Raw genomic sequence first — 144,179 nt, 5'->3', positions numbered from 1 at the left:
TTGCGGTATTACTAGTGGTATTTGTTTTTGTTGTTTAACACTGCACTCCACAATATTCAAGCTGTTTGACGGTTATTATTTAAAGCAAATGATGAGTATTATGTTCGATTTCTAAATTAATGAAACGATACCCTAGTAATTGTCTGAAATGTAATAAATTGATATCCCCTTTATAAAGAGGTTCATGCATTTACATATCCGCGTTCAGGGACGACGTCGTGATGACGACGACAGCATGGAACAGTCCGCAATATGGCGTTGGGCATAATTGGTCGCTTTGATGCAGTGCGCCATGTCAGTATGTCGCAATGATGCTACGACTGTTAGACACTAGCAGACACTGAAAATGGGGTGTATCCATAGCCGCGTGGGTCCGGCCCCAACGGCAGACAAAGAGAAGCCGGGGCTCAAGTCGGAGTCCAGATTCTCTAGGTTTAAGAAGCTGTTAAGGTCGAAGAGAAAGACAATCCCAAAGGATAAAACTACTGTTTTCTTGGCAGTTGACCATAGCGGGAAATTGTCTCAGAAACTCGAACCAAAGAAGAAGAAGGAAGTCTATCGCCGCTCATGCATGCACTCTGTGATGGCTGACCCAAAGTCTCTGAAACTGACGCCCTTCGGCTTCTCACGTCGGGATGTCATGCCACCAATAGAGAAAGAGGAGGAGGTTGAGGTCACTGTGGTGTACACAGTTTGGGACAGCCAGATTATCATCGACCATGACCACGTGTCCCGAGACGATGGATTCCGTGTCGTCGAGAGGACGTTCCTGATGCCAAAGTTTGACAAATCGGCTCGCAGGATCGCCAACGGCCTGAGCGTTGTTGCAGAGGAGGACGCTATGAAGAAGAGGAGGGAGAAGGCGGAGAAGAAGGAGGAGGAGGTAAAGAAGGAGGAGAGGAAGGTGAAGGAGTAGAGGTCTCGATGCCGTCCAGGGTGTGGCCAATCTAATCGGACAGGGACGGGAGCTCAGAGAAAATTAATTCTCCTGCAAAGTCCGACTGAAGATCACACAACGAGTGCGCCAGATCTTGTGCAAAAAACAAAAGTGCACAATGAAACATCATTTTGTGATCTGGCCTAATAAAAACTGCCGTATCTACAGCATCCTCTAAAAGTAACTAACTTGGCCTCTCTGTGTGTAATTGGAAATGGAACTACCATGTTGGAAATAAGACTGTGAAAAGACACAAAACAATACCTGCTCCAGAAGGGATTTTTTACCATTATATGCCCTCTTTACACATGAGGAAATGGACCTCTTACTTTGTGCTAGGCTGATATTCAACAATTACGCTATCTTGAGATCTTGTGAAAGACATACTCGTTAATTTTAGTTTTCCTGTACAGATGAGGAAATGGTCCACCTTTTTGTTGATGAGATCGATATATTGAAACAGAATATTTAAGGTATCTTCATCACTTGTGAAAAGACAACCCAAGAGAAGGAAATTGTAACACGAGTTTTGTCCCCTACACAAGGAAACATGAATGCTTGTGTTCGTTTGAGGATACCTACATATGAATGTAGGTAAGCAGTTAGCATATGTTTGTAGCATAGGAATTGTGAAAGGATACTTTCAACTTGAACTTTCAGATTTGGATGATTGATCCGTCTGAAGTTCCACGTGATAAATGTACAATGTATATGTAAGCTATGTCTTTATAGTATCACTGAGATTTGACTATGTTAACATGTGTAAATCTTGAATCTCTGTTAAAGAGGAGATGAATCTTTTCTGTTGTGATCCTACTATGGTATATGTAAAGTGAGGATTAATTAACCCGAAGAAAATGAGGTACCGGCGACATTTAGCATCTGATGATATGGACATCCAAGGGTTACGCGACGGATGCTATTTGTGTTCAAGCAGTGTAGGCATCTCTTGAAATGTTGCTTGGGTCAGTCTGTTTCGCCTCTGGATGAATTCAGTTTCAGGATTTGGACAAAGATCCTTACAGATAGAACCAAGCATGATATAGATAATACCAATGGTATTCTTTTGTGAAACACTTTATGGGTTTATGTCGTGTGTAGCTCTGGTAAATGAGAAAATGGGGTTAGTGTGCGGCATGGTAAACCATTACTGAATATACATTTACCTGATTCAATTTGACACTATGAAAAGAATAACAAAATAATATAAATACAGTTTTAGATTTATGTAACTTACTTTAAGTGTTCTATTACGGGTTGTATTTCTTTCCACAAAAAAAGGAAAATATTTATATGATATTAAAAAATATAATATGTAAAACATGTACATTTTTCAGCATGTCTCAAAAATAATATGTTTTCCCAATGTTAAACAATGTTTATACCGTTATATGTATGTCTTGCTTCAAATAAAACCACCTTGGAGTATATAGTTGTGCCATGTGTTTCCCTGAAATACCCTCCAGTGAAGAAACAGGAGGTTTTGTGTATGCCTTTCTAACAAATGGAAAAAAAACTGTCAAGCGTTCTCCGGTGTCTCTAGTTCTAACATGGTATTTTTCACCATTAAAGCAAATATTAACATAGGTTGGAAAATAATAGCCTAAGACTCATATAACTGATTTAGTCAACGGTTCGCGCGACGTCTAAAGTATTGGATTAGGGACAGACCATTTGATATTCGGGAGGTGTGGTGGGGTGGGGTGTGGTTGGGTGAGGTGTGGTGTGGTGTGGTGTGGGTGTGGGGTGTGGTGGGGTTGTGTGGGGTGTGGTGTGGTGAGGTGTGGTGTGGTGGGGTGTGGGTGTGGGGTGAGGTGTGGTGTGGTGGGGTGGTGTGGGGTGAGGTGTGGTGTGGTTGGGTGTCGGGGTGGGGTGGTGTGGGGTGAGGTGTGGTGTGTTGGGGTGGTTTGGGGTGTGGGGTGGGATGGTGTGGGGTGTGGAGGTGAGGTGAGGTGTGGTGTGGTGGGGTGTGGAGGTAAGGTGTGGTGGGGTGGGGTGGGGTGGAGTGGGTTGTGGTGTGGTGGGGTGTGGAGGTGGGGTGGTGGGCTGGGATTTTGTATCCACACCAGATATCTTTTCAGCTACAGCTGCAAAACCAGATATTTTTTTAAACTATTCAATTTCATTAAAACTATGCGCCATAATATTTGTTTCTAAAAAGCCCCACACATTTCAGCAATGTAATTTTTGTGGCAGTAACAATATGAATATCAAATGGTCGGCCTCTTTTTACACATTGACACATTAATGTTCAGACTTTTCCTTGAGAAAACAACTTGGTGAGTTATTAGTATATGAAAGCAATGTCAGTTGGGTGACGGCAAAACGGCAATTAATTGATAATACCATAAATATAATATGTCACTATAATTTAAATGTCACACACAGAGAACATTAATTTTGTCGGTGATATGAAGACCGGGAAAGAAGGCAAATTGTGCCGGGTATGTTGATTACCTCGCCTGGTTTAAGAGTTGGAAATCCGGGTTTGATTTCTCAATATGGGTGGGTACAATGTGGATGAAGGCATTTTGCGGTGTGTGTGTGTGTGTGTGTGTGTGTGTGTGTGTGTGTGTGTGTGTGTGTGTGTGTGTGTGTGTGTTGTTTTAGATTGATATAGCATGTCACAGTTAAACATGAATACCCCACACAAACACTTCGAGCCGACCAGTCCTTGTTTAAGCCCCTTAATGCCGAGCGCCAGGAAGGGTAACATGAAGTACCATCTTTTAACGTCCTTTGGTATGACGCGACCGGGGATCGAACCCCCGACCTTCCGCTCTCTACCAGTAGACCACGGAGGCGGTCGTTTCTTTGTACATTGAATTTCAAGTGATGTTTTTCAAGATCAGCCGTTGGAGCGGGTTCGATTCCCCACCTAGTTAGTGCAGTCTTCTTCTGCATGTGATACCACATTCAGTTGGGACAGGCATTATAAACTACCGGACAAAAGAAAGAATACACCTGAAAATTGGATTAGACCCCAAAAATACAAACGTTATCAAGTCGGGACTTGGCTGAAGACAGTCGTGGAAACACTGCAAACGTTAGGTCCAAAACACAACTATGATACCCGTATCAAATACACCACAATCGAATAACCATTTCTTGTTTGTTTCATTTTTAGTCACCATCAAACATAGGCGTATACCTGTTTTTGCCCGGCAGTTTACTATAAACTGAATTGATACTTGCTACGCACTTGACAGATAAAACAATAGAGGAATACGCATCGTGCTGAAATCATGACAAGTGACCCAATTAAGATTTCCTTGATCACTTAAGTTTTCATCTTTGACGTTCTCTTGCATATATCGAAGAGGTTTTCTCTCTAAATAAATTGATCAGTCCACTCTATCACCACATGCTGCAGCACAGGTACGATACGCATGTCAAAATGGCCACGAGTAATTATTTCTTTGTCACGTAGTCAGTAGTTCTAACTAGATGTCACATGACCCTGTACCGTTTACAGGTAAGTACGCCTATAAACCGTCAGTCTGAATATAATCGGCTTAGAGGATCATCTGCGTTCTCCTCGCTGCATTGTTTCCCAGGTAAACAACATATTGTTCTTTTAGAGTGAATGATGTTTTCTATGTTGTTTAACGCCACAAAATTCCAGCTGCATGACGTCGATCTGTAAATATTAGTCTGGGCCAGGCAATCCAGTGATTGATACAATCGACCCATGCTATTGGGATACGATGACATACAATCATCCAAGTCACTGAACCTGACGACTCGCTCCATTTAGTCGCCTATTGCGAGATGCATATAATGCTGATCATTGATATAGAATGATAGGATGTACACAATGAATGGATATAATATGAGTACATCAGTGGAAGAGAATTGTCTATTTGACCGTTATTGATCGATATCAGATAATCAATATACCGGAAGCTTGGCTTACCATTAACAACCAAGTATCTCTCGATGTTGTTAGAAATTAACGAAACTTGTAAACAGATAATAAATTTAGAAATTTCCAACACAAATTTTGCATAGGATCCTTACGACAAACGACATAAGATCCCTAGGAAACATTGTTTATGTAAGATGGCATCAGCAAGGAGAATTTGTGTGCATTTTTCTAAACTATTTGATTGTGATTCATACACACATGCTTATGATATAGTTAGAATCGTACTACTTTCAGTACAGATTTCTTGTGGTTTTGGAAATATGATTTCTCCCTCTTATTTATTGTTATTCAAGCTTCCAACATTGGTGCAAAGGACAAATGAACACTCGTATGATTCTAAAGCCAGAAGCCGTGCTGCTTGGAGGCCCCAACCACCTCCCCTTGAAATAATAGAGAGCAGATAACCTCATCTGTTTCATATTTAGACCTATGCATACAGATTCAGAGTGACAAAACAAGACTGTAAGACAAGAAGCAAGTGGTATAGACAATGGGAGTACGGGATCAACCCCCCCCCCCCCTTAACAAAAGGGAGATAGCGGATCTGAAGGAACTGCTGGCTAATTATGTTGCCAGGGAAAACGACGAACGGGATCAGTCCACATAAATTAATATCATGATGCCAGAAGAACATTCAAACATGAGATGAATACTTTAAGTGATGAGCACACGATATATGGATTTAAAATGAATAAGAGAATAGGACATCATTCTCCCCCTTAGATACAAAGCGATGTATTGATGAGAATATATGCATTTTTATTAAAGGCCACTTTACACAGGGCGAACAAAATCTGGCCAGGAAGCTCAATGGTCACCAAAACCCAGAATATCATTTTTCCAGCAGTTGTTCAGCAGTAACTGCTCGAGTTGTTCAGTTTCTGCAAACACATCAAACACTGCAGGTACAAGCCCTCTATTTATAGGCAGGCTGAGGAGGCATTCTGCAACAACGACGATGCCTGTGCCTCCTTTCTCCTGCAAACTGCGCAAAAGAATGCAAGCACACGCTCACACAGCATGTACACCCACACAGCACTCACGCACATACAGCGTGCACACACACAACTCTCTCACCCACACAACTCTCTCACCCACACAACACAACACACAAAGCATTTTCAGGGCCTGGACCTGGTCCAGGTTGGGGGTGATGCTGTACCCCCCAGTGTCTATACTACTACTAGTATAGACGATTGGGGGTACAACGGCACCCCACCAGGACATCAATGAAGACATCGTTTTATCCAGGGGCCTCCCGTGACCTCATTTTCTTCCCAATTTAACAACACCCCAGACACAATGCTCTCCAATCTTGGTATGCAAATACACACATAATCATGATTAGGCATTAATACGTTACCTGCTAGACCATCACTATATCACACGTCTGACACTGCGAAGTGGACACTATGTAAATTCAAAACTAAAGTACATAGTGGACCTTGCAGCCCCTTGAACTTTGTTTGTCGGGACCTTGTTACTTCGAAAACCTGTTTGGTCCGGACATTGCTTTACCTTTGGATGTCGTAAGTGTGTGAATATGTTTTACGTTGCGATATGTCAGTAATGTCTCGGCAACCATTCACGTACTACTGTCATATTTCCACAGATTTCTGACTGATACGGCAACATGTCGGAAGGGAAGGACAATGAGATATCCCTTTTGGAGGGCCAGGAAAATCAGAAGACCAATGCCGGCCATCTTGTTTTGGTGGAGGAAGACGACCCAGAGACCCAGTGCGGGATAGGATCGTGCAAGCCACGCGCCTTTCAGGTGTTTGCCAACATTACCGCCTTCACTGGCTTCTGCAGCATAACAAGCCTTCTGTCATCAACGTTGTTGGCATACGTCAATTCCCAAGTCACCACACTGGAGCGACAGTTCGGCTTTACTAGTTCCGAAACTGGAATAATAATGGCCAGTAACGACATTGGCTATATGCTTATTGTCGTTTTTGTTGCCCACTTTGCCCACCGATCTCATATTCCCAGAGTAATGTCTGCAAGTGTCATGCTTTTTGGCATTTCCGGTCTGATATGCTGCTTACCTCACTTCCTGTTTGGAACGGAGCAGTCACCTAATGAGGAATACGTAGTTAGTAATGTGACGTCTCAGTCACGAGCGTATGACCTGTGTTCGTTAGCAAATGACTCACTTATGAATTTTTGTGAAGAATCAGACTCTCCTGATAAACCGGAAGTGTTGTCAAGGAGTCCACGTGATCATGCAGCTGCGGCGCTTGGGATCATCGTCATCGGGATGGCTCTACAAGGCGTAGCAAAGGCCCCAAGAAACGCGTTTACGATCACATATGTTGATGGAAATGTGGAAAAGTCCAAAACAGGATATTATATGGGTAGAGTAGTTTCATTATCATATTTATCTCTAACTGCCAGAGTACGTTAGCTATTGAGTCACATGGGGATCTAACACTACGTCTATAATTAGTATCAGAATAAATATACATGTACTTTGCAAATTTGGGCCCTGACAATAATATGAATCCAATACTGTCTGTGTTATGAATCGTACCAGCATATAACTTGACAATATTATTTTTTGCATAAAGGGCTTAATTCATTCCTATTCTTCTGCATACTAGAATATATATATGTATGTTACTTTTTTAACCTCAGATTCCTTTACGTGGGATAAACTCTTCCCCTTTCTTTCAGGCATCATCATCAGCATGAGCATATTCGGACCAGCCATTGCCTTCAGCCTCGGCAGCTACTTCACCAGAATATATGTAACGTTGGAAGGTATGTACATAGCCACGATCTACTTCTGACATACCACCACAGCAATGTTAACGTTGGAAGGTTTGTAGATGGCCACAATCTACTTCTGACATACCACCACAGCAATGTTAACGTTGGAAGGTATGTACATGGCCACGATCTACTTCTGACATACCACCGCAACAATGTTAACGTTGGAAGGTTTGTACATGGCCTCGATCTACTTCTGACATACCACCACAACAATGTTAACGTTGGAAGGTTTGTAGATGGCCACAATCTACTTCTGACATACCACCACATCAATGTTAACGTTGGAAGGTATGTACATGGCCACGATCTACTTCTGACATACCAACAAAGCAATGTTAACGTTGGAAGGTATGTACATGGCCACGATCTACTTCTGACATACCAACACAGCAATGTTAACGTTGGAAGGTATGTACATGGCCACGATCTACTTCTGACATACCAACACAACAATGTTAACGTTGGAAGGTATGTACATGGCCACGATCTACTTCTGACATACCAACACAGCAATGGTAACGTTGGAAGGTATGTACATGGCCACGATCTACTTCTGACATACCAACACAGCAATGTTAACGTTGGAAGGTATGTACATGGCCACGATCTACTTCTGACATACCAACACAGCAATGTTAACGTTGGAAGGTATGTACATGGCCACGATCTACTTCTGACATACCAACACAGCAATGTTAACGTTGGAAGGTATGTACATGGCCACGATCTACTTCTGACATACCAACACAGCAATGTTAACGTTGGAAGGTATGTACATGGCCACGATCTACTTCTGACATACCAACACAGCAATGTTAACGTTGGAAGGTATGTACATGGCCACGATCTACTTCTGACATACCAACACAGCAATGTTAACGTTGGAAGGTATGTACATGGCCACGATCTACTTCTGACATACCAACACAGCAATGTTAACGTTGGAAGGTATGTACATGGCCACGATCTACTTCTGACATACCACCGCAACAATGTTAACGTTGGAAGGTATGTACATGGCCACGATCTACTTCTGACATACCAACACAGCAATGTTAACGTTGGAAGGTATGTACATGGCCACGATCTACTTCTGACATACCAACACAGCAATGTTAACGTTGGAAGGTATGTACATGGCCACGATCTACTTCTGACATACCAACACAGCAATGTTAACGTTGGAAGGTATGTACATGGCCACGATCTACTTCTGACATACCAACACAGCAATGTTAACGTTGGAAGGTATGTACATGGCCACGATCTACTTCTGACATACCACTACACTTCCTGTTCATGTTTAGGCTAGCAAGTCTTTATAAGGTTAAACCTTTTTAAATTTATTTCAAAGAATTCGATGTGTCATTCGTCACCGTTTTTGTACCTCCGCTACAACCGGTTGGGAATCCGGGTTAGAATACGTCCCAGGAAACTTATGCTTGTCGTAAGACGTGACAAGAAAGATCGGCTGTCAGGCTCGTTGACTTGATTAAGTGAATGTCATCGTATCCCGACGGCATGGATCTTTGCTCATAATATCAATCCCTGATTCGTCTTCTCCAGACTTGATTGTTCACAGGCTGCCGATTGGGTTATTTATTCTTTGTTCAGCCCATAACACATTCGCGATTAACGTATTCCATTCTGCCAGTCTTGACACAATGGCTATTTCAGACACAGACCTGTACCCCCGTCACCCTCGCTGGATCGGCGCTTGGTGGCTGGGCTACCTCGTGTTCGGGTCTGCAGCCGTTATCATGAGCGTGTCTCTCTTCTTCTTCCCGCGCAGACTGAAGAGTGCTCCGCCCAGTGATGTCCTGGACGATCTAAAGAAGAAGAAAAAGGAACTGAATAACCTCACAGCCAAACTTATTTTGGAGGCGAAAGGTAAAGTTCGTATAAGTGACGCTTTTTATCTTATGGGTAATGTCAGCATCTATAATTTTGCTCTTCAAATTCGGCGACTGGCACCTTTGTCCTCACTATGACAGTGATGAACGTTCCTCGTGGCTCCAGGGGTGGAGTGTCTGTTGCGTTCATGCTCAAGCCCCTTTGACAATCACATATGGACCCTAATGACATGAACTTATAAAGACATGAGCAAAGGAAACTCCACCTCTCTTTGTTACATGTTTGATTTTCAGTTGAAAATATGATATTAAATTTGAAAAATCAACCTACTGGGGCTCTGTCAGCACTCAAGGAATACTTCTACATGTTTTTATTTTTAAAAATTTAGTTTGATTTGATTTTTTTAAAATTTCCCCGCATAATACACAACTTATGATAGGTATCTTACTCATCTTACCTTTGAAAATCAGTAAATGTGCTTTTTTGCGGCACAAATTTACAACATTTCAAATATGGTATAATAATTTCTTACCCCAGTCTTTTATGAAACAATATTTTGTCCACAAAATTACCCAGCCAAAGATTTCTATTTTACAAACTGTTTCAAAACATAATCCAATTTAATCCAAATTTTCAACTGCATAAAAAAAACACTTGGGTATACATTTTTTGTCCCTCAGTTTATTTAGATGAAATGAAAAGCTTCATATGCATTAAAATAAGAAACTTCCAACAAAGCCAAGAAAGTGAAGTCATTCTTAATATCCAGTATTTACTTCCTACACCTACACATCATCCTTGTCTGTTCAGTGTAACGTGACTCCTTTCTCTTACAACAGAAATACCGGGGACCATTCGCCATCTTCGTTTTGAGACCGGTTAGAATGAAAATAGATATTCAATCAAATTCTTTCGTGATTGAACAAGCGACGAAACCATATATACTGGATTTTTTCATACCCTCCCCTTTCGTATTACTCAGGAAACCATCGGTTTTCTTATTCGATTAAATACATGGAGGTCACACTCGGACGAGTTCGCGTTCAGAAAAGGCGTTTTAATTGGTCGCTTATTTCAAGCTCTTGAGAGAGGGGCATTCTGCGACAAATCGGCGAAGAAAGAAGGTCGTGACTCGACTTCCCAAATGAAGCTTCGGTGGCGAATAGGCATCTATCGTAATATAATTAGAGAATAACCAACGAGCTAAGAAGAATAACGGATAATCAGTCCCGAGTGAATATAAGGTGTTAATCCCGATCTTATTTGATATATTACTTATTGACATTTTAAGAGAGAAAATGAAGAAAAAGAACCCATGAAATATCAGAGACATTTCACTGACGCCACCCCCTCTTCCCGAGGCAAGGGTGTCCACTAGCCTATATCAAACCTAGTTTCTACCCTTGCCCAACCAAGGCCACTTTTCTTGGCTCGACCCTCGCGCCACCTCGCGTTGATCACGAGTTGTGCCCCTTGTAATGGAAACGCGATATCCCATCAGATCGCTGTTCTTATCTCATATAGCTTCACAAAAATGGCGACTACCAGAGGCGACGACCTCGTCGATCAGATCACGAAAACATTCGCGATTTCATCCCTGACACAAAAACATAGGCAATTGGGGGCTTTAGGAGATGAAAAAGACATATTCGTGTCAACAAAGACAGGCAGCGGTAAATCACTTTCATACGAAGGTGTACCAGTCGTGGATGTTGATTTTGTGAAACGTTCTCTGATTGGAATATCGATATGTGCGATAGACCAATCATATTTAGCACAGGAAACAAGACTTTGATACAAAGGCTAGTGGACGCTCTTGCCTCGGGAAGATGCCTCTCTGAAAGCCCTCTCCATCTCTCTCAGTGTCTGTTTTTGTATTCACAGATTACATAAAGGTGTTGGTAGGTATCTTGACCAACCCTCTCTATGCCACGCTGGTTCTAGCCAGTGTGTGTCATCTGTTTTCTGTTGGGGGAGCGCACGCCTTTATGCCCAAGTACATGGAGAACCAGTTCGGTCTACCAGCATGGAAAGCCAACCTTCTCATGGGTAACGTATTCAGACAGACCAGTTTTATTTCTTCAATATACCAAAATACAGAGGGTAAATGAACTGAATGGACTTCGATTAAAAAGAAACAAATCATGAATAATTTTGAAAATAGTTAAAAAGTGCATTTCTATGTGTAAACAGCCGGGCAAAAGAAAGAAAACACGTGAAAATTCACGCTTCACTCTATTCATTACTGTGCACTGTGAAATTGCTGTGCACTTTGACTCCCATGGAAGGAATGTGGACATCACCTGTTGTGAGATTCTTATTGATCGCCAATGATACTCGTATCAAACACATCACCATCGAATAACCATGTCTTGCTTGTTATAATTTAACTAATTTGACGTCAATGTATAGGCTTTTAGTGCATGTATTTCACATAGATGCAGTCATCAGGTGGTAGAAAATTGATGCAATGTTGTCTTTCACTCGTTGAAATAGACATCTTATCTTTCGGATACAAAACACTTGTGATCTCTAACACGTGAGTGAGTGAGTATGGTTTTACGCCGTATTTAGCAATATTCAAGCAATATCACACCAGAAATGTGCTCCACATATTTTACCCATGTCGGTAATCGAACCCGGCTCTTCAGCGTGACGAGCGAACGCTCTGACCACTAGGCTACCCTCCCGCTACCTATCCGCCCGCCCCGATCTCTAGCACGACGCACTAATCTGTTTTTACAATTCTGAATTTACACGTAGTTCCTTCTGTCTTACATATCGCGTTTCATCCGCAGTCTTTCATTGTATATGTGCCCACTATGTTCCTCAGTACCGAGGAAGCGGAAAAAGTGTATATACAGCCGTTGTGTCGAAGGGACCTTCGTAAATACTTCGAGTTATCCGAGGTTCGGCATAACCGAAAATGATGAATAAAGAATAAATACGCTGAGACCAAGCTTTTACTTCGAGACAACCATGAGTTCGACACAACGGCGTTTGACTTTATATTGACGATGATTTAGACAGGTTCCACTGCTTCGTTCATCAGTGTATCTATGATTTATTCATTCCAGCTGGTCTGAGTATGCCGATGGCGTCACTGGGAACGTTTGTCGGCGGTTGGTTGACCAAAAAGTTTAAAATGAGCCCAATAACAGGGCTGAAGTTTGTCAACGTCTTCACATTTGTCACAGTCATAATTGTATCCCTTGGATATGTGTTTGGCTGTCCACAACCAAAGATACTGAACCAACCCGGGTAAGTGAATTTATTATTTAACGTCACGCGGTACAATTTCAATAAAATATGAAAGTGATATAAGTAGCGCACATAAAACTATAATAAACTTCAAAATAATAGGTTTTAAATACATTAATTGAGAACAAAGTAAGATTCATTTCTTGTTATATGAAATGTGAGAGATATTGTCTAATATTTGATAAAAATAGTCTTGAAGGTATATAATATATACCATATAATATATACCATTAACAGTGAAACAATATTGGTAAAAAGATTAGCTTATTTTATACGTGAACATTGAGAAGATGGTATGGATGAACGACATTTTTGCATTTTATCAATACGTAATCAGTAACAAAGTTTATATTTATCGCCCGAATTATTGAAGGATTGGCTTAAGCATAATGCTTTCAATTAGCACAACTCCACAATCATCCCACCACCCCACCTCAAAACACTACATCAACACAACACACCGCACCACAGCACACCATACCAACACGCCACGCCACATCTTCACACTGCACCCCACCACACAAATACATCGCACCGCAAACCACACTGACGTTAGAAGGTGACTCTTAAATCATTCTTATCAAACATCGATAATCTTTTCCGAAAAAAATCCCATCAACTCTAAGAAATTGAAAAAACAAACTATATAGATACAATCAATTGTAATCGTCTTTCGACATTTTGCCAAAGAGAAGATGTACCCTTTTACGCCCTAAAAACCGTCCATAGGACCTGCCGGATGTCCTGAAAGACAACGAGTTGTGAGTCATAATAATTGTTCGGCTTAATATATTGTATTTCTTGAAGCTTTGACTGAAAAAACAATCTGTCTCGAACAAAAATTACCCCCATCACACACCCCATCCATACTAGAATATAAAATGGTTGGTCCCTTCGTAAATGACAACATTTCACATTTCACGTTACCGTCGCGCTTTCCAAATAGGACGACGGTATCATCGACGGCTGACCAAGGCGACTGCCACAGTTCCACCTGCCACTGCAACGACAACGACTACTTCCCCATCTGTGGCTCCGACAACAACAACTATTACTCACCCTGCCACGCGGGATGCCTTGCCAAGAACGGACCGGTAATAGAAAACACTGGCTATGTTTCAAAACAAGGAGTAATACTACAGACAACTTCGCCACTCGTGTCCAACAATTAATGGCCCCTCGTGTCCGCCAATTAACAAGTGTATCCAACAGGAAGGGTGTAGTAGAACCATCTGTTGTTGTAGTAGGTGTATAAGCAGTAGGAGTGTTGATGGTGGGGGTAGCTGTAAGCAGCAGAAGTTACAACTGATGCAGTGTTTGTTTGTTTATTGTTTGTTGTTTAACTTCGCACTAAGCAATATTCCAGCTTTATGACAGCAGTCTGACAATCCAGTGACTGATATCATGAGCATCGACCCACGCAATTGGGGGTACGATGACATGCATCAACCAAGTCAGCGAGCCTGGCCACCGTTAGTTGCCTCTTACGACAAGCATAGTCGCTTTTTTCATCAATCATGGGTTGCTAAAGGCATATTCTACCCCGGGTCTTCACGACTCCAAACTTACTAAAATGCCTTATTTTTTGGAAGTATAATCCATATGGTGGTTTCTATAAGAAGTATTGAATATATACTCCAAAAAGTGACATTTCCCTATTCATAAGAAATCTCTCCTGAGGAGTCTATTCACGATCCTGACTATATCATAAGCATGCGTTTATAAATCACTCTCAAAGAGTGACGATACCAGTTGTTCGAGAAATGGTGAACGTATCCTGCCCAACGGGTGGCACCCGTCAAAAACTGTAAAGTCATTTGTCCAAAGCTGGTTTTTTTGACGGGACATAAATGAATAAAAGATAATGATGATTCAATAAGGTGAAGCAGAGCGGTAACAGTGCTGGTGCAGGTGTTGGAAGGAGAAGACACAGTTATGAAAAGAGTCGTACTGGTAGTATCAGTTGAGGCAATGTTGGTACAGTAGCTGTCTAGACAGCTGAGACGTTGAACGAGAGTGATGTGGAAACACTGCATCTGTTTCTTCCACAGAGTTATACGAACTGCACGTGCATACCGAACGGTGGTAAGGCGAGCCCGGGTCTCTGTGACTTCGACTGTCCCTTCCTGTATCCCTACGCTGTGACCCTTGCTGTCTCGGCCTTCCTCAGCACTATGCTCATTATGCCTAAGATCATCATAAAGATCAGGTGAGATCCCATTTACTGATTACCTGACACGTACAGCTACTGTTTCTGGGAAACAAATTAAAACTTTTACAACGTTTTGATTGAGGTCATCATTAGATGTAAACAATGTTATTTGAGCAAACAAAAAAATGTCGCAAACCCATTTCCACTGACAAGCAGATGAGAACAAAAACAATTCAAATCTGCTTATGTTCTACGTTTTCATTTTTTTCATGTGTTCTATATTTTTATTTTATCGTATTGTAATGTGTTCTCTATTTTATCTGATATCCTTTTAACGTGTTCTATATTTTTCATTTGTCTATTTTAATGCGCTCTATATTTTCATTTGTGTCCATTTTAATGCGTTCTATATTTTCATTTACATGGGATCTACATTTCATAGACGTTCATTTACATTGGGTCTACGTTTTCATTTAATTTGTTTTTTGGGTTTTACATTATTCATTTGATTTCATTTTAATGTGCTCTATATTTTCATTTAATTTCATTTACATTGAGTATACATTTTCATTTAATTTGATTTTCACGCGTTCTATATTTGCACTTAATTTTATTGTAATGGGTTGTATATTTTCAATTGATTTCCTTTGAATTTGTTCTATATTTCATTTAAATGTCCATGGGGGTCTACATTTTAATTTAATCTAATTTACACGGGGTCTTATTTTCATGTGTTCTTTATTTTCATTTAATTTAATTTTAATGTATTCCACATTTTCATTTAATTTAATTTTAATGCGTTCTATATTTTCATTTAATTTAATTTACATGGCCATGGGGTCTACACTTTAAATTCATTTTATTTACATGGTGTCTACATTATCATTTAATTTAATTCACATGGGGGTCTTCATTTTCAGGAGCGTCACGGAGAAGGAGAAACCGATTGCTGTTGGATTTTCGTCGTTTATGACATCAATGTTTGGTAAGAAATTCAACAGGGTTTGGGAACTGCATATACTATTCTGTCCTATCTTAAAATGTAGATTCTGATCAAGGAATATCTAAAGATTAGGAAATGGTGAGTTATGCAGATTTTATCGATGATGTACGTTGGAAACAGAAGGAAAAAGACGTGGGTGAATAATCTCTCATATGTGCAAACGTGGTTTCAAAACAAATGTCATCATATCACATTTCAAAATCATATCAAGGTTTGTAGATTACAAAATTAATGTACGGATAACTGAAACCACAAGAGTAGTCCAAGCCATTTCCATCTTTAATTCTTAGATGACATGTATATGTGTTTCCAAAACGTATAGTCCATCTTATTGTTCAAATATGCATGATATACCGATGTTTTATTTACATATTACTTCAGGTTTCCTTCTTGGACCAATCATATACGGACGCGTCATAGACTCCACCTGCCTCATTTGGGATTCGCCATGTGGTGAAAGAGGAGCATGCGCATTATACGATATCGTCGACTTTCGTCAGAAAATCCACGGGTTCTTCGTAGTATCACGTAGTGTAACCTGCGTCTGTTTGGTCGCCGCACTCGTAATAGCCATTAAGACGAAAAAATTCGAAACTCTCAACCCGACCAAAGAAAAAGAATTGGAAACTCTCAACCCGACCAAAGTAAAAGAAGAGAAGGGCATCCAATAAAACAAAATTAGTGAAATATCATTAAAGTGAGTGTTACCAGCCCTTAAATCACTCCTAACACGTTCCCTTTTAACACTTACAAACGTTTTGATTTTCGTTATCGTATCCAATCTGAAAGGCATGGTCTTGTTGCTGAGAGGATGAGATTCACAATGGTTTTGTTTTATTGTTTTCGTTATGCCGCTTTTAGCATTATTTTATCAATATCATTGCGAGGGATATGGGTTTCATTTATGTAGCTATCGTTGAGGTGGCGTTGCGACCCCTGAAGATTCGGGGTAGAATAGGTCTTCAGCAACCCATGCTTGCCGTAAAAGGTGACTATGCTTGTCGTAAAAGGCGACTAACGGGATCGGGTGGTCAGACTCGCTGACTTGGTTGATGCATGTCATCGACCCCAATTGCGTGGATCGATGCTCATGGTATTAATCACTGGATTGTCTGGTCCAGACTCGATTATTTACAGACCGCTGTCATATAGCTGGTATATTGCAGAGTGCGACGTTAAACAACCAACGAACCGTGGCGTTGCATCTGAATGCAACATCTAATCCCAATGAAATTTCGCATCATGCATGAACAGACCGTGATGCACGTGCACACAGAAGCCAACGTTTAAGAATTTAAACGCATGCTTATATAGGGTATAATCGGCAAAGTACAACTGACTTAGAAATCAGATATGATTACGGAAAAGATTTTGTTGGTTTTATTTCTCTTTATTGAAACTCACGAATACAGTACAGTGTTGACCAAAGGATTAAAGCTGATGGCGGCGAATCTGTGATTCTCACTCACGACTGAGGGAAGCAATGTACACGGTGAATCGCTGTGCATTAAACTTTCAAATCACGAGGTCACACGTTGCCCTCAAGAACATTATACATAATTTATACTTATATTATTAAATGTGTGGGTGTAATATGAGATTATTTATATTGTGTTTAATACGTTTTCGTTAATACGCAGTACTCTAGGATTGTGTGATACAACTGCTATCTGGACATATATCATAATCTGGTTCCAATTTGCACATATATGTGCTATAAATAACATATGGAAAATATTGATCTTTGTAATGATTTTTATATTATACAAAACGATAAATGTTTCTCCAAGCTTCAGTTTACAGGATATTTTATACCACAACAACGAATTAGCATACTATAACCCCTGTATAGCATACGAGGACTTAATTTAACATACTCAACCATCATAATAGCCAGACGCAACCTCTATAGCCTAGAACGTAACTAATACAGCATACCATGCCCCCGTGTAACTATTTATAACACACACACCGCTACCTATATAGCCTCCAACAGGACATGTATAGCAGAGATAGCCCCTATGCCTATGGTGTTCGTTTGAATTTAAGAATATGGCAATGTGATCATGTCAACGTGTAAGTATGCTGCATATGTGTATGTGATCAACATAATGTAAATGTATGTATTTTTTAAATTTTACATACAATAAATATAATTTTTTGAACAAAAGTGTTTCCCCTTTCCTTTCCACCCTGGACCTGGATCTATAAATTATGGACGGGTATAAGGGTACTAGTACCACGTTCTTAAAAAAAAATGATCATCTGATGATCATCTACGCATTTGATATCATAATCTATGTTGAAGAAAGTGTCGTCGATTATCAACATTTGTAGCAATATTTTCTCGAGTAATCGACAATAGTTCCAGGTTTGTTATACATAACATCAGGCATAATTAATAATAAGGTACTATATGACCATTAAATAAAGTAAATCTCAATTTCAATGTGTCGAAGTTACTGAAAATGACACACTCCGCACTTTCGTATAACCGTGATAAGGTGAAATGGGGTTTAACGTCGAGTCCAAGATTATATATATATATATATATATATATATATATATATATATATATATATATATATATATATGCGTGCGTGCGTGCGTGCGTGCGTGCGTGCGTGTGTGTGTGTGTGTGTTGCTGCTTATTCTAGTCAGGACAGATTCCGATTTATAGTGCTACCCTACTGATATACCATGTCGCAGTTTAACATGAATACCCTACTCAGACACAGTATACAGACTTACAGACTGCATAAAGCAGAGTCGAAACAATACTCGTCACCATCATATGAAGCACTTAGGGCGCAATTCTGCAGTTTGTGTTTTTATATTAGCACTGATAGTTTGAATGATCTCAGTAAATTGTGAAGAACGGAATAGGCGAAATGAAAATAAACGACAAAAATGCTCCCAAAATTTTACTTAAATTAACAGTAATAAAAAAATCACCTTCATTTAAAAAATAATGTCAGTTTAAACTAGTATCCAACTAGGGTCGCAACTTCCCAAAACTTTATCACTGTCTGATTAACGATACCTACGATAATTATATCACATACGTAGATGAAAGTATCATCTACGCAGACGATAATTTTTAAAAATCGTGGCACTAATACGTTTCTATAAAAAATCATTATATCTCTGGTTGTATACCGTGGGGAGTCTCAACATAATTATGCACATCGGCTAGTGGGAATCGGACGGTTACAACGCGTGTCTATCAGTGTCAAGTACATATACACATCGGCTAGTGGGAATCGGACGGTTACAACGCGTGTCTATCAGTGTCAAGTACATATACACATCGGCTAGTGGGAATCGGACGGTTACAACGCGTGTCTATCAGTGTCAAGTACATAATTATGCACATCGGCTAGTGGGAATCGGGCGGTTACAACGCGTGTCTATCAGTGTCAAGTACATAAGTATGCACATCGGCTAGTGGGAATCGGACGGTTACAACGCGTGTCTATCCGTGTCAAGTACATAAGTATGCACATCGGCTAGTGGGAATCGGACGGTTACAACGCGTGTCTATCCGTGTCAAGTACATTTGCACATCGGCTAGTGGGAATCGGACGGTTACAACGCGTGTCTATCCGTGTCAAGTACATATGCACATCGGCTAGTGGGAATCGGACGGTTACAAAGCGTGCCTATCCGTGTCAAGTACATATGCACATCGGCTAGTGGGAATCGGACGGTTACAACGCGTGTCTATCAGTGTCAAGTACATATGCACATCGGCTAGTGGGAATCGGACGGTTACAACGCGTGTCTATCAGTGTCAAGTACATATGCACATCGGCTAGTGGGAATCGGACGGTTACAACGCGTGTCTATCAGTGTCAAGTACACATGCACATCGGCTAGTGGGAATCGGACGGTTACAACGCGTGTCTATCAGTGTCAAGTACATATGCACATCAGCTAGTGGGAATCGGACGGTTACAACGCGTGTCTATCCGTGTCAAGTACATATGCACATCGGCTAGTGGGAATCGGACGGTTACAACGCGTGTCTATCAGTGTCAAGTACATATGCACATCGGCTAGTGGGAATCGGACGGTTACAACGCGTGTCTATCCGTGTCAAGTACATATGCACATCGGCTAGTGGGAATATGACGGTTACAATGCGTGCCTATCAGTGCCAAATACATATACATGGATGAATGAAAATCGGCTAGTGGGAATTGGGCGGTCATATTGTCATAAAGTGTGCCTACCGCGGTCAAGTGTACACAGATAGCTACCATTAATTGCCATTGGTAAACTGACGGGAAACCCGCGATCATCGGGCTCCTTTTACCCCGGCCACTTGAGTAGCTCTATGATATTATGTCTGAGTGGGTGGGTGGGTGTCATGCCTACAAAACAATAATAGTTTACTGGTATTGTCAAACTGTATGTTTTGAAGCACTGATTAAAAACGCAGTTTACATACATAAATTCCTGGGCCTGTTACTTAGGGACCGACAACATATAGTAGACACATTTATTTTTTAAATGTAAACCTAAAACTGTGTATTTCAATATAATGTATTGATTATTCATTGGTCCTGTGTGATCAAATACTGATTTCACAATTTAGTTCTGCACGAACCGATTTCTGGAATAATCTTTGCGTTTCCATTTGGAAATCACCTCGATCGTTACACAAGGCCAGGACTGTTTATCCGACAAAAGGGGAAAGGAACGACGGCAACTTAACTGTATTTAATCATAGCCCATGGTTAATGTGGCCTCATTTAATATTTTATGTTAATATAACGCGCCAACCTCCATTCCTTCAAGGGTTTTGCATGCAGATCACGTTAGCATCCGGGAAAATACATTGTTCTCACCCGAAACGCATTAACACAATCATCCCTCAGCTCTGTGTGTATGCGTGTGTGTGATTCGCTTGTTTGTTGTTTAACGCAATATTCCAGCTATATGACGGCGGTCTATAAATAATCGAGTCTGGACCAGACAATCCAGTTATTGACATCATAAGCATCGATCCACGCAGTTGAGATCGATGACATGCATCAACCAAGTCAGCGAGCCTGACCACCCGATCCCGTTAGTCACCTCTTACGACAAGCATAGTCGCCTTTCACGGCAAGCATGGGTTGCTGAAGATCTATTCTAGCCCGGATCTTCACGAGTCGCATGTTTGTGACAATACTGTATGTTTTACTTTGAATGATTTATAAATGAACATGACATAGTATACTGACTCCGAGCCGACCAGTCCTTATTTTAACCCCTAAATGCCGAGCGTCAGGCAGGGTAGCATAAAGTTCCACCTTTTGACGCGGCCGGGGATCGAGCACCGGACCTTTCGCTCTCCGGGCAGACGCTCTGACACAAGTTCACGGCTGGTTGGTTTATTTGTTGTGTAACGTCGCACTCAGCAGTATTCCAGCTATATGACGGTGGTCTGTAGATAATCGAGTCTGGACCAGACAATCCAGTGATTAATAACATGAGCATCGATACACGCAATTGGGATCGATGACATGCATCAACCAAGTCAGCAAGCATGACCACCCAATCCCGTTAGTCGCTTCTTACGACAAACATAGTTGCCTTTTACGGCAAGAATGGGTTGCTGAAGAGCTATTCTCCCCCGAATCTTCACGGGTCCATATGTACACATTGGAACCAGATCTATGTCCAGTTGACTATTGGATCACACCATCCTTGGGTAGTATATCAACAGAAGTGATGCGTTATGCCATCAGCATATTGAGGGGAACGGGTGCCCTAAAGGTGACCGAGAATAGCCTACATAGTTCCCAGGTCGGTCAGTACCATACAGTGCTCATGGGCTTCAATAAAGTGGTGAACGACTATGACAAGCGACACATTGGTTTTCTATCCCACATGAAGCTGATATATGACTGAACTACGACTAAGTGAGTGAGTGAGTTAAATTTAACGCCTCTATTAACAGTGTTCCAGTTATATCACGGCGTGTCAGCTTAATGTGGGAGGAAAGCCCGAAGTGATGCAGGTCTCAGACGTCTACCACTTCGGTGAAACCCACGGGTATGGTACTGACAAACCTAGAAACATAATCGGGGCGAACCGTGATTCGAACCCACAATCATAAGTTTCTGGCGTGCCCAAGGGACGAAACTGAGCACAGCGAATCGCGGCCCCCTGAACTACGACTGAAAACTAAGTTACTCATTCACTCATTCATTGTTGTTTATGCATGGACACTGATAAAGAAGAATACGGATAAAGTGTCTGTTTTTTAGTTAATGTCTACATCATTCAAATGCAAGTACTTCAATACCTAGGATACACCTAAAGATGAAATCGTGCACCAAGTGATGCGTTTACACATCTATATGAACTAGGTTACTGTCCTCACCGTTATCTAGTCACAAAGGATCGATTATTGATGGGTGGTGGTGATTCTAGTTAACAAAACTAATTGTTCCAGATAATACTTGAAAAAATAATATTGCCTCAGGGTTTAGAATACAAAATTACTTACTGCAAGATAAAAAAAACAAAAATCATTAACCGGATTTTTGAGAAAAAAAACCCTCAGACATGTGATTAAAATTTAAAATAGTCTTGCGGAAGAAAGTAAATCCTAAACAACACCGTCTGTCAGCAAATGAAGGAGCATTACTCTATATGACTAAGCTAGGAATTGAAGGAGTATTTTTAATTTTAGAGAAACTAGTTTTATTCGCTTGGGGTAAGTGATGTACCCGGGTTCTATTCCCCATATGGTTACAATGTGTGAAGCTCATGTCCCTCGCCATGGTATGAATGGAATGATGCTAAAATCGGCCTAAAACAACACTGAACAGAACCAGTTTGATTCTATTCCTCTCAACAACAAGACCATACATTCTTTTCTGATTTCATTTATTTTACGAAAAGCAAAACGTTTGTAAGCGCAAAATCAAAACCATTCCGAGAACAGGCATCCCAGCCACTTTTCTTTAAAATACTGGGTTAAATATAGAGGCCAAAAAATACATGGGGGAAACATAGGGGATAGTTTGATTTAAAACTAAGGATGCAGCTGTATAATGGAACTTTGTCCTTACCCAGACACAGGTTTCCTAATTGTCAATGTACGAGGGACGTTCAATACGTTTTGCAACTTCAATATAACACCAAGTCGCAGAATATCTTTTGCACTTTTATTTTTCAATAAGTCTGGGCTGTACAATTAAATCACCCACCCTACAGCCCAGACTTAGTCCCTAGTGACAATTTCCTGTTCCGGCAAATGAAATCTGCCGTACGTGGAAGACGCTTCCAGGATGACGAGGACATAAAGGCTGCCACACAGGCGTGGTTCGAGGCCTAATCTGCGGATTTCTATAAAAGTGGTATTAAAAGCTTGAAGGACAAATGGAATAAGTGTATTGAGGTCAATGGAGATTGTATTGAAAAATAAAAGTGCAAACAATATTCTGCGACTTGGTCTTATATTGAAGTTGCAAAACTTATTGAACGCCCCTCGGACATGCTCTATCTTTCCTGACATTTGTCTGCACTGGAAGTACCCTTATGAGCAATATCATTCCTGAAGTCCCAATCTTGCTTCTTAATGAATGTCAGACGGTGGGTGATGAACTTGATGTGGGTGATATAGCTGGATACCAAAGTTCAGTGCAGAGAAATGATAGGAACGCATTACAAGCTTTTCCTTTTGCAAAACAATATCTGAGGAACAGATTTCTAGGAAGTCAGTATGGCATAAAACTAAAAGAATGACAGGAGACGTTTAACATTTAGGAATTTCTAGGAATTATAGGAAAGCTGGAATGCCTGCAAGAACCGAAACTTAACAATCTTGATAGGTCTGTAAGGGCGACCATTTGGTGGTATATATGCACATATTGTATTATCCATCTAAATGGTCCTGTGTTAAACATTATTTGAAGGCGGGTAATACTCTTTTGTAAAGACGGCTTTAATAATATTTCACCATTTGTTTATCATAGGATCCCTTTCTCTTCTTTTACTTTGGTGGGGTTGAGAGTTTCCAATTCTTTTTCTTTGGTCGGGGTGGGAGTTTCGAATTTTTTCGTCTTAATGGCTATTAAGAGTGCGGCGACCAAACAGACGCAGGTTACACTACGTGATACTACGTAGAATCCGTGGATTTTCAAACGTAAGTCGACGATATCGTATAATGCGCATGCTCCTCTTTCACCACATGGCGAATCCCAAATGAGGCAGGTGGAGTCTATGACGCGTCCGTATATGATTGGTCCAAGAAGCCAACCTGAAGTAATATGTAAATAAAACATCGTTACACACGACCAATAACTGGGACATGCTGTTTTCGAAACACACGTTCATGTAATCAAGGAAGTAAAAAGGGGAATGACTGTCCTTCTAGTTTCAGTTATCGGTATATGTAATTTTGTAATCTACAAACTTTGATTTGATGACATGACATTTGTTATAAAACTGAGTTGGGACGACCAACAATCAAGGTATAATCTATCATGCTCTTTCTATGAAATTCCGAAGAACGTCATACGATTCTTACTCAAAGAATCAAGGATTGTTTGATCAAGGCATTTAAGGCCAGCATAAAGAGTGGAGCACTTTGCCAAATTTGACGCCTCAGTGACAAGTATGATATCTGATGCAATTCCCTATTTTGACATATATTGTCCATAGTCTTTTTCAGGTGAACAGTAGGCTTGCTTTTGCATGTGTTTGGATACACTCACCTATTCGAGAACACCTAGTATCATCACTATTTGATAGTGATTCATAAACACATGCTCATGATACAGTCGGAATCGTACAATCGACTCTGCTTTTAGGTGATGCAGGTCTCAGACGTTTACCTCGTGAAACCTAAGAGCACGGATATGGTGCCGACAAATCCAGAAACATAATGCGGACGAACCAGGATTCGAACCCACGATCATATGCTTCTGGTGTGCCCCAGAGCGTGCACAGCGAATTGTGTCTCCTTAGACGACTAGGCCACTCCCCGCCTCCCTCACCCCACCCAAACCACCACCACCTCCACCACAGACACACACACACACACACACACACACACACACACACACACACACACACACACACACACACACACACACACACACACACACACACACAAACACTCAAGTTAAACTAAAAAAAATCCCCAAACCCCTATACCCATAGGACAGATAATTGAACGGGCGTAATGACTTGCTCACAATTTCAAACATTTAATAATCTATATCATCACTTAAATCTGCATACCTCTACCTCCTTATTTTAAGATATTCCTTAAGGCGAATTTATCTTTCGGATTGGACAAAATAGTATATGCAGTTCCCCAAACCCTATTGAATTCCTTACCAAACAATGACGTCATACATGATGAAAACGCAACAGCCATCGGTTTCTCCTTCTCTGTGACACTCCTGAAAATGTAGAATCCATGAAAATGAAAATATACTCTTCAAAAAAGGAATGCAAAACGGATATTTTTGGCCATATTTTTGGTTATAGTGTCAGTGACAAAATTCTCCGGATCAAAATGATCACAACAAGGACATGCAAACCATTAGTCGGGAAACATGTACGATTCGAAAAAACGCACCCAGTGCATTAACAAAAGGGCCATGGAGCTGCACGTACTGCACGTGCAGCAGGACTATAAATGGTATCAAAGTGCGGGATTTTTGATTGCCTTTGATCTGCGTCAACCGAACAGTGACAGTTCAACAACATGTCAAGATTCACAGAAGTGCAAAGAAACAACGTCATAGGCAGACAGGGGAATCCCGATCAGCTGTAGCCAGGGTTTTCAATGTAGCGCCCAGCACCATGACAAGGCTATGGGATCGGTTTCAACACGTGATCGGCCATGGTCGGGACGACCAAGAGTAACCGCATCCCAAATACCTGGACTGCGCAGAATCTCTGACCAGACCATACAAAACCGTTTAAGAGCAGCAGGGCTACGAGCAAGACGTCCTGCTCGAGGCATCATACTGAGTCGACAACATCGGCAACAACAACTGGATTGGTTACGTCAACAAAGGGTATGGCCTCAACTGCGATGGAGAGATGTCTGGTTCAGCAACGAATCAAGATTTCTCCTCCCGTCTAGGGGATGGAGGAGCACGGGCCTACAGACGTCGGGGAGAAACTTACACCTTACAGGAAGTGGCCAGGTTTGGTGGGGGGTGCTATATGATGTGGGCGGCTATCTCTCATCATGGTAGGACAGGTTTTGTCCATATCCAGGGCAACGATACATCAACGATACATCAACGAAATAAATTCTCCTACCACACGCCCTCCCAATTGCAGCCAACGGCAACATTATATTCCAGCATGACAACGCTCGACCGCATACAGCACTGATCACAAGAACCTGTCTACACAACAACAACGTTGATGATCTCGCCTGGCCCTCCAGATCCCCGGATTTGAACCCAATAGAGCATCTGTGGGATGTATTGGATAGACAGCTACGCCGACGTCAACCACTACCCCAGAGCAGCAGTTGGCTTTAGCGTTGCAGGCCGAGTGGGCTACCATTCCCCAGGATGTGATTCTCATACTCGTCTCTTCCATGGGCAGGAGACATCAGGCCGCTATCGATTCCAATGGGGGACATACGCGTTATTGATGGTAGCTGACCATCACCTTGGACTTTTCCTATTCACCGAGAGTTCTCTCCACAACAGTTTGGCCCAATACCTTGTGTGGTTCCTCGTATAAATGTAGTTTCCTACCTCACACAATTCTATTTTTGAAAAAGTTAAGTGAAAACATTGACCATAAGAAAGGAAAGTAAATGAAAAGGTACAACCTTTGGAAAAAATGTAGAATGTAGAACCAATGAAAGAGAATTGTTTGATGAGCATTTCTTAGAAGTTGACGGATGACAAGAAAACACAATCTATGGATAACAACTTCTTTATTCTACTGTCATAGCCACTTTTGAGTATAGATCCTTATATGGTTTTCAAGCCAGACTGAATAATGAGCATGGTATAAAATTATCGACAGTTAGTGAAGGATTAAGAGTAACAACGATGTGCATACATGAGAGAGATTAGGTTGATGGGCACCTTCACCTGGGGGGTGGGGGGACGAGTACTACGAACAGATACAGATAGCTGAAATCTACAAGCCACAACTTCACCCATCCAAACTATATGTTGCTTCAGAAAACATACAATATATAAATCAATAACATTCCCAAGTACAGTTCACCATTGAAACAAAAGAAATACCCTTCCTAGATGTCCTTGTCTTCAGATCCTCAGACAACATAATCCAAACCAATAGCTACAGAAAGACTACCAACACCGATCGGTACATCCACTTCAACTCCAACCGTCCCTTTAGAACGAAAACTGGGATCATCTCTATACTCCCGAAAAGAACATTTCCTCTGCTGACCCCAGCTTGAGATGAAGCACTTCCGGGAGCGGTCGGGTAGCTTAGTGGTTAAAGCGTTCACTCGTTACGCCGAAGACCCGGGTTCAATTCCCGACATTGGTAGATGTGTGATGCCCATTTCTGGTGTTCCTCGCCATGATATTGCTGGAGTATTGCTAAAAGCGGCATAACACCATACTCACTCACTCATTGATCACTTGATTGTCTGGTTTGTTTACAGGCTAACGTCGCATGGCAAGGATACTGCTTAGTGGCGTCAGCCAATAACGACTTCCTTTTTCATACAAATTGTGTGAATGGCGGGTGCAACCGGTAGGGCAGGCCATGATTACCTTTTTGGTGATCACCTGGTGTCATCACTGATTTTCAGTGGTCCATTCATATAATTTTCACAGCTATTTTGACCTTTACGCAAAATTTTAATCTGTTTCGGCGGATTATCTAGACTGGTTATTCTCTTGCAGTGACAGTATATATTCACTAAAAGAAACTAGCAAAAGCAGTGCAGATTCGCCGCCACAAGCCATCAATCAACAGAGATCACGGCTGTTCATTCCATCAGCCGACTATGAACTCATTAAGCTATAGTTTTTCCAATCTTCCCACTTATGTATACTTATTTAGTCTACTTGCTTTCCTGTTTAATTGGCTTCATCGTGGATAATTTTGTACCAGGTTCATTATTAAGTCTTGCTTGACAACGGTTTAGGTTCATATACCGAAACGTCGCTAATACTGTATAATAAAACGTTGTTATCAATAGATTGTGTCTACTTTGTCAATGAAAGAGAAATCAAATGAAAATATACACATGTGAAACACGTGCAATTGAAATGAAAAATAGAACACTGGAAAGTGTAAACAATTGAAAATGCAGAACAAGAAACATGTTGAACTCAAACGATTTGACATTCCTCCCAACAACGTCAACTTTTGACAAATGCGCGTTTGCACAAGTGGAAATCGTGGAGATAAATTTCCAAAAACGATGAAACTACAAGGTAAATGGGATCTCACCTGATCATTATGATGATCTTAGGCATAATGAGCATAGTGCTGAGGAAGGCCGAGACAGCAAGGGTCACAGCGTAGGGATACAGGAAGGGACAGTCGAAGTCACAGAGACCCGGGCTCGCCTTACCACCGTTCGGTATGCACGTGCAGTTCGTATAACTCTGTGGAAGAAACAGATGCAGTGTTTCCACATCACTCTCGTTCAACGTCTCAGCTGTCTAGACAACTACTGTACCAACATTGCCTCAACTGATACTACCAGTACGACTCTTTTCATAACTGTGTCTTCTCCTTCCAACACCTGCACCAGCACTGTTACCGCTCTGCTTCACCTTATTGAATGATCATTATCTTTTATTCATTTATGACCCGTCAAAACTACCAGCTTTGGACAAATGACTTTACAGTTTTTGACGGGTGCCACCCGTTGGGCAGGATACGTTCACCATTTCTCGAACAACTGGTATCGTCACTCTTTGAGAGTGATTTATAAACGCATGCTTATGATATAGTCAGGATCGTGAATAGACTCCTCAGGAGAGATTTCTTATGAATAGGGAAATGTCACTTTTTGGAGTATATATTCAATACTTCTTATAGAAACCACCATATGGATTATACTTCCAAAAAATAAGGCATTTTAGTAAGTTTGGAGTCGTGAAGACCCGGGGTAGAATATGCCTTCAGCAACCCATGATTGATGAAAAAAGCGACTATGCTTGTCGTAAGAGGCAACTAACGGTGGCCAGGCTCGCTGACTTGGTTGATGCATGTCATCGTACCCCCAATTGCGTGGGTCGATGCTCATGATATCAGTCACTGGATTGTCAGACTGCTGTCATAAAGCTGGAATATTGCTGAGTGCGAAGTTAAACAGTTAAACTGATACCACCAGTACGACTCTTAGCATAACTGTGTCTTCTCCTTCCAACACCTGCACCAGCACTGTTACCGCTCTGATTCGGGTAATTGAAATTAAGGCATTTTCTAGTAAGAAGAATTAATTTATATTTTTTATTTTTTATATTTAAATTCTTAAAGAAATCCTGGTATACTCGGTGATAATGCTGCAGTATTGTTAAAAGCGTGTCAAACCTCACCCACTCTTCAGTGAAACCACTGCTGCTTACTGCTACCCCCATCAGCAATACCCTAATGCTTACACGTCTTCAACAACAGCAACTGATTCTACTATACTGAACCAAATTAAAAACTTCACAATCCTAAAATTTTAACAACTTGACCAGTTATCATTGTGGGCCCTTATTGTGTTTTAAACAGTAATGGCCACGTATTGTCTTCAGATAACAGTTTTTGTGCAGGTGAATCGATCAAAATCATGTGCACAGCACTATAGTGGCAAAAGTGGTTTTTCACGTGCAACTGGTCACGTGGCCATAATACCGCACGTGTTTTCAGCCATACTTGTTAGCAGTCATTAACAAAAAAAGAAAAACACAAAAAAACAAAAGTCTTTACGGCCATTTGTCATGCCACGCCTTTCAAATGTGCAACGTGAACGTGCCATCGGCATGTTGCAGACGGGAACGTCCGTAGCTGAAGTCGCAAAGACGATGGGTTGTAGTCGACGGACTGTTTATGATTTAAAGACGCGTCTACAGCAAACGGGTACCACCGCTGATCGCCCTCGGCCAGGTCGACCACGTGTGACGTCACATGCAGAGGATCGTCAGATTGTCTTACGTCACCTCCGTAACCGATTTCTGACGGCTACATCAACCAGAAATGAACTGTTTAGGGGTAGACTGAGTGCGCAAACTGTTCGAAACCGTCTGAGAACTGCTCACCTTCAAGCACGACGGCCATACTGCGGGCCTATTCTGACTCAATTACACAGACGTCAACGTCAATTGTGGGCACAGCGACACTTACGATGGACTCAGAGGAAATGGAATCAAGTCGTCTTCAGTGATGAATCCCGATTTAATCTTCGATTTGCTGATGGTAGGGCGAGGGTGTGGAGGCGCCGTCATGAACGTTACGCCCAGTGCTGTGTACAGGAAGTTGACAGATTTCGAGGCGGAAGTGTCATGGTGTGGGGTGCTTTCTGTGGCAATGCACGTTCCAGGCTTCTTGTCATCCGTGGCAACCTCAAAGCTGCTGCTTACCGCGACCAGGTACTGGCACCAGAACTTCTGCCTTTTATTGCAGCACATGGACCCGGTTTGATCTTCCAACACGACAATGCCAGACCCCACACAGCAATTGTGACAAGGAATTTCCTTCACAATGCGGGAGTCAACGTCATGGACTGGCCGTCAAGGTCTCCCGACCTCAATCCCATCGAACACGTCTGGGATGCTCTTGGCAGAAGTCTGCGCACTCTCCAGAACCAACAACAGAATTTGCAAGATCTTGGCACCATTTTGCAGCAACAATGGCGTCGTCTTCCCAATCATGTCTTCACAAGCATCACAAGGTCCATGCGGAGGCGTTGTGTGGCAGTTGTCAACGCATATGGTGGCCATACACGCTACTGAACTTGTCTGCCATCAGATTCTCGTGCTTGGGACTTATGATTTAAACTGTTGATGTTATTACCGGATACAGTAGGTGCTTGGAACAAATTATGGTTACCACCGTTAATTAAAATCCTTCTTTGGACATTAATGATTAAAAATTACCTTCTCTGATACATTTGTCCGTTGTATATCATATATGGGATTACTTTGAAAAATGTGCAGTTTTTAATTTGACTCAGTATATTTTAGATTCCCGTTGGATGCATATGGTAACTGTTGGACACCCACATGTATGTGGTATTGCTCCTTGTATTCAACATAGCCAGTGTTTTCTATTACCGGTCCGTTCTTGGCAAGGCATCCCGCGTGGCAGGGTGAGTAATAGTTGTTGTTGTCGGAGCCACAGATGGGGAAGTAGTCGTTGTCGTTGCAGTGGCAGGTGGAACTGCCACAGTCGCCTTGGTCAGCCGTCGATGATACCATCGTCCTATTTGGAAAGTGCCACGGTAATGTGAAATGGTGTCATTTATGAAGGGATTAACCATTTAAAATTCTGGGGGTGGGGGTGGGGATGGGATGGGATGGGATTTTTGTGTGAGACAAAACAATTTTATTGGCCCACACCACCACATTTTTCAGGGGGGGGGGGGGGGGGGGGAGGTTTGTGTTTGTCTAGGGGGGGGGGGGGGGGGAACAATGGAGTGTAACAATTACGTATGCTTTGATTTACAATTTAACGTTTTAACTTGGTTACTTACTACGAACTGAGAGATTGCAATGTTAATCAATTACTACTTTATCCAGGTATGAACGAAGACAATTTATCATGCAATAATGTTACAGTGAAAACTATATGTCCCACTCCTACTGTGTGTACATATTGATGTAGACCTACACGTACATATCGTTCAATTTCACATACCATGTAACCAGATAATAAGTTTTTGGTATTCTTATCTAAAACCTTATCATGATCTTATTTCAAAAATACAAAACAGCTTTACTGTTTTAATTGGTCTCAAGCCATTTAGCTAGGAACTACTTTTAACTTTCATATTTGAGGGAAAATGCACAGCATGACGTTAAATAATAAATTCACATACCCGGGTTGATTCAGTATCTTTGGTTGTGGACAGCCAAACACATATCCAAGGGCCATAACTAGGATTGCAACAAATGTGAAAACGTTGACAAACTTCAGCCCTGTTATGGGGCTCATTTTAAACTTTTTGGTTAACCAACCACCGACAAACGTTCCCAGTGACGCCATCGGCATACTCAGACCAGCTGGAATGAATAAATCATAAATAAACTGAACAGTGGAACGTGCCTAAACCACATCCACATCTACTTTAATACGAATACATGTATATATTTTTAATATATAATTAGCAAATGACAATCTCATTAAAATCAGATCTTAGTTTTCGCTACCGATAAACAAAGATCTGAGGACATCCCATGACGGGTCACGTCAGAACGACCTTACGCGATTTTTGACCGACCAATGAAATGACTGACAAGAAATCGACATTGGCCAATCAGATGGCAGCTTTCTCGAGCTTTACGACACTAGTTTCAAACTGGCAACTGTCGTTCTGAATACCCCGTGTTAAATATATTGTGGTTGCATGATTAGAAAACACATTTCGACTGTCACTTTCATGATCTGGTAAGCGACGCTCTGATTGGTTGGATGAAAGGTCGTTCTGACGTGACCCGTAATGGGATGTCCTCAGATCTTTGTTTAGCGATAGCGAGAACTAAGATCTGATTTTAATGAGATTGAGCAAATGATGAACTTGCATCAAAGACAGTTAATCCTCTTTGATTCAGAATATTGGCGAAAAGTTCATCTCCCGGAGAGTGGAGGATCAGGTCATTCGAAACTATGTTAAAAGCTAGTTATTGTTGTTACCCTGCCTGGTGCTCAGCATTTAGGGGCTAAAACAAGGATTGGCCGGCTCGGAGTCAGTATACTCTGTCTGAGCGGGGTATTCTTGTTAAACTGTGGCATGGTATCTTAGTGGACAAACACCGCAAAACTGTCTTTAGTCTGGAATAGTACAAGCAGCCACACGCACACACGTTCATACACACACCATGCACGTCGCGATATAAGTGCAATAATCTTGAAGGCGACGTCAAACCCCTTTTCATCTGACCTTAAGCCAATTCAGTTATCTCCTGCATCTCGTCACAGACGAAACTAAGTTTTTAAAACTAAGAGTGAGTGAGTGAGTTTGGTTTAACGCCGCTTTTAACAGTATTCCAGTTATATCCCGGCGTGTCAGCTTAATGTGGGAGGAAAGCCCGAAGTGATGCAGGTCTCAGACATTTACAACTTCGGTGAAACCCACGAGCACGGGTATGGTGCTGACAAACCTAGAAACATAATCGGGGCGAACCGGGATTCGAACCCACAATCATAGGTTTCTGGCATGCCCAAGGGATGCATCTCTGCACAGCGAATCGCGGCGCCTTAGACGACTGGGCCACCCGTGCCCCCTTTAAAACTAAGAAATAAAAGTGGTCTATCTGAATACGTTACCCATGAGAAGGTTGGCTTTCCATGCCGCAAGACCGAACTGGTTCTCCATGTACTTGGGCATAAAGGCGTGCGCTCCCCCAACAGAGAACAGATGACACACACTGGCCAGAACCAGCGTGGCGTAGAGAGGATTGGTCAAGATACCCACCAACACCTTTATGTAATCTGAGAATAGAAAACCAGACACTGTTGGAGAAGGTTTCAGAACGAAGGTCGGATGTTGTGGCCAAATGCAATGTTATTGATACGCTTCAAAATGTAGTTTGTTTCCAGCATTTCTTGCAATAACCTGGTCTCATCACTGTTATTGGTCAACAATTCACATACTTTTCAAAGCTATTTTGCATTTAAGCCCATTGAAATCTGTTTTGTTGGATTATCAAGGTTATTCTCTGGCGTTAATAATTTTTTTAAACAATTGAATATCTGCCCATTATAGAACATGACCCTCAGAACAACGCGTTTTTTCATTACTAAACCCTTGGACCTTTTGGGAGACCCTCTGTCGAGTTTCTTTCGTTAAAACTATAATGTAGTCCAACCTGTTTGCAAGTGCCCTTTGTCAGAGCTTAAACTATGCCTGGTTAGTGAGTTCGTTCACGTTGCATTCAACAATATTGAAGTTGTATAATGACGTGCAATTGTTCTACAGTCGGTCCGCTATCGTGTCACTTCATGTTCTGGTGTTTCACTTGAATGTCTGTTTTTTTCAGGCTGCTGTCACAGTATAGGAGGCACAAGTGTGTAAGTGGTGGGTGCTACCGGTGGTAGGATCTGCTTACCCCTTTCATGAACATCTGGTTTCATCACTGATTTTCAGTCATCCTTTCATATTATTTTCACTGCTATTTTTATTTTTACGCACAGTGGAAACTGTTTCGACGGATATTCTGGACTGGTTATTCTCTGGCGCTGTTTTATATTTTTTTATCCATGTCGATGTGTCTGCTTGTGGACTATAGACTCAGTAGCATTTACTGATCATGGAGAGTCAACCACAAAATATATGTTTGGCTTAGACATTAAAACAGCCCCCACTGTTTTCTAACTGCTTAAAAAACTAAAGTCAGTCTCAATAGATAGTCTCGACCACAACATGGCCATCCTCATCAATAGAGAATATTTCGTGTGCAAAGCCATCATCTTTGACAGAGATACAGTATGCCAGTAACCCTTATTTACTAAATTATTAATAATCATTTCAAACTTCCATTTCAAGAAGCCATAACAGTTGTTGACTGTGATAGGAAATGACCACTAAACATAATATACCCTTACATGGAAACTGATGAGCAAAGGAAACGTTTCCAATCAACATTGTTTGTTCCTTAAAACAATACAGGAAGATACTTGTGTGGTCAAAAGACATGAATTGACAACATCATTCCAAGTTATGTCACCAGAATCAAGTTGGCCTAAATGTACCCAATTGCAGTTTGAGATGCATCAGTTGTGAGGATGAAGGGTTTGTTTTTGTCGGGATATGCAAACGTGGGGGCTGTTGTAAGGTCATGACTTTCGATTGCCTGTTGGCATTTTGCTTGACCATTCGCAAGACAGAAGTTTTTCAGATGGTTTTAAAGAGGTAAGGCGATGTCATAAAGGTTTGCTACAAATTTGTGATAATGTGAGACCAAATCTAAGAAATGACACACGTCAAGGACACTTTAGAGGGTGGGATCTGTGTGACGGAATCTATTTTTGAAGTATATCGACAAGTGCCATCGATCAAGTATATGCCATAAGTTGGTGACATGTTTTGTTGCAACTTAACATTTTCTTGGTTTTAGAGTGAGTCCTGCTTATTTAATCTTTTGGAATACTGCCTTGATGTGACTCAAACGTCCCAAAAGTGTTTTAGAAAATATTATGTCATCTACTACATTAGTATGTAATTTCCTCTGAAATCGTTTGCAGAAATGCCATAGGAGCATTTTTGAGGCCAAAAAGGGAGGCGATTCCACCCAAGAACACCATGGGGTGTAATTTAGGCCGACTTGTGTTTTGCATCTGGATGGAGTGGTATTTGACAAGAGCCACTAGCAACAAATCAAGCACACTACAAATATTGGCAGAGGTGGTAGAGCAAAATATATAGGTTTGGTAACTACATTGAGGCGTCTATAATCTACGGCAAAGCGATAAGAACTATCACATTTTTTAACCATGACAATAGGAGAGTGCCATTCAGAAGAACTGGGCTGAATGATATTGGCGTCAAACATTTCTTGCACCAGTCTGGAACATTCTTTCCTAATGGGTGCGTTTTGCCTATGAAAAAAAGAGTCTAATGGGTCTGGTGTCGCCTGTTTCTATTTTGTAATGTAAGTGAGTGTGTCCTAATTCTGACCAATCTGAAGCAAAAACTAACTTATCTTTGTGTTTGCAAATGCATTTTACTGTGTATTTGGAAATTTCAAGTATCATTCCAATGGCTTGTTCTTTCAGTACCATGTTATTTGTCACTGTCCAATGGTTTGGGTGTGAATGAACAGTACATCGTTCCTTTGATATCCCTATCTTTATTGGCTGGTATGCTACAACTGCAGCAAAAGTTTCACTTCAAACTCAAGTTCCACTGATCTGGGTAATGTTGCATGTGTATTACTCAGCAAACTGTTGTGGTTGTGTTAGGGAGATTGATTCTCAACCCTTTTGTAACACGATTCGTGGTTTGAACCCAATGTGTCAAACTCTCGGTTTGGTGTGGTTGCTCTTTTCGTCAGTTTACATCAAAACTTATGCCACTTACGTCAGTCATCCACATCATCTTAGTTATTGAGGGGTGGTCAGGTAGCCTAGTGGTTAAAGCATTCACACGTCACGCCGAAGACCTGGGTTCGATTCCCAACATGGGTGAAGCCCATTTCTGGTGTCCCCTGCCATGGTGTTGCTGGAATATTGCTAAAAGCAGCGTAAAACCATACTCACTCACTCACACCTAGTAATTGAAAAGTACATTCCTCCAGTAGATGTGAGTACAAACATGTCAAGTTGACTGGGTTTTGCTACACAAGGTGTTGTAAAAAATGGTCTTTTATTCATTATTTGAAAAAATGCTTTATTATACTGCTATTTTCATTGTTCTGTTTCAAAATCACCTGCATATGTACAGTTATTATGTTTTAGTGAACAGTGAATTTTTTTAAAATTTTCTGTCCATAGGTTGAATTTTAAATGTGCCGTAAAAAATATCTCAGCTCTCTTTTCAGAAGAAAGAAATCTCAGCCCCTAAAAAGAAGAAAAAAACTAACATGATCCGAAAAAACCGTCACCATCACCTAAATATCAAATGGCCCATGCCTCACCTTTCGCCTCCAAAATAAGTTTGGCTGTGAGGTTATTCAGTTCCTTTTTCTTCTTCTTTAGATCGTCCAGGACATCACTGGGCGGAGCATTCTTCAATCTGCGCGGGAAGAAGAAGAGAGGCACGCTCATGATAACGGCTGCAGACCCGAACACGAGGTAGCCCAGCCACCAAGCGCCGATCCAGCGAGGGTGACGGGGGTACAGGTCTGTGTCTGAAAAAGCCATTGTGTCAAGACCGGCAGACATACGTTATTCGCGAATGTGTATAACAAATAATCCATCCGGTTATAGTTTGGTGTTTAACAAGAAAACAAAACCAGAACCATACTATCTTCGTTTAATCACACACAATCAAGTCAACCAGTTAGACTACCGGGTCCTTTTTGTTGCCTTTTGAGATAAGCATATGTTTCATGGGACGTATTGTACCGGAATCCCCAGGTTTGACAAAGGTGAACGTGACATGACAAGATAGTTACCTTGTGCATATCTTCCAACGTGAACATTGCTGTGGTGGTATGATAGTAATAGATTGTAGCCATGTACATACCCTCCAACGTGAACATTGCTGTGGTATTTCATAGAAGTAGATTGTGACCACGTACATACCTTCCAACGTGACATATATTCTGGTGAAGTAGCTGCCGAGGCTATAGGCAAGGGCTGGTCCGAAGATGGTCACACTAATTATGATTCCTGCAGGAAGAAAGAGGAAGATTGAATACAAGAGAGTCGATGATAAATTTAAGTGATAAGTGGTACGTTTTTGTGTTTTCTCCCGTAAAGAAACCCAGCAAATTATGTTTCCAAAGAGGAAAAGAGGAAGAATAGAGTTCAATTTGTCCATTTTACAAATACAGTAAATTATCTATCATGTCAGCTAATAAGTTCATATTATTCAAAACCTGACCCATTAGCTCAGGGACACACACTGAGTCAGTGATATTGCCTTCGGAAGGAAGCATATAAATAAAAAAACTACGAAAATTTGACATACTCCAAGTTCAGTTGAAGATAAAAATGATTATAAGGTAATTCTGTATGATTAATAAATTACCCATATAATATCCTGTTTTTGCCTTTTCCACATTTCCATCTACATATGTGATCAAGAATGGGTTTCTTGGGGCCTTTGCTACGCCTTGTAGAGCCATCCCGATGACGATGATCCCAAGCGCTGCTGCTGAATGATCACGTGGTCTCCTTGATAACACTTCCGGTTTGTCGGGAGAGTCTGATTTTTCACAAAAATTCATCAGTGAATCATTAGCTAACGAACACAGGTCATATGCTCGTGACTGAGACGTCATATTACTTACTACGTATTCCTCATTAGGTGACTGCACCGTTCCAAACAGGAAGTGAGGTAAGCAGCATATCAGACCGGAAATGCCAAAAAGCATGACACTTGCAGACATAAACCGGGGAATATGAGATCGGTGGGCAAAGTGGGCAATGAAAACGACAATAAGCATATAGCCAATGTCGTTACTGGCCATTATTATTCCAGTTTCTGAACTAGTAAAGCCAAACTGTCGCTCCAGTGTCGTGATTTGAGAATTGACGTACGTCAACAACGTTGCCGATAAGAGGCTTGTTATGCCGTAGAAGCCTGTGAAGGCGGTAATGTTGGCAAACACCTGAAAGGCGCGTGGCTTGCACGATCCTATCCCGCACTGGGTCTCTGGGTCGTCTTCCTCCGACAAACCAAGATGGCCGGTATTGGTCTTCTCATTGTCTTGGCTGTCCAACAGGGACATCTCATTGTCCTTTTTCTCCGTCATTTTTCCGTATCAGTCAGAAATCTGTGAAAAAAGGTAGTTATATAAATGAATAGTTTATGTTTTACGTATCAGTCAGCAATATTCCAGCTATATCACGACGTCCTGATCCTGGTTCAATGAAACCAATGTTTGATAACATGAGCGACAATCTGATGATGCAAAATATGGCCTCCTCTTCCATAACGACGATAAAGGTGGTTCTTTTTTGTTACCCTGCCTGGAACTCGGCATTAATCGGATATACACGGAGTCAGTACGCAGTGATTTATCTATGGTAAACTGCGGTATGGCATCTCAGTGGGCAAGCCTATAAAAAAGCGTCGTAAGTCCGAACCAATATACAAGCAGCTACACACACACATGCAAGCGCATCGATAGATAAGTGCAATAATATTGAACGCGTCGTTAAACCCCACTTTACTTCACCCAATCTTACTTGGAATACTTAAAATGTTAAGATGGTCAATGCATGTGTTAAGATGGTCAATGCATACATTTGTATTTACCAAAGGGAATTCCTACGTCAGCTTTCACATAGTCGAACGGAAATGAGAGTTTGCATTCATCGCAGATACACATTTGAGGTTTGTTTCTAAAACGCCAACGTGCGCCCTGACAATATTTTACAGTCGCAGCGTAAACCAATACTTACTCATCGTAATTACTCTTTTAAGCGAAAGGAACGACGTGGGACGAGTTTCGAGTGAGAAAGTCTTAATTATAACAGCTACCGGAATAAGCCCCTTTAGTCTAATAAGGGTTCCGGTTGAATAAACAACGTATAAATCAAAGCAATGTCCGGACTAAACAGATTTTCGGAGTAACAAGGTCCCGACAAACAAGGTTCCAGGGGCTCCAAGGTCCAATATCTACTTATGTTTTGAATCCACATATCATCCACGTGTCATCATCAGGCGTGTGATATGTTGGTGACATCGCATCTTTTGTCGTTATGCCCAATCATGAGTCTGTGTGTATTTGCATGCCAAGATTGGGAGGGCGTTGTTTTCTGGGATGCTGCCAAGTGAGTTTAAAAATGAGGTAACGGGACACCTCTGTGTAAAATGTTGTCTTGTTCTAGATACCTTAACACACTTAACACACCAATACACCCTTCCTTCACAGCCTCAAAACTAGGTTTTAAAAAAGACACTTGAACATTGAACCAGATATATCAACCCTTGTAATGTCGGACACAAAAATTTCGTCGGGATGTGGTTTAGGGGTAATTAATGAAAGACCTGTTTTTTCGAAAACGGATGAACCTGAAAAAAGGTAAATTTTGAGTATTATTCATTACATCGCCAGAGTGAGAGTGATTAACGCCTAACACCGCACCAGCAATTTTGCAGCTTTTCGCGGTGACTGGAGTGTATGGCTGCATGGAATCTCAGTGCGCTAGCACTATAAAATCGGACAAGCACAAGCAGCCACACACACACGTGCATGCATTACCGTACACCTCTCCTCCTCTTGTCATACATGTAAGTGTATTCCAATTCTATAGGAATAATGTATCGTTTACCTGGGAAGCAGTGCAGTCAGGAGAACGCAGATGATCCTCTGGACCATTGCCTTTGAGACTGCTGGTTTATAGTACTGACCTGTAGCCAGTACATGGTCACCTGACATCGAGTTAGCACCACTGAATACGTGACGAGGAAAAAATTACATGCAGTCTTTTGACATGTGTCGTACGCGTGGTACAGCATCGGGTGATTGGTGGAGAAGACTGGCCAACATATTGAAAATAATATGACATTGACAAGGGAACGTCAAAGATGAAAAAGGAAATCTTAAAATCTATATATATATACAGAGAGCGAGGGAGAGAGAGAGAGAGAGAGAGAGAGAGAGAGAGAGAGAGAGAGAGAGAGAGAGAGAGAGAGGGAGGAGATCTTTACGTTTAATGTTGCTATATCTCAGAGTTACCCCCAACCGGGTTTTAACTTTATGTGGGAGAAATGGCCGAAGTTACGCAATCTTTCAACCACATTGTCGCAAAGGAAGAATATTGACGTGATGATAAACCGTGGGATAAAAGTGAATCTGGGATTGAGAGAGAAAGAGAGATTTATATTTGGTCGAAGTGATACTTGCTACGCACTTGACGCATAATATATATATATATATAATGTTCACTTGTACCATACCGAACCCCATACCCACGACTGGTCTTGAAAACAATCACTTGTAATGCATTAACCAAAGAAAATGTCTGTCCTCAATTTCAGTAAGTTTAGTAAGCTTGAATTCGATAAACACCATAAATCCCCCTCGCCCCTTTACCCCTTCAATATAAAACTCCCTGACGCATGGAGCGTTGTCAAAATCCATATTATCGGTTGACCCTTTGAACAAAGTATGTTGTTTTTCAGATTACATATTTATGAACATTTGCGTTTTTTCCTATGCTGCAGTTATATAAAATGTAAATACAGTTTACTACACATAACTAAAGTCGATAACGCATTTAGTGTATATTTGGGGGACATGGGTGCCAAGTCATCTAAAGCACCGCATTTCGCTGTGCAGAGTAGCGTCCCTTGGGCACACCAGAAACCTGTGATCGTAGGTTCTAATCCCGGTTCGCCCCGGTTATGTTTCTAGGTTTGTCAGCACGATACCCGTGCTCGTGGGTTTCATCAAAGTAGTTAACGTCTGAGACCTGCATCACTTCGGGCTTTCCTCCCACATTTAGCTGACGCGCTGTGATATAACTGGAAGACTGTTCAAGGCGGTGTTAAACCGAACGCACTAACTCAAGTGTATATATACTAACTTACATGATACTCTGATATCTTGTAGTACTGCGCCATGACCACATAATCTTTCAAACATATCCATGCTGAAATTGTTTGATAGGCATCAATTAGAAGTTGACGGATGACAAGATAGACACAATAACAACTTCTTCAATACTGGGAAAAAAGCTTTTCCAAGTATTATAGAAGTTGTTATCCATAAAAATTGTGTCTATCTTGATAGCCATGCTGATCAAGCCTTGTTTTGGCATCGGTAGCATGAAAACAACATATTTCAAAGGTAAAATGTTTTAAAACGTGTTCATGGCAACAAAGCCACACGTTGCTTGGTGCAGCAATATATGTACTATATATCTCTTAACTGGTTGTCGTTACATTACCTATGTAGGGTCGGCGGATCCGTAAACCAAAAATAAGTAATAAAACGCCTGATTTCGTGAATATATTTCATATTACACGATTCACAATAATGTGTAATATGAATTGATATAAAAAACACTAAACTACTGTACCGATTGGCGAACTGAAACTTCCACTTGGTGTTAGAGAGAAGATACAGCAGCTTTTCCAATGAAGTGGCGTACACGGTCACTGGGGGTGTTCCCTCCTAGTCGCGACCCTCAGTACGAGTCTTATGTAACTTCGTGAAGTTACACATCATTGTTCTAGTTTAAAAATCAGTAGCCCGTGATAATCCCTACAACAATGGGGATTAACACTATAGACTGTTTCACTTTCACAGACTGACTATAGCCAGACTACAGCCTATCTAGGTAGATATAACACAAAAATGTATGTAGTAGTATAGGTTTTTATTAATTTTAATGAAAAATTCCATTCATGTTCAGATATACAAATTTTCAAGACAATCTAATACAATATAGCTTGCAAAATTTATGTTTGGCTACAGCAAAATCACTTAGAGTCCGACAAGGTGAGATACAGCATCACCATACTCGATGGGAAATTTAACACCAGCTGCGAACAGTCTCCTCTCTCTGTCAAGTTTGTCTTCCAGCTGGCGGTACTTCTTCTTCCTTGGTCTCAGTGTGCCACCGTTATGTAACTGCGTGATTGTCACTTCTGTATAGTTTTGTTCATTCTTGATCATGTTGATGAACTTGTATACGTTCGGGTGGCAGGCAGCGAGCTTCGACATCTTGGAATGCCTTCCCTCGACCTGGTTAGTTGTTCTGGGGCCGATGGTATCATGGTGGTTCCACATGCGTCTTTCACCACCCTCTACCCACTGCTCAGTGACATAATCAGCAAAGTTTCAAACTCCAGGTAAGTCCATATCAATGTCTTCTATGGCATTCAACCAAAAGTCCTCATTGTGGCACAGACGTAGAAGAGGTAGAGCTACGGCGGATTAACTGGTTGACACTTGGGTTGCTGTGGAAGTCTGCTTGTAAGCCAAATCGATACTAGATAGATACTAGGCACCGGCCTAGGGTCAACTTGAACTGTATCAATCATGGAGGCAAGGAAGACGTCGACTTTCAACTTGGCTTCATCGGGAAGATGGTTATGGATATTCCTGTAGGTGGTGATGAGATTGTTGGCAGTGTTGATGGGTCCAGGACATCCAGCCTTTCAACACCTCCAGTGCACTGTGTCTCGTCTTCTTGTCTTGACTCTGAACTTATGTCCACCATACACTAAACTCTGTAAATCTCGCGAATTAGGGATGAACTTAACGTTTACCTGTGCATTTGCCATTTTGCAATAAATTCTCAAATGACACCTCCATATATATATATATATATACAGTGTATATACCCGTTATTTCAAACTCACTCAATTTGTCTGTTTGGAAAAGTAAAGTAATCAGTGATTTATGTTCACATCAAATAATTTAGCCATATCTGTTAAGCTGAACACAGTTAACTTCATTAGTTAAGTTTGGCTCACATCTGGTCACAGCTAAGTCATCAAGTAGCTCAGATAATCAGAACAGGCTATAGCTGGCAAGTCACTGGACCGTACAAGTTAATCTCCCCAGCCTGCTGGCAAAGTGCGAGTAAACCATATATACATGTACTAAATAAACGCATGGCCATGTTTAATCCCGGGTAATTGTTTAACGTGTGCAGGTTAAGAAGATTGTAGTTGTGGATTAAGGACATGCCAATGACGAATGAAGCCCCGATGACTGCAATCAGTATACAATTGGTAGCGTAACAATGGGTTGATTGTACAAAGGCGAGATAGGACATTCATTCAGCCGTATGATCTATTGAATCTAATACACTGTATGTAACGTAGTTGTGTAAACTCGTTTCAAATTACTTAGGTACCATTATAACGGAAATAGGCCCATTGGAAGTTGAAATTTCGAGACATGTTAAACAATCAACTAAATATTGTTCGCTGTACACAAACGTATAAGTATTCGGCTTCGCACTTCAAAGAAAAAAATTCTATAACAGTGATCGAAAATATATTAGGTTGTTGTTGCTTCTTTTCTTCTTCTTCTTCTTGTTTTTATTATTTTTCATCACATTAGTACATTAGAGATGTTTTACATATCTTTACCAACCGTGAGAATGATTATTTTAAGCCGCGTTTAGCAACATTCCAGAAAAATCTAGACTAGAGACACAAATTATGGGCCTCACGAATTGTAGCCATGAATGGATTGGATCAAATAGCAACAAGTTCAATCTTTTTTTTCCAATAGCGAGAGTGTGTGACAATGCAGTTAATGTTTTTGCGCCAGGTTTAGTTATATTCCAGCAATGTTTCTACGTGGGCACGAAGAATTAACTTCCCACGTTATACAAGGATTGGACTCGAACCTAGAACGCTGAACCTGCTATGCTACTCCGCCATCTTTATCATATAAAAAGGTATGGTTAATATGGTGTTATTTTTAGGCCATAAATCGAAGGATTGTTTATACTGTTTATCACCTAACATATTTGACATTTTTTTGCCCCAAACTGTAGGTTGTTTCATGTTAAACGCATTCGTATGTAGCATTCTTGTCAGGTCCAAAATCTACCAAAAAATACGGGATGACGATAAACGTCACATCTGCCAAAAATATTTACCACTTGTATATTGCAAAAGTTAAGAAAACAGAACCTATAGAAACAAAAATGTCGCCGTACCTGCGTGATTGTCAGTGCTGTTCGCTCCTGTCTTTTTAAAATATTTTTTAATTCCGAACTTCCAGGAACTGCCCCCGTCAAAAGGCATAGACCAGACAAGCATACATCACTCAAATGCACGCCTTACCACTTCACCGGTTTACGGAACATGTCGGGATTACCCGAATGAAGGATGGAGGTGAAGAGTTCATATATTATATATTAAGCTATACAAAGGCGAGCTTTTGTATCTCGGATGTCAATGGCTGAGGACCGTCATAGTTTAGTAGACATTGTTGTAAATAGTATTTCTTGACAGGTAAGATAAGCTGACACTGGGCTTTTCTCCAAATAATCCAGGCAGCGTTGTAATTGTAGTCGAAATAGATGTTGAAGCGCCCGTTGAAGCAAAACAGATCCGGGTCAATATGGAACTTCAGCAACCCATGCTGGTCGTAACAGGCGACTTACGGGAACTAACCCGTGAAGATCTTGGGTGGAAAAGGTCTTCAGCAACCCATTGTTGACGTAAGGGCAACTATGCTTGTCGTAAGAGGCGACTAACTGGATCGGATGGTCAGTCTCGCAGACTTGGTTGATGCATGTCATCGTATCCCAATTGCGTGGATCGATGCTCATGATGGCAATCACTGAATTGTCTGGTCCAGACTCGATTATCTACAGACCACCGTCATATAGCTGGAATATTGCTGAGTGAGGCGTTAAACATCTAACAAAACAACAAACAAAGATTAGAAATCAGAGTCAGAGTGTCCCGACTATGCCACGAACATGCAGTACATGAATCACTATCAAACAGTGACGATACCGGGTGCTTGCGAAAATATGATGTATGTTTTCATTTAAACTGTATGATTTTTTCTTTGGGGATGGGGGGTGGGGGTCGTAAACCATGTGTTATACAATACGTACAGGTCACAGGCCTTTGTGCTTTGTATACAGTGTATCATAACACGCAGGTTGTTAATAATTGGATAGTATGTTTCTTTCAAGATGAGCATTATAATTGTATTTAGGTAAATTAACTACATAGTTAGGGTCTTGCGATGATAATAGGAAGTTGAATATGTCATAGTTTGAATGGAGATAAAACTTGGTTTTAATATAAGTTTGTCTTTAGTTATCAATCACGGGGTAAAGAAATAAAATGGGTTATTCCGTTTCAACACAGTTTCAGCTGCATAACTTACTTTTACGTACATTCCGTGGAATATCTGCATGCTTCCCACGTTCAATTTCTAGATCATGGTATCTTAATCGAAATCTTGAAAGAGTAGTTTTTTGTTTAAATTTCAGATTTAAAAATATTTTCTTTGTTTCCAGACGTTCGGAAAAAACACACATCGCCAAATCCGAGTTTCCACAAACTATTTTTTAGCTTGTTAAACCCATTTATCTCCTCTTGTTCATCATAGCTACACATTATATAACATTTTCTTGGTATGCGACATTCAGACATTTTGAGCTGGTACGGTATTTAACACATTTATGAATGGCATGCACATGAATTGGGCATCTACTTCATTCCCCCCACACTCCATTGTATCAAACAATGGAGTGTTTACACCAAGCTAGCAAGCATAAAGCAAGCATATAGCTGTGTTACATCGTTAAACGTATCCAACCTCCCCACAAACTCCAGTACCGTAGAACAGTATGCGTATAACTTTAGCATCGAATATTTTAAAGTAGAAATCATAGGAGAAAAGACGTAGCGAATTTACATTTATCAAAACACCTATTCAAAACCGCTAAGCTTGTAAAGCTATGCTATCAAAGGATTTTTGACCAGTTCAGCTGGTTCTTAAAGCACAAACCTTAACTTTCTTTAAAGATTATAAACACTATCCCCAAAAGGTATCAAGTCATCAGCAAATAAGAGTAAGAGAACATGAATAACATCAGAATGTAACTGTACGCCATCTGAACATTCATGATCCATCTCAATAACTAACCCATTTATAAAGAACTGAAATTGAAAGGGGCTAAGCACAAAGCCTTGTCTAACACCAGTAGGGCAATTAAAGCAATCAGACATAAGATTATTTGACCGAACACATGATTTAACATATCTATTAACTGATTCTAACATTTTACCCATTTTTGTGCTTATACCATGTTTATATCAAAGTTCCAAAATACGTCATATTTTCTTTTATTTTTATAGATAATTTTGACTTTATAAAATAGGACTAAATAACATAGTTTGTGTACATTACTCAATAATATGTGTACTAAGACTGTATCTCGGTCGGTGTTGATATACGTCGACGTTCATTTCCAAGTATTAGTTGATAAGCGTTATGTGCTCAGCGTTAAGGCGACACGAATGCTCCGTTTGGAGAGGGAAGTAAACTTAACTCTATGGTAACACGCTCTCCGAGAAAACTGTTAAGTAATTATATCAATTTCTGCATACTTATGTCTTTCAAAACTTCGAGGCTACCTCTAGATTCAGCTAGTCAGCACGGTAGATCAGCAACATTGTGGTGTAGGTTAAATAAGTGATAATTGAACATGTGACCATTACATGACCGCGAAAAGCATCTGTGGTATAAATAGCGGCCTTTATTCGGGGTTCCTCACAGGTCACCTCACACTTCATGTGTCAAAGGTCCCGTACTGTACACCCCCCACCCCCCAACACCCCCCACCATCCCGCCTACCAAGCTCACCAGCTCAAATTGCACCCTCGTCAATCACCCAGGTCCCTGGGACTGACAAATATAAACTCAGAAATTGAGATAGCGGACTTATATCCAGAAATTACAACTGAGTCCGCCCAACTCCCAAGAGGACCAGTCCGGTTCTCGAAAGGGTCAGCCCAACCCAACCGAAGGGAAGAAAAAGCCAACATGATTTATAGTCAAGCCACACAAAATGTCACTGACCGTTTTTAGGACAGATTCACGTTCTCCGGAACTAACAACAAACAAAAAAAGATTATAGTGCTCTCTGGGCTCAAGTCATGCTTAAATGAAAACAGCCTAATTTCCGCACACCAAGGGTAAACTCGTACAGAAAAGACCAAGAATGGTCTCATCAGAGTCGTAGACACAACAGAATGAATGATGAAAATGGGAAAAAGTCTTTAGCACAGACTTCTCCCCAGATTTTAATAAGAAAGATCCTCACATCGTTTTATAAGAATAAATACGACCAATAGCAATTATAGGTCCCCCGCAGCATTCCCACGGGCAAGCGGTCAACAGCGCCATGTGCTGAGATCGTATCCCGCTAGTGACCGGGTTGTTATTCAGCCTTGGGACCAACAATGTTTACAGGTCTTTACAGTGTTATCATTACCCCTTGTGTACAGTACATTCACCCTGTGCACACAAAAGAACCCACTCGTCCGATGGTAGAAGACCAGATGGTGAAACACGAATACGTACATACATCCGAAACACAAGTGTAAACACATGTGGTGTCACCCTGGGCAAGTGACTTAGCCCAAATGCGCCTCTGTTCACCTAGCAGGGAATGGGTACCCGATATGTGAGGTAGATGTGAAAACCTTCTAGCGCCGCTTGGCAGCTTGGGTTGTATACTCCCCAGGGAGTTGAGAATGATAACTGCAATGCAAACGGATCCACTGTTCGGGGAACAAATAAATCCGCATTTGAGCATAAAATAGTACCTGGATACCTGCGGTATATAAATATATAATTAAAAAAAAAACCCACCAAAACTTGGAGCTGCCGTATGGCCTTTGAAGTAGTGAAGCACTGTCGCCTTAGGGCGTCCCTGCGGCGGCCGTAGGTTTTTGACAAATACCAAGGCAGACGCAAGGTAACCGCAAAGTAGCCGCAAGGCGCCCACGGGGACCATGTGGCGAACGTGCGGCCAGACTGACACTGCCGCTACAGGGCTCACTTGCACAAAGCGATCTTAGCGTTAAGATGATCGTAGCTCCCATATTTTAACATAGGCTTTCAATAGTCGTAGCGCTAAGATCGCTTTGTGCAAGTGGGCCCTGGAGTATATAAGGAGGGGTCTGCCACACACATCAGGACATTGCAGAAGAAATTTCACAACAGACATTTCATTGCAAAGTTTCCCAAAATTGGGGTCCGCAAAAGTCAATTGTAATTCATAAGACCCTAGGGCAGCCGCACGAAAAAACGCAAGGCCACCGTATGCATGACGTATGGTCGCCCTGGAACCGCTCTACGGCATGGCTACGGCGTGTCTAATTGCTACGGCGAACCTAGGAATTAAAAAAGCTATAACTCTATGCCGTAGAGCAAATGTGACTGAGGCTTTTGAGTCCAGGATTCTGTTCCACATACCCGGTACAAAACAACACCTTGGGCGCCAAAAGTTGACTTGTGATGAGCTGTATATGGACGCAATCAGCAATAGTCCAGCTACATGACGGCGGTCTGTAAATAATCAGGTCTGCGCCAGACAATCCAGTTATATATATCATGAGCATCGATCCACGCATTTGGGATACAATGACATGCACAAACCAAGTCTGCGAGCCTGACCACCCAATCCCGTTAGTCGCCTCTTACGACAAGCCTAGTCAGACTAAGTCGCCTTCACGGCAAGCATAGGTTGCTGAAGACCTATTCTAAGCCTATATCAAATTCTAATTTCCAGGCTAATTTCATAGGCTCGTGGACGTGGACACTCTTGCCTCGGGAAGATAGGTTTCGCATAGTCCTGAATCACGACGGTGGAATATATGTATTTTATGAAACCGAAACCAGTTTAGATTATATATTATGAAAACAGAAAAGGAAATTCAAGATTTCGTAGACTATATAATGTGCACATTTATAATGCGCCAAATCATCACCCTAAAATATGCGCAAATCTCTACATTATTACGCCGGTCAATGGATTAGTTTGCACGCATTTGCTTTCATTCTCAGCTACATGTTTCAGCGTGGGGCAGCACCATCAAGCCCTATAAACCCTCAGGAGTCAAGCTGATGACCCATACAACTCTTCTCCGCCACGAACGGTGCATAACATCACCTTATTTGACCTGTGCCACCCCATACTGTTAATCTAGGGTCAGCACGAACTTCATGCACTGAGCAGTGCTATTTTCTCTTCCATGAGTTTTACACGGCCCCATGATAAACTCAAAAAAGACACGCGTCACTACAAAATTTCGGCCGTATGTATTCACAGGTGATTGAGTGTATATAGAACCCGTGAAGAATTGGCAACGTGCAGAGGGTATACTACTGAACTTATGACATGCGTACTGAGACATGGGTACAATGTGTGAAGCCCATTTCTGGTGTCCCCCGCCGTGATATTGCTGGAATATTGCTAAAAGCGGCGTAAAACCATACTCACTCACTCGTACTGAGACATTTCACACCATGTTATAAGATCCCCCCAAAATGAAACATTTCTCGGGCAGCGGCGCGTCACTTCAAATCTTGTGCGTCAGTCGTATGTATTGCCATAATTGTTTTAAATAGTACATATTTGTTTACATACTACACAAAACAAGTTAAAGAGCACCCACAGTCGGAAGGTTGCGTATTGTTAGCAACCAGCCATGACGTATTAAGTATAGTCATTACAATATCCAGTGTTATTTAACTTCTCCTCAGTAGTACATTTCCCACGTCAGATGAAGCATACTCTGTTATCCATAAAATATTATGCTTGACAACTGACAACTGACCGAGTTGAATGTGAGCCAAGTTGTGTTTGTTGGTGAGTGAGTGAGTTTGGTTTAACGCCACTTTTAACAGCATTCCTATAGATCACGGCGTGTCAGCTTAATGTGGGAGAAAAGCCCGAAGTGATACAAGTCTCAGTCGTTTACCACTTTGGGTATTTTAGAAGGGGAAAACATAAAAAGAGTTCCTTCCGCAACACGAAGTCCAACAGCCCTCAACACTTTTCAGAAACATATGGCCGAGAAACATGTTTTGAAAGCAGACCCAGTGATCAGTTTATTGTATCTTTGGTGTACAGTTCAACCAGTATTTCGTCATATGACCATATGAGATTTGTCATTTGTCATCCTATTCCCAGAGGTGGGATATGGAGGATGCAATATGTTTTATATTGCGAGTGTATATACCCCTATTGGAATACAACGAGGCCAAGTTAAAATATGAATGGTTAACGTCGATGCAGCGCTACAATATCGCTGGTTCCGCCAGGTACACGTGATAAAATGAAAAACAACCTCACTGATACTCGTTTAATGAACCATTCGTTTTATCCAAAAATACAGTAAAACATTCAATCACTAATATCAGCAATACTCGGAGGTCCGAAGAGATCAGATGAATCTAGGGTGTGAAAGCCTTCACCAATATTTTGCCTTTTACGCCCAGTGGAATCTGTTTCGGCGGTTTATATTAATATCATGTAGGTTATTGCAAATTCTACCATGAATTTGGAATTTCGCGATTCAGGTCAATCAGTGGTTTCAAATCACAATAACAACCAAAAGGTTTCAAATCACAATATCCACCTCTGATTGCAATAGAGGGCACACTGCACCTTCGGTCAAATTAAGTGTAGTGCGGTTAGATCTACAGGTAACATTGCTTTACAATATAAACACAACGTTTCTCTCTCTCCTAAATAATATACTGTGAGACGTTATATGTAGTCATTATACCATGACATTACTATTGCTTTACAAGTAGTTGTGTCAATATTATACCGACATTACCTCAACCATTGCGATGATATGCCAATTACTGTATTATCTCTTATAGTCACCAAGGAGGAATCTAAATATAATCAACTGTCGGAGGACTGTTTATACACAAAAAAACCTGGCACTTCTTTCAGTAATTCCTAATCTTTCAATGATTCCTTTTCCTCTTTTAATTTCCACTTTTTAGTCTTTATTGCCACAAGACATGCAAGAAATGTAAACACGAACGAGGTCCCGCGTGCTCCCAAAACAACGCCATGGAGTTTGATCCGGAAGTCGGCCATATTGTAGAGTACGCATGCGCCCCTTTCGCCGCAGACTGAATCCCATATGAGGCAACTTGAATCAATGATTCGGCCGACTATTACAGGTGACAGCAACCATCCTGTAAAACAATTAACATGAGTTTACATATTATGTACATGTATTACATACATGTACACATTAGAACTACTGTGAAATGTAAAGCTATCTGTGTGCCCTCACATGTTCTGTCACCATACGCGAAGAACATGGTTAGAATATTGTTGGTCTTCAGCTACCAATTTCGTCGTAAGAGGCTACTGACGGGATGGGACGGTCAGGCTCGCCGACTTGGTTGATGCACGCATTGTATCACAATTGCGAAGATCATTCACTCATGATGTCAGTTACCGGATTTTCTGGTCCAGACTCGATTATTTACAGACCGCCGTCATGTGGATGGAATATTGTCGAGTGTAGCGTTAAAGAATAAAAAACAAAACCGAAACAGTACCTCTGTGCCACAGACTGAATCCCATATGAGGCTTCGTTATCCAGTCCCAGATTCCATTATTTATATAATGTATATTGCTGTATATTGCTGATTGATTGCTGAAATATTGCTGACTTGGGCATAAAACAACACCCACTATCTCACAGATCACTGCTTACTGAACGTGTTATTACAGTCAGTATTCGCAATACAAATTGCAACAAGCAACATCATGACCATGTTTTATATGGCTTTTGAAGAGAGGTCAGGGTCTCTTTCAACAGCGCCACCTAAGCATTACGACCATCACAACTCTATGTTAGTATATAGCAGCTACACAACTCAGAGGTATGAGATCGCTTTGTGAAATAGGGACCTAGACCTATCTCTAGGCTAGGTTTTACACCATAAATGTGCCAGGTGTGGAGCCATTGTCTCTATGTATGAAGGGTAATCAACACCATTACTACGTGTAGTTCTACATCATAAAATTTGAATCAGGAGGCATTAGCGTTTGGACAACTTGACTGCCAATTTGCCCGAGCCTGCTACCTCTTTAAGAGGCGTCATTAGCGAGGAGCTGTACCAAGCAATGACGTTAAGATGGTCATCGAGCTGTACCTACCAAACAATGACGTTAAGACGGTCATCGAACTGTACCTACCAAACAATGACGTTAAGACGATCATCGAGCTGTACCTACCAAACAATGACGTAAAGACGGTCATCGTTCTGTACCTACCAAACAATGACGCTAAGACGGTCATCGAGCTGTACCTACCAAACAATGACGTAAAGACGGTCATCGTTCTGTACCTACCAAACAATGACGTTAAGACGATCATCGAGCTGTACCTACCAAACAATGACGTTAAGATGGTCATCGAACTGTACCTACCAAACAATGACGTTAAGACGATCATCGAGCTGTACCTACCAAACAATGACGTTAAGACGGTCATCGAACTGTACCTACCAAACAATGACGTAAAGACGGTCATCGTTCTGTACCTACCAAACAATGACGCTAAGACGGTCATCGAGCTGTACCTACCAAACAATGACGTAAAGACGGTCATCGTTCTGTACCTACCAAACAATGACGCTGAGACGGTCATCGATCTGTACCTACCAAACAATGACGCTAAGACGGTCATCGAGCTGTACCTACCAAACAATGACGCTAAGACGGTCATCGAGCTGTACCTACCAAACAATGACGCTAAGACGGTCGTCACACCGATGGACAGCGACTTCTCTTCCTCAGTCACACATCTGTTGAGAATATATCAGAAAATCAATAAGTATCGAGTCTGAACCAGGTAAATCAGTGATGGATATAATGAGCAACGTTTCACGCCGTCGGGGTACGATGTCACCAAAATTATCGTAGTCTTGATCGCCGCCTCTTACGACACGCATGGGTTGCTGGGGACCTCAGCTGACCCAGGAAGTCTACGGGGTATCAGCAACTGATATTTGAATGGGAAATTAATAAGTAAACGCATTTTCTACAGTTGTAAGGACGGTCAGGTAACCTAGTGGTTAAAGCGTTCGCTCTTCACGCCGAGGACCCGGGATCGATTCCCCACATCGGTACAATGTGTGAAGCCCATTTCTGGTGTCAGTATTCCAGCTATGTGTGTACATAATTAAATCCGGACCATACAATCCAGTGATTGATATTGCGAGAAACGATCCACGGCGTCGGGGTACGATGACACTCAATCAACCAAATCACCGAGCCTGACCACCCGATTCCCCCGACCTGATCCGAGTCTGACCACCCGATCCACCCTACCCGATCCATTTACTCGCCTGCTGTGACCAGCACTGGTTCTAAAACAGAATCCTCAAGGGATTGTTTCGTTTCAGTGTCCTTTGAAGACGTTAAGTAGAAAAATCAGTCTCTAGTATCTGCCGAAATAGATTCCACTGAACGTAAAGAGCCAAACTACTGATTATGAATAGATCATCGAAAATCAATATTGACACCAGGTGTTCGCGAAAAGAGTACGAACAATTTTTTTTATCAAAAGATGATGATTCGGGACAAACGGGGTTACAAAGCATATCAAAATCAAATGGAAAGGTTAAATATAGTAGTTTCTTATAATTTTCATAAATAGAACTGAACGTCTTAGCTCACCTGATCTCAGCTATTATCTTGGGCATGATGGCCATAGTTGACAGCAGGAAGGACATACCGATGGAGATGAAGTATGGGTAAGCTAACGGGCAGTTGTACTCACAAGACCCCGCTGTCGCCTCACCCCCGGGGATGCACGTGCAGTTCGTGTAGATCTACGCAACAAGAGACAAACCCTACCCATGAAGAAAGACTATCGATATTTGCCGCGCGCTTTGAATGTTACAGTCCCTCTTTATCAATACAAAATGTTTCAACGTCCAAGAAACCGTCAAAACATATTTTTCTTATTTAGTAATATAAAAGAAGTAATATGCGGATTTTTTTATATATGCTCTCAGAAACCGCTATTATCAATGATATTATCTTTGGATGGGGGGTGGAGTATGCTTGGAATTTATCGGAAGAAAACAAATTGTCCCAGACTAGGATTTCATCGATAATAATAAATTTTCCCCAGAAAATTCTTACACGAATAATTATGCTTCAGACTGTTGGGAATTTTATAAAAGAAAATATGTTGTCCCAGCTTGGTATTTTATAGAAGATAAAACATTGTTCTAGAAATTCCTTGTAAAAAAAGTTATGCTTCAGAGTGATGATAAAAAAAGAAAAATAATTCTGCTTGCATTGATGCAAGGAGAGTTTTAGAAATAAAAAATATGGGCTCATAGTTTTAATCATAAACTTATTATTTTGCAGCTGCAGCTAAAAAAATATCTCGTCTCCATATCAAATCCCAGCCCCTTATCTCCACCACTCTTCCCCCGACCCCCGAATATCAAATGGTAAGCCCTTTAGTATCAATCCTTTTAGGTATACTGCTGTACCCCTTTTTCATGGTAACCGCATCCAGCATGACAAGGAGAAAAGTAGTTCCGACTGTCCGACCCACACACAGGAAAGTACTCAAGGTCATTGCACGGACATCCGGCGGGACAAGTGTTCGATGCTGATCTAAGAAATGAAACGAACCACACACTACATCATACAGTCAACAATGTTTCGAATATCAGAATCACGCAAATGACGAAATGACACGACAGGTTGAAGACTTTTAAAGTGATTGTATAGACGGAAGTAAAAATATTAAATTTGGTCTTTTCTTACGAATCTGGTTCAGTATAAAACCTTTAAAGCTGTACATTGTGTCAGAAAGGCTTTGAGCTATTTACCCCGGCGTGTTGAGAATTTCTGGTTGTTCACATCCAAATACAAAGCCTAGACCATAAAACACCACGACTCCAAAAAACAAAATGGCGGTGACCTTGAGGGCAACCATCGGCCCCATCTTGAACCTCTTTGTCAAACAACCTCCAACAAATGTCCCAACAGTGGCTGTCGACAGGCCGAGACCAGCTTCAACATTAAAATGAAAGTTTCATGAAGTATTTGATTTCACCTGACAGAGGTAAACAGAAACCCGTAGTAAAGGTCGCACCCCAACCCTAACTCTACCTTGATAGATGATTCGTTACTCGTAGGACAGCACATGTTACACGTTTCAACATGGTAAGAATATCAATATACCTAACATTGTTACCTTAAAAAATGTTCCATCGGTGCTATTGGTGAAGACCATAAGGACGTATTTATGTTCAGTAGTATAGTAATATCGCTTGGCATTTGATCATCAAAACTGATTCGTGAACAACTCGTTCCATTCCGGGACAAGCCGAATGTAGACTCGTGGCCCCCTGGAAGCTTTTCATATTGGCGAAGGAACACGAGATCAACTTTAAACAAGAACGATAACTCTGATTCTATCCGCGTCATAGAAAAATTAATGTTGTCGCTACTGCAGTGCTCGCTTATTCCTGTTATAAGACCATTGAACCTCTCTGATATAGATCTAAATATATTTTTTTTGTACAAAGGATTATTTGGAAATTGTATTTTAGAGAATCACCCAAATGTGAATTTATAGAATAGATCCATTTGAAATCTATTACTACTGCCCTAATTTTGATATTTATAATCCATCAACACAAATCCAACCGTTAATATCTGATAGAAGCGAAGAGTGTTAAAGCACTAGTTAGGAAAGTGGATTGTCTCTTTATGTGCCAGTGAAAGCTGGTATACATTAAATTGCAATGTCTGACAAAGTCATCTTTATAGATGCATGTAGTTAATAAAGTTATCACTTGGTACACTTGTCTAAACTTTAACTTTAATTGTGTTCTGCCCAAACAACTAAAATGGATGATTGTACGAGGGGCGTTCAATAAGTTTTGCAACTTGGGCATTTGTGTTTACACAAACAATGTCAACTTGTGTGACACTAGTCATAACATCAGGTTGACACGTGTCATGACAAGTTCCAGACACAACAATAAGATAGATGTGATGGCTTCATTCACCTTAGGGTGGTCACAATCATGGATTCTCTCAAACATGAACAACGCGCTGTAATAAAGTTCCTTACCAAGGTGGGATGCAAAGCAAAAGAAATTCATATGTGAATTATGTGAATGTGGATTCGAACAGTTAAATCACCCAACCTAAAGCCCAGACTTAGCCCCCTGTGACTATTTCCTGTTCCGGCAAATGAAATCTGCCGTACGTGGAAGACGCTTCCAGGATGACGAGGACATAAAGGCTGCCACAGAAGCGTGGTTAGAGGCCTAATCTGCGGATTTCTATAAAAGTGGTATTAAAAGCTTGAAGGACAAATGGAATAGGTGTATTGAGGTGAATGGAGAATATATTGAAAAATAAAAGTGCAAAAGATATTCTGCGACTTGATCGAATATTAAAGTTGCAAAACTTATTGAACGCCCCTCGTACGGTGTAATATATGCTTAGATAAAATGATGATCGTGGTATATACCACAAATACAAAATGTAAGAGTGTAATGGTATGTTTATTAAATTATAGATTATTGTCATTGTATACCAGTGATTTAACCTTACTATATGAATCCCATGAACCCCCATGAACAAATCCCAGGAAACCCCACATGTATTCACCCTTCATCCGACCTGGACGTAATATTTTTGTTACATACTTTGAAAAGTATGAATGACCTGAGCAAATTTACCTATCTCTATGGTAACATGTACCAAAGACGTATATAAAATGATGTGTGTACATCTTTGCATGTCCACTTTTAGTATTCGAATTTTTCAGAACAACATGTATTTTATTAATCGGTATAAAAGTTTCTTTTTTTATGTCTTTAGTGGTACATTAGCTATCAGGGTCTGTATATTACAATCGATTAGTAAAAATCGCAAATGAGCAAACATGTCCGCAACATATGACGCTGAGTGAGTGAGTTTGGTTTTGCGCGTTTTTTTAGCAATATTCCAGCAATATCACGGCGGGGGACACCAGAAATGGGCTTCACACATTATACCCATGTCGTGACGAGCAAACACTTTAACCACTAGGCTACCCGACCGCCCCTCTGACAATGAGAGTTTAATAGGTACGTGAATAATAGGTTTTGAAACATGGTGATTACTTAATTTCTTTTATACATTTTTCACTTCTTGGTATAATATACATACCAACATTACACGAAATATCGTTTTTTGAAAGTCAGGTCTAGCTATGTAGCTCAAATGAACGGGAACCGCAGTCAAATGAGCCGTTTTCTGAATGAAAAAAACCCGCACGTGCACGTTTGAATTCATCATCCAAAATAGCCCTACAAGTAACAATATCAAAATAAATATCACATCTCTGTTATATTTATATACTGCGGTGTTGAACTTACAGTCTACAATTTTCCACATTTTTTAAACAAACGCATGTTGTCAAATTAATTTAAATACTCGGGTTCATATTGATCGACGAACTGACATCCTGCCCATTCTGATTGGCTTGCGTCGTTTCGACGCATGACGGCCTTCGAGAGGGGGACGAGCCTCGTTGGAGGTTATGGAAACACGCGAGTCGTGACGAATGCATCAAAACTGTGCGAAACGATATTTCTAAGAATTGTTCTATTTAACTGAATTAAAGTAGGACTTACCCATGATGAGATTTGCTTTCCATGCTTCAAGGCCAAACTGGTTCTCGATGTATTTTGGCATGAAGGAGTGCAACCCCCCGACACCAAAGACGAGACTTATTGTAGCGCAAAGCAGCAGCATGAATATAGGATTGGACAAGATGCTTCTCAGTAAACGGAAATAAGCTGGAAGGATTATGAAAGAGTATGTCAGACGGAAAGACCGAAAAAGCGGGTATTATTTTCACGAATACACGCTCTTTGGGTCTTTCTACAGGGCGGATAGCTTTTCAAATTACTGATACGGCGTAAAACATTATTTATTCATTCGAGGTATATCTAATATTGAAATAATAATGAAATAATTCATTGGTAATGGTGAAACATGAGCAACCTGTTGCACGTGCACTCCGCGGCATCCCACCACACATTCGCCTTGTGTATACTTTGGGTTTGGTTTGGTTTGTTTGTTGCTTAAAGCCACACTCAGCAATATTCCAGCTATATGACGGCGCTCTGTAAATAATCGAGTCTGGACCAGACAATCCAGGGATTGATATCTTGAGCATCAATCCGCGCAATTGGAATACGATGACATGCATCAACCAAATCAGCGAGCCTGACAACCCGATCCCGTTAGTCGCCTCTAACAAAACGCATAGTCGCATGTTGCGGCATATATTGTCGCCAATCGTCACATATTAACGTCGGCGACGATATGTGCCGTGGTTGCAGTGATTTAAAAGACCATAGATAGATTTTAGATGACACCATGATGAAGATGCTTTTCATTATCTTTTCATTGGATGTAATTGTTACTTCTATAGGAGTGGATATTATCTGTTTTATATGGAAATACAAATTTAACTGAAGATGTTCACCTCCGACCAGAAACAATAACAGTTTTAGCAACATGAGCATCGATCCACGCTATTGGGATACGATGACATGCACCAACCAAGTCAGCGAGCCTGACCACCCGATCCCGTTAGTCGCCTCTTACGACAAGCATAGTCGCCTTTTATATCAAGCACAGGTTGCTGAAGACCTATTCTACCCTTGAATGTTCACGGGTCGCAAACTATTGGAATGATACAACACTTTTTCCATGTAGGGGTGTTTGGTTGTTCAAGATACAGTATTACCTGGACCAATACTCACTTAGAACAAAATAATTTCCCGACTATTAATGTTGTAAGGAACTCCTGATTTGGGGCCAAACTTGTTTTTAATAACATGCAAGTATTGCGTTCAAAACTAATCACTTAAACATACATGCATAATTAATTTGAACTCAAAACTTCTAGATGATTCTTTCTAAATTATTTCATGGCAAATGGCGATAGATGATCTTGTTTAACGAATCGGGTGCAATACAGTTATTTTGGTCCGTTGGCGACAATGTCCGACAGCACCGTCAACACATTGTAACTTTTCGAAAATAATCTTTGCAATGAATTGTATCTTATTTTATTATCAAGAGTCATCAATATTCATCAACTTATTACTTTTGATTTCTTTCATGGCTTGAAACCTTTTTGTGTCTCCATTAACGACTTCTGTTGTCTTGCGCACTGGCTCTTCTCGAGTGGGAGCTCCTCGGAGTCTGCGCGGGAAGAGGAACACTGGGAAGGCAGCCACGATGGCGGCCGCTCCGAACACGATGTATCCCAACCACCAGGCTCCCACCCATTTTGGATGGCGGGGATGAAGGTCAGTTGCTGATTTAGAGTGAGCGAAGGAATTGGCAAACCAGTGAATGGGAAGTGGTGAATGCAAATAAATGAACAGATTCCAAGCATCCATGCACATGTTTTGAAATATTCTTTTTGAAGATGCTAGAATTGGTATATCATCAACAACTTTATGGTTATATTTTCCCGTTCTCTTTATCAGAGATGTATATTTTAGTGCTGCTGCTTATGAAAGGTGGTATTTCCCCCCGGCTATCGAAATAGGCAACCAATTCGAAGAACGAATACTTAATGCCTTGACACAACCAAACTTACCCTCGAGTGTAACGTATAGTCTTGAGAACAGACTCCCAAGAGAATAGGAGATCACGGGTCCCATGATGGCGATGGTGATGATGATCCCTGAACAAACATATTGGAATAAAGCGGACAAACATACAAACAGACATATTATTGGTTACTTCAGCAACTTCGAATCCATTTTGAGCGCATTGTGTTCAGCGCATCCTCGAGATTCCAGGGCACCATATTTTCATTTTATTTTGACAAATACCCTGGACCGATCCACTAACAATTTTGTTTAGTAAGTGACATCACCATCTCCATGTACCCTATCAGTAAATATGCACCTATGGTCTCTCGGTCGTCAGGCCAATTTAAGTAACTTAAAACGGATATATAGGACAACGGGGTCCAGGGTACTTTTTAAGACAGAATGGAGATGTAATACACTGGACAATCGAGGATGGGGTTAACGCCGTTTTGAAAATACTTTAGTAACATCACGACGTGTCAGCTTGATGTGAGAGGAAGACACGGAATCATGTAAATCTTACCACCAAAACCAAGACTCATTATCATTGTTTGTTCTTGAACGCCGCATTCAGCAATATTCCAGCTGTATGACGTCGGTCTGTAAATAATTGAGACTGGGCCAGACAATCCAGTGGTCGATATTGTACGCAGTCGGCCGAATTGTTCACGCACGTATTGTTGAGCATTAAAAAGACAGCCTGCTTTCAAGGGAGATATTAGTTCTTTCAAATAGCTATTTCATTTCCTGCATTTAAATTTCGATTGTTTATGATGATAATATTATATTTTTAATAACATGTCATTAAAGATATACTGATGTATGTGTACTAAAGTACAACTATGGAGAAAACACAAGGTTTGTCCATGAACTAATATTAGTATTGTTGACACTTTAATGGAACGTCACTTTACCGACATAGTAGCCCGTTTTGGTCTTGACAACATTGTCGTCAACAAAGGTAACTAGGAAGGGGTGCCTTGGTGCTTTGGCGATTCCTTGAACAATCATCCCTACAGCTATAATGGCCACAGCTGCTGTAGCGTGGTCGCGGGGTTTGGGGCCTCGTGTTTCATTTGAATCACACAAATCGATTCCTGACTGGTTAGATTTCACACACAACTGACCAATGAAATTATTTCTCATGACAGTGTTATTCTCTGATTGGCTTTCGCCAATGTTTTGCTCCGCACCATACAGAAAATGAGGCAAACTGCAAACGATACCGGAAATGCCAAACAGGACGGTGAAGACAGCCATGAAGCGGGGTATATGTACCCGTGGAGCAAAATAGCTGATAAAGATTCCAACGGTGATGTACCCAATGTCGTTACTTGCCATCAGGAACCCCGTCTCGGAACTGCTCAGCCCGAATTGTTTCTCCAACGTGGTGACCTGTGAGTTTACGTAGGTACTCAACGTCGACGTCAGTAGGACAGTGATTGATATGGTTCCCGTGAAAACGTTTATGTTGGCCAGTCGCTGGAGGCATGTCGGGCGAGTTCCACCATCGCCATATGACGCCAATTCCGGCTGTTCGTTATTGTCGACGTCATTTCCGGTGTTATCGTCTTCGTGTTCTATTACCAGCGTTTCCTTTGCAGGGTCCCCTTGTTCCATGTTTGGATTGCGAATGTTGTTAATTTTACGCCCAATGGAATCTACTCGGCAGATAATCCAGACTGATTAATCTCTGGCGTTGACGTTTACACACCAGCCTGAAATTATAACGGACAGAAATAGTTAATTAGTGAAGCTTAGCCCATGCATATGGGTATTAGATTTTGAATTCATCTTACGAACAGACATTCTTCAATCGATGCCCGTTTTTGTGATAGGAGCATTTCTTGGTTATTTGTTACTTGCATCGTCGTTCCTTTTTGCTTAATTTTTTTTAAATACTGTGGCCATATATAACCACAAAATTGAAACCTTTGGGGAGAAAAGTGAGTGAGCAAATTGGGTTTAAGGCTAACATTTTTCCACATATATCACGATGTGTGCCCGAACTTATGAGGTCTAAGACGTTTGCCACTTTGGTGAAACCCAATCGTAGTTGTGTTGGCCCATGAGCACGGGTATGGTGCTGACAAACCCAGACAGATCATCGAGGCGAACCGGGAGTAGAATCTATGAGCATAGGGTTCTGGCGTCCCCAAGGGACGCAACTCTGCACAGCGAATTGGGGCTCCTAATCTCCCCACCCTTATGATAGTTGTAATCGCTAAATCATGACCTGTTACTGAGCATGTTAAACGAGTTAAAAGTTTAAAATATATTTTGAGAACTTTAATTTTACTGAGTTTAAATAAGGATATAATGTAACAACGACAGAAACTCACCCGCTGAGGTCCTAAGCAGGAGGATGTTGTGACATGCCACGTGTCCCACTCTCCGGGTGTGACAGCGCATGTCATCACGACCTGTCAAGGTCTTTGGTAATGTTGTATACCTTGAGATAGTCATGCTGCTCAAATTAGCGCGGTTCGTATTGAGGAACGTTCCAGTACGATCCTGATGACAGGCCACGGGGGCTTGTAACGCAAAAAAATAAATAAAAATAGCAGCTACTAGGTGTACGGTCCGGCGCCTGGTGTTTGTGTAGTCGATTTAAAAAACAAATGAATGTCATTCCCTGAATATATATGCGCACCATTTGTGTTGTCAAACCGTGTCATGACATGACAAGTTTTTATCAACACGAGAATGGGCTACAGTCTAAAGATTTCCTACTGTAGATGTGACCAGGCATAGGCATACTAAATAGTCACTCCGAAGGTGTTCATCTGATCTTTCACGAATGTCCCCATTGTGCTACTTTAACGTCAAATTCATTCCACCTCACGTTAACTCTGGTTGCGTTCGTGATACAGCTAAATAATAGTCTGCTGTTTGTTCCAGATCTCAGCTATTAATATTATGACTTTACACCTGACCACCAAAATACTCACAACATGTACCTACGGCAATACGTGGGACGGATACTGCATTACAGAAGTTCGAATCATTCGGATCCACTCGGTTTATTCCGTCACCAACATAATACCTCGGGGAGCAATGGAGTAGTCATACTTGATTTCAATGTAAACCTCATATCTACACGAATATGGGTAATAATATATCAGTAATATTCAATGGTTGATTTGATTCATGGATTTGTTTCTCAGCACACCAATCCTTTAAGCGCCATCTCCAACCAAACAAGTGCCCGGTAGGGCAGGAAATGCTTACACTTTTCGGGAACACTTCGTGTCATGACTGATTTTCAGTGATCCATTCATATAATTTTCACCACCATTTTGAATCTGTTTCGGCGGCTTTGACGATTTTTATTTACCATAGCGGGCAGTTTTAAATTCATTATTTACGCTATGGTCACCAAATGTTTCTGAAAATCATGAGGAAAGAGATGTTTACATAGTTTCTCAATGTGTAAATGTGTATTATTTATGAACTGCAGCGTTTAGCAGACAATACATTGAAATGTATGTAAAATGTTCACATTATAATCCTTAAAAATCAATACAAAAAAGTTGATATATTTACATTCCATTTCCATTCAGAAATTAAACAAATAAATACTCCTGTCTCCATATATAAACAATTCCATCTTATCCACAGAACATATTTGTTCTTAAAACCAGATCCGAAATATTTTAAAAAAAGAAGGGAAAAACGTATTGGTAGGTACATCATTAATACAGTCTTAATATTGCATTCAAGAGACACCTAGTCAATTAAATTTTGACTCTTTTTTGTGTGTCTAAAATGATAAGTGAAAATTTATATTGTTACTGTAATGTTTCAAATAAGGGACTAATAACTACTATAACAATTAGAAGAATTAATGAAAAGAATGTCCCTCGGAATTGGTGAAGTTAGTGTGTGCGGTTGTCATCAGTAGATTCACAAGCTGAAAATGAATAAACCCATTCTGTCAGTATGACAGCTCTATATGAAAAGTATATAGTTGTTCCCACTAACACGGTCTTAAATAGCAGGGCCATCATGCTTATGTCAGCATCACTACATTAAACCCATTCTGACAGTATGACATGACTTCAACGTTCCATTGGTCAACCTTCCCATTATGTCGAGTATTGTTCCAGCATCTTACCTTTGGTACTTTTGAGGTTCAATCGAGCATACTCTTTTTAAGAAAATGCCAAGAGCGCCACACGACTTTTACTCAATCATTCAAGTTGAAGTTGGATTACAACATTCAAGGCCGTAGTAAGGCTTTCAAAAGATTTTTATGAAGACAAGTGGGGTTCATTTCCAAATTTGACGCATCGGTGATCAAAATGATGTCCGATGCAATTCCCTTTTTGGAGTGTACCATAATTTAACTGTGTTTATTCAGGTAAACATTTGACTTGCCTTTGCACGTGTTTGTTTCGGGTACCACCGGTGAGACGGGATACGTTCACCTCTTCGCGAACATCACTGATTGATAGAGATTCGTAAACCCATACATATTATGGAGTCGGAATCGGACAACTGATATTTCTTATGATTATAATTATTATTATTGAAAATCACATTACAGGTAGGGTATAAATGTAAGAAATATACTACACTCCTTACATATCTTAATACAATATGGTTGTAAACTGAATCATGTATATGAACTGTACAGGTTAATTTGAAAATGGCTCTCATGGGAGTCACCTTAGATATGTTATTTTCATATGGTCTACATATTTTATAGACCGAATGCGTGGTCTAGTGGTAGAGCATTCGCCCGGAGAGCGGGTGTCATACCGATCGACGTTAAAAGAAGGTACATGTTGTTACCCTGCCTGGTGCTCGACATTAGGGGCTGAAGCATGGACTGGTCGGCTTGGAGTCAGTATACTGTGTCTGAGTGGGGTATTAATTTTAAACTGCGGCGTGGAATCTCAATGGGCTAGCACCATAAAATCGGCATCAGTCCGGACAATTACAAACAGCCACACACACGTGCATGCATGTCGCTATATAAATGCAATAATTTCGGATGCGACGAAGAAGAAGTTAATTTGGTATTAAAGGCCGCATAGCCAAGCGTACAATACATGAGATATACTTTTGAACATGGACAGGTGGGACAAGTGTCATTCTATCTGAATACAATATGTATGATACATTATGCAGGCAGATTTCTTTTCAAATACGTGTATACTGCAATATTTTTAATTAGCTTAACACTTTTTGTTGCTACTAGTTAAAAAATTGCCCGTGATGGATACTTGTAATAGTAGCTTGGGATGTAGAGCTTTCTGTTTTCCACATAAAATGGACAAACTAACAGGAAATGGTATTCATCTCCAGTTATATCATGATTACATTTCTGGCACTGAAGTAAATCAGTATTGACTTTGTCATTGTAACGAAAGTGTTGAATACCCAACTTACGGCTCAAACATCGGAATTTATATTACATGCTGATAAGATCTTTGTTTGGACATAACTCCAATATATATTTCTCTGGTTCGAGTACAGACTTATATGTAGAATAATGGTTTAGAAATGATGAAGAAAATAAATTTAGCATGCCAATTCTGAATCTCTATGTCTTCACATCTTTGCTTAAAACATTGTATAAAATTTGATATGCTGCCACACTCCTGTGCGATCCAAACATACGTAAATCCAGTTTAACACATACGTAGGTTCGCCTGGAACAGCTAGGTTCATACTTTTTTATTAACACATAAATATCGTTTAAAGTAAAAACGAAAAGTGTAGCCCTAAATTTCCAAAGCATATAACCATATGGAAGCTATTTTACTGTCAAATATTGCAGATGTTACCTTTAGAGAAATGTTTGGATAATCTTTTAATAAGGTAATACTAGGAAACGAAGCCTTTCTGGCTTTCTAGTGCTGTTTCACACGTTTTTGGCCAAATTAATCTGGATGTGAAGACAATACCTAGATATATATAGTGGGATACTACTTTCATATGTTTACCATCATAAGTTACTGTTTCTCTATTTCTGAGGTACATGACTTCTCCAGGTTAACTTCTAGGCCCCATTTGTTACAATAACCTTTTAACACATCAATGTTTCTTTGTAGGCCTATTACAGTGTCATCAATCAATGTTGCGTCATCTCGTATCGTTTAGTCCATCTCTGACAAAAACACCTCTCAATCCACATTTCGTCAATTCATCTACAAGCTCATTTATAAAAAATATAAATACAACAGGACTCAGCATACATCCATGGCCTACTCTACATGATGTAAATATTTCAGTTTTCGAACTTCCGATTCTAACACAAGCTGAGATCTTGTCATACACAGTTTTAAGTCTGAAATTGAGTCCAAATGTATCTCTGTTACAAATATGAATTGAAGCTGGTGAATTGTAGATTTGTGTTCCTAACATACTGTAGGTTTAACACATATTGAGAAGTCAAACTGTGATTTTTCACCAATGAGGCACCCGGTTGGTCACATTTATTGAGATACTGTTCAAAGATTGTCTCCACTCATCAACGCAAAATCCATGTTTTCGGTGTTGATATGTAGTCCATGTCTAAACCAAATCCTCTGGGCTGTTGCCAAAGCCGATTTTAATGTTTCTATCATTAAGTATTATTAACTAGTCGCAAACATTATTTATACAAGTTCATTGTTTTTCTCCTTCATGTTGTTGTTTACATGAACGCATCGGACATATCAAGCATGGTGAAACGTAACATCATCCTTCAAACATAGTGAGTGAGTTTGGTTTAACGCTGCTTTTAACAAGTCTTCAAGTTATATCGCGGCGTGTCAGCTTAATGTGGGAGGAAAGCCCGAAGTGGTGCAGGTTTCAGCCGTTTACCATTTCGTTTACCCAGGAGCACGGGTATAGTGCTGGCAAACCTAGAAACATAATGGGGGCGAACCGAGATTCGAACCCACAATCATAGGTTTCTGGTGTGCACAAGGGACGCAACTCTGCACAGTGAATCGCAGGGCCTTAGACGACTGGGCCACCCCCCCCCCCCCCCCCCCCCCCCTTCAAAATAATAATGTATACTTGTTTGATAAATCGCATAAGAAATATGGCACTCTGACTGTCCAATCCCAAGTGCTTATTGTACAAGGCAACGCATGACTTCAACCACTGCATGCAAGAAGGACCTTACGGGCAGTGATATCTCATATCCTAGGCCTACTCTCACGAGTGATGAGTTTATATGTATTTGACTGACAGATAAGACCACTGTATTGGCGTTTACAGCTTAGCAACGTGTGTCGAAAGTAGTATTGTATGTAAACGCTCAGAAACTATCAATATAAACCATAGAAGTATCAATATAAACCATAATAATATCAATATTAATCACAAAGTATCAATATAAACCATAGAAGTATCAATATAAACCATAAAAGTGTATATAGTATCCATAATAATATCCATATTAATCATAAAAGTACTAAGGTAAACCATAGAAGTATCTATATAAACCATAGAAGTATCAACATAAACCATAAAGTATCAATATAAACCATAGAAGTATCAACATAAACCATATAAGTATCAACATAAACCATAAAGTATCAATATCAACCATAGAAGTATCAACATAAACCATAGAAGTATCAACATAAACCATAAAGTATCAATATAAACCATAGAAGTATCAACATAAACCATAGAAGTATCAACATAAACCATAAAGTATCAATATAAACCATAGTAGTATCAACATAAACCATAGAAGTATCAATATAAACCATAATAGTACCCAGGTAAACCAAAGAAGTATCAATATAAACCATAGAAGTATCAATATAAACCCTAAATCATCAACCTTCCATAGCAATAATTTTGCGATATGTGTTCTTGATTCTCAGTGCTGATGAATACGTTGAAGACAGAAACATAAAGTCACATTCCAGAATTCCAGCAATATACTGTTACATAAATACATTGTCCATTTCGTCACAACCGGTACCATGATTTCATTGAACGCAATTTGATTTCAAGGGGTGGTGTTTTATTTTGTGTTTCATATATCGACAACAGGACTCCTAGAATTGTGTGATACTAGAGCTAGCTAAACTATGTGTTAGCCTCAAGATGCAGGCATAAAATAATACTGATTGTGTCCCTCGAGATGAAGTCACCTGTACTCGCGGCTGGTAGAGTTGCGCCCCTTTGTGTGATAAAACACTATTTCATTAAAACACTATTTCACTTTTTATGTCTGGCAGTAAATCGTCACCTTTCTTCACAATTAACTGTTCAGAAGTAATTGTTCTGAAATGCGGACTATAAATACTTAACTTATGAGAGGAAATGGACTTAAATGGACAGCCAAAATATCGAGAATGCGTGTTTTGTTGCATGTAAAGCCGAATTTAGTTAACATGCAAACATGAGATTTACGCGTAACACTGGGTATTAGGTCTGAGCACGGACAGGATGACCACACACACACTGCAGTATATGAACGCCGACATGATGACCACACACACACTGCAGTATATAAACGCCGACATGATGACCACACACACACTGCAGTATATGAACGCCGGCAGCATGACCACACACACACACTGCTGAGTATGAACGCCGGCAGGATGACCACACACTGCTGAGTATGAACGCCGGCAGGATGACCACACACTGCTGTGTATGTGGATGTGCTGTGGACCGACAGAATGATCACGAGCAGTGCTAGATCTGATCATTGCGGCAGGATGATCACCAATAGCGCTTGATCTGAACAACAACAGGATGATCAGGAACATTGCACGATCTTCACATCGCTAGGATGGCCATGAACATTTCTAGATTTGACCACCGAAAAGATGACCACGACAGGATGAAAACGAGCATTACTTGGCCTGATATAATCGGTCCCCAATTAAAAACGTCGTGTTGGATTTCTTTCCGCCAGTTTTACTACTAAGTTACTGCTTACATACGAGGGGTGTTCATTAAAGATTTCCCCTGACCCACTTCCGATGGACCTAGTGGAATGAAACTTGGCATAGGTATTAGTCTTTCTCGACATAGGAACCACCAAGAGTTACACACTTCTCCCATCGTTTTATGCAACTATGGAGACTTGTAAAAGCCCTCATTTTGGGTCTCAAACCAGGACTTGTCTTCAGAAATCAGTGTTTCATCATCTGGGAAACGTTTTCCCTTCAAAAATGACTTCATGGTTGGAAAGAGGTGGAAGTCAGATGGTGCAAGGTCAAGAGAGTAAGGAGGATGTGGAAGGATTTCATAGCCACAGGACCGCGCTTCTGTCTGGGCAACATGAGGGTTGTGTACTGGAGCATTGTCTTGCAGGATACGGACACCCTTGGTCAGCATGCCACGCCTCTTAAGCTTGATAGCGTCCTGCAATTTCCGCAGCAGTGAAGCATAATAAGCTCCTGTAATTGTGGTACCCTTTGCCAAGAAATCCATCATCACTACTCCGTGCTGGTCCCAAAACACCGTGAGCATGATCTTGCCTGCAGAGGGTTGGACACGTGCCTTCTTTGGGTGTGGTGACTCCACATGCTTCCATTGCATCGACTGAACATTAGCCTCAGGATCATAGTGATGGACCCATGTTTCATCCTGTGTGATAAGTGTCCAAAAGATCCTATGAGCAATTGACTCGTTCCTGCTTTTGGAAAGGTGTGAGCAACCTGGGAATCCATCGTGCAGACACCTTATGCATGTTCAAATTGTCATGGATGATTTTTTCCACAGACCCTGACACTGATCTTGACACCTTGTGCTAACTGGCGAACAGTTATACGTCGGTCTGCCAAAATGGCGGTATCCACTTGATGGATAGTGTCCTCATCAATGGCTGAATGGGGGCGACCAGGAATGGCAGCTGTTTCCACAGATGTCCGACCACACTTGAACTGGCGATGCCAGTGTTTAACATGGGGCATCTTCCCCATAAGTTGCTTTCATTTCATCGAAAGTTTCTTTTGGTGTGCGACCTTTCAAATATAAAAAACTAATCACTGCTAAGTATTCTACTGGCTCCATTGTCACACCCTACGGTAAAAGTGGTAAGATTAATAGTTCGGTGCTGCAAATTCAGACATAACCCATAGATACATGTATCATTACACACGTGAAATTTCAACCAAATATGATAACCCTAAGTGGTTTAGGGGAAATCTTTAATGAACACCCCTAGTAAAACCTTGAATATACGTTCAGACTGCCTCCTGCGTCTTTACGTGAGTCAGTAACTGGGGCAGAATCTGGCAAAAAAAGGACCGCTCATATATTATAGAGGAGTTTGGGCCGCTGAGAATAAGTGGGGTGGGATGATCATGAAAAACTGACATAGTGAAAGATGGGGCGTCATCAAAATGTATCACAACAGGACGTAGGTGAAGGGGTTAGGGTGTGGCATAGTTCTATTTGTTTCAAATATTTTTTCAAATATATTTGAACATTATTTAGGTACTGGTAGTTTATTATAGGGAAGGGAGAGGGGCATTATAGAAATTGTATCATGTATAGGGAGGGGATGGCAAATGTTACATGAAATAGTGGGGGTCAGCAAAATAAAATATTATCCAGTCTTATAACCAATCTCACGGCCATCCACCAAACCCAAATAATAACTGACCAGTTCCTTTTCAACTTACTAAAGCTGTTGCCGCTTCAGTGAAAAGCTAATTGTGTGACCGATTTCTCTCCTGTCCCTGAGAAACCTTTCTTTCTTTCACTCCACATACTGTCGGCTATGTTATTCAGCTCGACCTTTGAGGAGAGTTTTAGCGTGACGGTCAAATACTGTACCGTGATGTTGAACCACGGATTCATTTGACAAGACAGTTACAGCTTGTCACTTTTTTTCGTTTATTCGTATAAAACAGATTTGAATGCAAGCCTGTTTCCTGTCTTGGTGATATTTCTCGAAATGATAACGTTATTTTTCCTCAAAACATCAAAGATCACAAGACACTGAAAGAGATTGGAGAGGAACCTGTCCAACTGTCCTTGTTTATGATTCTTTCGAAACAACAGGCTTGTCAAAACGGATTAAAATCATGTTTAGAAAGTTTTTGCTCTGTAATATGAGCACTCATTGGTCAGAGAGCAGTAGTTGGCTTTCCTATATCTTAAACCAGACTGTCTCTTGTTTCGTTGGGTAAAAATAGCGACCACACCGTAATTTGGCCGTATGTCGTACTCAGCAATATTCCAACAATGTGGCGGCGGTCTGTAAATAATCGAGTTTGGACTTGACAACCCAGTGATTGACATCATGAGCGCCGATTTACGCAATTGGGATACGATTACCTGCATCTATCAAGTCACCGAGCCTGACCACCCGATCCCGTTAGTTGCCTCTTAAGAAAAGCATAGTCGTCTTTTACAGCAAGCATGGGTTGCTGGAGATCAATTCTAACCCGGATGTCAAGCATGGAATACATTTATCATTAAGAATACCGATTTTTGTCTTCTTCCAAACTGACATGAGGTTAAAGAGGGATTTGGTTCAGAATAATTGGTTGTTGGCAACTTTTTCATGTCGTTCAAACACAACAATATTTAACTGCGTCCTCAATAAATATTATGTTTATTTATCTAATAATTTAGTTAATAACTACCCTCCCGACATAGACAATGTCATCAGTGACAAATATGATTTATACTGCAAGTCATTATTTTGAGCCGTGTCTCGTGTTTTTTCAGGAGAACAAATGACAAACGAAAAAAAATTCCTTCCTGTCCACCAAAGAACTTATACCATTTCCTTCATGACAATATCCATCATGACGAAAAACATATTTTAATTCAGTTTGAAATTTCAAACAGAATCGTATTTGTCACATTTCCTCGTGCGACATCCACCAAGAAGAAACATTAAACAGTTTGAAACTTTCAAACAGAATCGTATTTGTCACATTTCCTTCCTGCGGTAACCATGAAGAACGCACTTAAGTCTCGTGTTGCAATATAAACATAATTTAGTAGATGCCTCCACATGGATTTTGTGGCCTACATGTTTTAATGCCGTGGTCCTCGTCAATCACACCTACACTACAGGAATGGGTCTTTCCGTGCCCGATGTCTTCTTGTGATCTGGACCGGGAGTGAAATATGAACTTTCAGTTAAGAGAAGACTTGGATGGTGTAGAAGGCCTATGGTTCTGAATGATAGGTCAATGATAGGTCAGGGATAATAATATAGAGACATTTTTGGCCAAGGGTTTACAGAACCAAAATATGTCGCTGGGCATAACTGATGGGATGTTTTGCTCTCCTTTCAGATATCCTGTCCTTAACACCAGCACTAGCATCATGGCTCTATGTATGTCATCCGGGCCCATTGGCTGATTATATATCATTAAAGAGATGTATCTTATAATTACTCCCTACATAAAAATATGAATTTAGTTGATTAATTCCACCACATGTTGGATATCTTCATTATAATGAATGATCTCAAACTGTACTTTGTTTAAGGGCCTCAGTTATGCAAATGTTGTCAAAACTAAACAGTTTTAGAGCAGTCTTTAATTAACTTCATGAATAAATGAATAGAAGACAACAGTACGTTCTCTTCCATTTCGCTTGCTTCTTCATGCCAACCGACTGCCGAAAGCTTCAAGGTAACACAGTTTCCATTTTTGTAATATTATGAATGTTTGTATCAACCACAAATGAAATGTTTGGTTTTGAAAAGATCTTTTCAGTTAAAAGTAAATTCTTTTAAATTCGGTTCGATACGAGTATATATTATTTTCAGAGTAAGATACTATATAAATACATGTTTTAAAATACTGGTTATTAATAGCTAAATAAATAACTTAATGTGTTTTTCGTCATCTATTCACAGTGACAAAATTTCATCAAGATTTTGAGTCCTCTAATTATAACCAGCTAATCAAATTATTCAATGTTGGTCACGTGAATTCCGTAAAGGGGAAGTAACAATGTTACAAACACTAGACTCCTGAAATCTTTTCCTGAAGATAATATCTTTTTTTCAGATAGAAGTTCATTATGATTCGATGTAAACTCCTTTATTTGAAAAGTATCGAGGGCTCACTTAAACGCGGCCACTATTTTGATTTGTAGATTTGTTCTTCAAGAAGAACATTTTTATTGGTCGTTGAATTCAAGTTAACCAGCGACAGAAATTCTGTGGAAGGTTAGCGATACGGGTGATGGAGATAGTGATGCCACTTTGCAGTGATGTTTTGGTGGCGTATAGGTGTAGGGTATGTATATCATCATGGAATGGAGATAAAATAATCGACGATGACATGTACATATTTGTATGTTATTCTAATTTTGCTTGCAATTTCCATCAGCTGATAAAAGAACATTTTCGAATATATGTTAAGACAGATTTAAAGAAAAGCAAATACTCAACTCTCACAAAAAAATTAATACGTAATATGCGTCACGGTATTTTTACAGTAGGAGCCTTTGTTCGCGAACACCTGGAGTCATCAGTGATTTTCAGTGATCAATTTATATACTTTTCACAGCTATTTTCCTTTTACGCCCGATTGAATGATCTGTTTCGTCTGATAATTGAGACTGTTTATTGTCTGGTGTTGACGTTTTACATATTTGATGAACAAAATGTAGGTGACCTGAGTCAACTGAGGTTACCACATATCTGGCAGTTAACCAATAAGGATATCTTAGGACAGGATCTGAAATACTTTACTTCTTTGTTGTTTAGCGCCGCACTCAGGATACCCAGTGACTGATATGGTGAGCATCGTTTCACGCAACTGGGATACGATAACATGCATCAACCAAGTCAGCGTGCCCGACCACCCAATCCCGTTAGTCGCCTCTTACGACAAGCAATAGTCGCCTTTTACGTCAAGCATGGGTTGCTGGAGACCAATTCTACTCCAGATCTTCATGGTCCACGATCTGAAATAGAAAACCCAAATGCATCATATCAATGTCTGTCAGGAGGAGACAGTTTAAAGCCTTGTGAATAAATATGATGAAACAAAACTGTGATAGGTTAACACGTTGTCAGACAAAACTGTCATTGTACCTTTTCAATATAATGCATTCAAAACGACACCAAACAAACAACGCGTAGAACACAAAATAGAGATTTAAAATCAACACCAAAGTTTCATTGTTGATTCCGCAGTATTTATACATTGGTCAATCAAACTTAATCCCGGCGTACGCTAGCGCAAAAACAAAGTCTAAAAGATGGTTAACAAGTGCAACTTTCCCCTTACCGCTGACTTGCACACTGACTTGCACACTGACTTGCACACTGACTTGCTCACTGACTTGCTCACTGACTTGCACACTGAATTGCTCACTGACTTGCTCACTGACTTGCACACTGATTTGCTCACTGACTTGCACACTGACTTGCTCACTGACTTGCACACTGACTTGCACACTGACTTGCACACTGACTTGCACACTGACTTGCTCACTGACTTGCTCACTGACTTGCACACTGATTTGCTCACTGACTTGCACACTGACTTGCTCACTGACTTGCACACTGACTTGCACACTGATTTGCTCACTGACTTGCACACTGACTTGCTCACTGACTTGCACACTGATTTGCTCACTGACTTGCTCACTGACTTGCACACTGACTTGCACACTGACTTGCTCACTGACTTGCAAACTGACTTGCACACTGACTTGCTCACTGACTTGCACACTGACTTGCACACTGATTTGCTCACTGACTTGCAAACTGATTTGCAAACTGACTTGCTCACTGACTTGCTCACTGACTTGCACACTGAATTGCTCACTGACTTGCTCACTGACTTGCACACTGATTTGCTCACTGACTTGCACACTGACTTGCTCACTGACTTGCACACTGACTTGCACACTGACTTGCACACTGACTTGCACACTGACTTGCTCACTGACTTGCTCACTGACTTGCACACTGATTTGCTCACTGACTTGCACACTGACTTGCTCACTGACTTGCACACTGACTTGCACACTGATTTGCTCACTGACTTGCACACTGACTTGCTCACTGACTTGCACACTGATTTGCTCACTGACTTGCTCACTGACTTGCACACTGACTTGCACACTGACTTGCTCACTGACTTGCAAACTGACTTGCACACTGACTTGCACACTGACTTGCACACTGATTTGCACACTGACCTGCTCACTGACCTGCTCACTGACTTGCACACTGATTTGCTCACTGACTTGCACACTGACTTGCTCACTGACTTGCACACTGACTTGCACACTGATTTGCTCACTGACTTGCTCACTGACTTGCTCACTGACTTGCACACTGACTTGCTCACTGACTTGCACACTGACTTGCTCACTGACTTGCACACTGACTTGCACACTGATTTGCACACTGACCTGCTCACTGACCTGCTCACTGACTTGCTCACTGACTTGCACACTGACTTGCACACTGATTTGCACACTGACTTGCTCACTGATTTGCTCACTGACTTGCACACTGATTTGCTCACTGACTTGCAAACTGATTTGCACACTGACTTGCTCACTGACTTGCTCACTGACTTGCACACTGACTTGCACACTGATTTGCACACTGACCTGCTCACTGACTTGCACACTGACTTGCACACTGATTTGCACACTGACTTGCTCACTGACTTGCACACTGACTTGCACACTGACTTGCACACTGATTTGCACACTGACCTGCTCACTGACCTGCTCACTGACTTGCTCACTGACTTGCTCACTGACTTGCACACTGACTTGCTCACTGACTTGCACACTGACTTTCACACTGACTTGCAAACTTACTTGCTCACTGACTTGCACACTGACTTGCACACTGACTTGCTCACTGATTTGCACACTGACTTGCACACTGATTTGCACACTGACCTGCTCACTGACCTGCTCACTGACTTGCACACTGACTTGCACACTGATTTGCTCACTGATTTGCACACTGACTTGCACACTGATTTCCTCACTGACTTGCACACTGACCTGCACACTGACTTGCACACTGATTTGCACACTGACTTGCACACTGATTTGCACACTGATTTGCTCACTGATTTGCTCACTGACATGCACACTGACTTGCACACTGACTTGCACACTGACCTGCTCACTGACTTGCTCACTGACTTGCACACTGACTTGCAAACTGACTTGCACGCTGACTTGCTCACTGACTTGCTCACTGATTTGCTCACTGACTTGCTCACTGACTTGCCAAATGACTTGCACACTGACTTGCTCACTGACTTGCACACTGATTTGCTCACTGACTTGCTCACTGACTTGCACACTGACTTGCAAACTGACTTGCACGCTGACTTGCTCACTGACTTGCTCACTGATTTGCTCACTGACTTGCTCACTGACTTGCCAAATGACTTGCACACTGACTTGCTCACTGACTTGCACACTGATTTGCTCACTGACTTGCACACTGACTTGCACACTGACTTGCACACTGACTTGCTCACTGACTTGCACACTGACTTGCACACTGACTTGCTCACTGACTTGCCAACTGACTTGCACACTGACTTGCACTCTGATTTGCTCACTGACTTGCTCACTGACTTGCTCACTGACTTGCACACTGACTTGCACACTGATTTGCTCACTGACTTGCACACTGACTTGCTCACTGATTTGCTCACTGACTTGCACACTGACTTGCACACTGACTTGCACACTGACTTGCAAACTGACTTGCACACTGACTTGCACACTGACTTGCACACTGATTTGCACACTGACTTGCACACTGACTTGCACACTGACTTGCACACTGACTTGCACACTGACTTGCACACTGACTTGCTCACTGACTTGCACACTGACTTGAAAACTGACTTGCACACTGACTTGCTCACTGATTTGCACACTGACTTGCACACTGACTTGCACACTGACTTGCACACTGACTTGCACACTGAATTGCTCACTGACTTGCACACTGACTTGCACACTGACTTGCACACTGACTTGCTCACTGATTTGCTCAATGACTTGCACACTGGCTTGCACATTGACTTGCTCACTGACTTGCTCACTGACTTGCACACTGATTTGCACACTGATTTGCTCACTGACTTGCACCCTGACATGCACACTGATTTGCTCACTGACTTGCACACTGACTTGCTCACTGACTTGCACACTGATTTGCACACTGACCTGCTCACTGACCTGCTCACTGACTTGCTCACTGACTTGCTCACTGACTTGCACACTGACTTGCTCACTGACTTGCACACTGACTTTCACACTGACTTGCAAACTTACTTGCTCACTGACTTGCACACTGACTTGCACACTGACTTGCTCACTGATTTGCACACTGACTTGCACACTGATTTGCACACTGACCTGCTCACTGACCTGCTCACTGACTTGCACACTGACTTGCACACTGATTTGCTCACTGATTTGCACACTGACTTGCACACTGATTTCCTCACTGACTTGCACACTGACCTGCACACTGACTTGCACACTGATTTGCACACTGACTTGCACACTGATTTGCACACTGATTTGCTCACTGATTTGCTCACTGACATGCACACTGACTTGCACACTGACTTGCACACTGACCTGCTCACTGACTTGCTCACTGACTTGCACACTGACTTGCAAACTGACTTGCACGCTGACTTGCTCACTGACTTGCTCACTGATTTGCTCACTGACTTGCTCACTGACTTGCCAAATGACTTGCACACTGACTTGCTCACTGACTTGCACACTGATTTGCTCACTGACTTGCTCACTGACTTGCACACTGACTTGCAAACTGACTTGCACGCTGACTTGCTCACTGACTTGCTCACTGATTTGCTCACTGACTTGCTCACTGACTTGCCAAATGACTTGCACACTGACTTGCTCACTGACTTGCACACTGATTTGCTCACTGACTTGCACACTGACTTGCACACTGACTTGCACACTGACTTGCTCACTGACTTGCACACTGACTTGCACACTGACTTGCTCACTGACTTGCCAACTGACTTGCACACTGACTTGCACTCTGATTTGCTCACTGACTTGCTCACTGACTTGCTCACTGACTTGCACACTGACTTGCACACTGATTTGCTCACTGACTTGCACACTGACTTGCTCACTGATTTGCTCACTGACTTGCACACTGACTTGCACACTGACTTGCACACTGACTTGCAAACTGACTTGCACACTGACTTGCACACTGACTTGCACACTGATTTGCACACTGACTTGCACACTGACTTGCACACTGACTTGCACACTGACTTGCACACTGACTTGCACACTGACTTGCTCACTGACTTGCACACTGACTTGAAAACTGACTTGCACACTGACTTGCTCACTGATTTGCACACTGACTTGCACACTGACTTGCACACTGACTTGCACACTGACTTGCACACTGAATTGCTCACTGACTTGCACACTGACTTGCACACTGACTTGCACACTGACTTGCTCACTGATTTGCTCAATGACTTGCACACTGGCTTGCACATTGACTTGCTCACTGACTTGCTCACTGACTTGCACACTGATTTGCACACTGATTTGCTCACTGACTTGCACCCTGACATGCACACTGATTTGCTCACTGACTTGCACACTGACTTGCTCACTGACTTGCACACTGACTTGCACACTGACTTGCACACTGACTTGCTCACTGACTTGCTCACTGACTTGCACACTGACTTGCACACTGATTTGCTCACTGACTTGCACACTGACTTGCACACTGACTTGCACACTGACTTGCACACAGACTTGCTCACTGACTTGCAAACTGACTTGCACACTGACTTGCACACTGACTTGCTCACTGATTTGCTCACTGACTTGCACACTGACTTGCACACTGACTTGCAAACTGACTTGCACACTGACTTGCACACTGACTTGCACACTGATTTGCACACTGACTTGCACACTGACTTGCACACGGACTTGCACACTGACTTGCACACTGACTTGCTCACTGACTTGCACACTGACTTGCAAACTGACTTGCACACTGACTTGCACACTGACTTGCTCACTGATTTGCACACTGACTTGCACACTGACTTGCACACTGACTTGCACACTGACTTGCTCACTGACTTGCACACTGACTTGCACACTGACTTGCACACTGACTTGCTCACTGATTTGCTCAATGACTTGCACACTGGCTTGCACATTGATTTGCTCAATGACTTGCACACTGACTTGCTCACTGACTTGCACACTGAAATTTATGTGTCGTGATGCAGGGCTATATTTGGGATGATCACATCTGCTCTGTAGAGTAATTTTAAATCACTTAATGGTCATCTGAAGCGAGGCGGTGTGACAAGCTTATCGTTCCTACCAGGTGCCTTATTGACTTCCGAATGTAAGAGCATCCTTCGTTGTTTGACTTCAACACTTTCAAGCATGCCATATATACTAATAGTGAATGTTCCTTTATGTATGACATGTTATGTTGCTGTTTGTTAAGACTTTAGTAGTGACAATCCCCTGGTTGCGTAATACCAAAAGACGTCAAAAGATGGTACTTGTTCTTATCCTGGCTAGCGCTAGGCATTAAGGGCTAAAACAAGGACTGGTCGGCTCGGAGTCAGTATACTGTGTCCATGTTAGTTATCCATGACTTTGTTAAAATATGGCTAAATGGGTTATCATTATAAAACCCACAGAAGTCAGGAATAGTACAAGCAGCAATAATCTTTAATGCGACGTTAAACCATATCTCCCCTCACCTCTATCAAATGCTAAGAAGGGCAGTTTTAACCCGTAGAACCAGTCATACAGCAATAAAGCAGGTTTGAGCTGGACGGGGTCCTGGGGAGAAATGGCTTTAAACACCGACTATCAAACTGTTGGTAACTGATCAGTGTCTGGAAACGTGTTTTTTGTGATAAAGGTGTTGATGACTTCCTACTGGGGACGCAGATGAAATGTGTGTCCGTGTTTACAACAAAACATTCTGATTGTAAGAGTGCTGGGATATCTTAAGATGCGGTAGTATGCATGATTGTTTTCTCATTGCGAGGCAAAAGTGCATTGTTCCACGAATGATAATACACAATCAACACAATCACTGGTGACCATTCGACCTTGTTAAACTTGCATCATGTTAATCTTACCCGTCCATGTAATTTGGACCAATCTTGCCTGTAAAACAAACATTGATCCTACAATTGGATCAAAATGTTTTGAAGTTGTATCATTGGGTACTTTTTAACTGAATCACCGGTAGATGCGGGAGGAAACGTGTATAAACGTGTATGTGTATTGTGTTTTGCTTTAGCCAAGATGGCGGACGTTTCCGAGCGAAAACGTATATAACGAACAACGTATATAACGAACTGATTTCTCCGGTCCCTTATAGTTGGCTATATCCATGTTCTACTGTAGTTGTTTTCATCTTTTAAATTGTACTGACAGATAGACAGATACTTTATTACAGTATTACCTAATGTTTACAAGATAAACACATGTAAAAACACATCAATGATCCACCTATTACAGGTTATGAGGTACTTTTTGTGCAATCACAGACAGATTCTAATACATGAAAGCTATAAACAGAATGATAAGAAACAATACAAGTTGGTTTGCAATAGAACTGTTGAAGGTATTCTCTTTCAATGACCCTGGGTGAGAAATGCAATAAATTACTTTTAGCTTCACAGAGTTGATAGATTGTAATATCTGTCATAAGAAGGCATATTATTAGAGAACTTGATAAGTCGCGAAAAAAGGTGGTCGTTACAGTTATGATGGCATAACATATGGTCGTCATACTATATTAACATTTGTAACAATCCTTCCCTATAAGTAAGATTTCTGTGCAAAGTCACTATGTGAGTGTAAATTATTACCGTTTATGCTTCCGTCATTTTCGTGTAATGAGGGGAATTCTTTTGAAGGTGAGTGGGTGATTTGGGGGATAAAGATGTGTTTTTTACTGATTTGCGGGTGTTATAATATATTGAGTTCTATACCATGATTCTGACGAGTAAATCGCAGCTTTTAAATTACAATAACCATATCTGATTGAATCAGCTGTTTTGACTTCTGCATCACCGCGAAAGCTAATGTTTATTAAGAAGAAGAAGAAGATGTTTATTTCTCATGAATCACCGTGGTGGCATAAAGAAGTTGACAAGAGAGACATATATACAAAGAAATGAGCCAATTGTTCCTGGAGCATACTCAGTCCACATTTTACATATTGGGCTTGTCGTAAGAGAAGAGGTTTAAAAGAACAAGTCATAAGTGAAACAATTTTTTTAGTATTTGGATATTTACAATAATATAATGGGAGATATTTATTTCTTAAATGGTCCAATTCATGGCATTCTAGTATAAATTGGAATTCATCACCTATTTTAATTTAACAGAGAGAGCAAAGCCTATCTTCCCTATTTAGATTATACCATCTACCAGTTTCAGTTGGCAGTCGGTGGTTGGTGGTTCTGATTTTAGTAAGCCAAATTGTAAATTATGAGGTAAATACAATAAATAGTCTTCTACTGAGAGGATATCTTTATACAGATTATAATAGTGTCCTTATGAGGAATTCACTTTATTACTGCTCCAGCTTTGTAAAAAATTATCTATAAGAACAGTTTTGACGTTAGCCTTTATCCATTGTACACTAGGAAATTCCTGAGACAGCCAAATGTGATTCAGACCTGTACTTTGTAAAATACGTTGGCTTTTATTTACTAGTAGGAACTTAAACTCTGAGTGGGCAATTTAGAGTTTCAACATAAGTTTGTACATTATTCCTGATAATTTGGTTTCTGATTGAACTAATTTACACCAATATGATACCATTCTTAACTTAACATGGATATTTAATGGGTATCAATCACCCTAATTCCCCGTACACCATGAAATCAGGGGTAGTTTGCCAATCCTTCAAAATATATTTACAATATCTTAAATGAACACGTTCCAGTTTAACAGTATGTTCGAAGCCCAAGACTTCAGATCCATAGAACAATATATATATATAGGTTGAACAAGATAGTCAAACAGTTAAAGTTGACAGTCAATTGGTACTTCTAATACTGGTATTTTTCTAAAAATAGCAAACATAGCTCTAGAAGATTGGTCAGATAAATATTATGGCCTTTATTGAAAGATACACATTAGCTTGACACATTGTCCTTGAGTTAACGTCAGTGTGTGATAAGACTTCACATATTTTATATTGTGATGTGGAACAAGACTCAGTGAGGCGTGTTTAATTTTTTTCAAAGGGAGCCACTTCGTGACGGCTAAGGACGCAACTGTGCTACACTACCAACTGAACAGATTAGCCTCAATCCATTTATCCGTTATGTTCAGTCGCACATCCTTGCTATGTGTACTCACACAACTGTATACCCACATGACGCCACTCCAGAGTGCTGTGATGTCAAGATGCTGTGGATAACGTTATATACCTCAATGACAACGAAACCTGCCTGGCTAGCATAAGTCAAAGAAACACCAACAAAATTGAAGTTCTTCTCATGTATATTACACCAAACACAACATATAAAGGATGCGTGGTTTATGATGCCAAAGTGAATACCACGTTTTTTTTACAAATGTGGACATGATGCTTGCAACGGAAAATGCCAGTAGATGTCCTGGATTCGAATCTCATTTAATTATAACGTCAGTCACAGTACAGCGATCACAAATGTAGATAATCGAGGCAGAGGTGGACAAGCAAGTGTTTGTGCATGAGCAGCGGTCAGTCAGTCAGTCAGTCAGTCAAACCTCGGTATACTACAAGTATTTATAACTGGTGTCATTTGGGTAGGCTCCAGAGTGTTATCTACAGTGTTGCGTGTAGATGACATGGGGTTCGGGTGAGTTTTGTTGACATACATACCTCCACAACATGGTCTAGTAATGCATACATCACAGGGTAGAGGTTTAACGTTGCGTTAAAGAGCATTGCACTGTCACTATGTAGCGACGTGCAGGTGGTTGTTTGTGTGTGACCGGTTTGATTGCGCTGGCCCACTGAGATAGCATGCCACGGCGTGAACATGGATACCCCACTCAGACACATGATACTTAATCCGAACCGACCAGTCCTCGTTTTAACCCACAAAGCCGAGTACCAGGCAGGGGTAAAACAGGTGTTTTAACGTCGTTTGGTATGATGCGGCCAGGTGTTGAATTGTGTAACACAGATAGGAAGATTAAAAGTATTGTGTTTTTATGGCGGAATTTATTGCAATTACGTTTGGATGATTAATTGTAGTATTGATGAAATTCCAAACCAAAGACAAAACATCTTAAGATGGTGAATTGTTTGTTTGCTAGTTTGTTATTTAACGTCTTACTCAGCAATATTCTAGCTATATGACGGCGGTCTGTAAATAATCAAGTCTGAACCAGAAAACCCAGTGATTGACACCATGAGCATTGATCCATGCAATTGGGATACGAAGACATACATGTACATCAAACAAGCCAGCGAGCCTGACTACCCGATCCCATTAGTCGCCTCTGACGACAAGTATATTCGCCTTATACGGCAAGCATGGGTTGCTGAAGACCTTTTCCACGCCTTGTTTCGCTTAATATATTTAAAGTTTATGCTTAAAATGTGAACTTTGCTCTACGCGTGGGGTTTTAGTAGACACGTCGAAATAAAGGTCACAATAGCAACCCACAATGTGATGTGCCAACAAAAACATAATTGTTCGACAGAACAGTCAACACCTCAAGGCATCGACCATCCAATACCCTAAAGACATTCCTATTTTCTTTCTCAGTACATCAAGACGCACAATCTCTTTCTTATTATTTCTTTCGAACACTTATTTTGTACCTAGAAAAGCTTTTCTTCAGGGCCCAGTGAACGCTTTATTTAGGGGAAAACATTGAGGCAATATTATTTCCCCCCCCCAATATTTTGTGTGATTTACTTACAAACTCTATTCTCTTCTGTGTTTTGGGGCGTGTACATCTACAAGTTTACATTTCAAGAGGCAAAGTACCTACGGTATGATCTTTGTAGGATTTCAGTGACAGATGGTTCAGATACAAATCATTTCTTAATCTGTCTATAGGTACGAAGTTTATTTCTATTAGATTGCCGTAGATCATTGCATAGGTCCTTATTTCAATTCTGGCAATCCATTGATCTTTGCATAATAAAATATATGCAAAAAAATATATATTACACAAATATGCTACTTGTATCTAAGGATAATTGAACATATTGAAAAAAACTATTATCCCATGATTTTAAAAAACATGTTAGACAATCTTCATATAACACTCGGTATTAGGAACTGTTCATTTCTGTACAACTTATGCCTAATCATATCTCATTTTTGGGGCTTTGAAAAACGCGACATCCAGCCCATTTCACCACGGACAGCCAAACTGGGTGTTTTACTGCCAACACCTAGAAAGAAACTACATGTCATATTCTGTACTATGTCACAAACAAAACTGAATTGTCTCGTTAATTGCTGACCCATGGGATAATATAGGCTGGACAAGGTCAAACCAAGAACAATTATAAATTTACATATAGTAACACCCAGTGCAATCTCTTTAGTGAGTGAGTGTGTTGGGTTTAACGCCGCTTTTAACATTATTCCAGTTATATCAGGCGTGTCAGTTTAATGTGGGAGGAAAGCCCGAAATGATGCAGGTCTCAGACGTTTACCACTTCGGTAAAACCCACGAGCAAGGGTATGGTGCTGACAAACCTAGAAACATAATTGGAGCGAACCGGGATTCGAACCCACAACCATAGGTTTCTGGCTTGCCCAAGGGACGCAACTCTGCACAGCGAATCGCGGCGCCTTAGACGACTGGGCCATCCGTACCCCCCCTTGGTGTAATGAATTTCATGCATATGTGTCCAAACACAAGTGAAGCCAAAAGTATCAAACAAAATACAGCCACGTCTTACTGTACATGCATGGCAACACCAGGTGTTCACAAAGCTTTTGAGAAGCCCTGTCTCGAGTGAAGAGCACGATCGTGGTACAATTGGCCCAGAAATATTTGCCTCAAGTAAAATATTAGAAGTTTTTGTTTACTTCGAGTAAGTGTATCCGTGTACACTTGCCCTTTAAGAGAGCCGAAACGTTATATAACATTTTTCGGGCTGAATATTAAGATAAATGAAGGGATTAAGGGGTTATTACATAACGCAGGTTGACAGTGTTGATAGAGTGATACAGAGTTCAAAGTGGGCGTGTTAATTTCCCCTTTGAGTCGTCCCCCGGAGTGTGTTGTCAACAAACGGCGAGTGCACTCACAATAAACTCGTAGATATATGGAACTGAAGACCAAAGGTCACTGACATCCGATAAGTTCATGTTCCCGACTCAAGTGTTCAAGTACCGTACCGTATCAGCCTTAGCAGTGCTGTTGTAATGCTTGTCGTAAGAGGCGACTAACGGGAACGGGTTGTCAGGCTCGCTGACTTGGTTGATACATGTCATGGATCCCAATTGCGTGGATCACTGCTCATGATGTTAATCTCTGGATTGTCTTGTCCAGACTCGATTATTTACAGACCGCAGTCATATAGCTGGAATATTGCTGAGTGCGGCGTTAAACAACAAACAAACAAAAGTAGAATTGTAATAAAAGTGCATTTACCAGCTGCCATAGTCACAGAGTGGAAATAATTCATATATTCTGGCGTGCATTCATAAGTAAAGTAATCAAACAGCAAGTTACGTGAAGTGCAGAAAGTGATACACAACACAAACACATTAACAAATAAACTGAATATAACTGGATGGCATTCTTCAAAATCGAAAGTATACTCACTAGTTTTGTTTCAATTCAAAATCTGTCGAGGCTGGTGCTTTCGCTAGGGCAGAATGTGCCCTTTTCGCCTGGTGTCATCACTGATTTTCAGTGATCCATTTCTATACGTATCCATTACGCATAATGAAATCTATTTCGGCGGATAATCGAGAATCATTATTCCCTGGCGAGAACGTTTTAAATTTTTACTGTTTCTGTTCTGTACACTGGTGAGGCGAAATGTCTGTTTATTTCGATCCTCTGTTGCTGGAAAGAGAAACATGTTTAGACACGTGACATATAACACCAAGTAGCTTGAGCGGTCTGTCTTGATAAGGGGTTTATTGTGTAAATGGTTATTAGAAGATCTATCTGTAGAGACCATGTTATCATAATTATCATTCCACAGCCCCAAGTAAATTGGGATACGAGTATTTGGAGGTTTTGTAAGAATTTGACGCTGTCGCGTTATGTTTTTGAAACCACACGGTCCTTGGTCATCGCAAAGATACAGTAATAATTGAATATTATTTATACTTCTGGGAAAATGTTTTGAGACATTGACCAATCATGTCAAGGGTCAAGGTCTCCCCAAAGGTCATAGCCTGAAAAAAATAGTTCCGCCAGTTAAATCGAGAAGCGGTCACTTTCAATGAAACCCGGGACATGTCATCCATAGAACGGGGCAGCGATCGAAAAAAAATCGTGAGGTCAAGGTCATGGTGAAGGTGATTCGTAAATTATGTGTGCCATTTACTATGCATTTTTCTTCCGATATCAGTCTGTTGCATGGAGAGGTTATATAATGCGTGGCAAGTGATGACAATCGTATGAAAATAATTATGGGTCGCGGTGGTCTACTTCCAATGAATAGAAGATGCTAAACGTTCTTTAATATTTTAAAGAACTAGTAACTATGTTTCCAAATGCAAATAACAAGAATGTGATGGGCTGAAAATGGCCAATGTCATCAAACGGAAAATGCATTTAACTTTTGTTGGAGGCATGGAGCTTTCCTGATCCCGGAATGAGTAATATTTCTCATTGGGTCACGTGTTTTCTCATATCCCAAATATTGTCATCAGGCCGAAATTGCATATCGGTTCCCCGGAGTGCAAGCCAGAGACATGGTACTTTAATCTATCTTGAGGTTGATTTCTCGAACCTTCTGAAAATGTTGGTGAAGGAACAATTTACAGCTTTTGATTTAGTAGGTACATATTTCAAGTTATAATTTACATATTTATATGAACGCAATTAGTCTCCTTTGGGAAAACGTTAAGTACAGATCCATACATCCCGAATAGTTTTGTTATGCAGCGCTTCGAGGTTTCCACGGAGTAATTACACAAACAAAACTAGCTTCGTTCGGACCCAAATCGTTTCCGCAGGCCTAATATTTTTCAGTGAAAAATGTTGAACGAATGATGTATTCCGTCAGGATTGATTCCTTCTATGAAGTACCTCCCTAAAAGTTAATTACCCTTGGCGCCAGATCTTTTCACCATTCTGCAACAGTGTTATGGAACTTTCTCCCCCTACAGCTCAGATGCGCCCTTTCATTAGTCGCCTTTAAATCCAAACTGAAGACCTACAGTAAATTACGGTTATAACGAAGTCAAAGGGACCACTAATTTTAGTTCGTTATAACCGTAGTTCGTTATAAGCATATATACAGTATAACTCCAGTCGGAACAAAAAGTAAGTTCGTTATATCCGTCAGTTCGTTATAAGCGTGTTCAAGATGATGATGATGATGATGATGATGATGATGATGATGATGATGACGCCGACGACGACGACGACGACGACGATGGAAAAACTGAAACTGTACGTGTGTTTTTCTTGGTACTTGTGTACTTGTAAGGTATTAACACCTCGGACTTGACATTGTACTTGACATTGTGTAAACGTGAATTGTCACTAATATACCAACAGCGAACCCTTATAATAACTCGGATTCCATTGAACAGACATTCGCTGAAGATGCTGTACATTTCTGGCTCTACCAGAAGCCTTACCAGCACTGTTGTAAATAAATCGACAATCCGCTTGTCTCGAACGCTGGATAACTCGATATGTATAGTTATGGCCCGAACGGCTGGGACTTCGAGTAAACGAGATTTCACTGTAAATAAACACATTTGTTCATATACTTGTTATTGTTTTGTAACATTTGTGGCCAAGTTAGGATAAAGCGAATTGTGATTTCAGCTTCATTTGTCAAAGAGTGGAAGAAGGCATAGCACAGTTAACCACGTGTACCCGTCATTGGGGCATGGTAAATGTGGATTCGAAGCTTTCTCGTACAATATTCACCGAGTTGATAGTGATGTAAGTGATCAGGTATACTTAGTGCTAAAATATTACCTACTTATATGAAGTAATTTATTTGTCAAACGATTCAATAATTTGAATCATCTGTTAACAGTTGAATCACGCTGGAAGTTTTAGTTCTCTGGGTGACCAATAACTGTGAAGTATCTTCGCACATATTTAAGTACAGTAAACTACGGTTATAACGAACTCAAAGGGACCAATAATATTAATTCGTTATAACCGTAGTTCGTTATAAGCAAATGTACGGAATATATACAGCCAAAAAATAGGACACGACCAAAAAAATAGTTCGTTATATCCGTCAGTTCGTTATAAACGTGTTCGTTATAAACGTAGTTTACTGTATGTATGAACACACTATATGAGGTGGTAGTATTAACATACATCAGGATGCATCATCATACGTTCATCAACTTCAAGATTCTCACTGTTGAACAAGCTGTCATTGTCTTTCAGAAGCAAATTTATGTGTGTATTTGTGTGTGTGTGTGTGTGCTTGGATTGATGCCGGTTTATAGTGCTAGTCCATTAAGATACCATGCCACGGTTTAACATGAACACCCCACTCAGACAGAGAAAACTGATTCCGAGCCGACCAGTCCTTGTTTTACCCACTTAATGCCGAGCGCCAGACAGGGTAACAACAAGTACCATCTTTTAATGTATTTTGGTATGACGCGGCCGGGGATCGAACCCTGGACGCTCTACCACTAGACCACGGAAGCGGTCCTCGCAGTCAGACTAAACTGAGATCCCGTGAATCTGAACGACCCCTACTGCCAATGATGATGGAGACGTCGATGTGTAACAAATAGTAGTACACAGTACAACAGCAATTGCTTGAAATTTAATTTTAATAATTTTAAGTTTAAAATTTCGAATTTTTATAAACATTTTTGGCGTCTAACTTAAATACAGTTACACACCGGTACATTTAAATATTCAAAAAGAAGAGAAGATATTTATATCGTAATATAATCCGATATAAAATTCGCAAAATCATTAAGAAAAACATGTTTATGGTTAATGTTGCCTTGAGTATATTTTATCAGATTGGAACTGCATGTGTATTTCCTTTTATTGGAATTAAAGACTGAAACCTAGTATACATGTTTAATGTTTACCTGCCAAGTGCGTTTATTATCTATTATATCGCTGTGATCTACCATATTTTACCAATGTCTTGTGTGTGAGATAATGCTAGTTGACTCTCAGCTACCAAAAGTCCCATATAACGTACACGCGAAGAGCTATTTATAGAAAACAAAAATAATGACACATTGATTGAAGAATTATTTCTCCTACATTTACACCAGATCTCTGGATCTTCTTTCGATTTTAACACAATACACAGAACAATTTGCCTGCCATACTTACCTAAGTTCACCATAAATGTAAACTTTCCTATATTCGATGTTAACAAGTTTCAAAATAAAATTGGGATTGAATGCCTGGGCTTTCACGAAAGTTGGTATCTAAATTAAAATGTATTGATGAACATGTGTGTTTTCTTTAACGGAAGATATAACATCACAATTCTGAGCCTTCTAGCAATGACGTTATTGATTATCTGCTGTCGTTTTGTTTGTGTACTTGCTTGCAAGCATATTGAACACGTAGTAAAGATATTTGCCGCATTAGGGAAAAGTGCATGGGTCAGCGAGTGTGTTGATTGCGAACAAACATCTTCTGTAAATGTCCCCTAAAAGGAACAGCGCAATTGAAAATAACTGTGGAATGGACTTATATCACATATTCCATCGATCGACAAAAGGTATTTCCAGTATGAGAAGGTATCTGTATTTATTTCCCAAATATTTACTCTTTAATGGATTTTTGCCCAAGGTGCATGTTCTCTATATATGTAATGCGCATGCGCGGTTAAAGTATTCCTTCGGACATGTGAAATCTGTCCCCGACTTTCTGTAAACATTCCTCGGCTTTCTTATACAAGGCAGTTCGAGGAGACGTGAAATTAGGTCATGTTTACGTAACCATTACGACACCTTTTTTAAACATAGAAATCGTCATTGTCTTACTTAAACATTTCAATTAACACCAATGTAAAATCTACAGATATGTGTAATCGCTAAACACACCCAACAACTATTGATTGAACAATTTCGTCTTTATTTGTTCACGTGTGTTCTAGTGTTGCTGTAATACATACAGGTATTTTTTAGGGAAGCCGACGGCAAGATACATGCAATCCCCTCACGCGTGTGGTATGTCATGTGTAGGGCGAGTGAAGAGTACTACATAAGCATTTTCATGTCAGACACACGGGCTTGTGTTAGATAACTAATGTGTCACCATCACTCGGCTCTCACAGCGCTTGAAAGGATATATATATATATATATATATTCAGCTCAATGGCTGTCCCGCCCGTGTGTGAACGTGGTCACGTGTCTTGAATGTTGGTCTCACAAGTTTTCCCACCCGGGTCTCGTTCACTCAGAGGAAGATAAACCCCTAGTCCTGTGTGCAGGACGGTACCTAGAGGACACGCGTACTGACGACGGGAGAGAAAGCCTAACATCTCGCATAGACCAAGTGGCCTAGTGTGCAGCTTGTTATAAGGTAAGATATTTTGTTTTGCAAAAATGTTATATAACTTTATTTTTGATGCATCTTTGTTTAGTGACAGCATTTTTATTCTACCCTGGTACTAATTCGTTTTTTTAATAAGCATACATTGCTACAATTTGGTACGTGCCATGTTATATCTTATATAATAATCAATTTCATATTGAACGCCTTAGCCGTGACAGTAGGTTTGATATGGGAGTGACACCACAGCGTTAAACACTGTATTTAAGAAACAGTACTCACCTTACATCGCCATTAAGAAACACACAGTTCTCTCCCATATTTCTTGCACTGTTTGACTGTGCACCCCCGACGGAGGGGCAACGAGGTGCCGTGATCTATTTCCGTTCTGTCAACAGCGCTGTACGTACACGAGTCATGCGTTTACGGGTAGATTCTTAGTAAATATCGCATGTTACTCAAAGCAGGTATTGAGTTTGACCGAATGGCGCACTCGCGGGCGGTGTACTGATATATATGCAATGCCATGTGATCAGATATTTAATTGACCAGTTATCAATGTGTTATTCTATACCCGATTGTCCTAGCTGTAAGTAGTTTCTTCGAGTACTCGGTGTGTCTGGAGCAGATATCGATGCAATATATTACACTATTGTCTATGTTTGGTACATAGAGGTATACGCATTGGGTGTCTAGTCAAAGGAAGGAGACCTACTGGTGTCAATGCCCTTATCATACACGAGCTCTTGACACACTTAATGTAGTTTATCATGCTTCTGACCGTTACTTCTGGGTGTCAGGAGCCCGCTTGTCAACATGTCTGTATCACTATAGTGCCGTGGTGGATCTTGGTAGGGGCCTTATTAATGTTAACATGACAAATCAATGTAAACACATATGGACGGTATATTCTTTAATTAGTTATTTGATACTGTAAACATGTGGTGTTCTCTATGACCCCCCCCCCCCCCCCCCAAACACATGAATGTGGTTCTCTCTCTTTCTCTCTCACACACACAACTGCATGTCATGTTCTCTATGAGACCCCCCCCCCCCCCTATGAGACCCCCACACACACAAACACATGTATGTGGTGCTCTCTCACTCTCACACACACCCTCACACACATGCATGTGGTGTTCTCTATTAGCTCCCCCCCCCCCCCCCCCCCACCACACACATACGCAAACACATGTGAATGGTGCTCTCTCCACCCCCCACACGCATACTACATGTGGCGTTCTCTCTCCCTCTCACACGCGCACGCACGCACACACACACACACACACACGTGGTGTTCTCTCTCCTCTCAACCCCCCCACTCACCCCACACACAAACGCATGCATGTGGTGTCCTCTATGGTTCAATAATTTAACACCCTGAATGTTTATTCATAAAGATTCGGTCGCGCACCTGAAGCCATCTTGTAACTGTCACAGAGAGCCGATTTAGTACCCCCGACATAACATGGCCCGAAACTGTAACCCCTGTCCACTCACGCCGAAACATCAGCTACCACTGTCTAGGAGGGGGAGGTGTCATGTCGCAAACAATCGCTACCACAACCGCAATAAGATGGACTTCAATATTATAAATATCACCTCAAAATAGAAGTTTAGATTATAGACGTCGACTATAGTGGAGACCAAACTCCTGTAAGTATGCATATCACCGCAATTGCATATTGCAGGGCGAACCTTACACATTGCGGGCATTACATATTATTTTGGAGTTATGTTTAGAACATATTTGCATAAATCGTTCAGGAGTATGACTTTACAGAGAATAAACGACACACATGCCTTGTACAAAAAGGGGTCAAAGTTGGCCCAGTGGTGTAAACTGTTATAAATCTGCTATGGGGGGTTACGTCCCTTTCCTGCCGTGATCATCGGATACCAGATTCTCTATAATTAGATCCTCTGACTGTTGGCATCCTACACATGGAAACTGACTTAACTAAAGCTCTCATCACCCCAAGTGGTAAAAGATTCAAGGAAAAACTGATCAAAGAGGCGTAGAACCAAACTCACTCACTAACTTCGGGAAGTTTAAATATATGTGATTTGCATCCTTCACAAAATACAGACGAAGAAACAAGGCCATATCTCGGAGAGGCTCCATCTCTATTCCCCTGCAGTGCGGATCGCCAACAGTAAAGCTGTTTTTTAGTGATTACGGTATTGGGATGACGGTTTTGTTATTGTCTCCCCTGAACCATGAAGTTGTTTTGATGAAACTTTAGGCAAAATGCACTGTTGGCAATAGGAGAAGTTACCCTTGGAGATCTGCAGGAGGTCGGTTAAGTATACAGTTGCTACCATTAATGGTTGGTATGCGCTGTGAACTGACTTATCCTAGGACTATTAATAGGGCACTGTTGAATAAAACACCAGGGGTGTGTGGACGTGAAGATGTTTCCAATTTATAGTGAAGAATTTAATGTGGGTTATTTAATATAAACTAAATCATATTTGGTATATCGCCATGCGTTTTAGAGCTAACCGAAAGCATTACCGCAGTAAATGGGGTTTTGCGAAATTGTGGACTGTTTATCCCAGTTCTGGTCGCTACAGTGTAGGTTGGCCTTATCCAAGCGTTACGCCGAGCGAGTTCGGGTGTCAGTGTATTTAATATTCCTTCAAGTTCATGCACATATTTAAAAAAAATAATGCGATTTGCACATAATGTATACACAGTTGCTCTAAAGAGAAACTGCTACACGATTCTACAATGATATCCGATCACTTGGGCAGCCACACGATATCAGATGATATCAGATAATGAAGATATTGTTAGCTGACACAGTATTCCAGAAATAATATCAGATCACAGGGTTGTTGTTTTACGTGATGATATTATGATATAGCTGATTCGAAAGTTATTTCATTTGAATATATATATATATATATATATATATATATATATATATATATATATATATATATATATATATATATATCTTATTACATTACGATGACATAGTTAATCCACGCGAGGATATCTGTTATGGTTTCTCTGACATTAGGATGACATTAAGTTGCCACAGTTAATCCACATGAGCATATTTATGGTTTCTGTGACATTTAGTTGACATATTGTATTCACATGAGAATATATGTTATGGTTTCTTTGACATAAGATTAACATAGTTCATTCACATGAGAATCAATATATTTTAATGTTGAATAGGTATTGTCCTTTGAGATAAGAGTGAGATCCGTTATGAATATAGGGATATAAAGATATAGGGTGTACAGTCTGAATTCCTATGCTAATATACACTTGAATATGGTTTCGTTCATGTCACAAAATTGCACTTTATTCAAGTAGTTCATTCAATATGATACATTTGATTTTGGACTGAAATAAAATTTAAATCATATGAGAAAAAAACGTGGCTTGTTTGGTGACGTTAGAGCATACTTAGCACATGTGGGATAATATATTGTGGTTTATGTCAGTTTGGTTTTATAATATTTGGGAAATATACAATAATAAATGGTTTCTATTTGGACTTAAGACATAATCAATTCACGAAGGAGACCAATCTTGTGATCAACGTTGAGTCACTGAGACAAATCATGTATGTATGCATGTGTGTGTGTGGTGCGTGCGCATGTGTCGTGCGTGCGTTTGTGTGTGCGCGCGCGCGTGTGTGTATATGTGTGTGTGTAGAAACATGTGTTTCTCCCAGTTTGAGACGGCATCATACGGGAGACGGGCATATCAACGTCAACATAGTATTACGCACATATAGGAGTCAGTAGCTTGGCGATGTGAATAAATTACACCATGAAGCACTGGCTTCTGCAATTTCTCTCAAGGTAGAATTTTTTATAACATTTATTCAGAGGACACGCTGACACGAATAGACCGTTCAGGAGTCTTACAAGGCAGTATATTAGGAAAAGGGAGTGTTAAGATAATGCCGTTCTATTATTATAAAAGTACTGTGACCCGGTAAAATGATACGCTTATGTCTATTTCTACGACGCAATTGTATTGTACTGACCAACCCGTTTATACGAGTAAGTGATTGAATGTTTTTTAGCACCACAGTCAATAATTATCCAGCTGTACAACAGAGGTGAGGTGAGGTGAGGTGAGGTGAGGTGAGGTGAGGTGTGTGTGTGTGTGTGTGTGTGTGTGTGTGTGTGTGTGTGTGTGTGTGTGTGGACTGATGCCGATTTATAGTGCTAGTCCATTGAGATACCATGCCACAGTTTAACATGAACACCCCACTCAGACACACTATACTGACTCCGAGCCGACCGGTCCTTGTTTTAGCCAAGCCAGACAGGGTAACAACAAGTACCATCTTTTAATGGACTTGGGTATGACGCGGGATCGAACCCCGGATCTTTCGCTATCCGGTCGGACGCTCTACCACTAGACCACGGAGGCGGTCTGTTAATAATAACAAAGTCAGGATTTGGCAAACTTGTGGCTATGCCAAGATCAAGGCCCCTGTTCTTACGTTCGAGATGACGAAATACTTCGTCACGACCCTGGTGTTGTCTTTCACAATATGTTTCACACATAACATTTCTGGGAAAAAAGGTTAAAGGTTAAGGCCACACAACGTCCATATTTATGCGTTATGCCAGTAAACAGAATGTATGTAGGGCACAGTTTTATCTATAATTTCTATGTACTGTGCGACCCATAGGTGGACTCTGGTGGTGGTATTATAATCACAAATGCCTGGATTACGTACTGACCAATTCGTCTGAATTTCAATAATGAAAATATATTTTCCCGTTCGTGTCATTGGGGTACAATAGTGATTTTCAAAGGAGAGTTGCAACGCCAAGAAACTACGTACCGTCTTTTGGTATGGCGTGGCCGGGGGATCGAACCACCGACCTTCTCTCTCCTGGCAGACGCTCTTTCCAGTACACCACGGAGGAAGTGCGAAAAATAACGATGATTATGAACATTACTATGTTTAAACAGTTGGGTCTAAGTTAAATGCTTTATCCGAGGACGTATCATGTTTGTTTGTTTCTTGTTTAACGCCGCACTCAGCAAAATTCCAGCTATATGAGGGCGGTCTGTAAATAATCGAGTCTGGACCAGACAATCCAGTGATTGACATCATGAGCATCGATCCACGCAATTGGGATACGATGACATGCATCAACCAAGTCAGCGAGCCTGACCACCCGATGCCTTTAGTCACCTCTTACGCCAAACATAGTCTCTTTTTAAGGCAAGCATGGGTTGCTGAAGACCTTTTCTCCCCCGGATCTTCACGGGTGAGGACGTATCATATAAGAATAGCTCATTGTTGTTATGTGGACTTTCCCACACAAAACACTGCACTTCTCAAATAATGGTTTGCGTCGGGTAAACTATTCCCATTATAGATCATGCCAAATCACGTGACACAAGCTTAGATCTATATCGAATAAAACTGTCTCAAGTGGAGACAGTTAAATGTGTAATCTTAATGCACCGAATCAATAACTACGGAGGCGCTTGGCACAATACAAGCAGTCTGCAATGAACACATAGGCTTCATGATATGACATGCGCTATCATGACACATCTTCCGTCTCAGTGAATCATATCGTGAAACATTATTCGATAGTTCCGGGGCTCAGTTTCAACAAGAGGTTTTTAAGGCTGTTAAAAAGATATTTAAACATCCCGTCGTCAGAGGCCACCAACGGAATCGGGTGGTCAGGCTCGCTGACTTGGTTGATGCATATTATCGTTTTCCAGTTACGTAGATCGATGCTCAACAAACAACAAAAAGGAAGATTAACTTTTCTCGACAGGAAAACAAATCTGATGAGGGAGAAACCCTTTTAATTTTGTTCCTGCCAAATATCAAGAAACACAGCTGGAAACGCAATGATCTCGGTTCTTTAAAAATAGAGTCAATGGCAGAGAATAACCAGTCTCAATTATCCGCCGAATGAGATTCCATTCGGCGTAAAAGGCAAAATAGCGGTTAAAATTATATGAATAAGTATCTGAAAATCAGCGATGACACCAGGTAAGGGTCAGATTGTCTTACCCTAACGGTCTCACCCGCCACTCACCCAATCTGCGCAAAAGAAGAACGCGTTTGGTTCCTGTAAGAAACATTTACTTTTATATGCATCCCTCAACCGTGCCAAGATTCACTGATGGTTTTGAACCGATAAAGTAAATAAATATAGACGATGGGGATACTGTGACACACCACCATGGACCAGGTTCAGTCCCTGTAAATGCTTTCTTGGGGGTCTTAAGTTCTATCAGTTATGTGATGACGATCATTGGATCGCCATGTATTGCGTCAATATTTATCAAGATGCCACCCTATAGCGAGGAAACAATTTAGTCTTAATCTCATACCAGTTCTCTGTTTTGGCACAGAATGATTGGCGTGCTGGTTGTCTCCCCTGTTCTATGAATCTTTCTTTCTCATCTTCACTAATGCCACTGGTCTTACGAGGATTTGATAAATTCTCTTTTTTCATTGTGCTTTAATTGAGCCCTGACAACACTAAACGGAACTCCCTTCGGATATCTTGCCATCAATGCTATTTAACCTAGCTTCAGCCAGTATACGAATACTATACTACCGGATGATTCTTCCTGGTCATGGTCCTAGTTGGACAGCACCATTTTTCCCGTGGTCGTGGGTTTCAGCAAAGTAGAAACGCTTGGGTATCTTCGGTCTTTCGTTCAACATGAACTTATACAGTGAGATACTGCCAAAACAGCGTTACACCAACTCATCCAATAAGAAATTATCAATACAAGTGTATGTATGTATCAAGACCTGTTAAATATTTCTTAATTTTAACATTCTTGTTACTTATTACAAGGGGCACACATAGCCCAGTCGTGTAAGTCGCCGCAATTCGCTGTGAAGAGTTGCGTCCCTTGGTTACGTCAGAAACCTGTGATCGTTGGTTCGAATCCCGGTTCGCCCCGGTTACGTTTCAAGGTTTGTCAGCACCATACCGCCGCCCGTGGGTGTCACCAAATTAGTGTGGTAAACGTCTGAGACCTGCATCACTCGGGGCTTTCTTACCACATTAAGCTGACACGCCGTGGTGTAACTTGAATAATGTTCAAAGCGGCGTTGAACCTAACTCACTCACTCACTTATAACAACCTTTGTTTAGAGGTGTTCTGAGAAAAAGAATGTTTTTCAGAGAGCGCTTATTGCTTTTTGATACATTCCCCAGACACTTATTAATGATGAAGGTAACTGAAGTCTAGGCAGCTAGTCAAATTCTTGTCTGGTACTTATTTTAAAGAGTGGGTGAGTGAGTGAGTATGGTTTTACGCTGCTTCTAACAATATCACCGCGGGGAACACCAGAAATGGTATTCACACATTATACCCATGTGGGGATTCGTACCCGATTCTTCAGCGTGACGAGCGAGCTCATTAACCACTAGCCTACCCCACCGCCCTTTTTTTAAAGATGTTTAAAATAATGGTATTTGCATGCGTTTTAGCAATAACTCTATTTCGTGATTTAGTCTACAGGTGCCTGATATTCCTACTTTGCTTACAGTAAGAATATTGTTATGCCCAAATATGTTTGACAAATTTATTTTTGAAATATAACTTGTAATTATGACATTGTTGATGATGTATTTGTTCTCGTCGCTATATGGCTATAAAATAATGCCGATGCGACGTTATGTACTTAACACTTTTAGACATGCCCTTTAAAAAACGAGGACGAGTATCCCGTGCATGTCGATCGGGCCGTGGACACGTCTGTTCACTGAACCGAGCCATGTGGAATGAGACGTTCGTGACACATACACACGCGGGCACACTTTAATGCTTCCTTGTGCAACGAACTTTTACGTATTCTGTATGCAGGAAGGTTTCGCCCCATGAAGTCATGAAGTCAGAGCAAACAAAATAAACTTGAAGATGAGGATGTTGTTGATGACCCCCCCTCACGACTGTCTGTCGGTGTAACAGAGGTATATTCCAACATTACCCATTTCATAAGGTCAAAATTTCAAAAGGTCGGAGATGGAAATCCTCAGTTAAATTTGTACTTCCGTATAAAACAGATTATATCTATTCCTATAGAAGTAACAATTACATCCAATAACCGTAAACTGAGGGCCAATGAAAAGATAATGTAAAGCATCTTCATCATGGTGTCATCTAAAAAACTATCTATGGTCTTTCAAATCACTGCAACCGGGGCACATATCGTCGCCGACGTTAATATGTCACGATTGGCGACAATATATGCCGACTATACGTGTTGTTAGAGGCGACTAACGGGATCGGGTTGTCAGGCTCGCTGATTTGATTGATGAATGTCATCGCATTCCAATTGCGCGGTTTGTTGCTCATGATATCAATCACTGGATTGTCTGGTCCAGATTCGATTAATTACAGAACTCCGTCATAAAGCTGGAATTTTGCTGAGTGCGGCGTTAAACAACAAACAGTAGGGTTTCCAAGCTCAAAGAATCACATAAGCCTCTGCTACGTGTAAGTGAATGAGCGTGGTGATGTCAGCTGGATGTGGGAGGAATGCACGAACTGCATAGACGTTAATCAATTTGGTTAAACCAACAAACATAGAGACATCATCGGGGATTCAACCCTCGATCATAAGTTTCCGACACACAACTCTATAATACTGTCAGCGTTGTTGCAATATACTGGATACCCAAAATGTATAGAATAAGAATACTCAGTATTTTCTACATAGATTCTTTTTACATGTAGTCTTCCTAGTCGTATTAGAATGTAGTCCCCAGCAACCTCGGCGTGCTGTAAGAGCTGGTATAGTGCGGCGTTAAACAATAAACAGACCAACAAACAGTCAGACAGACAAACAAGCAAACGAACGTATAACCAATGTTTGACCTCGAAGTTCATAGACATTTTCCTCAACTTCATTTACTCAATGAATCATTTCATCGAGTAAAGCATTGGGACTAGGAGGAAACTGTCGTCTAATATCCACACTTCGCTTGTTACGAACCACCGACAACTCGATGTTTCTTACTTCAAGTTAATATATTTTTTCTTTATGATATGTGATAAAAACCTCACATGGTTGTTTAACGTCACACCAACATTCCAAATACACGACGTCGGTCTGTAAATATTTGAACCACTGAGTCTGTCAACCAAACAAACCTTGAAACCCGAAACGGAAGTGACAGTGATAATAATATGGGTATATAATGTTTCTACGTCAGGACATATTTTCAGTTGACAGGACACAATCAATAAACACTTGGTACACATATAACAAAACAAATCACTCAGCCCTGGTGGGTTCAAGGTTGATTCAACGCACTGGCGAATTCACGCGGACACGTTTTTCTTCATGTGACGAGTACTGAAAGCATAGTCGGTGTCAAACAAATGTCGGTGACACGAGGGCTATATAATACAATGTCGGTGACCCAAGGGCTATATATACCTCGTCTCGGTGTGGGAAAATAGCCTAGTACCATTGCCAAAGGAACATCGACCATAAAGGTTTTTCAACGGATGGTTGAAAATGACTAGAAAGTCCTACTGTATTAAAATATTTACTTATGGCAAGTATGTTCAGTTTCATTCCCTTACAGACATTCCAACGCCATGTCGCCATGTAGGCTGTGGAGACAATCATGACACCAATGCTTAACAGTTTATTTGGAGTTCCAATTTTTAATGATATCCGCAGAGTGGGTATCACACTTGATGAAGTCCGTTATGTAACCTTTGGGGGAAGTTAAGATTCAGCGTTAACCATCTTTACAGAGGTAGTCTCAAACATCAACAGCTTGATTGTCACATAAAATGCAATTTTATACTCAGTCTGGTAATTAATGCTTCAGAAGTACATTGGTTAAAAAATATAATATTTTCCATTCTGTCCTTTAATATTATATATAGCAATACTCAACTCGAATCATATCTTTGACATTAAAAGACACCGCGTTGAGATTTTCTGAATGTCCGGGCCGCTTGCAAAAAGCGACCTTCGCCCTGAGTGAGTGAGTGAGTATGGTTTTACGCCGCTTTTAGCAATATTCCAGCAATATCACGGCGGGGGACACCAGAAATGGGCTTCACACATTGTACCCATGTCGGGAATCGAACCCGGGTCTTCGGCGTCTTCGCCCTGAGACCATCGTATACTCCCTTACTTTAACAAAGACTTTCAATACTCTAAGTGCTAAGATTGCTTTGTGAAATTGGGCCCTTGAAAATATGTTTGCTTCTTTGTTTGTTATTTAACGCCACACTCAGTAATATTCCAGCAAAATGACGGCTGTCTGTAAATAATCGAACCTGGACCAGTGATTGACATCATGCGCATTGATCTACGCAACTGGGATACGATGACATGCATCCACCCGATCACGTTAGTCGCCTCTTACGACAAACATAGTCGACATCAACAATATCGTCATCTCCAAGTTTATTTTGTTTGCTCTGACGAATAACGACTATATGTGTAGTGCACCTCGGCATATATTGTCGCAATAACATCGCCTTTTACGACAATCATAGATTGCTGAAGAATTAGGTCAGGTTCTAATTACTTGAGACATTTTGAAACGAGTATGTTGCATGGTTACATGGTAATAACTAGTTTCTTTGTTCCAGAAGACCGCCCAGACCAAGCCTATTGAGTAAATTTGCAGATGGCATTATTAAAGAATGAATTGAATTGGCCTGGTTTTATGGGTATAGTGATATAGTTTGGTTTAACCCCGCTTTGAACAGTTATATCACGGCATGTCAGCTTAGGAGGAAACGCTCGAGGTGAAACACACGAGCATGGGTATGATGCTGACGAAGGCAGGGAGAAGCTGGGATTAGAACCCACGATCTACATAACGTAACGGTGTACAAACGAATAGCGGCGCGTTAAACGACCTTTCCACACGTGCCCTTGATTCAGATAGAGTTATGCTACTGAAGTGATGCAATGTGAAGAGACATTATATATCTACATATTGTTTATATCGTTCCAGGGTCATACACGGAGAGACATAGGGGCAACATAGGTTGGAGTCTTACAGGACGGTGCATGGCGTTGTTGGTCTAAGACGTCATTGTATGTAGTATTACTGGTCAAAGGACACAGAACTATTAATCATGTCATCGAAAACCAAAGACAGTCGAGCCTTCCTCGGGAACAACAATAATCACATGGCGACGAAACCGGATGAGGAAGTCATATCGGAAGATGAAGTGTATTGTGGGATAGGTGGGTGCCGACCGACTGCTTTACAGTGCTGTGCAACCATGGGCGTATTCTCGGCAATGTACAGTTTGTCAGGCTTGCTGACTTCCACTGTCTCCATCTACATCAATTCGCAGATCACCACATTAGAAAAACAGTTCGGGTTCAGCAGTTCCGTCAGTGGCTTCCTCCTCAGCTGCAACGACATCGGCTACTTGCTGACTACGCTAGCCATGAGCTACATCGCTCGCAGGACCCACATTCCTCGGGTGTTGGGTCTGTCTACCATTCTGTTTGGAGTCTCGGGCCTTATTTGCAGTATTCCGTATTTTGCTACCAAAAATGACCTTCACCCCTGGGTCAATTCAACAGGGATGAACACTTCTCGGCTCCTTGGAGGACGATTTTGTACCATAGGTCAAAGTCATAGTATCAGTAACTTTTCTGATGGTGACACTTGTTTAGACAGGCTAGATTCAGCTAGTATTGCGAACATACCCGAGTCTACAAGAAGTTTCGCGATTGCTCTGATAGCAATCGGAATGATCCTCCAAGGTTTCGGAAAGTCACCTCGCTACCCGTTCATCGCAACATACGTTGATGATAACGTAGAGAAAACGAAGACAACCTTATACCTTGGTAAGTTGATTCATTTATATGTTTCCATCACAAGGCTAGCGTCCCAAATAGGATCTCGTCGAGCCACTGGTTAAATCAAGCCCCCAAACACTCTATTGCCATTATGAGATTTGAGAACCTTCTTGTCGATCAACGTATATGCCCCTTATGTAAACAACGTGATTGGGAAAAAAAGTTCATTTTTGAATTGTCCCGTTTATGATTTCTTGCGCCTTAAACTTTTGCTAAACGCCTGTTATCTTAAAATGATAACAGTTCATTTTAGTTGAAAATCTACAAAACAAAACAAAACATCTAGCCAAAACCTGCTTTGATATTTTACAACGACGTAGAAAGATGATATTATCACTGATGTTACACTGCAATCACGAAAACGTCGTTTTCCCTCGTATATGGTCATTGGACGAAAAAATGACGGTTTGGGGACGCATTATAACCATCTGTCTAAGATACGTCGTTATTTGACATCGGAATTTACTGCGAGAGAACAATGTTATTATATTATTCTAAAAGTAATTGAATAAAGGTTGTAAAATACTCTTCACTACATTCTCTCATAATTCAATAAGGAATGGCTTTTTTATTTTAATTCAAATGTGCGATGTATCAAAACGTTACTAGGCTGAAAACAATCACCAAACACTCAAAACTTAAGGGTCAAAACACCCGTATCAAGTACATAAACGTCGAATGCCCATTTCCTGTTTGTTTCCTTTTCAAGCACCATCAAACATGGGTGTGTACTTTCTTTTGTCCGTCAGTTTACTCTGAATGCTACCATGTAATAGCCGGAAGTTCGCGATATTTATTGAAAGTCTCGTTAGATCAAAGTGCGAGAGGCGAAAACCGTGGCACTGGCATTGAACTATTGATTGGAATAATGTTCAAAAATATTTCGCGATAACAGTGTTGCGATAAAATATACTTAGATGTGAGTAAACATCAATTTTCTCAGTTGAATCTTCACAATTTGTATCTTTCATACTTCCGATTTTACCACCAATTTGTACATATGTAGTTTGATTACCGTTGTTTAAACCTGGTTATTTTGCTTTTACGGTGACATTGTGAAAAGGGAAATTCATGCTTCACGTGTTTATGACATACATTATCATATTTCAGCATAATAAAACAAGATAGGATAAAGGCATTTGTATTAAATATACAACAATAAATGCAACGTAAAAATTCTGATAATAAATACGAACATTTTATATATAAATTATCATATCGCTGGCGTCGTAAGTCTTTAACAGTGATCTTGTTTTAGTGTGACTTGACTTGTGACCTTCCCACATGTGTAGCACATTTTCATCCAGTGCACAACGCACCCAGGTATTTTGTGCAGTTTGGACGTCAACTATTTAAAACCCTTTTTTCGGTGTGAGAATTAAAAGAAATTCAGTATGACCATATCGAAGATTTCAAACATATTTTCTTGATTACGTTTAATCAATTATATAAGGTATCTACCCGATAAATCGCAAAGAACAATGAACAATTTCTTGATAAAACATTGTTCATGACGTCATTTCTGAAGATTCGAACATGCGCTCTCAACGTCATGACGTCGTAAATTGGACGACGTTATTTTTCAGAGGGAAGTGTCTAGTGAGTTGTTCCCGATTGATGAAGCAAGGCAACGCAGTGGCCAAACGCAGTGGCCGAACGATCGTTCCATAAGTGGGAGAGATATGACAATCGATATTGGGAGAAAAGGTATAGATAATCGACGTGACCATTGTGAGAATATGCCGGAAAGACCACATTTAGAACCTGTTCATACAATGGACTTGTCCGACATTGCCACGTTCGGATTCTATTCAAGGAGACATCATTATTTAAATATGGGTAAATATCTTAAAGCGTGTACTTTTTACTAACATCCTTAACGAGGCTGTACATAATGTTGATAGCTCATATAAGAAATAAACGACTCATGGTCGTTGTTTATCGTACAATAAAACACTGCAGGGAGAATAAACCACTAGGGGCGCCACGCATGGTTTATTCTCCCTGCAGTGTTTTATTGTACGATAAACAACGATCAAGAATCGTTTATTTCTTAAATCACTAGAGCATTAGGCATGTGCTGCCAGGATACAACAGGGCATTAGTTTGTAGACATTGGTAGAAGGAGGAGGCAAAGGATGAGGATGCAGGGTCTTGGCCCGTTCTAAGTGTGTTGGGTTAATCGGGGTTTGAACAGTATGTCAGTCATATCACGGCTTGTCAGTCTAATGTGGTAGAAAGCCCAAAGTGGCGCAGGTTTTAGACGTCTACCATTTAGGTGAAACCCCCAAGCACTGGTATGTGCTGTCAAACCATGGACCATGAGCAGGGCAAATTTTGGATTCGAACCCCGATCAGCTGATCTTGCCACTGCTAAGGGAAGTGACTCTCTCCGTTTCCGCCTTAACGCAAATAGTATCGCAAACATGTATAGGTAAATCACATCAGTTTGCTCTGTGCTGGTTGCACCATCAGGAAGATGGAGGGCACGGGTGGCCCATTCGTCAGGGGCCACGATTCGCTGTGCAGAGTTGCGTCCCTTGGGCATGTCAGAAACCTATGATTGTGGGTTCGAATCCCGGTTCGCCCCGATTATAATTCTTGGTTTGTCAGCACCATACGCGTGCTCGTGGGTTTCACCGAAGTGGTAAACGTCTGAGACCTGCATCACTTCGGGCTTTCTTCCCACATTAAGCTGACACGCCGCGATATAACTGGAATACTGTTAAAAGCGGCGTTAAACCCAACTCACTCCCTCACTCATCAGGAAGATGTTAATCAGAAGTATGACAGCAACATACCGCTGACCCTCCCCATGTCCATGTACATCTTTTCATGACCCTCTCTGAAAAAACAAAATGCAAAAGCACATTTTATATGATTAAAAAAAATCCATTTTTTTCATGACCCTCCCCAAGTAAGTATAATGGGAACATACGTTGATACAGAAAGGTACGAAAAAAAGCATTACAGATTTAGTGTACAGAATTAAAATCACGAATATAGTCAACGTTACGGTTCGCCTTCATAAACAACAAGGTTATCTAAAGTTGGTGACCTTTGAACGGACATACGATTGGGACAAGTTCTCTCTGTTGCAAATGTCATTGCCGAGTATTTATTGGTATCACAACGGATATCCTGAAACAAATTGCGACAATGTTTTATTCTGTATCCTTTTCTAAATTAGGGTTATTGAGAGAGAGAGAGAGAGAGAGAGAGAGAGAGATAGAGAGAGAGAGAGAGAGAGAGAGAGAGAGAGAGAGAGAGAGAGACTGTTGGTTTTGAATGTTCAATCGATTGATTGATCAGTGTCAAGTTGAACACTTTTGGGAAATGCTTAAGCGTATTTTCTTAAGAAGTAAGCTTGAGTGTTTTCAACAAATTCAAGTATATGATGGGGGAGAATCTGGAATTCAAACCCATGACCAGCGGATCAGCGGATCCTGGTACGGCTAGGGGAAACAACTAAGTAGGATTTCCATGAACAGCTGGTGTTATCCTATTACAATATCACCAAAAAGAGTAAGGAAGAATTGTTTTACAATATTTTTTAAAAGACCAGTCGCCATTTCTCAAAAGTAAAAGTGAAAAGTAACCGTTAGGCGAAGTTGTACTTGCAACTCACAAAATTGAAAGATTAGAGCCCACCAGTACTTTCTTACTGAAAACACGAGCCTAATGATGAGCAGCCAAGACCAAGTTGACAGACTGTTGTTGAGTAGCAAGAAAGTTTTATGAATTAAACAAACAGAACATTAAAACTTAGTCCGAGAACCAACGATTTCCTCTCGTTACAGGAATCATCACCGGTCTGAGTATATTTGGGCCAGCTATAGCATTCACGCTAGGTGGCGTGTTCAGCAAGATCCCTGTTACGTTGGAGGGTAAGTACGTCAGCACATCTTTCGGGCATTTTCGGCTTATTCCGCCTCATAGGACAGTCATTATGTCAAGTGTGTAAATTCAATGGAAGTAGTACCACATTGGTTTCTGCGGCCAATGACAGAGGTATCTGTTGAATAGCTTTCTGGAACAGGTCATCGCAAGGAGTAAATATTTAATGTTCACACATTGTAAACATAACTTTAAAGTCTCGGGGGCGTATGTTTTGGAGAAAATATTTCATTGGTATGAAATAAAATGCGGGAAAATATGACTCACGACAGGAAAAGGTTCAAGTTTTGGTAAGATATCCGATTGTTATACCACGTCTTAGAAGCGTCGATTGTGTAACGTATTACATAATTTAAGGCGCAATCTTTAAACATATATAACAAAGTCTGTGCTATGACCAAAAAAATAATAACACCCCTCTCTAACCCTAGCTACCACTCTCACCCCCCGGGATCCTCGATGGATCGGGGCGTGGTGGCTTGGCTTCCTCGTGTTCGGGATAGGTGGGGTTCTCGCCAGCATCCCACTCTTCTTCTTCCCCCGGCGCATTAAACCACGTGACCGAACAGTCGCCCAAATAGAGGAAAGGAGGAGGATTAGCTTTAAACGCGACGTAACAGGTGAGTTACTTACTTTTATCGTATGAAATATAGGTGGTGGCGGTATAGTATAAGGGTGATGTAGGCCAACAAAAGGGCCATTTGCACCCGATATGAAATGTATTTGTAAGATCGAGTTATCTCCCTTCGTAAGCATTCAAATCCTCTCGGTTCTACTTGGCCTCATACCGGGTCCATCTTCCAGAGGCAAGGGAATTAACTGACTATAACAATGTCCAACCTTCCGAGCTTGGCTGGAATGATGGAGTTATTATTTTAGCGGGACTAACGAGTCTATGCATAGTCCAATCAGCATCGCGTACGAAATCGACATTTGGTTCGTAAACAACATGGCGAATGCCCTGCAGATTTCGGTCGATTGCAGGATTTGCAGAGCATGTGTTCCGTCAAGTTGGCGTTGACAAATGTTTTCCAAATCTCTTCATGCTTTTAATCAAGGTGCTCGAGTGATTTGATGTTTTTTCACGAGGAAAGACCTATTCTATCACAATAAAGATATTGATTGTCGATCAGATCGTCTTGACTGGGCGCCGCCATTTTGTTTGAAGCAAATGCAAGTGATATTGACAGGTAATTGGTCAAAAGGAAGGACGTACGAGGGACATAACTCGTAATAACTGGTGGCGCTATGATAGAGCCACGAAATTCCAGCCTTGTTTCGGCAAGGTTGGAAACTGGACTTATACAGTCAGAAAAGATCCTTGCCCCGGGCAGATGTACTGGATCGTTCCATTATGGGGTTCAGTCGCAGTGATTTTAATATACAATCATAATTAAAGGGTAATATTGGGGTTTTGATTTTGTTTGTAGACCTGATATGGCCTATAGAGAATTAAAAATACTTTTTTTTATTTTCATGTGAAAAGAGTTGCTGAAGGCGGTGATTCGGCTGTTGACCAATCCTATTTACATGTGTATGGTGTTCGGTGCCTGCCTCAACTTGTTCGCCATCAGTGGGATGTTGTCCTTCCTGCCTAAATACATCGAAGTCCAGTTTCAAATACCAGCATGGAAAGCAAATATCATACTCGGTACGTATGTTGGTACATTCACGCCTCCGTGGTCCACTGGATATAGTGGCTGCTCGGAGGGCGGGGGGTCTATGGCTACTATCTCCTGTTCGCGTCATCTCAAAAAGTCGTTAAAATGTGGTACTTGTTGTTACCGTGCGTGACGCTCGGCAGTAAGAGAACAACACAACGAGTGGGTCTGAGTAGGGTATCCATGTTAAACTGCGGCATGATTTCCCAGTTGGTCAGCTCAATTACATTGGCATGAGTCCACGCACGCACGCACGCACGCACGCACGCACGCACGCGTATAATGATTTTGAATTAGAACACCATTTCACCTCACATTCGCTGATGATGTATATATAATACTTGCCGCATGAGGTCCTCATGACGTATATACAAGTTATCCTAGGAAGAGATCACGCAAATTGTCGAGTACTGTACATTACATACGGATTGAATATTGATTATACCGATAGATTTTAATGCAATGGGGTCAACTATGACATATTTCGCTTTCTGTATTGGAGTGTAAGTATCTCTCAAAGTGTGATAATATGGCCGTTATTCAATAAAAAGAAATGTTGCACAATTACTTTACCTGAAGGTATTCTCTTGGTTGTAATGGCTTCCGTGCTCTAGGCCTGGGTTCGATCCCCGGCCGCATCGTACCAAAAGACGTTAAAAAATGGTACTTGTTGTTACCCTGTCTGGCGCTCGGCATTAAGGGGCTAAAACAAGGACTGGTCGGCTCGGAGTCAGTATACTGTGTCTGAGTGGGGTATTCATGTTAAACTGCGGCATAGTATCTCAGTGAGCTAGCACTATAAATCGGCATCAGTCCGGAGTAGTACAAGCAGCCACACACACACGTGCATACACGTCGCTATATAAGTGCAATAATCTTGGACCCCATTTCACCTCACCTTGGTTGTAATGAATCGAGTCAAAGGTTTCCAGATCTTACTGTGAGTGACAGGAGATCTGCGTGGTGGACTTCACCAACAAATACATAATATATCACCTTACACATATCTTTTAATATTGCAAGAGGGTTAGTGATTCATTCAATGTATGGGGCGAACGGCCCAGGTCCTCGTTGCACAAAGCGATCTTATACTACAACGATCGTAAGCCTGTGTTAAAGTATGGGAGTTACGACGATCTTAGCACTACGGTTGCTTAGTGAAACGGGTCAAGGGCGTATCGAAGAATCCATTGATTCTCATAGCTGGGACAAGCGGTGTGAAGATTTTAAACGATAACATCCTTCCTGCCATGAACTTACATTGTCTTGATTAATCGATTTCCTGGACAATGATATTTCCTGTAGATGCTTCGCGTCAACAGATGACGGCAGTGAAATGTCAGTAATTAGGGTCAAGTTCTTTTAGTGTTGACGAGGACACGGGTGGTCAAGTCATCTACGCCGCCGCAATTCGCTGTGCAGAAACCTATGATCGCGGGTTCGAATCCCGGTTCGTCCGATTATGTTTTTAGGTTTGATAGCACCATACCTGTGGATTTCACCAAAGTGGTAAACGCCTAACACTGGATCACGTCGGGCTTTCCTCCCACATCAAGCTGACATGTCGTGATATAACTGAAATACAGCTAAAAGCAGCGTTAAAGCCAACTCAGTCACTTACTGTGGCAATTTAAGATCAGGCTTTCCCAGAGATCCTTTGGGTTCATATATTTCCCGAGTAAAGAGTCTTTGTTAGAGTAATAGCCTTACGTTGGCCGGTATGTGGGGTTTCCGGCTAAGCAGGATCCGGGCTAACGGGGTTTGTCTGATCACTGACAATGTCTGATGTCTGATGAAATTCCCTGTGTTGACTTATTTAAAGTGACTTTGCATGTGTTTGTGACGGGTTCCACTGGTGGGAACACCTGGCATCAGACATGGATACTTGCTTATGATATAGTCAGAATCGTGCAATGGATTTCTTAGGATTATGTGATTGGGTTTATCATGTTTACTGACAAGCCTCATCTCCACGTTACAGGTGCCCTGAACCTCATTGCTGCTGCTGGTGGTTCCATGTTAGGGGGCATCATCACCTCCAAGCTGAAGATGCGGCCCATCACCTGCATTATCTTCCTCACAGTGATAAACTCCGTCTCCGTGCTGCTGAGCTCTAGCGGCTTCTTCCTGGGCTGTTCCCAACCCGACATCGTGGGGCACCATACCACCCAGCTGATCAGGTGAGCGTAACGTGGACAACAGAAGTTGTAGCAGAATAACGAGGGAAACATGGGGTTTTATGCGTTAGGTTATATGCCACGAGCCGGAATGGTATAAATCCTAACGGGGCACGCATAAAACCCAATGTACCCCGCGTGATCCTTACACAACGAATTTATCTTACCGTCATGTAAAATAATTAAGACAAATTCAAAATTGATAAAGCATCTGTTCGACTGAGCTGAGATCAACTTGTGCTATGTCACGTGACCTCTATTGACTCAGAAAAAGCGTGCGGCATTTTGCTTTGAAGCGGGGTATAAGGGATTTGTTCTGTCTCTCAGCGGTGAAAAAGGGATTTAATACTCAGCTGAGTGAGTGAGTGAATTGGATTTAACGCCGATTTTAACAGTATTCCAATTATATATCGCGGCATGTCACTTTAATGTGGGAGGAAAGCCCGAAGTGATGCAGGTCTCAGACGTTTACCACTTTGGTGAAACCCAGGAGCACGGGTATGGTGCTGACAAACCTAGAAACATAATCGGGGCGAACCGGGATTCGAACCTACAATTATAGGCTTCTGGCGTGCCAAAGGGACGCAACTCTTCACAGCGAATTGCGCTGATTGCTGATATTTGTTAACTTAAGTGAGAATGCCCCTTTAAAAGTGTCTATAACTTGTGACAATTCACGTATTAGTCACCACCTGATAATACCACAAATCCAATACAAATTATCGTGTTCAATTTGAATTTGTATTTACAAAGTGACTTTCCTTGAGAAAACACGTAGAAATGTACTTTCCGTCTGCAGTGTTAATATCTTAATTCATTATTCAGAAGATGTAAACGTTGGACGCATGGTCCGTGGTGTAATACGTGGAACACGTGTTGTAAGTTATAATAATGATTTGTGTGTGCTTATATTGCGCTAGTATCCATACACAAGATGCATTCTCAACTCGCTAACATTATTACCCCGGTCCATGGGTCAGCGTGCTCTCTATGCTCATTCTCAGCTCCCTGGGGAATATACAATACCTCTAAGGTACAGACTGCTGATAACTTCAAGAATCATACAAAGGCAGATCTTCAGGCATAACTGGGGCTGGGGTGACCCAGTCGTCTGAGGTGCCGCAATTCGTTATGCAGAGTTGCGTCCCTTGGGAGGGCCAGAAACATGTGGTCGTGGGTTCGAATCCCGGTTTATGGTCCTAGGTTTTTCACCACCACATCCGTGCGTTTCATCAAAGAGTCAAACGTTTGAGACCTGACCCCCTTAGGGCTTCCCTCCGATATCAGGTTGGCATAACTTTACTGAAATAGTGTTCAAAGCGGCGTTAAACACCCAACTCACTCACTCAGACACAACTTGCAATGTCTTATGAAAAGAATATAGACCTACATGCTTATAAATGTGCAACACTATCACCCCCCAGTCGTGGAATGAGGGCCCTCAACACGTATCAGCCAGTTGTTTAATGTGCCTGGGTAACATCACCCTGACCTATATTACCTACGCTCACGGAGGAAAGCGCACGTTAAATCTCCTATATCAGTAGAGTAGATTCATGCAGCTTAAATAAATAACGCGTAGCTGATATAACATGTACAAGCCCGCTTGCTTTGTCCTTACACCGATATACCGCCTGCATGCAAGTACACCCGATAGCTGTGCTGCCTTGCTGGAGTGTTGAGCGAGTTGACGCCAGGAGGTCATCGTCTACAAGAGTACAGTGTGACCTCGATCACATTTATTAAAATTGTGAGGATTTAGAATCAGTCCCATAACTCAAACCAAAAGCCCTGTTTTATACAGTGTATTGCAATGAAGATTTATTTTGTATTTTTATTTATTTTGTTTTATTTTTACTTTAGTTTTCTTTAGTTTTCCTAGATATGATTAAAGAAATACAATAAAGACATTTTTCACGTCATTTCTTTAAGACATTGACTTGAATGTTTAGTGGCAGAATGTTGTTGCTTTTATTCTGACAATGATTCTGGGATTATCATTTAAAGAAACTCTGTGGAATATGACTTAATTTGAGTTCCGTGCGGCGATAAACGAAAAAAAACTGTGTATGGTGTTTTATACCATTATCCCCCTTTACTCGATGCATACTATTGCACCACTGGTTTACATTGCGACATGCGCAAACACTCGATCTGTATTTCTATTGACCTATATACACATCTGCGGCATGTAAATCTGCCCTCTTTTCTGAAGGAAATAACTCTTACCAGAATGACAAATTGTCAACACGTTCACTATTTTCGCCATGTGTTAATATATTTTGTTGAAATAACAATTGAAGCCAAACAGTTTAATTTAAAGAAAATAGTTTTTTTATGATAAAAATGGGACAACGTAATTGTATAATATCTCTTCGTTGTTTTACGCCGCAGTCAGAAATGTTCCATCAATAACAAGACGGCCTGTAAATGATAGTCTGGGCTAGACAAACCAATGGTTGATGAAATGAGCAATGACCCACGACATCGACACTCAATTATATATATATTTCCAGTAACACCACGACACCACCACTGACCTGCACATCGAGCTGTGGTTGTGACGTCAACGATTTTTTCCCCGTGTGTGGCGAGGATGGGATGAGCTACCAGTCCCCATGTCACGCCGGATGCCCGTCATCTGACACAGAGGTAACACATGTCTTAGTTAATTATTTATGGGCAATAGACACTAGAAAGAGGCTTCAGACATTGGGGAATCTAACATGGGTCTTTGTCGTGACAAGTGAGTTAGTATGGTTTTACGCCGCTTTTAACAATATTCCAGCAATATCACGGCGAGCAAACCCTTTAACCACTAGGCTACGCGACCGCCCCTCGGCATGACGAGCGAACGCTTTATCCACAAGGCTTTATCCACATCGCCCTGCAGGGCACATCAATTATCATATTTACTTGTCCTGAATTTAGATGTTCTTACTCGTGGATGTCCGCTGTAAGTACCTATCTGAAGGAGAAGGTCGATCACTTTAAATTTATCAAATATTCATTGTATGCGGGAGAAATTTTGTTAGCAAATTTGAGAACATTCAGTGCCGCTTCCTTTAGGCAATTTACATAGGTAGTGACAGTGACAGATGGAGGCAAGAGGGATGGGAGAGGGATGTCGTAGTCAGTGCAAATAAATCCTGGAGCCCGTTCTTGATGCTTTTCAAAATTTGATGTGCTGGTCTTGGTACAACAGTGACACATAATGGGGCGAATGATAGATGTGTAGAGAACAATCTTACCCTGCCAAGTCAGGTAGTGGTCCATGTGTTGTTTCGCAGCTTTCATCCACCTGTAGTCGTTGGTAAATCAGCATGCTCAGTCCTAGACCTTAACGCGATATACACATAAGGGAGCAACCATTATTTTTCACATATTCTCTTTTCCAGAATGGTTGCTCCCTAAAATGATCTATAACCTGTACTCGTAGCAGTCTATTCACTTGAGGCTGTGTATGATTGCAATATGGCGTAGAACATTATCTCTAAACGCAGGTTTACAAATACAGAAACAATGTTTAAACGGCTGCGCCCATCCTCTATATCCCAAGGGCTCGAATTTCGATAAACTTACACAAACCCCAGGATCCCTACCCGTGGCTCTCGCGATTTTAAAGTATCCGCCCTTGATTTTCATTTACCGACCAATCAGACGTCGAGATAAGGGAAAAGGAAATGGGGCTTGCCCCCGCCAGTTTTAATGGACAACCTTTCAACAAGATTTTTGAAAGCTTTCTTTTGCGTGTCTGTCAGCTTTTCGATGTTGAACTTTTCGCAAACTCTATCGTTATCCATGCGACTTACCGCCATGGTGTTGATATCGCCAACCCAACATTGAGGCTGGTTTGTAACTCCCATTCTAATTGGATCGTTAGATTGAGTAGCCTAGCAAATCAAATTGGCTAATGAAAATCAAGGGCGGGTGATTTGAGATCGCAAGAACCACGTGAATAGATCCAGGGTAGACTGACATTTAGTCCCAAAAATACATTTATCTTATTCAAAAATATATATCTACAAAATATGAAAAATAAAATCTTAATGGAGCCCCGAACAATCCTAGAACCGAAGCGATTTGAACTTGCCAAACCATTCTAGACTGCTAGTTGGACTTCTTTTCAATATGTTCTCCAGGGTCTGGGTGACCGACAAGATCCAGATGTGAGTGTAGGTGGAGATATGGAGGATGGGTGGCACTGCTCCTATCCACAAACCGGAGGATACATTTATCTAAGCGAACTCAAGCACACTGGTTTGTTTCAGTATTACACGGGGTGCGCGTGCATCTCCGGCAACTCCACAGCAGTGCCTGGTCTGTGTGAGAGCGGCTGCAGCAACCTCTACCCCTACATCGCCGTCATGTTCTTCGGTGCCTTCACAGCGACCCTCGGAATGATGCCCGGATTTATCGTCACAATTAGGTCAGTAGAGATGAACCTTATACATCCGCCATGTTCACAAAGCACTCTGGTCACTTGTAAGTGGGTGGGTAAGTGAGTGAGTGAGTTGGGTTTAACGCCACTTTGGACAGTATTCTCGTTACATCACGGCGCGTCAGCTTGATATGGGAGGAAAGCCCGAAGTGGTGTAGGTCTCAGACGTTTACAACCTCGGTGAAACCCACGAACACGTTTATGGTGGTGACAAACCTAGAAACATAATCGGGGTTAACCAGGATTGGAACCCACAATCATATTTTCTGGCGTGCCAAAGGGACACAACTCTGCACAGCGAATTGTTGCTCCTTAGATGACTGGGCCACTCTCGCTTCCATCCATCATAAGTAATACATACATGACCCATCATCGTTATTTGTACACACTGTAGATAATCGTATATAATTAGGTAAGCTGAACTAACTATCACGTGCGTTTTTCCTGGTTAAATAACTGGCCACCCGTCTTCAGCAACCCAAGCTTGTCATAAGAAACGACTGTGTTGTCGTAAGAGACAACTAACGGGATCGGGTGGTCAGGCTCGCTCATTTCATTGATGCCTATCCCAATTGCGGAGATCGATGCTCATGATGTCAATCAATGGATTGTCTAGTCCCTACAGCTGGAATATTGCTGAGGGCTGCGTTAAACAACAAACAAACAAATAACTGGCACATTTTAATCTTGTTCAAGACCCAATAACCACCTGTTTATTCCGTTTTATCTTTGACCGTCTAGTCTAGATAAAGGATGTGTGAATTCTTGATGTTAAGATGTCCTCTTTCTGAAATGGTTCTTTATGTCCTGATACGGAAATTTGGATCGAAGAAATAAAAAGAACACAAATATACCCTAGAAAGAGTGGATGCACTGCCAGGGCGCATGAAACGACAGGATATGTAAAATATTCACAACAAATAATAGCACGGCTTTAAGCTTTTGCATTCGGAACTCCTCGATTATAACCGCTCCCGAGATACAGAAATCGGATACGCTTGTCTAAATGCCTCGCTCACTCATACAGGGAATTGCATTCGTCACCACTCGCCTCTTTCCGTAACCTGCAAGAAGCTATTCGGCTTGTTCCGGAACTGCACGAGTTTGTCATGAATGCGGGAATTGAGATGCATCGACGTTAATTAAAAGATTTTAAAGCTTACATGACGCGACCTCGTACAGAGGTGTTCTCAGATCTTCACGGAGAAAGGCATCGTGTTAAAGTAAAGGGTCTGATTTTAATGAGATTACAGCCAACAGTGCATTAACTTCCACTCATGCCACACTGAGTTATCCCCCTTTAAGTGTGTGTTGTGTCCTGAAATTTAAACGAAGCTAAACAGGAAACTCATTAAAATCCGATGATTTATTTCATTTTTGGGCAGAAATATGTAAACTCATCCCTCGGAGCCGATGATTAGAAAATCGACTGAAGAAATGAAAACAAATAAAATATAATTATGCTAAATTGGGGGGAATATGACACGCAGATATTACGAGAAGCAGTCGTAAAATCTATCAAACGCCCCCACTGTCTTTTGTCCTATGAACTGTGTCGTGGTTATAATACGTTCATTTATCTTTCATGTTCCAGAAGCGTCACAGAAGCAGATAAACCCCTCGCCATAGGTTTGTCAGCGTTCCTGAATACTTTACTAGGTAAGCATATGGGAGATCTAGTAGACACAGTGCAGTTCACCATCTGACAAGCAGGAAGTGATCTATTCCGATGATGTGTGGCAGTGGTATTTCTAGAACCCTAACATATTGCAGCCACACTTAAGCCCCATTCACATGGACACTTTTACTTACGTGAGTATATACACTTACATAAGTAAATTTACTTATGGTGGCATGTGAACGCATTTGCTTACGTGAGTAAATATTCTCCAGGAGTAAAGAGACATGAGTAAAAGTATATTTGCTACACCTGATGAGGTCTAGTAAAAGTATATTTACTCATAAGTATAAATGCCCTTGGAGTATTTTTGGTCATGTGATCTCTCTTTCGCCTCTGGTTGACTATCTTCGACAGCAACATGGCCTCAAATGATAAAAGTCCACAATTTATTTATGAAATGATGTTTACTTCTGCCTTGCATAAACTTCATGTGAACGCAATGTAAATATACTTTTGCTTACATGAGTAAATATACTCCATAAATAAATTTGCTTACATGAGTAAATTTTGTCCATGTGAATGGGGCTTTACTCGTCCAATGAACACGCTATCAAATATCTTCGAGGACCACAGGGAATGGTCGTTCTCTCCACGGACATATGGCCTTAGTTCAAGCAGCACATTGCACAAAGAGTGAGTGTGGTTATTCGCACTTTTAGCAGAATTACAGCCACAAACTTCCGGGGACTCGAAGCATGGATTTCACACCTTGTACCACCTGGGCAGTGGAAACTGGGTCCTTGGTGTGACGAACCAACCCTTTGTCTTCTGGGCCATTTTACCGAATACTCAACCAAATACAGGAGCAGTTGGGTAGGCTAGTGGTAAAAGTGTTCGCTAGTAACACCGAAGACCCGAGTTTTGTTTCCCATAGGGGTGCAACGTCTGAAGCCAGTTTCTGTGATATTGCTCGTATATTACTACAGGCGGCGTAAAACCATACTCAACTACTAAATCAATTAAACATTACACGAAACATGAACGAGACACACATAATCTACGTTTTCTCGTGTAAATATTGACAATGTAAAAAGCAAAATTTTGTTTTCTATCGTGGTCACAATAGAATGTAAAGTAATTTTAAGAAAGCTGTTTCGAACATATATTGTTCACAGTTCCTAGTAATTGTTATATATGAGGTGAGGTGAAATGGATGTTTAACGTCGCGTCCAAGACTGCACTTCTATACCGACAAGCATTCGTGTTAGTGTGTGTGTGTCTGTGTGTGTGTCTGTCTGTCTGTCTGTGTCTGTCTGTCTGTCTGTGTCTGTCTGTCTGTCTGTGTCTGTCTGTCTGTCTGTGTGTGTGTGTGTGTGTGTGTGTGTGTGTGTGTGTGTGTGTGTGAGAGAGAGAGAGAGAGAGAGAGAGAGAGAGAGAGAGAGAGACATGAATACCCCACTCCGACACAGTATACTGACTCCGAGCCGTCCAGTCCTTGTTTTAGCCCCTTGATGTCGAGAGCCAAGCAGGGCAACAACAAGTACCATCTTTTAACGTCTATTGGTTTGGGATCATACACCGGATCTTCCGCTCTCCGGGCGGACGCTCACCACTAGACCACGGAGACAGTCTATTATACATGCATAATGATAAAAAAAGAATAGTACAGTAACTGATTTTCCCTTTCCAGGTTGGTTCCCAGGGCCTGTGTTTTTCGGGAAGATAATCGACACGACCTGCCGCACGTGGGCCACTTCCTGTTCCGGTTCAGGGGCTTGTCTTCTGTACAGTCTCTTGGACTTAAAGCTCAAGTACCACGCTGGGTTCTGCGTAACGAGAGGAAGTTCCGTCCTTCTCTATTTCGTAGCCCTTTTTGTCGCCAAGAAGAAAAAGAGACCTTTCTATTTAGAAACACCAAAATCTGACAGCGCCGAAAAAGAGAAATTTATTGTGAAAAATGGTGTAAACGGGGAACTGCGCCACAGTAAAGTGTAGTGTTCAGGATTTGTTATTGAGGCGAAAGCAAACGCCAGGAGAAAACAGGAATGGTACCGATGGGAGTTAAGTTAACACTATCTACTGTTTGTGAAGACCTGCATTGGACGGGTTGTAGCGCAGCTCAAGTGAGGGGAGTGTCAAAACTTGACGTATTGTAGTTGGATAAACAAGATATCTCTTTCACATCGACGGTGCATTAAACTGGAACTCTTTAAAATCAATTCTTTTACTCCGATACGATGCCCCTCTGCGCATGCGTGATGATATGACGACACCTCCATTGAAGGTCGCGTCAGGTGAACTTTCTAATCAGCAAATCATTGTCGAGTCTTCGATTGGATGAAACATTCAGACAAGCATATCATATTTTTCAAATAACGAGAACCAACTCAAACGACAAATTCCGAATGTAGATCAATGTTATAAGGTTTGTCAGCACCATACCCGTGCCCATGGGTTTCACCTAAGTGGTAAACGTCTCAAACCTGTTCCACTTCGGGCTTTCCTCCCACATAAAGCTGACACGCCGTGATATACTGGAATACTGATCAAAGCGGCGTTAAAGGGCAAGTTCACACGGAAATGAACCTAATTTTCTTGTACTTTTTCCACAATAAAAGTGTTAACCTAGAAGTGTCATAGACAAAAATATAAAAATATCACAATTAATTAACATATGTTTTGCATTAAAACGATTTATATTTTTCACATTTACCAAGTGTTCTATTTCCATAACAAAAACACCATGGCTTATGCCCCTTGCAATATGACGTCATTGGTGCCAATTGATAAACATTATGACGTCATCATGCTTTGTTAGAGCCGCTTCACGTGTTGTAGGTACAGATGTGTGATTCTAGCGTCACAGATGCCAGCCAGCATAGTGTAATGCTGAGTCACCACTGCGCCGGAGTGTGTCGTAGGCCATGTTGTTTTACCGAAAACTTGTACTTGATATCTTTTGCGTTCAGAATAGACAGGGACCCAGTTGAATTGGCACCAATTACGTCATAATCTAAGGGGGATAACTCAGGCCAGTTTAGCTCGAAAAACGAAGGCCTCATAACGGCATATCATTTTCACACTATTGTGAGCTTCCTACTTTCACTGTGAAAAAAATGAGTGTATATTTTCAAACACAGATACTAACTAATTCTAAAATTGCGTTTTGTTTAGAAAAAGAAAGAAAGTGATTTTTGCGTGTACACTTCCCCTTTAAATCCAACGCACTCACTCACTTATCGTTTATGTGCGCCATGGCTTCTACACCCAAAATGGAGTATGGTCGAAATATTTGATTTCTGTGCGGGTTTTCATTTATACGAATCAAAATATCCGAATCAAGGCGGTAAAGAATAAAGTCGAATCATTTAAGAAAGCCACTCTCATTAAAATCAGATCTTAGTTCTCGCTATCGCTAAACAAAGATCTGAGGACATCCCATTCCGGGTCACGTCAGAAGGACCTTTCATCCGACCAATTAAAGCATCGCTTACCAGATCAGGAAAGTTGACAGTCGGAATGTGTTTTCTGATAATTGCAACCGAAAACGTTAACACTGGGTATTCCGAACGACAGTTATGGCCCGTACGACTGATCCCGTCATTTGTCTCTGGCTTCCGTGGGATAAACATTTGAACGGAGGAGGCGTTGCTATAAAATCTCAACCAAATATTAGACATTCCGGAATGTTCGTTTGCTCAGTTTTCAAAATTTTAATCGAGAACTGTGTCAACATATTTGTCAAGCGTCATCTCAAATGGAAGTCGCCAGGTTGAAACGAGTGCCGTAAAGCTCGAGAAAGCTGCTTTCTAATTGACTGATGTCGACTTCTTGTTAATCATTTCAGTGGTGTATCAAAGTTCGCGAAAGGTCGTTCTGACATGACCCGTAATGGGATGTCCTCAGATCTTTGTTTAGCGATAGCGAGTACTTTGATCTGATTTTAATGAGATTGTTAAGAAAGCTGACATCTGATTGGCCCAAGGTGAGGTGAGGTGATTATAGTGCTAGCTCACAGAGATACCATGCCGCAGTTTAACATGAATACCCCACTCAGACACAGTATACTGACTCCGAGCCGAACAGTCCTTGTTTTAGCCCCTTAATGCCGAGCGCTAGACAGGGTAACAACAAGTACCATCTTTTAACGTCTTTTGGCATGACGCGGCCGGGGATCGAACCGCTCGCCCGCTCTGCCACCAGACCACGGGGGCGGTTGGATAGACACAAGAACCAACGCTTCTTTCATTTATACTAGAAGATCCAAGTTCGCCTAGGGTTCACCTGACGTAACCTACAATGGGGTATCTTAGATACAGGCTTCGTAATGGACTAAAAGATGTATCTTAAACAGAATGTGCATGTCATGATAGACCAAGCACCATGGTGTCTTATGGACACAACGAAGCGCCGTGAACCATGAAGAAAGAAACATTAATTCTGTGGTACTCTCTAAATAACATCTAACACATACCCTATGCAGAGATAGACGAGGGATGTTTATGAGTGCAGACAGGACGATCCCCTTCGTCCAGTGAGAGAGCAACGTAATACTGGGACAAAAACGTGTTGGATGAGAACATCGTCATTTCCGATTATCCAGTGGATTATACCTCTATTCTATTATGATAAATACCAAGGGACCATTCACTGCTCTAACACCGAGCTGAGTCCGATTTGAACACCGCTAATGACAGCCGTTCAATCAAATTACTCTCACGAGAAAGTCAGAGAAAGTCAGATATAGGGGCGCTGGAGGTGACGTCACTTCCTAAACGGAGCTATTGTGGCGAAAGGATTAATGATATTTATCCAAATAGAATGGAGGTATAAAGCCTGAATAATCGATGATACTCAAAGGGAGCGATTCTTTTATAACCACACGCTTATAAATGTTGTGAGCAGTCTATATTACCCCTCTGAATGTGTGAAAATATGTTAAGACACTGCGTTGGTCACACGTAACCTTTCTACTTTTCATCCAAATTCAAAACGACGTTCCCTTTAGATTTTTCAAATTGAACGTTTACTTCCTTAAAATCAATGATTTCGGAAATACTAAGGAAGCTTTGATCGCGCTTTGTAAACATAGAAGTAGCTTTACGTGTCGGTACAGCTTGAGAAATATCAAAAGTTTTAAAGTCGTGTTCTTGAGTACGGTCAGATCAGATTGATGTTTTTTTATATAGTAGATGTATAAAGTCATTTCATTGGTCGAGCTGGTGTATGAATGAAGCCATTTCATTGGTCGAGCTACAACCTTATATTGTTACAACTTGCTGGGTGTCCATGAACGACCTATTACATCATCCGCTGCATGAAGTTGGATGATCATTTTTATCTTTTTAGATACTATTAGATAGAAACTAGTCTCATGAACGTATTTTTAATTCCGTTTCTAAACAAAGTTTAAAATGAATGCTGTTTGCCCGAATCGCTCCATAAAACTTTATTTCGGAATTAATATTTAATATATTACTTTAAACTAAAATTAAGCAGTTCGGTTTTAGTGTAACCAGCTCGTTGCTGCCCGGCATTTAACACAAAGCCAGGAATGATCTAAACTTTAAATGCGCTGATCCGTTATATTTTAATAATATCCATTGTTTTACTATCCAGCTCTGACTGTTTTAGTCTGTGTGTTTCTTACGTACCTACACATATGTTATATGAATATATCAAACATCTTGGCACATACACATGCCTAAATTACCAGAATGTCGTTGACCGGAGTCGTGATCTGATGTCGCGTGATACTGTATGATTCATGTTGAATGTGATTCAAGTCATTTCTATATATTTTCTTCATAATTGTATTATTCATACATATTAAAGATTGCATATATGTATTAGCCTCTCTTTGTTTTATATGTTAATCAAAATTAGAAAGCTACGCAACACGACATCATTAATTATATTTATTTACCCAAACATAACTATCAACTTATCTATTCAAATGTGTAGGTCTAGTGTAAATCATGTTTAAGAATTGTTATTAAATGTTAAAAATTCTTTAGCCCATCTATTACAAAATATACCATAACTTTAAAAAATGGCCTTCTGCTTCAATTTGATTTTGTAAGTGTGTGTGTGTGTGTGTGTGTTTGTGTGTGCGTGCGTGCGTGCGTGCGTGCGTGCGTGCGTGCGTGCGTGCAGGTTTGTCCGTACTAATGCCGGTTTTAAAGTGCTTGCCCATTGAGATACCAATTCAGACAAGCACACAGACTCCGATCCGACCAGTCCTTGCTTCATCCCTTGATGCCGAGCGTCAGGCAGGGTAACACGTCCCATCTTTTGACGTCTTTTGGGTATGACGCGGCAGGGGATCGACCCACCTTCCTCTTTCCGAGCAGACACTCTATCCACTAGAACACGGATGGGATGATATTTAACCACAACAATGCCAAATACAGTGAAAGAGATTTTGTGACAGAGTGACACAGTGTATTATTGTGAGGTGATATGTTTTAGCTTTGTAACGTCCCCTTCTGTCGCGCGTATGTTGTCAATCGCATCAGTATCAACAGTTTATTTAAACGAGATCATCTGTAAAAAACATTGGCTTTCATTTTTCACTGGTTCACATTTATCATTTTCTGTGTATATTAACCAGTTATTTCTTGATAGCGTTATGTGGGTTGCGGCCCTGTGTCGGCAGAGGTAAGGGGTCTGGTTGATGAGGGCGCCGGAGCAGGCAATAGTGCTCCAAAACACCACTTCGACCCTAACTTTGCCTAGACGGGCGGTAGAATGGGCCCGATTCTATCAATCAGCTGGTCATATAATGCGCTTTGCATATAGTATTTCGCACAAAAATTGGCATTTTAAAAATAAATTAATTCTAAATGTCTAGTATTATATATGTACCAATCTATAAACTTGCCCTATGCCCATAACACGCTGGCTCATGGGCCAATCTGGTGATGCTGACCTCCGAATTCTGTACATCTCCAATTGATTGCCATGGATCGAACCAGCCTGACTTTTTATTCGGTAAATAGCTATAGCTTTTCGTGTCAAATTTGCTGGAGTAGAACACCCCTTTGTCCTCGGTCTTTGCAGCATGGAGATATGCTGCAGCATAAGACTGTCCTTGTTGACACTCGATTATGGGTTGGGAAAAGGGGTGCTGAAAACTTTCTCCTTTCGACATGGCTTCCCAACAACCTGGATAAAAAAGACGACATACAGAATCTTACGAGACTACTACGCCCATTGGATCTGACTATTGGCCACGTTTCTTGGTTATTAAAGCTTTACACAAAGAACCAATCAAACTGAAACTATTTGAATCTCCAAGGTATCATTGGAATCTGCGGAGAAGTTACAAATGTCACAAAGCGTCGATCTGGCTCTGCTCAAATTAAAAGAGTTTGTCAATATCAGTATCAAAGTTGCACAAAAGTGCACAAAACACTGAATTCATGTAAGGGCATTGTCCGTGACAGAACTCGCTGCCTGTCCGGCATGACCGAAGAAGAAATTGCCAAGGAACTTGAACAACATTCCGTCACAGCTGTCAAAGGATTAACCATTGTGGTGGAGCCAACCAACACCGATCTCTTCACATTTTCCCGAACACTATCAAAGCTGGTTACTGTAACACTGGAGTGGAGGTGTACATCCTCAATCCACTCCGGTGCTACCCACTATGGGGCCACTTGGTGGTTATTCCAAACACTATCTACAGAAAAACTAAAACCTGACAGTTTCAGGAATGTTCTTGATCCTTTTCAACTATTTTCAGATTAATTAAATGCTGTTGGAGACGAAAACATCCCTAAGTTCACCGCTCATTTACGTAAACCATGGTCTGATAATGATTGTAAACAAACTAGACAAATAAAGCTGGGAATCCGCCGACAACGGTGCTGAATGAGGTTAACATCACAAGCGCCAAGGTGAGACGTTCTTTTAAACAGAATAAACGTCAATCCTGGAGAAACTATGAGTCTAAAATGAATTCCCACACATCCATGTTCAAGGTGTCAACATTATTCAAAAGATTAAGGACGAAGGATTAAAATATGGAGTTTACCATCTCAATAATGGTAATACACTATTAACAACGAAGTCCACCGCTCATATACGTAAACCATGGTCTGATAATGATTGCAAACAAGCTAGAAAAATAGGAAGAAAGCTGAGAAATATTTCCGCCGACATCCGTGCAGAACCTGAATGAGGTTAACATCACAAGCGCCAAGGTGAGACGTACTTTTAAACAAAATAAACGTCAATCCTGGAGAAACAATGTATCTTAAATCAATTCCCACACACCCATGTTCAAGGTTCGGAGCATGATTCAAAAGATTAAGGACGAAGGATCAAAATCTGGAGTTCACCATTTCAAAAATGGTAATACACTATTAACAACGAAATCTGAAATCGCCAACAAACTTGGTGAAACTTTGGCAAACCATTCCTCATCATCTAACTATAACCATGAGTTTCAGAAATACCAAAAACAGCAAGAAAATATTAAATGTGAGGACTACAATGAAACATTTTCACCCTATGAATATTATTGCACACTGCCCTCGAGCAGGCTCGCGAAACAACAGCGGGGGCCGACAACATTCACTGTCAACTCCTGAAACACTTGCCCGATTCATGTTTGGAAACTCTACTTAATATATTTCATGAAATATGGACAACCGGAAATGTCCCTCCTTGGTGGCACAATGCTATTATCATTCCTATGCCAAAGCCTGGACGAGATCATACAGATCCATCCAAATACAGTCCAATCTCATTAACGAGCTGTGTTTGTAAAATCATGGAGCGAGTGGTCAACCCTTGCGTGTCTGGTACTTTGAAAGCAATAACCTCCTGAGTTACATCCAGTGTGGTTTCCGAAAAAAAGTGAAGTATCATTGACCATTCGGTGCTTCTAAAATCATTTATTAAACTTTTAAAAATTCTATTGTCAACAAACAACATACTGTATCAAAATATTTCGACCCAGAGAAGGCATATGATACAACGTGAAAACATGGTATTTTAAAAGAATGAATTTGGATTGAGGGGCAGATTTCCTCACTTCATATCTCAGTTTTTAAACAACAGACAATTTCAAGTACGAGTGGACTCTACCCTGTCTGATCATTTCGATCAAGACCAGGGCGCCCTTCAAGGCAGCATCCTACCAGTCTCACTATTTAGCTTCAACAATGACAGTCTCACTAAAGTTTTAAACACTTGTATTGATGGGTCACTTTTTGTGGACGTTTTCAACATTTCTTGTCGTGGTGAGATTATGCATACGATGGAAAGACAACTACAACAAAAATTCAAAAGTGGGCCAACGAAAATGTCTTCAAGTCTTCTAAATCCCAAACAAATTGTTATCACTTTTGCCGTAAATATAAATCTCACAAGGTAAGAAATGTAAGAGGTTTTAATTGATTTGAATATTTAAATTTGTTTGTTGTTTAACGCCGCACTGAACATTATCTGACTGTGGTTTGTCCATAATCGAGACTTGACCCGGTAAACCGGTAATTGGTATTGTAAGTAACGACCCATTCTCTCACCGAGTCTGACTACCCGATCCATTAAATTTATAAAACGATGGTTTTCAATAAGTAGTCTCTTTTCAAAATAATTAGTAATACCGACAGTTTTCATATATAAGTTGTTGCAAGAACTGGCTGGTGCGTTTTGGCCTCCTGAAGCCAAAAGAAATTTTCCCAAAGTAAGGGAAGTCTATAAAAAGACTAGAAACAGTTTACACCCTGCCGAACATGGCTGGATTTTCTGAGCTATATTTTGGCTGGCCTAACGAGTCTACGCATACACGAATCAAACATGGCGTAAAGAAATCGACATCCGGTTCGTTAAGAAAATGGCGACTACCGTGCAGGTTTAGGTCATGATTTGCAAAGCACGGGTACCGCCTGGGAGTGGACAGATATTTTACAAATCTTTTCACTTTTTTAAATTAACGTGATTAAGTGATTTGATGCATTTAAGATAAAGTGCCGGGGTACAGTGACGGGGTACAGTGACGGGGTACGGTGACGGAGTACAGTGCCGGGGTACAGTGCCGGGGTACAGTGACGGGGTACGGTGACGGAGTACAGTGCCGGGGTACAGTGACGGGGTACGGTGACGGAGTACAGTGCCGGTGTACAGTGACGGGGTAAAGTGACGGGGTACGGTGACGGAGTACAGTGACGGGGTACGGTGACTGGAACAGTGTCGGGGTACAGTGACGAGGTACAGTGACGGGGTACAGTGACGGGGTACGGTGACTGGGTACAGTGCCGGGGTACAGTGACGGGGTACAGTGACGGAGTACAGTGACGGAGTACAGTGCCGGGGTACGGTGACGGAGTACGGTGACGGAGTACAGTGCCGGGGTACAGTGACGGGGTACAGTGACGGGGTAAAGTGACGGGGTACGGTGACGGACTACAGTGACTGGAACAGTGTCGGGGTACAGTGACGAGGTACAGTGACGGGGTACAGTGACGGGGTACGGTGACTGGGTACAGTGACGGAGTACAGTGCCGGGGTACAATGACGGAGTACAGTGACGGGGTACGGTGCCGGGGTACAGTGACGGAGTACAGTGCCGGGGTATAGTAACGGAGTGCAGTGACGGGGTACGGTGCCGGGTAACAGTGACGGAGTACAGTGCCGGGGAACAGTGTCGGGGTACAGTGACGAGGTACAGTGACGGAGTACAGTGACGGGGTACGGTGACTGGGTACAGTGCCGGGGTACAGTGCCGGGGAACAGTGTCGGGGTACAGTGACGAGGTACAGTGACGGGGTACAGTGACGGGGTACGGTGTCTTGGTACAGTGCCGAGGTACAAAGACTACGACATGGGGCACATTACCAACCAGGACATGTTCTTCCCCGGAATCTCCAGGATAGATCAAATACGTCACTACACTGTGGTTGTCTCACCTTCACCCCGACAAGTTGGTATAATCACTATGCTAAGTACGCATGATTTATTATTCCGTTTTGCGAACAATCGCAGGAAGAAGAGTTTATTATTCTAAACTACGTCTGTTCTACCTGCATTATCAATAATTCATTCCATAGATTCACTAAGTCAAGGGTGCAGAACAAAGAAAGCCATGTCAGCTATTTCCAGGTCTAGAATGGATTAAATGTATTTCTAAACTGGTCACAAGTAGATCAATGATTGTTTTCTCATATTGCAGGCTACTATCGGATATATTTGGACCACATAACACATGTGCGTCATCACCTTTGTTCGTTCAACGCACATCTATACGCTTTTAGTTTTAGGTCGATGCTTTATTGATTAACAATGACTTTATATTACGCGACTTCCGCAACATTAAAGAAGCGCTTCAGAATAAGAATGTCGGGCGTTTTTAAGAAACCTGATGTCGGTGGCAAAGCGATGCTTGTACGCTCATCTGCAACGCTGAGCAGATGAGATGAGTGCTTCGACTGAGGAACAACGGGTGCATGGGTGTTTTAAACGTTACTTTTTAAGAAATTGGTTTTCCGCAGACCCTAAATTCATAAATGTATAAATATAATAATGTGAGTCTACATGTATGTCACAAAAGAATTGTGAACAGTGTAGGTATAATTACAAAATAATTGGATACAATTTGTTTAACGACCAAACAAGCTTTGCTAAGAAACTTTAACACCGCACGCATGGTTTAGATGACTTATACCCCGTTTACATGCACCTCTATACATGTGTGCATATTTGCATACGTGAGTATACTTGTCACGTGAACGCGTTTACTCATGTGTGTATATTTACACCAGGAGCACATTTGCATCATGTCTGGAGCAGGTGCAAATGTAAATGTAAATTTGCACTGTATATATACGTTGTAATGTGAACATTTATGTCAACGTCAGAGTACGATAGAATTAATATTTCTGTTGATTTGCCAACACAAAACAAAATGGTCAACAGTTCTGTATTCTGAAGTTGACACTACTCAGTGAACTGTAATACTAACTTTTATGCGTATATCCAGAGCTGGGCGGACGGTGTTTTCTTTGGGTATCAAGGATTCCAAAATTTGTGTACAATTTTAGTAAAATAAACACATGTTGTTTCATGCGAAGATTTCTGTTAAAGGGCAAGTTCACACGGAAATGAACCAATTTTTCTTGTACTTTTTCCACATTAAAAGTGTTAACCTAGAAGTGTCATAGACAAAAATATAAAAATATCACAATTAATTAACATATTTTTCGCATTAAAACGATTTATATTTTTCACATTTACCAAGTGTTCTATTTCCACAACAAAAACACCATGGCTTATGCCCCTTGCAATATGACGTCATTGGTGCCAATTGATAAACATTATGACGTCATCATGCTTTGTTAGAGCCGCTTCACGTGGTGTAGGTCTAGATGTGTGATTCTAGCGTCTCAGATGCAAGCCAGCATAGTGTCATGCTGAGTCACCACTGCGCCGGAGTGTGTCGTAGGCCATGGTGTTTTACCGAAAACTGGTACTTGATATCTTTTGCGTTGAGAATAGACAGGGACCCAGTTGAATTGGCACCAATTACGTCATAATCTAAGGGGGATAACTCAGGCCTGTTTAGCTCGAAAAACGAAGGCCTCATAACGGCATATCATTTTCACACTATTGTGAGCTTCCTACGTTCACTGTGAAAAAAATGACTGTATATTTTCAAACACAGATACTAACTTATTCTAAAATTGCGTTTTGTTAAGAAAAAGAAAGAAAGTGATTTTTGCGTGTACACTTCCCCTTTAAGTAACTCTCTTTTCATTCAACTTTGATTGGAAAACAACCTTTTCATGTTGAAAGTCGTGAACAGACTGATGAATGTATGAGCCTTACACTCTTGATATTTACACACCCAAGTTAATTAATATGTGAACGCATACTTAGTAATTTTACATATACACACGTATGTATAGTTACACATGTGTAAAATTACTTACGCGAGTAAATGTACATGTGAAGAACATAAAACAATCTGAAATATCTTTTTTAGTTTACCAGTGTGCGTTACAATCCTAGCTTGCTGGGTGTAATTGCTTGAGGTAAACGGCTTGAATAGAGATTTGTCTTTGTCGTGTTTTCATTCATGTTAAAATAACAGTTGCTGTACAGAATATGTTATCTAATGTACGTATTCAATGGTCAGGATGTGTGGTGATGTATCCTGGCGTGCTGTAATATGTACCACATACCGCAGCAATCTCACAGTACTATACTAACGCACACTGCAGCAATCTCACAGTACTATACTAACGCACACTGCAGCAATCTCACAGTACTATACTAACGCACACTGCAGCAATCTCACAGAACTATACTAACGCACACTGCAGCAATCTCACAGAACTATACTAACGCACACTGCAGCGATCGCACAGAACTATACTAACGCACACTGCAGCAATCTCACAGTACTATACTAATGCACACTGCAGCAATCTCACAGAACTATACTAACGCACACAGCAGCAATCTCACAGAACTATACTAACGCACACTGCAGCAATCTCACAGAACTATACTAACGCACACTGCAGCGATCTCACAGAACTATACTAACGCACACTGCAGCAATCTCACAGAACTATACTAATGCACACTGCAGCAATCTCACAGAACTATACTAACGCACACTGCAGCAATCTCACAGAACTATACTAACGCACACTGCAGCGATCTCACAGAACCATACTAACGCACACTGCAGCAATCTCACAGTACTATACTAAGGCACACCGCAGCAATCTCACAGTACTATACTAACGCACACTGCAGCAATCTCACAGAACTATACTAATGCACACTGCAGCAATCTAACAGTACTATACTAACGCAAACTGCAGCAAACTCACAGCACTATACTAACGCACACTGCAGCAATCTCACAGAACTATACTAACGCACACTGCAGCAATCTCACAGTATTATGCTAACGCACACTGCAGCAATCTCACAGAACTATACTAACGCGCACTGCAGCAATCTCACAGTAATATGCTAACGCACACTGCAGTAATCCCACAGTACTATACTAACGCACACTGCAGCAATCTCATAGTACTATACTAACGCACACAGCAGCAATCTCACAGTACTATACTACCGCACACTGCAGCAAACTCACAGTACTATACTAACGCACACTGCAGCAATCTCACAGAACTATACTAACGCACACAGCAGCAATCTCACAGTACTGTACTACCGCACACTGCAGCAAACTCACAGTACTATACTAACGCACACTGCAGCAATCTCACAAAAGTATAATTCTTCACACTGCTATAATAGTGAGTAAGTGAGTATGGTTATACGCCGCTTTTAGCAATATTCCAGCAATATCACGGCGGGGGACACCAGAAATGAGCTTCACACATTGTACCCACGCTGCTATAATACATCACACTGCTATAATACCTCACACTGCAGCAATCTCACACTGTTATAACAACACACACTTCAGCAATCTCACACTGCTATAATACCTCACACTGCAGCAATCTCTCACTGCAATAATATCTTTCACTGCAGCAATCTCTCACTGCAATAATACCTTTCACAGCAGCAATCTCTCACTGCAATAATACCTTTCGTTGCAAAAACACCTCACACTGCAGCAATCTCATACTGCTATAATACCTTTCACTGATATAATACCTCACACTGCAGCAATCTCACACTGCTATAATACCTCACACTGCAGCAATCTCTCACTGCAATAATACCTTTCACTGCAAAAATACCTCACACTTCAGCAATCTCACACTGCTATAATACCTTTCACTGCTATAATACCTCACACTGCAGCAATCTCACACTGCTATAATACCTCACACTGCAGCAATCTCTCACTGCAATAATACCTTTCACTGCAAAAATACCTCACACTGCAGCAATCTCACACTACTATAATACCTCACAGTGAAGCAATATCTCACTGCTATAATACCTCACACTACAGCAATCTCACTGCAAGAATACCTCACACTGCTATAATACCTCACACTGCAGCAATCTCTCACTGCTATAATACCTTCCATTGCAGCAATCTCACACTGCTATAATACTCCACACTGCTATAATACGTCCCACTGCAGCAATCTCGCACTGCTATAATACCTCACACCGTTATAACATCACACACTGCAGTACTCTCACACTGTTATAACATCACACACTGCAGTAATCTCACATTGCTATAACATCACACACTGCAGTAATCTCACACTGTTATAACATCACACACTGCAGTAATCTCACACTGCTATAACATCACACACTGCAGTAATCTCACACTGCTATATCATCAAACACTACAGTAATCTCACACTGTTATAACATTACACACTGCAGTAATCTCACACTGTTTTAATACCACATACTATTATCATACCCCAAACTATCTCATATACGGCGACAACTGTATAAGACCACACACGACCTGATGCTTACAGTGCGCGGGGATGTAATACTATGGTGTATGTTTGTGGGGAGTGTCTCAACAGTACTGTAAGCTTGCACAAATGCAGCATTGCGTGATATGACTTCATTCACGCCTCGAACGGAAGGTATGTCATACATAATATATAACTACTACTGTACGAGTCGTGGCTGGCGTAAATAGCATAAAACGCAGTATGCATCCCCCTTCCCCGAGACACACCGAGACCCCCCCCCCCCCCCCCCCCCCCCCGCGGCCCCCAAGCCCCTCTCCCTTCTCCAACTAGGGTGTGTTCCGGTGAGGTTCTTCGATCGATGGTGATAGGTATTTCTCTCAGCAAGCGGATGGAAACTTACTTGTCACGTGATAAAGTGACGTCACACCTGGCGACCATTTCATATTGCACTAGATAGACCGATGCGTTCACAATCGGTCGTGTTTACATACGTTTCTCCTACAAATCCCCGCTGAGAGAGCCTGTAAATGTAACATCAGACGAAAACAGGCAGCTCTTCGAGACGCCGCACACGTATCGCTGCACGGGTATTAAAGTATAATCCAGGTAAGTTTTTTAAGGAATTCATTCGTTTCGGTGCATTTAAGAACTTACTGTAATTTGCTGTAATAGTTACAAAAACTGATTGTTATTTTAGCAGTTGTACGTGTTTAGGATAGGAAAGCAACTGTTTCTGCTCCATACACTAACGATACCTACGTTTTAATCATGTTATTTATTTCGAAATGTTTGAAAAATCGCCTTTTAATTCTTACTCTCCCATGCACTGTATTTCTATAGTATTGAAATTAAATATGATCATTATTTTTGTAAGTATAATCATGAAGTATTTTATAAAGAATGTAATGTAATTGTAATTTTTAATTTAATGTATTTTTTTATTTAATCGAAATTACAAATATCATAGTTTAGATTAATATTAAGACTGATTTTTTCATAGTACAAAATACAAAAGGATACATAATTTGTTTTTTTGTAATTGCTATAACTAGCCTTACATAGCAAAGTCATAAATTGTGATGACGCAATGTGAATTAATTCAGTTAATGCATCTGTTCCAAATCAATGAATGATTCATGCTTTCAAAAGAGATACCTCCTCGGATGAATGCCAGTTCCCTCAATACATGTGTAACAGTAATTTTATCTAGAGGGAAAAAGGGGCTTGTTTCATCGTGGTGAAGGAATAATGTCTGGCTCTTTATTCCTACGTGGGCTGTACAGATGCGGCATTCCCACGTGGGCTTAATTCACCGCGATATGTATACTGGCATGCCACATGCTTATGTACATGGGTTGTACATTTCATATGAAATAGACATCAATACACGACACGTATAAATGTCAAGTATATACATATTAACATACTTGTTAATATCAACATTGACAGCAATAAATCTCTAAGATCTTAACGGTTAACTTTAGGCCCCTCACAAGACGCACATGCTTTTTACAATGAACCCCCGTTAATCCGGACATACAATTCGCAGAATATTTCACTACTACTACTACTACTACTACTACTACTACTACTACTACTACTACCACTACTACTACTACTACTACTAGATTTCGTAAAAGAGACAAGGATGTGAGATACAATCTCAATGTCGATGTTGATTTTTCTTGATGGTTCAACCAAGCGAAGTGCCATATCAAATCGGCCCAGAGGGAGAGGCCATCTGAACGACCACTGCATCGAGTTTATATGCAGTGTGATGAGAAGATCAGCAACCCTGCAGAGTCCTTCGCTTGGATTTAGTCGTCTGGCCGGAAAAGTGAAACAGAAGGCTATCTGTTTGCTGCTCAGGACCAGTCACTTCCCAGTCGAAACCGTCAATGTGTGATTATGCATCAAATGTAGATACGAATTATGAAATGAAGATTATGTAACGAATTTAATGAAACTGTTCAACACATTGTCGGTGGATGCCAAGCTTTGACACAAACACAGTATATTAAGCGACATGATGGAGTGGTTCGATAATTTTATTACTGTCTTCGCCATGCTTTTGGTTTTGACACAGAGGTTCATCCATGGTACGACCCAGGATATGTAGTGGGCGTCATGGAAAATGCTAAATACAAAATTCTTTGGATTAGGCCCGTATACAGCTTCAGACCTGTCCAGGCCAAGAAACCTGATTTTGTTCTTGTTGATGAATCCAATGAAATCGTTTATAGTATTGAATTAATTTTCTGTCCCTTTTGACTCTAATATGATTCACAAGATTCAAGAAAAGCATGGCAAATATGCAGACCTCGCTTTCGAAGTGTCACTCTTGCATCCCAAGTACCAACTTGTACTCGGTGCCTTAGGTTTGTTTCCTCCCAATCTGTTGACTGACATTAGGAGAGTACCCGGGTTTGCTGTCAGGAATCTGACAATCTGGATAATGCAGAAGTCTGCAGTGTTGAGGAGTCTTCAATTCTCCGAAAAGTTTTGTGTTGATTCGCTGTCTCTGCGTGTAAAGGGCCAGGACCACCCAAATCCTCTTTGCTGCAATTTGTATTACAACAACAACAACAACAACAACAACAACAAAACAACTTACTGGTACCCATTCATAAATTCGGCGTCTTTGGCAACTGGACCACTCTTAAAATCGCGGTGCCGAACATAGACTGCAGCAACCACAACACATAACATTCAAGTAGGTACATGTATTATTACTGTTCGACGTCCATCGTGTCTCTGTCTACCAGAACTAAAGACAGGCTTTGGATCAATAATTGATTCAGGAGAATTAAGTGTTGAGTTTCTGTCTACAATGCCTGAGTCAACGCACCATCGATATTCTCCAGGTTTCACTGGCATTGGGTTATTACATGCAAAGTCTCTGACAGTAGAGCAAATATCCATTTCATCGTCTGAGAGTAAGTTATATTGACGCCTTACCGATGGGTCGTTTGATTGACCGCTCTGTCCAGAACTGAACCTTAAGAGATGAACCCCGTTATGAATCGTTTGAATAGCACATTGTAATATTTGCGCAAACATAGTGTAATACTCTTGAAGTAAACCGCTATTATCCAGTTGTCAGCTTCTTGTGTTTCATGATTGGATGAGGATATAAAAGTATGACGTACTTATTGATTCACTGTGGTCATGCAAACACCCACGCTGAAGATGCTGTGCTACCATCTGCTGTTATCACCGTCAACCCCGGGGTGCCATATTAAGAGTTCACCCTCCGCACGTCATTACGCTGCAAATGATGTTCATCAGCCTAACAAAACATGGCCAGATATCTCAAGGATGTACTCAGCTCCAAACCTGTGTAATTACCTTGGTATTCACTACATTGGCTCTAATGAGAGAATGCACCGGTCTTCCTTATTCAGAATAGGAATCTGGTTTTAAGGTGATTATTTATTAGCAGTAATACTCCACTTTGATTTGACATGATGGCCCCGTTACACAGAACGATCGAAACACTGCGACTATCGTGCTTCTACGTGTGTGTTAAAGTTGCCATCGTATAAGTTTGGGATCTACCCGGATAAATTGATCTGAAATATAGCGCATGTTCTTGTTGGTTGGAGGTGTGCACTATTTTCGACCAATTGACATTAACACCATCACTGTCCGAGCCTTAAAACAAGACTCTATCCCAAAGAACCCCATGACCAGACTGATGTAATACCTGGAGATTATTGTGTATCGTGTATCGTTTTTACTCATACTGTCATCCATTGGTTTGCCTCTCCTATACTCGATTACCTACCGGTACCAATAATATTTCTGAACATATCAGTGTTCCACCGATTTGTTTTGTCGGTTGGCGGATAGGATGTGGGTGCGGGTAAGGGTGTTTGGCTGGGGTGTCGAAACATTAAAAAAATGTTTGGAAGCCAATATGGAAGTACTTTATAATTAGATTTTAAAACAAAATCGGATGTCCAAGAAAAGTGTGATTGTGTACATTAAATATTTCGGCTCTTCCTTCAGAGTCTCCCACCCCATTAAATTCAAAACTAAACAATTAAGATATTAATGGTCCGCCCCTTTGGAGGTTCGTGTTTTCTCGTGACGCCCAAAATGTGAAGCCTACCTTTGGCAACCCCTGCCTTCTTAATTTGGAACACTGCCCACAAACTAAAACGATATACTCGCTGAAATGTGGATTTCCTTGTAAGACCATATATAAGAAACGGTTCGAAATATAAAAGATACTCCTGTTTTCACTGAGCTAATGTTTCAGAAAGCATGAGTATGCGCTGGTGCAGTTAGTCCATAGAATTGCAGGAGCGGTCGGACAGTCCATCAACAAACGGGAAAATGTTTTAATCAAGAACAAATCCTCTTATGTCCATTGATAACTTGCTTTTCTCACCATTAACAATTCCTACCTGAGCCAATAATCGATTTTTCGTTTTTCCCACCACTCCATCGTCATATAGTATTGATTAGCACCTCAGTAGGGAGCATGGTACTTCCAACACTGACTATGTTTAACAGAAAACGGGCCATCTCGTAGTTCTACATATTCCACAAACCTTTTCTATAATTAAAGCAAATTCGAATTCACGCGCACTCCGTAACCTTTCTCGCTCTTGTACGAGTATTGATAGATCCATTTACAATTGTTCGAAGAGAGCACTCTCACCAGCAGCAGTCCCTGAACAATTATGCTCCCCCACCCCCTCTCTCTCTCTCCATAAAAGTACCCGAGAGCTTGCTCATAAAACAATCTTGTTGTGTAACAGCTGTGAAGGGCGACGTGGATTTGTTACATAAGGCGCTATTCACTCATATAGCTCCCGGCATGGACGCTAGTTTGTTCGCATGTGTGACATGTGATTTGTAATACTGTATAGTGTCGCATGTGTAGGGATGACGTCAGATTGTTTTGCTAATGACATTGAAGGAAGTGGTGCTAACCGTGTTACCGATGACGCTGCTCTGCATGGAAGGACGTAGATGAGCGCATGTTGACGATGGTAATGGGAGCGATGGGGATGCTGATTATGAAAGGATGACGTTGGTTGTATTGATGGGGACAAGCGACTCGATGGGCAGAGGATAACGGCAATTATAGTATTCATGACAGTGATGTCGAGGTCGACAATATTGATTGAATGATTGATTAATTGATTGATTGAAGAAACTTATTAGCAATATCAACTATAGCAATATCATATCATGGTGAACGCCAAGAATAACTATCACACAGTGTGTTTGTTTGTTGTTTGTTATTTAACATTCACTCACTAACAATCAGCTATATAGCAAAGGAGTGAATGTTCCGAATGAAAAGGGGTGATGAAGAGGAGGACAACGCCAAATGATGACCACGACGGTGCCTGGGGCGTTGTGTACAATGACCTCGTAGTTGTGGGTTCATATGTTGCTGATGGCGATGAAACGATGCGCCAAGTAGATAAATTCTACAACAACGCTTTCAAGTCAATTACATCGCGAAAACGACAACTACTCCTGAAGGACAAATGAAGGACGGGTAGAGTGACTCAAACAGACGCACTCCCCTCTTTGATGACTTCACACCCACGGGCGTTTACTGCAACTGATTGATTTGAACTTGATGAGCGATCGGTTTATTGCTGAAATGATATCTCTCAAGTCTGAAATGTACTTGACGAGGACCATGATAAAAAGAAGACGCGATCAATTAGCCGGCGGAATCCGATGCCACGGTCTTCTATAAATCCGGTTAATCCTAACAGGGCTGATTTATTATATACCTTAGGTCAATTCTCAGTAATTGCGTTTTAAGTGATCAATTACACATTAAATACCGTGCTTAACAACACCGCTAAAACCTATCAATGATATCGGTCATACAGTTCAAGAACATACTAAACAGTTTTATGCGTACCAAAGCGAAATAGAAATTGTACATTTCATGAAAAATTCGTAATTTGTGTCTCGACACTGTTATGTGTGATTGTGTAGATACGAAATGAAGTTAATATTATCATGGACTCTCTTATAACGATGCGGCAAGCAATCATAAAAGGAAATGGCTATCAAACATATAAACAAAAGTCATCCAACTTTATTTTTGAGAAAAATATAAGAAGCAATGATGCCTTTACACCTAGCTTTGAGCCGTGAATAAAGCAGAATGATTCATTCCGGATAATCAATGCAAATTCCATCATGCGTAACACCTGTGTTAATAGTTCGGTTTTATAAACTTAAAAATGAATTCGTAATATATCGCTATACCAACAATACATTATAAAAGTCTTATTTTGTACGCTTTAAATATGTCATAGTTCTAAATCCACGATAATTATGGGTTAATTATAGTGATTTTAGAACTATGACAAATAAAACCTTTCCTTTAAGAGGTAATATTTTAAAGGCAACATTTATGCTTGTTAATTTAAATAATACAATTGTTCTTATTGTTTTGATGACTCTGGAGAGGTCTATGATTACTTTTTGGTAAATATAACAATGTTTTTCTTGTTACGCCATTATTAACAGCAGTTTAAAGCATTAATTATATATTTTTATTAGTAATTTGAATTAAAATGCGATTAATATTATACACCTGTATATAACTATAAGCTTCGATAATAAACCCTTAAACACCTTATTTCATAAGAGTGCTATATATCTCGTGTGTTATTACCCAAAGTAGACATTCACGTATATCCTGCTTAAGTATGATCACCGAGGCATGATCTATAGTTTGGCTTTTCTTGAGTACTATTACATAGTCTGGTGTGGTGAGTCGAACAGTGCAGAAAGGTAAATGTGTTCTCACCGATTAATATGCATTGATATTGCTTCTTTCAAATGGTAGATATACATAATTATTTGAGCATCATGTTGACCTCGGCCTGTCGGTGAGTCAGTAGCATAATGACGTTTCTCATAGCGTTCCTGCAACACGATATGTAACGTCGTCATGATGTTATTGGAAACTCCCAGGTGATTTTTGATGCAGATCGCAATTTGAAGATTGGACTCATCGACAGTATAAGCATCGTCATAAGCAGTCATCACCACTTCGCTCATCAATTCCATTGCTGTACATCTCTATCGGCCATTTCGAATACTCCATACATTCTTTGTAAATAACACAAATATGGTCAGAAAGAATTTGAATTAAAATTTGAGTTTGCTTAGATTTAGATTTAAATAGTAAAACTGTTTACAAATCCTATTGCGTCCTTCATTTTCCACATAAAACACCAGTACACTTTCCGTTTAAGAGGAAGTTCGGAGGAATTTTGAAGTAAATTACTCCGAACAATGCAATAGGATAACTTTTAAAACGATCATAGTTACTTTGTAACGAAGTCGGGGCGGTTGGGTAGCCTAATGGTTAAAGAGTTCGATTGTCACGTCGAAGGCCCGGGTTCGAATCCCCACAAGAGTATAGTGTGTGAAGCCCATTTCCTGTGTCCCCCGCCGTAATGTTGCTTGAATATTGCCAAAAGCGGCGTAAAACCATACTCACTCACTATAAAGAGGTCACCACTCTTCGAATAATGTAATTAACACGCTATTAAACCAAAATAACTCATCGAACAGAGTTTACCATTTACTCAGCATCTTGTTTCTACTGTGGAAGGACGTATCGATCTGGATATTTCCGAAGTGATCATTATGAAAGACAAAAACAGCATTTTATCGTTTCCTTACCCTATCGATTTCGGGAAATTGTGAAATAAACCAGATAATTCAGTCCACCGAAAATACCTTCTGGAGGTAATGTTTACAGATCGCTATGGCAACGTCCCCATGTCTGTGTTGTGGTCACGTGACCACCAGCCATCAATAAGACACTTTATCCAATATTGATAGCCGGAAGGCTCGGGAACTGGAAATGACGGGCTGTAGATCATTCACCCGCTCGTGGCTTTTTCGGTTGGATGGTGCGGTTTAGGTGTGACGTAGTTTCTTGCATAACTGTAGGATTTGTATATGAGAACATTATATACACTTGTACCTGCTGATGGACGATTACATCCCGGATAATATCTACACGTGACTGTAAGCAGGTGCATATAGGATTGAAAGCCGGTCGAAGCTACTGATTCAATATGGTCGGGAACAGGGAACCGGCGTAATGGAAACGAACGCTGTGGAGGGTAATTAAATATATTCACATATCAGATGCGATCGTGTTGCTGTGGTCGAGTTTCATTAACGCCAACTTTACATATATTCTGTTTCTGATTAATCACGAATATTATAATAGACATTACCACTGACAGTTAAGCGTCACAGCCGTTCTTTATGTGTGTATTCTAATGTTAATATGCATTGTTTTTTATGCTTAGTCATCAGTTCAAACAATTCAAGATACCGTAAATCCTTGAACGGACGCCCGGGGATCTAAATATTTCAAAGACATCTTACACCATATCTATTTTTGTTATTGTGGTAAACACTTTTAATTTCTATGACTGGACGTGTAATTTAAATAAAACTTGTAAGGTTTGTATTGAATGAAAACGTCTTCAACGTCTTCAACGTCTTCAATATCACTTTATTGATTACCAAAAGGAATATAAATGTTTAAAGATTTTGACCCCGCGTGTATTCAAAGTAGGCGTTTATTCAGGGAATTAATTTACGCACTGCAGTGGGAACATCGTTATTCGCGCAGTCAACGCGTCAGCCGTGGACGTTATACTCTCAATCCACTGCAATTTGATAGCGTGTTTTGCTTTCCGAAATTATTACTAAACATATATTCCACTGGTTTTTAGTGATGTAGAGTGTATTGTTAACGTTTCTATTAACGTTGATAAACACGCGCCCGTGACTCAGTGGTAACATATGGCTATTATAAGCCCACGCCAGAAGGTGTTTGTCAGTGTACCATTATTCTCTATCAGGATCTTCGTGATCTATATAAATCATAACGGCTTCAATAATTACCAGTATAAAGGAAGCGTTGCCGGAGGTCATGAATGTAACAGTTGGTATGTAGATGTATGGTTGTCTGTGGTTTCTATCGAAAGTTCACTCTATTTCACACTGTCCATCTGACCGCTGATGTCTGTATTCTCCATGTATCCATATGTCCATGTCAGTCATCTGTTTGTGTGTCGATTAGATCTGTATTTTAAAATTGTTTGGACGATCTGTCTGTCCGTTGTTGTGCCAGGCGTATCTCTCAGTCAGGGTTCGTAAACAATTCATGGTCTTTTTCGTTCGTTTGTTCGATTCGTTGGTTTGCCAGTCCGACTTTTAGTCCGGCGTATTATAGTCCATCGTATCCCTCAACTGCAGACATGTGCTTGTAAATATCAAGACCGGTTGTCGTACATGGTCGAAATAATGCCAATGCGACGTTTAATTTCAACTCACTCACTCATTAGCAGACCACAAACAATTCATGAAATCTCGTTCGTTTGTTCTGCGATGTGATCCACCAGTCCGACCTAAACTTTGCTAAACCCGTTTTTCGCAATGCTATTGGGCACCCTTTCTGACCAATTAGTCTCCGGTAAATCATGTTTTAACATCTGGAGTTCAACATCTTCTTGTTTTAATATCTTCTTCCATTGGAAACTCATTTACCAAATCGGTTCCTTTTAACCCGAATAAACGTTTTCTGAGTAACATATCTTAGTGTATATACGTAAGTGATCGTATATAAATAACGGTTTCGCTTAACGACGTTATACATTTCTTTCTGTCCAATCCACACGGAACGTTCATGGGTAAAGGCTGCATGTAAAATTGTAGAAACGAAATAGAAGGAACTCTTCTCTACTAGACTAACATCTAGTCTCTGAAATGAACATATCGTACAGAAAAAAACAGTTGTTCAGTTATCTTAATAAAAATATAATAAAAGGGAGCCCAGTGACTCTCTCCATTTTCAGATACTGCAGTAATCTAGACTTGCCAAACATTATAGACTTGCGTGGGCTGTAATTGATATATTTGTATCAGGGTCTGTAAGACAGACTATCTTCTCTACCAACTGCCTTTGTCTGCCCGATTGACCTCAATCACACCCTCCCCCATCTGGAAACCCCAGTAGAGGCACACGTTTAGTTTCAGCACCAACAGGCAGCATCCTCATTTCCCACAGGACAGTTAGTATACAGTCTAGACTTAAAGATCGTACTATCCTTCGACTTGAAACTCATTTCAGTTGACGTCTCGCCACAAGTGTTTGCTGTCTTAACAGTTTGTGAAATTGACAAGATATGTCTGTATCATGAGGATAGCTATTTACTGCTTGGTTGAACTAGATAATTAAATTCGAGTTCGTAGACGTGTTCTTGAATGTCCTAATAAGGAAAGGTTACACCTTTAGTACCATTCTTTGGACACGCATCTGTTTAAAATTATGTAGATCGATACTCATGATGTCAATCAATGGATAGCTGGTCCAGACTCGATTATTTACAGACCGCCGTCATATAGCTGGAATATTGCTGAGTGTGACGTTAAACAACAAACAAACAATCAAAAAACAACAACATCTGTTTAAAAAGAAACTTTACTCCCTTCTCACTTGTTTTCGTATTCGACCGAGTTATAATTTTGGTGTTTCTGTCTTTCTGTTCCAGCAACCACGGAAGGCGAAGAGGTTATGCCAACGTTGACTGACGCTTTCAGAAAGAGGCTAAACGGAAGTAGCAATGACGTGAGGCAGATGTCAATAGGTGCAATCGCTCTGTTACGTCACGACGAAAGCAAGCTATACCAGCAAGCCAAACATCTCGTCAAAACAAACCGACCACTTGCACGTGCAATATTCACCACCAATATCGGAGGATGGACACCGCTTCACGCATGCGCACAGAAAGGTTCAAAGAAGCTTGTGAAAGTTATGTTAAGTGCTGGTCTGGATGTGAATTTTCCCATGGGAAAACCCGAGGGACTCCCTGGGAAATGTACATTGCTGCACATAGCTGCGAATTCAGGGCATGTGAAAATTATGGATTATCTCATCGGTCGTGGAGCTGACGTGAATGCGACAGATTCCTACGGAAGGACTCCGTTGTTTTATGCTAACAGGGCGTCGAAACGGGAGGCGGTCAAGCTTCTCCTTGAGAAAAATGCTGAAATTTTGGAACCACATGTGAGAACCAAATCGAGGCTTCCATCGGAGTGTACGACGCCGGAACCAAGATTGACTAATTTTTGTTTTCTCATTCACAAACCATGATTTAAGATTTTATCTTGTGATACTTTGGGCATGCCCTTTTAGGGGAGGAACACACAGCCACTGAGTCAAATGTCACATACATCTGTTATTTGTTACGGGTACGTCTCACGATTGCTTCACTTTCAATCAAATATTGTTTTCACTTTATATTTGACAGCCTTACAGGAGCATTCAAAAGTTGCATCCTTGATTATCAAGTGTCTTAGATCGCCATTGTTAAGATAAATAGCTTCTTCGAGTGGAGACCGCCTCCCTGATTTAGTGGATCAGGGTCCGCCCGCGTCATACCAAAAGACGTTAAAAGAAGGTACTTGTTGTTACCCTGTCTGACGCTCGGCATTAAGGGGCTAAAACAAGGACTAGTCGGCTCGGAGTCAGTATACTGTCTCTGAGTGGGGTATTCATGTTTAACTGCGGCATGGTATCTCAGTGGGCTGGCACTATAAATCGGCATGCACGTCGCTATATAAGTGTAATAATCTTGGACGCGACGTTAAACCCCATTTCACCTGACCTCTTCGAGTGGCATTTAGACGTTTGTGTGATGAATAAGACGAGTTCTTATACGCTAGGCCTTCATCGTAAAGGAATGGAGATGCTGTACACTGGGTACACAAGATTGACCTACTTTGTCCTGACATGGACCACTCTGTAGAAAAACAATTATCGACCAACAGAATAGGAGCTAATTATAAATGACCATCGATTGATCCCCAAAGCAAGCGTTCAAATATATAAACCCCAAAGGTGAGAAACGATTTTTTCTAAAGTAAATTTATAAAACAACACTAAATCATACCCGCGAATCTAATGACGGAGTAGGTGTTAGTTGGGTACTCACACACCTGTGTATGGTTTTTCAATTACTGGATCGCTTGACCTGCTGTCAATAACTCATATGCTTATATGTTAATAATGTTCATTAGCAAAAACCAACAGTATGAATCATCAGTACACCATGACTACGTGCATCCATCGTCCACCTATACCGATCATTGAATGGCCGTCATTCGACACACACCGTGACACAAGCGAACGTGTTTCTTATTGACCAAATCAGATATCACGTGAATGTGTCCCCCTAATAACAGTAAAACCTCACCATTTCGGATAATTCCCATCCACATCGTCTGGATTAATGAGTGTCCGGGCTAAAATAAAATGCGTTTAATTAACACTGACTTGTTACATGTCATTCATACCCGCATGCACATGTCATAAATCTATTACCGTGACAACCATGCTATTGCTATGCACGTTACATGTCCGTCCAAATACTGAAAATTAAGGGCGTGACATTATTTTTCCACGAACTATCACAATGTTATGGATTTATTTATGAATATTACATTAAGTGAGAAGTCGTAGCTTGGTATTATCAAAGTCATAATGGTAATGGCTTAAGAATATAATCTGTTGTTGGGCTTACCATCAAAACATACCTAACCGGAATGCACAATTGTAAATGTGTCTTAGTCACTTTGCCAATT

The 144,179-nt window shown here is 41.0% G+C and overlaps 5 protein-coding genes and 1 long non-coding RNA gene across 10 annotated transcripts; 3 read left to right on the top strand and 3 right to left on the bottom strand.

The window, feature by feature from the left end:
• Positions 1-4,396: 4,396 nt before the first annotated feature.
• LOC124139489 (solute carrier organic anion transporter family member 2A1-like) lies at positions 4,397-16,977 on the top strand. Of its 2 annotated transcripts, none has more exons than XM_046506584.2 (10): positions 4,397-4,494; positions 6,478-7,225; positions 7,545-7,631; positions 9,321-9,533; positions 11,382-11,546; positions 12,575-12,758; positions 13,705-13,852; positions 14,810-14,967; positions 15,831-15,895; positions 16,295-16,977. In XM_046506584.2, the coding sequence occupies exons 2-10, from the start codon at positions 6,499-6,501 to the stop codon at positions 16,582-16,584; spliced, it is 2,037 nt and encodes a 678-aa protein (XP_046362540.2). In that variant the 5' UTR covers positions 4,397-4,494; positions 6,478-6,498; the 3' UTR covers positions 16,585-16,977. The 2 variants fall into 2 exon arrangements, with proteins under 2 accessions (XP_046362540.2, XP_046362539.2); XM_046506583.2 differs by lacking the exon at positions 4,397-4,494 and adding an exon at positions 6,263-6,394.
• Positions 16,978-22,781: 5,804 nt separating this feature from the next.
• On the bottom strand, positions 22,782-44,366 carry LOC124139490 (solute carrier organic anion transporter family member 2A1-like). Of its 3 annotated transcripts, none has more exons than XM_046506585.2 (10): positions 44,342-44,366; positions 37,734-38,481; positions 37,286-37,372; positions 36,676-36,888; positions 33,368-33,532; positions 31,920-32,103; positions 31,156-31,303; positions 28,337-28,494; positions 25,259-25,323; positions 22,782-24,173 (listed from the first exon to the last, which is right to left on the bottom strand). In XM_046506585.2, the coding sequence occupies exons 2-10, from the start codon at positions 38,458-38,460 to the stop codon at positions 23,884-23,886; spliced, it is 2,037 nt and encodes a 678-aa protein (XP_046362541.2). In that variant the 5' UTR covers positions 38,461-38,481; positions 44,342-44,366; the 3' UTR covers positions 22,782-23,883. The 3 variants fall into 3 exon arrangements, with proteins under 3 accessions (XP_046362541.2, XP_046362542.2, XP_046362543.2); XM_046506586.2 differs by lacking the exon at positions 44,342-44,366 and adding an exon at positions 39,986-40,120; XM_046506587.2 differs by lacking the exon at positions 44,342-44,366 and adding an exon at positions 39,113-39,265.
• Positions 44,367-50,510: 6,144 nt separating this feature from the next.
• LOC124139492 (solute carrier organic anion transporter family member 2A1-like) lies at positions 50,511-62,413 on the bottom strand. Its single transcript, XM_046506590.2, has 10 exons — positions 62,190-62,413; positions 60,762-61,565; positions 59,850-59,936; positions 59,349-59,561; positions 57,862-58,026; positions 55,054-55,237; positions 54,709-54,835; positions 53,879-54,033; positions 52,940-53,004; positions 50,511-51,378 (listed from the first exon to the last, which is right to left on the bottom strand). The coding sequence occupies exons 2-10, from the start codon at positions 61,465-61,467 to the stop codon at positions 51,134-51,136; spliced, it is 1,947 nt and encodes a 648-aa protein (XP_046362546.2). The 5' UTR covers positions 61,468-61,565; positions 62,190-62,413; the 3' UTR covers positions 50,511-51,133.
• An 8,714-nt stretch (positions 62,414-71,127) lies between these two features.
• On the bottom strand, positions 71,128-91,121 carry LOC124139493. Its single transcript, XR_006861791.2, has 3 exons — positions 90,764-91,121; positions 85,612-85,857; positions 71,128-73,707 (listed from the first exon to the last, which is right to left on the bottom strand). It is a non-coding gene; the product is annotated as an uncharacterized LOC124139493 (long non-coding RNA).
• LOC124139491 (solute carrier organic anion transporter family member 2A1-like) lies at positions 90,115-118,334 on the top strand. Its single transcript, XM_046506588.2, has 10 exons — positions 90,115-90,511; positions 101,456-102,306; positions 106,119-106,205; positions 106,647-106,835; positions 107,702-107,866; positions 109,858-110,056; positions 112,570-112,705; positions 114,325-114,482; positions 116,089-116,153; positions 117,806-118,334. The coding sequence occupies exons 2-10, from the start codon at positions 101,580-101,582 to the stop codon at positions 118,108-118,110; spliced, it is 2,031 nt and encodes a 676-aa protein (XP_046362544.2). The 5' UTR covers positions 90,115-90,511; positions 101,456-101,579; the 3' UTR covers positions 118,111-118,334.
• A 21,043-nt stretch (positions 118,335-139,377) lies between these two features.
• On the top strand, positions 139,378-143,073 carry LOC124139488 (phytochrome-interacting ankyrin-repeat protein 2-like). 2 transcript variants are annotated; one of them, XM_046506581.2, is made up of 2 exons: positions 139,378-139,642; positions 142,088-143,073. In XM_046506581.2, the coding sequence occupies exons 1-2, from the start codon at positions 139,621-139,623 to the stop codon at positions 142,687-142,689; spliced, it is 624 nt and encodes a 207-aa protein (XP_046362537.1). In that variant the 5' UTR covers positions 139,378-139,620; the 3' UTR covers positions 142,690-143,073. The 2 variants fall into 2 exon arrangements, with proteins under 2 accessions (XP_046362537.1, XP_046362538.1); XM_046506582.2 differs by lacking the exon at positions 139,378-139,642 and adding an exon at positions 140,345-140,482.
• Positions 143,074-144,179: the final 1,106 nt, after the last annotated feature.

The sequence above is a fragment of the Haliotis rufescens genome, unplaced genomic scaffold (assembly GCF_023055435.1).
Source record: "Haliotis rufescens isolate VD_foot unplaced genomic scaffold, xgHalRufe1.0.p SCAF_1, whole genome shotgun sequence".
Classification (NCBI taxonomy): domain Eukaryota; kingdom Metazoa; phylum Mollusca; class Gastropoda; order Lepetellida; family Haliotidae; genus Haliotis; species Haliotis rufescens.
Note: the sequence above shows the minus strand (reverse complement) of the source record. Positions and strands in the feature narration are given on the sequence as shown.

What these genes read in the sequence shown, in the direction of transcription:
- LOC124139489 (XM_046506584.2), top strand. Translation starts at nt 6,499, where the DNA reads ATGTCGGAAGGGAAGGACAATGAGATATCCCTTTTGGAGGGCCAGGAA. An exon ending in GCCTTGCCAAGAACGGACCG is followed by an intron (nt 13,853 to 14,809) that starts GTAATAGAAAAC and finishes TTTCTTCCACAG; the next exon opens with AGTTATACGAACTGCACGTG. An exon ending in AAGATCATCATAAAGATCAG is followed by an intron (nt 14,968 to 15,830) that starts GTGAGATCCCAT and finishes CTTCATTTTCAG; the next exon opens with GAGCGTCACGGAGAAGGAGA.
- LOC124139490 (XM_046506585.2), bottom strand. Translation starts at nt 38,460, where the DNA reads ATGACGGAGAAAAAGGACAATGAGATGTCCCTGTTGGACAGCCAAGAC. An exon ending in GAAAGCCAACCTTCTCATGG is followed by an intron (nt 32,104 to 33,367) that starts GTAACGTATTCA and finishes TATTCATTCCAG; the next exon opens with CTGGTCTGAGTATGCCGATG. An exon ending in ATGTATGACGTCATTGTTTG is followed by an intron (nt 24,174 to 25,258) that starts GTAAGGAATTCA and finishes ATATTACTTCAG; the next exon opens with GTTGGCTTCTTGGACCAATC.
- LOC124139492 (XM_046506590.2), bottom strand. Translation starts at nt 61,467, where the DNA reads ATGGAACAAGGGGACCCTGCAAAGGAAACGCTGGTAATAGAACACGAA. An exon ending in GAAAGCAAATCTCATCATGG is followed by an intron (nt 55,238 to 57,861) that starts GTAAGTCCTACT and finishes TTAATGTTGAAG; the next exon opens with CTGGTCTCGGCCTGTCGACA. An exon ending in AAGATAATAGCTGAGATCAG is followed by an intron (nt 53,005 to 53,878) that starts GTGAGCTAAGAC and finishes TATTCTCAACAG; the next exon opens with ATGTGTGACTGAGGAAGAGA.
- LOC124139491 (XM_046506588.2), top strand. Translation starts at nt 101,580, where the DNA reads ATGTCATCGAAAACCAAAGACAGTCGAGCCTTCCTCGGGAACAACAAT. An exon ending in GAAGACAACCTTATACCTTG is followed by an intron (nt 102,307 to 106,118) that starts GTAAGTTGATTC and finishes CTCTCGTTACAG; the next exon opens with GAATCATCACCGGTCTGAGT. An exon ending in GATCCCTGTTACGTTGGAGG is followed by an intron (nt 106,206 to 106,646) that starts GTAAGTACGTCA and finishes CTCTAACCCTAG; the next exon opens with CTACCACTCTCACCCCCCGG.
- LOC124139488 (XM_046506581.2), top strand. Translation starts at nt 139,621, where the DNA reads ATGGAAACGAACGCTGTGGAGG. An exon ending in GGAAACGAACGCTGTGGAGG is followed by an intron (nt 139,643 to 142,087) that starts GTAATTAAATAT and finishes TTTCTGTTCCAG; the next exon opens with CAACCACGGAAGGCGAAGAG.